Raw genomic sequence first — 144,179 nt, forward strand, 5'->3', positions numbered from 1 at the left:
ATACCATTTCAGCTAAAGACAAAGGAGGATGTTGGGGGTGGGGAGGGAGACAGAAGGGAGACAGAAATTACAGTAATCAGGGAGATGCAGATTTAAGTCCTCTCCTTCCGTACTGATAAGAGTTTCTACAGATAAGGCCATTCCCCCCTCTTCCCAATACAGAGAGGGAGATTTACAAAGGATATTTCCCTTATAAATGTAAATGTTTGTCTGGCAACTCTTTGCAGGGCCATCTAGAGAATGTGGCCTAGGAGAGACAGAAGTTTTGATAAGATGGGCTTGTTGGTGCATCTCCTATTGTAACATCTATTTTACAATAGATTACAGTCATCATATGATAATGGCTCCTTCTCAAACAGGTCTTCTATGTCAAACTCTTTAGGCAGTTTTGGGGAGGTGAAATGTCTGTCAGAGAAAATAATCAAGGTAAAGAGACATATTTCAGGCCAATTTGGATCTCCCACAATACACATGTGGGTTGATCTCCAAGCTCTCTGTCCTCTTCCCACACATCTGTCTCTCTCTATTTATCACAGTGCCAGGCTCTTGTGATTACTGTAGTTTCACAATCATTTTGAATCAGGTTGTGTTAGGCTTTCAAGTTTGGCCTTTGCATTTCCTTATGAACTTTAAAATTATTTCATCAATTTCTAAAACAATATTGCTGAGACTTTAGGGTTGCATTGAACCTATAGATCAATTTCGGGAGAATCATTAAAAATATTGAGCCTTATCACCCCTATACAGGTTAATTCCCCCCTTTATTTAGGCCCTTTTCTCTCAGCAATGTTTTACAGCTTTCAGTGTAGGTCTTACACATCTTTTGCTGACTCTTTGCTAAATATTTTATATTTTTTTACCTTATTCTAAATAATATTTTAAAATCCTTAAGTTCCAAATATTCTTTGTTAGCATTATAAAATACAATTCATTTTTGGCATCAGTATATGTTTTCAAATAGACTTTATTTTTTAGAACAGTTTTAGATTTACAAATAATTGAGAAGATAGTATAGACAGTCCCTGTATACCTGCCCCCAGTTTCCCCTATTGTTAATATCTCACATTACTATGGTACATTTTTCCCAATTAATGGACCTATATTGATACACTGTTATTGACTAAAGCCTATAGTTTATTCAAATTTTCTTAGTTTTTCCCTAACTCCTGTGGGAGATCAAAATTGGCCACCCCAAAATATGTCTCTTTGCCTTGATAGAAAAAAGGACTGAAAGAAACTTTCACTTTCCTCCTAACTGCCTAAAAGAATTTAAGATAAAAGGCCTGTTCCCAGGACATGCCATCACCATAAATAACTCTGGGTAGATTGTGGGGGTCCTTGCTGAGCCCATTCTTATCTACCAAACATCTGCTTTTCCATTTCCAGGTGAATTGCCTTCCTCCCCTTTCAAGTCACAAACCACTACCCATAACATCCTCCTTTGTCTTTAGCTGAAGACAATGTTTAAACTGGCAGCTTCAGTCATTTTGGCAAGTTGCTAAGTTTTCCTGAGTCTCTCCCATGTATATATGTTATAAAGCTCTGTTTGATTTTCTCCTCTTATTCTGTCTCATGTCGATTTAATTGGTAGCCCAGCCAGAAGGACCCAGAGGGTAGAGGATTTGTCTTTCTCCCCTACAGTTCTTTCTCTGTTCCAGGATCCCATCCAGAAAAACTCATTACATTTAGTCATCGTGTCTTCTTGGCCTATTCCTGGTTGTGACAGTCTCTTAGACTTTCCTTGTTTGGGATGAATTTGACAGTTTTGAGGATAACTAGTCGAGTGTTTTGTAGACTGTCCCTCAGTTGGATTTGTCTGATGTTTTCCTCATGATTAGACTGTGTCTATAGATTTTTTTGGTAGATGGATGATGACAGAAGTGCCATTCTCATCACACCATATCAAGGGTCCATCCTATCAATATAAGTTATCACTGTTGTTGACCTTGATCACCTGGCTGAGGTAGTGTTTGTGGGTTTCTCCACTGTCAAGTTACTTTTTTTTCTCCCTTTCTATATGCACTCTTTAGAAGGAAGTCACTATGTGCAGCCCACACTTAAGGACTGGGGAGTTATGCTACCCCTCCTTGATGGTGGAGTATCTACATAAAGTAATTAGAATTCTGCTGCCTGGGGATTTGTCTAATCTTCCCAGTGTATCTATTTATTCAATCATTTATTTATGTCAGTATGGACTCATGGATATTTATTCTATACTTTGGGTTATAATCCAATAATATTTTAACTAAAATAAAAATAAATATTTTGTTGCTCAAGTTTGTTTTAGTTTTGGCCACTGAGTGCACTTTCAGTTGACTCCTATATCCCTTTGTCATGCCCCCATCAGTGTCAGTCTGTTGTGGTGGTGGTTGTTAACACTGTCTTACTTTCTGGCACTACAAAACGCTCAAGGCTTCTCTTGTTTATTTTCTGCCTAGTCTTAGAATCAAGCATTTCTCCAGAGAGCCCTGGTTCCCTTTATTGGAGAATGAAATCAGAAACCAAGTTCTGCGTTCTAGATACAGTTGACTTATGTGTAATGTATCTGTCCTGCAAAGTTGCCAAACACATTCATTATTTCTACTGTGTGGTTTTGTGTGTTTTGATCATAGTTTCTATCTTTTTAAAAATTAGATAAGCATGTCACATGTGAAGAAAGACAGTTTTATTTATATCTGTTCAATCTGAGTGTTTTTTACTTAATTTTCTTGCTTATTTAACTGTTTAGAAATTCGAAAATAATGTTGAATATAAGGACCATATGTTCCTCTCTTGTTACTAATTTTGGGAGGAAGTAGTGAATCGTCACTATTACGTATAAAGTTAACTGTTTTCATGGATTCCTCTTATCAGGTTGAAAGCTGAGAGTCTTTATAATGAATAGATGTTGGATTTTGTCAACTTATTTTTCTACATCAGTTGAGATAATCACATCATTTCTCTATTTTAGCTTGTTAATATGGTGAATTACATTGATTGATTTTCTAATGTATCTGACACTAACCACCTATAAGTTAAAGGCTGGGTCCTCTACAAGACTGCCCTCACTTCAGAAGCCAGCCACACTTTTGGGTCCCTAGGCCACCTGCACTTCTGATCAACTAGCTACAAATGCAAAGGGTTCCCACAACCTTCCTCAAGTTCAATAATTCATTAGAGGGACTTGTAAAACTTAGTGATGCACTGTTACTATGATTACAATTTTATTGTAAAAGATGTAAATCAGGACCAGCCAAAAGAAGAGACCCCTAGAGTGAGGTCTTGGAAGGTCCTGGATTCAGAGCTTTCATGTTCTCTCCTTGTGGAATCAAGCATCATTTCCTGTCTTCAAATTATTTGGGGTTTGATGTTAAATTTTTATTTTCATCCAGTTCAAGGTATTTCCTAATTTCAATTTTGATATCTTCTTTGATCTGAAGGGTTGTTTATAAGTATGTTATTTAGTTCCCATATGATTGCGAATGTTCCATAGATATTTCTGTTATTGACTTCTAATATAATTCCATTGCAGTCAGAGAACATATTTTGTATATTTTCTTAATTCTTTTAAATTGATTGAGATTTATTTTATGGCCCATAATATAGTCTAATCTTGGAAAATATTTGCGGTGTAGTTGAAAAGAAATGCTTATTGTGCTATTCGGGGTGTAATATTCAATAAATGTCAATTAGGTCAAGTTGGCTGATAGTTGCAAAAGGTTCACGGACCCAATTCCAGTGTGTGTGTGTGTGTGTGTGTGTGTGTGTGTGTGTGGTCTTCCCCACATGAGCAAGCACTTCTCAGACTCCAGCAGGCTATCTGAAAATTCAACTCAATTCTGACACTATCTATGTAGAGATAGCATCAGATTCCACAGGTTAAGAGCTCAGCCCTGCAAGACTGCCCTCCACTTCAGATACCAATAGCAAGTCCAGGTTTTTACCTGTGCTTCTGACTGACTAGCTATAAATAAGATGTTCCCACGACCCCTCCTTGGGCTTGATTAATTTTCTAGAATGACTCACAGAACTCAAGGAAACCTGTTTGCTCACTAGATTACCGATTTATTACAAAGGATATTAAAGGATACAAATCAACAGCCAGATGAAGAGACACATAGGGTGACGTCTCCAACAAAGGAGCTTCTGTCCTCGTGGAGCTTCGGGTCCAGTGCAGTGGCACTTGGAAGTGTTGTACTTCCCCAAAATGGAAGCTTTTTGAAGAAGGACCACCAATCTATCCTTCTGGGTTTTTATGGAGGCTTCCTTATGTAGTCATGATTGACTAAGTCATTGGCCATTGGCGATCAATTCAACCTCAAGTCCCTTCCCCTCCCTGGAAATCAGGGGGTGAGACTGGAAGTTCCAATCCTCTCATCACATGGCTGGTTCTTCTGGCAAACAGCCCCCACCCATCGGTGGGGTCCAAAAGTGACTTTCTTTTTTTTTTTTTTTTTTGTGAGGAGGAGCAGCCCTGAGCTAACATCCAATGCCAATCCTCCTCTTTTTTGCTGAGGAAGACTGGCCCTGGGCTAACATCCATGCCCATCTTCCTCTATTTTATATGGGACGCCGCCACAGCATGGCTTAACAAGCGGTGTGTCGGTGCGCACCCAGGATCCGAACCGGCGAACCCCAGGCCGCCGCAGCGGAACGTGCGCACTTAACCGCTTGCACCACCAGGCTGGCCCCCAAAAGTGACTTTCATTAACATAAAGAAGACAACTCCTTCACCTTTATGGACCTGAACCATTCTCAGGAACTGAGAACAAGAGATCAAATATAATATCGAAAGATGCTACCATTGGTCTCAGCGCTCAGGAAATTCTAAGGGTTTTGGGAGCTGTAAGCCAGGGAATGTGTATGAAGATCAAATATATCTGAGAAATATATTTTGGTCATCTGAATGACCAAATATATATATTTCTTATAAATCATAACATTGCAGTAATGTTTTTTAGATCTTCTATGTCCTCACTGATTATCTCTTTACTTGTTCTATGAATTATCAAAAGATATTAAAAACTATGATTAAACTTGTGTTTTTTTTTTAATTTCTCCTTGCAGTTCTAAGAATTTTAGCTTTGATATTTTGAAACACTGTTGTTAGGTGTAAAAAGGTTTAGAATGGTTACGTGCTCCTGATCATTATTACATGGAATAGCCTTCTTTTCTGGTGATACTCTTTGTCCTGAAATCTACTTTGTCTAATATTATGTAATCACTCCAGCTTTCATTTGACAAGTACTAGCACAGTATGTCTTTTAACTTACTTCTGTATTTATTATTAAAATGTGTTTCTGGTAGGCAGTATATAAGCAAGTCTTGATATTTTTATCCAATTTGGCAATCTCTGCCAAGGCTCTTCATTTATTTGTTTATTTGTTTGTTTGTTTGTTTAGAACCACATGCCAAACAAGTATCATTTCTATTCCGCCTGGAAGATTTTCTTTAGTCTTTCTTGTAGTGTCAGTCAGTTATTCAATTGAATTATTTCAAATGCTTTTATATGGTTTAAAAAAAAAAAAAAGGTTGCTTTGCCTTCGTTTTGGGGAGATGTTTTCACTGGATATAGTATTCAAAGTTGACTTTTCAGTACTTGCAAGATATTGATCCACTATTTTCTCACTTGCTTTTTTCTGACTGGAAATCTGCTGTTATTCTATCTTTGTTCCATTGTATATAAAATGTATTTTCTTTAGCTGCTTTTAACATTTTCTCTTTATCACTGCTCTTGAGCAATATGATCATGATGCACCATGGTGCAGTTTTATTCATGTTCTTGTGCTTGGGTTTTGTTGATCTTGGATGTGCGACTTTATAGTTTTCATCAAATTTGAAAAGAATTTGTCATTATTTCCTCAAATATTTTTTTGTCCCCTTCTTACCTCTCCTATTCTTCAAGGACTCCAATTACACATGTATTAGAATAGTTGAAGTTATCCCAAAGCTCACAATGTTTTATTTTAAAATATTATGTATATTTTAAATATATATATTATTTCTCTGTTACTCTCGCAATTTATTTTGAATAGTTTCTTCATATTCACTAATCTTTTCTTCTGTGATACCTATTTGCTATTATTCACAATCCAAAATATTTTGCATTTCACACAATTTAGTTTTTATCTATAAAAGTTTGATTTGGTTCTTTCATGTTTCTATTTACATTTTTTTAAAATATAGAATACAGACATAATAATTGTTTCAGTGTCTATGTTTCCTAATTCTAATATCTATGCCAGTTTTTGGTTAATTTCAATTGATTTTTTATCATCATGGAACATATATTCCTGTTTCTTTGTATGCCAGATAAATTTTTACTTCTTGCCAGCCATTGTTAATTTTACCTTGTTAGGTGCTGGGTAATTTTTACACTCCAGTATATGTTCTTGGGCTTTGTTCTGTGACGCTGTTATCTGGAATCAGTTTGGTCCTTTGGGTCCTACTTTTAATATTTCTTAGGCTGGATGGGAGCTGTGTTCAGCCTAGGGGTAATTATTTTCTGCAACTGAGACAAGAGCCTTCTGTACTGTACTGTACTCTAGCCAATGTCCCATGTATTATGAGGATTTCCAATCTATCTAGTGGAAGCAGGTACTATTCCTACTCCATGTGAGTATGGGACACTGTTACCTCTAATCCTTTTGGATGGTTATTTCCCTTTGGATGTTGACTTTCTTGCACTCATGCACTGATTAGCTCTCAATCACCCAGATTTCATTTTTTATTTTTTTAAATTTTTTATTTTTTTGTGAGGAGGACTGGCCCTGAGATAACATCCAATGCCAATCTTCCCCTTTTTACTTGAGGAAGGTTGGCCTTGGGCTAACATCCGTGCCCATCTTTCTCTACTTTATATGGGATGCTGCCACAGCATGGCTTAACAAGCGGTGCATTGTGCGCGCCTGGGATCTGAACCTGCAAGACCCTGGGTCGCCGAAGCGAAGCGCGTGCACTTAATCGCTGTGCCACCAGGCTGGCCTCCAGATTTTATTTTTAATACTAAACTGTGAAAAACAAATCTCCTGGGAGGAATTTGACTTGCTCTTCCCAAAGCCAAGTGCAGATGGATCAATTCTCCACTCTTTTGGAGTCTCTAAGTCTTAATTCCTTTCCCCCATAACAGGTACTTGAGAACTTGTGGGCGTGTGAATGGGATATATCCTTCCTCCCATAGATGATTGGACAGGAGGACAGAAGCCTTAGGCCCCAACATCACTTCAGACTTGTTGTGGCTAAGGTATGTGACTGGGCCTCTGTATGCTGAGCTAGTCCTAGGCAGGGATCAGTCTTCCTGGGAGAAGGGTCTCTTGGGGCTTATTAATTCTAGATTCTAGTAGTTTTTTTTGTAAATTACCTTTTCTATTAAAGCAATAAGATATTGCTTGAATAAAGGCAGTTTACTTCTTAATTCCTAATCTGTATATCTTGTTTTTATCTTTCTTGCCTTAACCGTCAGGCTAGGACTTTCAGTACAATGTTAAATAGAAGAGGTGAGAGGGTACATTCTTCCCTTATTTCCAATCATAGTTTTTTACAATTAAGTTGGATATTAGATATACGTTTTTGTGTGTTTGTTTGTTTATTTGTTTGCTTGTTCTATTTTTTTTTAATCAATTTGAGAAAGATCCCTTCTATTCATAGTTATCTGAGAGTTTTATGATGAATAGATGTGGATATTTGTAAAATACTTTTCTTTTTCTTCCACTGAAACAAGTATGTTTTCTCCTTTACTTGGTTATTGTGGTAAATTATATTGATTGATTGATGAGTGTTAAACCACACTTGCATTGCTTAGACAAATCCAAACTTTATATAATGAATTATATTTCTTTGTACATTCGTGTGTATGTGTTTGCTGTATTCCATTTGCTAATATTTTGTTAAAGACTTTTGTGTCCATTTCATGAAGAATATCTTTCTATAGTTTTCTTTTTTTAAATAACTGTATTTGGTTGTGATATTATTGTAATGCTGGCTCATATAATGAATTGGGGAAATATTCCCTTCCTCTATTTTAAGAAAGAATTTGAATAGAATTGGTATTATTTCGTAACTATATGTTGATAATATTAACCAGTGAAGCTAAGTCTGATGTTTTATTTGTGGGAAAACAATTTATTACAAATTTAATTTTGTTGATAGACATATGACTATTCAATTTTGTATTTTGTCTTGATTCATTCTTGGTAATTTATATACTTTCAAAATTTATCTATTTCACTTAAATTGCCAAACTTTTTGGCATGAAGTTGTTCATAATAAATCATTATTATTTTAATGATTATAAGATCTGGAGGATTTCTACTCTTATCTTTTTTTCCTCCTTCCTTTTACTTACATTGGGTTCACTTTGATCTTCTTTTACCACCTTAGAAGCTTAACTCATTGAATTTTATGTCTTTCTTCTTTACTAATATAAGCATGTAAAGGTATAAAATTCTGTGTAACATTATTTTAACTGCATAGCACAGATTTTCATATGTTGCGTTCTCATTTTCATTTAATTCAATATATTTTCTAATCATACTTGTGCTTTTTTTTTTCTTTGACCCATGGGTTACTTAGATTTATGTTGTTTATTTCCATATATTTGTATATTTTGAGATATATTTTTGTTACTCATTTCTAATTTAATTCTCTGTGGTCCACAAAGATTGTCAGTATGACTTATTTTCTTTTTAGATTTAGAGCCTGACAAATGGTCTATCAAGTTGAATATTCCCCACACATTTGAACAGAATTCATTTCTGCCATTGTTAATTGTAGTCTTTTATAAATTTCAATTAGATCACATTAGTTAATGGCATTTTTAATTCATCTATATACTCATTGATTTTCTACTTGTTCTATTACTGAGAGAGGAATATTGACATTTCTGATGACAATTACGTATTTGTCTATATAACCATTCTGTTCTGACTATTTCTGCTTCATATATTTTCAAAATCTATTGTTAGATGCATACATATTTAAAATCATTATGTCTTCTTGATGAATGTACTATATATTTTATCTTTATGAAATGTCCCTCTATTTCCCTGGTAATATTCCTTGTCCTGAAGTCTACTTTCCCTGATATTAATGTTTCCACTGCTTGTTTTAGGATTAATGTTTGCATGGTATATACTTTCCTACTCACATTTTTTAATCTATCTGTGTCTTTATATTTAACATGCATTTTCTCTAGACAGCATATAGTTAGGTTTTGCTTTTTCATTCAGTGTGATAATTGGTGTCTTTTCCATTGGTAGTTAGTCACTAATACTTAATACAAGTACTACTTTATTTAGGCTTATGTATTTCATATTTCTATTTGTTCTCTATGTGTCACATCTGGGGTTTCTTTTCCCATTTCTCTTTTTTTCTGACTTCTTTTCTTAAACTTTTTATTTTGAAATTACTTTAGACTTACAGAGCCTTTGCAAAGCTAAATCAGAGAGATTCCACATACTCCTCATTTAGCTTTTGGCCATGTTAACATCTCACATGGCATGTTTATCAAACTTAAAAATTTAACATTTGCACAATGTCTCTAACTAAACTACAGGTTTTGTTCAGATTTCACTATATCCATCAATGTCCTTTCTCTGTTCCAGGACTCAATCCAGGATCTCACTTTGTATTTAGTTGTCATTTACCTTGAGTTACCTCCAATTTGTGACAGTTCATCCATATTTGCTTGTCTTTCATGACCTTCACACTTTTGAAGAGTGCTGGTCAGGAAACTTTTAGAATATCACTTACTTTGGATTTGTCTGATTTTTTCTTGTGGTTAGATTGAGGTAATGAATTTTTTTTTTTTTTTTGAGAAGGACACCACAGAGATGATGTGCCATCCTCATGCAATATATCAGGGAGTACACAACATCAATATGTCCCTTTACTGAGGATATTAAACCACATTATGGTGATGTCTTCCACGTTTCTCCACTGTAAAATTACTATTTTTCCCTTTATAAATAAGCAATATTTGGGGAGAACATCTTCATTGTTTTGTAGATATCTGTTTCTCCATAGTCTTTCACCAAGCAGTTTTAATATTCACTGGCTGATCTTGCCTTCAGCAATTATTCCTATGATGTTCTAATAATTTCTATTTCCCTCATTCCTTTTTGCATTCGTTGATTGTAATTATTTTGTAAGGAAGATTTCTCCCTCTCCAACATTTATTTATTTGGGAATTTTCCAGATGGCTACCTGTTATTAATTTGTAATTTAATTCTCTTATGGTCTCAAAACATACTTTTTTATAATTTTATTTTTAAATATGTTATAGCTTCTTTTATGCTAAAAACATGATCTAAGTCAACATCATGGCGGAGTGAGCTTTCCCATGAACTCTTCCCCCAACAAGATACAACAAAAGCAACAGTCACAGACCAACAACGGAATCCCAGACAGTGAAAACCTAGAGCGGAGGGATCCACACTGCCGCATATCTGATAGCGGAACGTGCTGGGCCCCCGGAGGACGTGGGGAGAGGTAAGGAGAACTTCTCTCCCTCCCCATCAGGTCAGCGATCCCGGTCCACGCGGCTCCCAGAGAGGGAGGAGGGGCGGCCCTCAGTGGGGAAACCGTGGCTCTTCGGACTCTCTCAGCCAGTGGGAAACTCCCGCACAGAGGACTCAGAGGAGCCACAGGGCTACCATCAACATCTGAGCACCCCAGAGAGTGGATAAAGAGGGGCAAATGAGAAGCCTCCCACGTCAGGGACCCAGAGGGCAAAAGAGAGAGCTCCCCCCTCCCCGCAACCCAGACTCTGCAGCTCAACTGACCAGACCAGACCTAGCGATCCCAGGCAGACCTGATCAAACAACTGGACCCGTGGATCGCAGCGGGAAAAAAAAAAAAAAACTGCGGATCACAGCAGAAAAACCGGGGCAGAGCACAGGGGGCTTAGACTACACAGCCCTTTACCACCAGACAGTGGCGGCAGGTGGAAATTGCAACCAGAGACTTCCAGGATGAGGAAAAACAAAACCAACACAGGAACCACAATGCAAAAATATATGAAATCACCAGACCAGAAACAAAATGACAAGCACCCAGAAATCAACCCTGAAGACACAGAAATCCATAAACTAAATGACAGAGATTTCAAAATAGCTATCTTAAAAACACTCAACGAAATACGAGACAACACAGACAAACAGTTCAATGAGATTAGGAGTTTCTTCACAAAAGAGATTGAAATCATAAAGAAAAACCAATCAGTGCTGATGGAGATGAAGAACACAATGGAAGAGATAAAGGAGAATCTGGAATCTTTAAAGAACAGAGCTGACAATATGGAGGAAAGAATTAGTACTTTAGAGGATAGGAATACAGATATACTCCAGATGGAAGAGGAGAGAGAACTAAGACTAAAAAGAAATGAAGAAAGACTCCGAGAAATATCTGACTCTATTAGAAAATGTAACATAAGAATTATAGGTATTCCTGAGGGAGAAGAGAGGGAAAGAGGAACAGAGAGCCTATTCAAGGAAATAATAGCTGAGAATTTCCCAAATCTGGGGAAGGAGCAGGAAATACCAGTAAGCGAAGCCAACAGGACACCTATATATATTAACAGACAAAGGCCTTCACCACGACACCTAGTGGTAAGGCCAGCCAGGGTCAACGACAAAGAAACAATATTAAGGGCAGCTAGACAAAAACAAAAAATAACGCACAAAGGAACTCCCATCAGGCTCTCAGCGGATTTCTCAACAGAAACTTTTCAGGCTAGAAGAGACTGGAATGATATATTCAAAATACTGAAAGACAAAAACTTTCAGCCAAGAATACTCTATCCAGCAAAAATATCCTTCAAATATGATGGAGAAATAGTAACTCTCCCAGATAAACAAAAGCTAAGGGAGTTCATGGCCACGAGACCCCCACTACAAGAAATACTCAAGAAGGCCCTCAGGCCTGAAAAAAAGAAGAGAAAGGGAACACAAAGCTTGGAGGAAGGAGAAAAGTAGGTAGACAAAATCAGAGAAATTGTAGATCTTTACCGGTATAGGTTAGCAACCACTTAAATACTCAATTCAAAGATCAAAGGAAGAAATTCACCAAAAATAAATTTAACCTCATCACTGTAAACACACAGCCACAACACAAGATAGAATAAGGTATAACAAGAGCAACTTAGAAGGGGAAGAGGAAAGTGACTGAAGTGACTTAGTATAAGGAAATAGGAGGCTATCAGATAATGGACTATCTCATACACAAGATTTTTTGCCCAAACCTCAAGGTAACCACTAAACAAATAATCAAAGCAAAACCACATATGATAAACAAAGAGAAAACTAGAAGAATCATAAGACAGAACAACCAAACTGAATTGGCAGTCCAAAACAAATGGGACAAGAAACAAAGGAAATGCAAAAGAACCAGAAAATAAGTGACAAAACAGCAACATTCAGCCCTCATATTTCAATAATTACCCTAAATGTAAATGGATTGAACTCTCCAATCAAAAGATACAGAGTGGCAGGATGGATTAAAAAGCAAGACCCAACAATATGCTGCCTTCAAGAAACACATCTTAGCACTAAAGACAAGCACAGGCTCAGAGTGAAAGGATGGAAGACAATACTCCAAGCTAATGGCAAACAAAAGAAAGCAGGTGTTGCCATACTCATATCAGACAAAGTAGACTTCAAGATAAAACAGGTTAGGAAAGTCAAAGAAGGGAAATATATAATGATAAAAGGGACACTCCATCAAGAAGACATATCACTTATAAATATATATGCACCCAACATAGGAGCACCAATGTACATAAAGCAACTATTAACAAACCTAAAAGGAGACATCAACAACAACACAATAATAGTAGGGGATCTTAACACCCCACTTACAACAATGGATAGATCATCCAGACAAAAAGTTAATAAAGAAATAGTAGACTTAAATGAAAAACTGGACGAGATGGACCTACTAGACATATACAGAGCACTCCATCCAAAAACAGCTGACTACACATTCTTCTCAAGCGCGCATGGAACATTCTCTAGGATAGACCATATGTTGGGAAACAAAGCAAGCCTCAATAAATTTAAGAAGATTGAAATCATAACAAGCATCTTTTCAGACCATAAGGCTATGAAACTGCAAATGAACCATGAAAAAAAAACTGGGAAAGTGATAAAAATGTGGAGATTAAACAACATGCTACTGAACAACCAATGGATCATTGATGAAATTAAAGGACAAATCAAAAACTATCTGGAAACAAACGAAAATGATAACATGCCATATCAAACCATATGGGATGCAGCAAAAGCGGTCCTGAGAGGGAAACTCATAGCGATACAAGCCCACCTTAACAAACAAGAAAAAGCCCTAATAGGCAACCTTAAATTACACCTAACAAAACTAGAAAAAGAAGAACAAACAAAGCCCAAAGCCAGCAGAAGGAGAGAAATAATAAAAATCAGAGCAGAAATAAATGAAATTGAGACCAAAAAAACAGTAGAAAGGATTAATGAAACAAAGAGTTGGTTCTTTGAGAAGATAAACAAAATCGACAAACGCTTAGCCAGGCTTACTAAGAAAAAAAGAGAAAAGGCTCAAGTAAATAAAATTAGAAATGAAAGACGAGAAATTACAACGGATACCATGGAAATACAGAGGATTATAAGAGAACACTATAAGAAATTATATGCCAACAAATTGAACAATCTAGAAGAAATGGATAAATTCTTAGACTTATACAACCTCCCAAAATTGAACCAAGAAGAAATGGAGAATCTGAATAGACCAATCACAAGTAAAGAGATTGAAATAATAATCAAAAACCTCCCAAAAAATAAAAGTCCAGGACCAGATGGCTTCTCCAGTGAATTTTACCAAACATTCAAAGAAGATTTAATACCCATCCTTCTCAAACTATTCCAAAAAATAGAGGAAGATGGAACACTTCCTAAGTCGTTCTATGAGGCCAACATCACCTTGATACCAAAACCAGACAAAGACAATACAAAGAAAGAAAATTACAGGCCAATATCGCTGATGAACATTGATGCAAAAATCCTCAACAAAATATTGGCAAACCGAATACAACAATACATTAAAAAGATCATACACCATGATCAAGTGGGATTTATACCAGGGACTCAGGGATGGTTCAACATCCGCAAATCAATCAACGTGATACATCACATCAACAAAACAAAGAATAAAAACCACATGATCATCTCAATAGACGCAGAGAAGGCATTTGACAAGATACAACATCCATTTATGATAAAAACTCTCAATAAAATGGGAATAGAAGGAAAGTACCTCAACATAATAAAGGCCATATATGACAAACCCACAGCCAACATCATACTCAACAGGGAAAGACTGAAAGCCATTCCTTTGAGAACAGGAACAAGGCAAGGCTGTCCACTCTCACCACTCCTGTTCAACATAGTACTGGAGGTTTTGCCCAGAGCAATTAGGCAAGAAAAAAGAATAAAAGGAATCCAAATAGGTAACGAAGAAGTGAAACTCTCACTATTTGCAGATGACATGATTGTATATATAGAAAACCCTAAAGAATCTGTTGGAAAACTATTAGAAACAATCAACAACTACAGCAAAGTTGCAGGGTACAAAATCAATCTACAAAAATCAGTTGCATTTCTATATGCTAATAATGAACTAACAGAAAGAGAGCTCAAAAAGATAATACCATTTACAATTGCATCAAAAAGAATAAAATACCTAGGAATAAATATTACCAAGGAGGTGAAGGACCTATACAATGAGAACTACAAGACATTATTGAGGGAAATCCACGATGACATAAAGAAATGGAAAGATATCCCATGCACTTGGATTGGAAGAATAAACATAGTTAAAATGTCTATATTACCTAAAGCAATCTACAGATTCAATGCAATCCCAATCAGAATCCCAATGACATTCTTCACAGAAATAGAAAAAGAATACTAAAATTTATATGGGGCAACAAAAGACCCGAATAGCTAAAGAAATCCTAAAGAAAAAGAACAAAGCAGGAGGCATCACAATCCCTGACTTCAAAACATACTACAAAGCAATAGTAATCAAAACAGCATGGTACTGGTACAAAAACAGACACACAGATCAATGGAACAGAATTGAAAGCCCAGAAATAAAACCACACATATACGGACAGCTAATTTTCGACAAAGGTGCTAAGAACATGCAATGGAGAAAGGAAAGTCTCTTCAATAAATGGTGTTGGGAAAACTGGACAGCCACATGCAAAAGAATGAAAGTGGACCATGTGCTATCGCCATTCACAAAAATTAACTCAAAATGGATCAAAGACCTGAAGGTGAGACCTGAAACTATAAAACTCATAGAAGAAAATATAGGCAACACACTATTTGACATTGGTTTTAAAGGAATCTTTTCAGATGACATGCCTACCCAGACTAGGGAAACTAAAGAAAAAATAAACAAGTGGGACTTTATCAGATTAAAGAGCTTTTATAAGACAAATGAAACCAGAATCAAGATGAACAGACAACCAACCAGCTGGGAGAGAATATTTGCAAAACATACATCTGACAAGGGGTTGATCTCCATAATATATAAAGAACTCACACAATTGAACAACAAAAAATCAAACAACCCGATCAAAAAATGGGCAGAGGAAATGAACAGACACTTCTCCAAGGAAGATATACAGATGGCCAATAGGCACATGAAAAGATGCTCAACATCACTAATCATCAGGGAAATGCAAATCAAAACAACACTAAGATACCACCTCACACCTGTTAGAATGGCTATAATCACCAAGACAAAAAACAACAAATGTTGGAGAGGATGTGGAGAAACAGCAACCCTCATACACAGCCGGTGGGAATGCAAATTGGTGCAGCCTCTATGGAAAACGGTATGGAGATTCCTCAAAGAATTAAAAATAGAGATGCCCTATGATCCAGCCATCCCACTACTGGGAATCTATCCAACGCACCTGAAATCAACAATCCAAAGAGGCTTATGCACCCCTATGTTCATTGCAGCATTATTCACCATAGCCAAGAAGTGGAAGCAACCTAAGTGTCCCTCGACTGATGATTGGATTAAGAAAATGTGGTATATATATACAATGGAATACTACTCAGCCATAAAAAAGACAAAATCGTCCCATTTGCAACAACATGGATGGGCCTGGAGCATATTATGTTAAGTGAAATAAGCCAGAAAGAGAAAGACAAACACTGTATGATCTCACTCATATGTGGAATATAAACCAACACATGGACAGAGAAAACTGGACTGTGGTTACCAGGGGCAATGTGGGTGGGGGGTGGGCACAAGGGGTGAAGGGAGTCATATATATGGTGATGGACAAACAAAAATGTACAACCCAAAATTTCACAATGTTAGAAACCATTAAAACATCAATAATAATAAAAAAAAAAAAACATGATCTAGCTTGGTGACTATTCCATGTCCACATAAGAATGTATATTTTGCTGCTGTTGGAGGCAGGGTTCTATAAAAGTCAAGTAGGTCATATTGTTTGATAATGTTATTCAAGAGGTCTACACATACTCTTACTGATATTTTGCCTACTTATTCTATCAGTTGTTGAGAGATGAATGAAATCTCCAAATATAATTGTGGAAGTATCCTGCTATTTTATCAATTTTTGCTTCATGTCTTTTAAAGCTCTGATGTTAGGTGTATACACATTTATTATTCTTGTCTCCTTGAAGATTTGACCCCTTCATCACTGCATAATGTCCCTCTTTCTCTCTGATGAAATTTCTTATTCTGAAGACCACATTGTCTGATGTTCAAGAAGCTAATCAAGCTTTCTTTTGATTAAGGTTGTATGATATACCTTTTTTTCGTAGGTAGGTTCAATTTTAACCTATGTCTTTATACTTAAATTTGGTTTCTGATAGACAGTATTTAGTTAAGTCTTGCATTAACTTATTTCTTAATTCTATCAACCTCTGACTTTTAACTGATGTGTTTAGACCATTCACATTTAATGTGATTATTGATATGGTTGGATTAAAATCTATCATCTTGCTAGCTGTTTTCTCTTTGATCTTTTTCTTCTTTTCCTGAGTTTATTCTACCATTTTTTTTTACCATTTTAGTTTCTCTATTTATTTGTATTTATACTTTATTTTTGTATATATGTATTATATATATATGTATGTTATATGTACATATTATATGTATACATATTATTCATATACACATATGGCATAAATATTATGCATATATACACATTTATACATATATATTTTTTACTGGTTGCCTTAGAGTTTATAGTATACATCTTTAATTAATCAGAGTACCTCCTTCAAATAATATTATGTCACTTCACATGTAGTATAAGGACCTACAAGTGTTTATTCCCAATTCCTCACTCTCATCCTTTTGTGCATTGTTGTCATACACATTGCTTTTACATAATCTATAAAAACGTAATACATTGCTAATAGTTTTGCTTTAGACAGTCAGCTGTTGTCAGAACAATTAAAATTGAAAAATAAATTTTAATTTCCCTTCATCTATTCTATTTTCTGTGCTTTTTATTTCTTTGTGTAGGTCTAAGTTTGTGTTTGATATCATATTATTTGTGCCTGAGGAATTGCCTTTAATTTTTTTGTATACTAAATCTACTGGAAATAAAATTTCACTGTCATTTTTTTACTTTTGTCTGCAGAAGTCCTTATTACTAAATCTTCATCTCTGAAAGATATTTTCTTTGGATTTATGGACTGACAGTATTTTTTCTTTTAGCCCTTTAAAGATGTCACTCCATTGTCTTCTGGTGTATATTATTTCTGAAGAGAAGTCACTGTAATTATCATATTTGCTCCTCTGTAGGTAATGTGTTCCCCTACCCCTACCTTTCTTCCTTTAAGATGTTCTCTTTGCCTTTCATGTTCAGAAGTTTGAATATGATATACTTAGGTATCACATCTTCTTTATCCATAGCTGGACACTCGACTCTTGTGAATAATGCTGCAATGAACATTAGAGTGCAAGTATCTCTTTAAGATCCTGATTTCACTTCCTTTGGATATATACTCAGAAGTGAGATTGCTGGATCATAGAGTAGTTCTATTTTTAATTTTTGAGGAACTTCCATACTGTTTTCCATAGTGATTATACCAAAGCACTATCCCACCAACAATGCACATGTTCCCTTGTCTCCACAACCTCACCATCTACTTGTTATCTCTTGTTTTGTTGATGATACCCATTCTAACAGATGTGATGTGGTGGCTTATTGTGGTTTTGACTTGCATTTCCCTAATTGCTAGTGATGTTGGGCTTTTTTTCATGTACATGTTGGTCATTTGTGTATCTTCTTCAGAAAAATGTCTATTCAATTCCTCTGCCCATGTTTTCGAATCGGATTGTTTGGGGGTATTTTTGCTATTACATTGTATGGCTTTCTTGTATTTTTTGGATATTAACACTTTATCAGATATAATGATTTGCAAATATTTTCTTTCATTCCATAGGTATAACAGGACTAATGCTGGAAAATTTACAAATATGTGGAAATTAAATAACACACACCTGAACAATCAATGGGTAGAAGAAGAATTCAAAAGAGAAATAAAAAGAAAAATCTGGGCTGGCCCTGTGGCATAGCAGTTAATTTGCGCGCACTCCGCTGCTGGCGGCCAGGGTTCAGATCCCGGGTGTGCACTGATGCACCGCTTGTCAGGCCATGCTGTGGTGGCATCCCATATAAAGTAGAGGAAGATGGGCATGGATGTTAGCTCAGGGCCAGTCTTCCTCAGGAAAAAGAGGAGGATTGGCATGGATGTTAGCTCAGGGCTGATCTTCCTCACACACACAAAAAATTAAAAAAAAAAGAAAAATCTGTAAACAAACAAAAATGGAAACACAACATACCAAAACCTATGAGAAGCAACAAAAGCAGTTCTAAGAGGAAAGTTTAGAGTGATAAATGCCCATATTAAGAAAAAGAAAAGATCTCAAATAAGCAACCTAACTTTATTTCTCAATATAATCCCCCAAATTATCTCAATATATCTCAATATAATCCCAAAATTAGCAAAAGGAAATAACCAAGATCTGAGCAGAAATAATAAAATAGTGATCAGAAAAACAATAGAAAAGATCAACAAAACTAAGATCTTGTTTTTTGGAAAAGATAAACAAAATTGACAAACCTTTAGCTAGACTAAGAAAAAAGAGAGAAGACAAATAAATAAAATAAAAAATGAAAGAAGAGATATTACAACCGATACTACATAAATACAAAGGATCATAGGAGACTCCCCCTTATATATTAAGACTTTTGTTCCATAAGTGGAGTTTTTTGCTCTTCATATAGCAGCAGGGCAGTCACGCCCCTAAGGGAGACTATATGAAGATTCTTCCGATCTCTTCTGTTAGTGTTCAATGGGTATCACGCAGAAAGAACCTGAGCAAAATGGGTGTTTTTTCCCTATATTTGCTGTCTCTGGGGGCTTCACTCTCTCTTTCCAGAGCATATGCCACCAGAAGCAATTCATCAACTGCCCTAGATTATCTCTTCTTACTAGTGGCCCACTGCATCTTGCCCAAGTTAAGTCAGTGCCATGTCTTGTTTCTACCTGCAGGAGCCTCTTTCTCTCTAACTCCTGGGCAATTTGATTGCCTTGCAAGCTCAGCATTCCAATGTGGTCAGGAAATGTATGACCTTGCTGTTTGTCTGAATTTTTTATTGTCAGTTTGATAGCAGTGTTCTTTCCAACTCTCCAAATATACATTCAGAAACTGGAACGTCTCTGCATTCTTTTGGAGTATTTTTCAGTATCCTTTTCTGTTCCTAAATCATATATTATTTATACTCTTTTTATTTCTTCAGTGGTTGCATTCCTATATCAAATTTATTTTAGTTGACCTTCTAATAAACTACTACATGTAAAATGTTGGAACCTTATGACATTTTGTTTCCATGTCCGCCTCATGTTCTTTCTACTATTGTTTTTCAAGATTTTTGTACACATGTTATAAACCCCAAACATGCTGCTATTTTGGCTTTAAACAGTTTATTGTTAATTATTTTCATTAAAAATAAGCCTTTAATATAAACCTTCATTTTTCTTATTTTCCAAATTCTTTTTTTACTTTCTGTAAATACAAGTAACATCTGACATAATATGCTTTAGCCCAAAGAACTTGAACAGTACGTAGCAACACATTTCCTCAGCACTTTTTATCTTAAATGTCTTTATTTTTCCTTCAATTTTGAAGGATATTTTTGCTATATATAGAATTTTAGGTTGACTTTCTTTCATCTTTTAGTACTTTAAGTATGCACTTACTTCCATTATCCTTGAGTTTGCACTGTTTCTGGTGACAATCTCCAAACACTCTAATATTTCCCTCTCTATAGAATGAGGTGGGTTTTTTGTTTTGTTTTTGTTTGTTGCTTTTTCTAAGATTTTCATCTTCATCCTTGTTTTTCAGCAACTTGATTGTAATGCATCATAGTGTGGTTTCCATTGGCTCTATATACTTGCATTTTGTCAAGTGTCTTGAGATTGTCCTACAGGTCATTGACCTGCAAATTCGAGCAGCCTCAGTCTCCCTGACCTCCAATTTCTGTCCCCTCTTCAGCGAGACAGCTGTGCTTTGCTTGGTGTTCCTCTCCTTGTGCCACAAGCAAGAAAGGGCTCTGGAGAAAATACCTTCTCTCAGGCATCGTAGTCCTGTGCTGCATATTGTTTAACTTGGGAAAAACCATTGTTTCACACACGTTGTTCAATTTTCCCATGTCTACACAGGAGGTCAAGTCTGGTACCAGTTACTCTGTTAAGGCTGGAAGCCAGAGGCTTCTTTAGTCACTCTTATTTAAGCATTCATTAGGTAGCCACACATGTGCACATTTACAAGTCTCTTTTCTCTGTATAACTATAAACTTATACTGCATACATAAAGCAAATGAAGTCTAATATTTAAGAGGCTGTCACGCCTTTGAATTTCCAGACTTTGTTTTTCATGTTGTTTGTCTTGTATCTGGTAACTTTGAGTTGCTTACAGATCCCATTGGATGAGCCCCTCTCATTGTCATTCCACATGTTCAGTCTCCACTTGGGACCATTTTTGCTCAGCAGGATGCTTCCCCTGGAAAGGAATGGTCTTTCCTGGGTTTTGATGGGACCATGTATCCCCTCCCAAACCCATGCCACTCAAAACAACCTTAAATTGGCCCTTGCATTTACTGACCCAAGTCCTTCAGTAGAAACCTCAGTCTGATTTCTGTCATCTTTTGCCCGGGTGGCTGGCACTCAGCTTCAACAAGAATGAAAGAGATGGCAAGAAAAGTAGATGGCTTATACTTTGGGAAGATTGAGGTAATAATAGGTATTTGTTGAGGGTCTTCCATGAGGCAGGCACAGGGGTGGTGTTTGTATTCACTGGTATGTATGTTAGACCAATGAGGTCTCTGACCCTGTCGAGTTTAGAATCTAGAATCTATTTCAAATTGACAAAAACCACTTTAATATCATTTGTCAATAAAAATTTACTTTGTTTGGATTAGTAAGTGTCATTTTACCTCTTTAGAAATGTTCTTGTTTTGAATTAGACCACCAGTTGGTGTAATCCTCAAAATTACTTGAAATATCTTCGTAATGTATGCTCAATTAGACTCTTACTAGTGACTAAACACATCATTGATTCTTAGAACACATCTCTGGCATATCCCTGGAAATAAATAGATAAGAGCATTAGATTACAGAACATCAGAGAACTACAGACTCTAAGTGTCTCAAGGAACCCGGAGCACTTTCTAAGGAATACACTAGACTCCAGGAATCATTGTATCCATCGTGCTACTGCTCTGTATCACCATCTCTGTAGGGCACTTAACAATGAATCCATCCTGGTTTATTACAAAATTCTCCACTCCCCAGAATACCATTTGATATACCATCTCTCGCTGTTACCAGTTAAATGTCACAACTTTAGAATATCCAGTGTTCTAAACAAAGCCCAAAATCAGTAGAAGAAGGGAAATAATAAAAATCAGAGCAGAAATTAATGAAATAGAGACCAAAAAAACAATAGAAAAAATTAATAAAACCAAGAGCTGGTTCTTTGAAAAGATCAACAAAATAGACAAACCTTTAGCTAGACTCACCAAGAAAAAAAGAGAGAAGGCACAAATAAGTAAAATCAGAAATGAAAGAGGAGAAATTACAACAGACACCTCAGAAATACAAAAGATTATAAGAGAATACTATGAAAAACTATATGCCAACCAATTTGACAATCTGGAAGAAATGGATAAATTCTTAGAATCATACAACCTTCCAAAACTGGATCAAGAAGAAGTAGAGAATTTGAATAGACCAATCACCAGTAAGGAGATCGAAACAGTAATCAAAAAATCCCCAAAAATAAAAGTCCAGGACCAGACGGCTTCCCTGGTGAATTCTACCAAACATTCAAAGAAGACTTAATACCTATCCTTCTCAAACTCTTCCAAAAAATTGAGGAGGGGGGGAAGCTCCCTAACTCATTCTACGAAGCTGACATTACCCTGATACCAAAACCAGACAATGACAACACAAAAAAAAGAAAATTACAGGCCAATATCACTGATGAACATCGATGCGAAAATCCTCAACAAAATACTAGCAAATCACATACAACAATATGTTAAAAAGATTATACACCATGATCAAGTGGGATTTATCCCAGAGATGCAGGGATGGTTTAACATTCGCAAATCAATCAACGTAATACACCACATTAATAAAATGAAGAACAAAAATCACATGATCATCTCAATAGATGCAGAGAAAGCATTTGACAAGATCCAGCATCCATTTATGATAAAAACTCTGAATAAAATGGGTATAGAAGGAAAGTACCTCAACATAATAAAGACCATATATGAGAAACCCACAGCTAATATCATCCTCAATGGTGAAAAACTGAAAGCCATCCCTCTAAGAACAGGAACCAGACAAGGATGTCCACTGTCACCACTCCAATTTAACATAGTACTGGAAGTCCTAACCAGAGCAATCAGGCAAGAGAAAGAAATAAAAGGGATCCAAATTGGAAAGGAAGAAGTGAAACTCTCACTATTTGCAGATGACATGATTTTATATATAGAAAACCCTAAGGATCCACCAGAAAACTTTTAGAAGTAATAAACGAATATGGGAAAGTTGCAGGATACAAAATCAACATACAAAAATCAGTTGCATTTCTGTACACTAACAACGAAGTAGCAGAAAGAGAAATTAAGACTACCATCCCATTTACAATTGCAACAAAAAGAATAAAATACCTAGGAATAAACTTAACCAAAGAGGTGAAAGATCTGTACACCGAAAACTATAAAACATTTCTGAAAAAAATTGAAGAAGACACAAAGAAATGGAAAGATATTCCGTGCTCTTGGATTGGAAGAATTAACATAGTTAAGATGTCCATACTTCCTAAAGCCATCTATAGATTCAATGCAATCCCTATCAAAGTTCCAACAACATTTTTCACAGAAATAGAACAAAGAATCCTAAAATTCATATGGAACAACAAAAGACCCCGAATAGCTAAAGGAATCCTGAGAAAAAAGAACAAAGCTGGAGGTATCACACTCCCTGATATCAAAATATACTACAAAGCTATAGTAACCAAAACAGCATGGTACTGGCACAAAAACAGACACACAGATCAATGGAATAGAATCGAAAGCCCAGAAATAAACCCACACATCTATGGACAGCTAATCTTTGACAAAGGAGCCAAGAACATACAATGGGGAAAAGAAAGTCTCTTCAACAAATGGTGTTGGGAAAACTGGATAGCCATATGCAAAAAAATGAAAGTAGACCCTTACCTTACTCCATACACAAAAATTAACTCCAAATGGATTAAAGACTTGAATGTAAGACCTGAAACTGTGAAACTTCTAGAAGAAAACATAGGCAGTACGCTCTTTGACATCAGTCTTAGCAACATCTTCTCAAACACCACGTCTGACTGGGCAAGAGAAATAATAGAAAAAATAAACAAATGGGACTACATCAAACTAAAAATCTTCTGCACAGCAAAGGAAACCATCAACAAAACGAAAAGACAACCTAACAATTGGGAGAAGATATTTGCAAACCATACATCTGATAAGGGCTTAATCTCCAAAATATATAAAGAACTCATGCATCTTAACAACAAAAAAACTACAAACCCAATTAAAAAATGGGCAAAAGACCTGAACAGACATTTCTCCAAAGAAGATATACAGATGGCCAACAGACACATGAAAAGATGTTCAAAATCACTAATTATCAGGGAAATGCAAATCAAAACTACAATGAGATATCACCTGACGCCCGTCAGAATGGCTATAATTAACAAGACAGGAAACAACATGTATTGGAGAGGATGTGGAGAGAAGGGAACTCTCATACACTGCTGGTGGGAGTGCAAACTGGTGCAGCCACTATGGAAAACAGTATGGAGATTCCTCAAAAAATCAAGGATAGAACTACCATATGATCCAGCTATCCCACTGTTGGGTATTTATCCAAAGAACTTGAAAACACCAATTTGTAAAGGTGCATGCACCCATGTGTTCATTGCAGCGTTATTCACAGTAGCCAAGACTTGGAAGCAACCTAAGTGCCCATCAAGGGACGAATGGATAAAGAAGCTGTGGTATATATACGCAATGGAATACTACTCAGCCATAAGAAACGATGAAATCCAGCCATTTGTGACATCATGGATGGACATTGAGGGTATAATGCAAAGTGAAATAAGTCAGAGGGAGAAGGTCAAATACCGTATGATTTCCTTCATTAAGTAGTAGATAATAACAACAATAAACAAACACATATGGACAGAGATTGGATTGGTGGTTACCAGAGGGGAAGGGGGGAGGGAGGAGGGCGAAAGGGATAATTTGGTACATGTGTGTGGTGATGGGTTGTAATTAGTATTTTGGTGGTGAACATGATGTAATCTATGCAGAAATAGAAGTACAATGATGTACACCTGAAATTTATACAATGTTATAAACCAATGTTACTGCAATAAACAAAAAATTAAAAAAAGAAAAAGAATATCCAGTGTTCTGTGAAGCCAACATAATTTCAATTTTCAATTGTCAAGAGGTTTTTATTTTTCCTACTATGGGTCTAAAGTCCTAAAAACTAAATCATCTTAAAATAAAAGTGTCCAGCAGAGAGAAATAAGAAGCGACCCAGCCTTATTTTTGAAAAACAAAGACATCTTCCTGCCTCCTTCTTTGATCCTGAAAGCCAAATGCCTTTTCAAGATGCTGCACAGAATGCTAAAGCAGGAACACCAACAAGTTCACAGAAAAAATGGGGTGCTTTCATTGAAAAGTAACTGTGTTTTTATATTTTCTTTCTGCAATTTTATAATCACCCCCTAGTAGCTAATATATCTTTCTTTCTTGTAATGTTCTCCTGCCGCTTTTCTCTTTCCTCTGCTCACTGAGTGGAACCAAACTGGCTGATGTCTGTCGGTTGGAAGTCTGCAGGTTAGAAAGCCTTCTCATTAGATATTAGTCATCTCAGGGTATCGTCATCAGAACTAGTTTTCCACCACTATTCTCTTCTCATTTTGCCAAAGAGGGGGAAAGCTGCATTCATTGCCTGACTGCCTGCCTGCCTGCTTGCCTTCCTTCCTTCCTTCCTTCCTTCCTTCCTTTCATGTCATGACCCAGGCTAAAAACTGGATGGCATAATGTATTTACCATTTTTATCTCTACTTGCTTACTCTAGTGTGAAATTTTTTTCCAGGTAGTGATTAATTCAGCCAAGACTATTTCCCCTTGTTGGGTAATTTGCAATATCTATGAAGAAGATGCTAATTTTGCTGATCCGTTACCAGGGTTTTGTCATTAAAGTTTTGTCGAACATCGATTCCTTATATTGTCTTCTGTCACTCCTGCAAACCCGTGCTCCATTATTCATTCTTCATGGAGACTTTTCCTGTGGGGATGGTCAATGAACCTAACAACTTCTCTGAGATTAAATATATGACTTTGAAGGCATAAAACAAGGAGAAAATGCAAGGTCTTGGGTACAATATAGACAGACCAGACCACGATAATGTCCCCAAGCAGTTTCTCCATCTCAATTCTTCATAGAAAAAAAAAAAAAAAGGCAGCACGTCCTAAAGGTCAGTGCAGTACTGGGGCATGTTAAGGGCTCTGGGGTCATGTGTAATTCCATGGAGACTCCAGGTAACTGTCCAACACCTAGTGAGGCAGGTGTACTTTATCTGGCTATCTCATTTGATTAGATCTTATCTTGGGATTCATCAAGATTAACATTTAGAGCAGGACTTAAGGGAGAGTCCAGTAAGATATTGTAACCCTTAAGATATTGTAACTCTTATTGTAACTCTGTAAGATATAGACTCTCCTACTCAAGTGAGAAGTGGTCAGTTGCTGATATAGATGGAGGAGTCCACCTGGCTGAGCAAGAGAATATCCAAGTGGATATGGTAATGTTGGGCCAGGTAGGAGTCAGGCCAAGTGGAGCTCAAGAAGAATTAGCAACGGAAGATCTAGCACACAGTGTGGATGGGAATGGGAGGCACAGGTAGTTGGTATTAAGGAGTTCTCTCCACATGGGGCAGGACCTCAGCCACTAACCTGGAATGGAGTGCTCAGTCCTCAGGAGGAGACTCAAGACCAGGAGAACTCTGGAGCATGAGGACATTCACTAAGCAGGGTCCAGAGCACAAATACACTCGTGATAATTGGGACCAGGGTAGGACTTGGGGCTCAGAAACTGAATAACTATCCATTCTATCCAGTCATTCTATCCAGTCCACGCACAGGATCACACGTTGGGCCCCTTAATGCTGAACCCCTAGGCATGCTGCTGCAGCTGGCAGAGTCCTAGACTATGTGCTGCACTCCAGATTGGTCAAGACTAGGTGAGGGAATCCAGAGGCCTCATTTTTGGAACAAGCGGCTGCATGTTGAGGTTGGCTACAATATGGAGCCTGCAAGTTTGCATCACTATTTATGACAGCAAAGTCATCAGTCTCAGTCTCTATGGGGCCCTTAAATTAGCATCATGCCATAGCCATAGACTATGTACCTGATATCGGCTAACTCACTTGCAGTGAGAGTGGACACAGGTGACCGTTAGGATGTTTCCTCAGTGCAAAACATGGAGGTCGATTCTGTGGAACAAGTTGGCAGCAAGGTGACATACAGGGCGTCAGCACCAGTGACTCTCTAGCCAGCTTCTGAATATGACCCTGGGGCAGAGGCTGTTTGTTTGGTAGGACGTGGGCAAGCCTGGGTCCCCAAATACAGATTCCATAAAGAAGTAGGTCAGAAGCTGGCCTATGTTTGAGGCACTAAGAGAAATTCTAGGACTATTTCCAGTTGTGCTTGGTCCAAAGGAAGGTTTAGCTGTGAGATTTCATGGATTAAAGAAACTTTCGTATGATGTTGGTTATAGGTAAGATATCCATGTTCAAACTGGGCAAATTTTGAGAGTCAAAAGGGGACCCATGATATTTTTACCTGAGATAACGGGTATAAACAGTCTCAGGCAAATCTATGTATGTTGTGCTGGGCATGAACCTAAGATGCCCAGAAGAAGAACATCCAGCACCTCGTGACAAAACTACTCCACCATTCCCAGAAGGGGACAATACCCAGTCCCTCCTATAGGCTCCTGCACATTCCGTGTGCAGGAATCACCCCTACGACCTGTGCAAGTTCAGGAGGCGTAAAAGACACCTCAGACCTTTGGGCGTGAAGGAGCAGAATCAGATCAGGTACATTTTATTTTCAATTTAGAAGACCTAATTTCTTGGTTCCAGTTCTGTCAGTAGTTGGGCTTGTAGCCTTAGGCCATCCTCATTATCCTTCCTAACTATCACTTTGCTCATATGTTAAATGGGAATACTAACCCCTTCCCTGTCTACCTGTTCAGTGTTTTCTCTGAGACAAATGAAACAAAGTTCCCTGTGAAGTGAACACTGTTGTCCTAGGTAGGACCCCATCTGTAAGACATCACTCATTCTTAGTAGTAGAATCAGATAAATGGAGTGGAAGTATTTCTTTATCATTTTGTGTGACTGTGAGCTCTGTGGACATCACAGAGAAGAATCAGGCCCTTCAAGTTGAGAGCCCTCGGGGGGGGGGGGAGGCATTGAGAAGGGGAGGAAGATCAAGGGAATGAGGTAAGTGCTTCTCTAGGACTCATGGCTACTGAGGGGACACTGGAAGAGAGGAAGCGCTGAGGAACCACACAGAGGCAGACAGATGTCCTGTGGGTGTCAGAATTTTGTATCCTAGTCCAATGGCAAATGATAAACACATATCCCAGAAATACTTTCCTACTTGAGATAGAGAGATGGCTGGGGGATCGCTCATTCCTTCCTTTCAGGTTTTACACCACATCAGACAGCATGATGGGGAAAGCTCTGATCTGCACCAGGGCCAGAAAACTTTCCAGGAGGCAGGAAAGTCAGACAACTTCAAAGGCCAGGGAGGAAAGGGACAAAAAACAGTGTTCAACGATGGAAAAATGAGAGGCAAGAAATCCCCTACCTCATTTTAGTTCTAAAAGTAAACATTTGGATTCCTAACAATAAGTCATGAAGCAAACAAATTAACATTAGAATATCATGTTAAATATGTTCAAAGTGCCCTGTTTCATTAAAGCTTGGATTTTTTTTTTTAACAGGAATTATTTAGAGACAAGTTGTAAAGTTTTCAGCCATTGCTGAGGGGAGAGACGTGTTGCATTTAATTAAATATTCAGTACACTCTTTTTAAGGGCATCAACTTCTTTCTTCTTTTATTGTGGAGTTTTAATTATCAATATAAATGTGCCCTGCATAGATTTTTTTTTTTTCTCCTTCTCCATGTGGAAGGAAAGTTAGAAAAATCTGTAACAACTAAAGCTTGGAGAGATCAGGGTCTGAGAGGCAGTCATAGTCACAACAATAACAAGAAATCCCTTAAACTATGGTGCACACAGCCAGAAACCTTGAGGAACTTGATACCAGGCTGTTCTGAAGCCACAAAACTGAAGTTGCAAGAGGAATTTAGTACCTTGATGGACTTTATGGCAAGTTAAAACAAAAAAAGGCAGAGGGGTGGGGTGGGTTGGACAGAGAAGCATTGTAGCTAAAGCCTGGGCTTGAAGCTTTAGACTATACTAAGTGGTGACTGGTAGATGAAAACAAACACTTACTGAGTCCTTATTAACCACCATGATAGATTGTCTTCTGGGATAAAAACCTAAACAGAGAGAAAGAGTGAAAAATGGAGAGGATGTATTATATTTGTTATATTTAAATGTCTTTAAATCATACCATCTTTAGACGTATCATTGCGAAGATTATCTATGGATACATACATTAATAAAATATATTTTTAAAAATAATCAATAAAATTTATTTACTTAATCTGTTCTTATATAAAATGAATCTTTTAACTTAGATTTTGAAGCAAGTGCTGGTTTTGGATTCTGTTCACTAATATTTTATTTAGAATTTTCAAATCAATATTTGTAAGTGATACTAGTCTATAATTTTCTTTCTCCGCTATGTTTATCAGATTTATATCAGTTATACTTGCTTCATAAAAATAGTTTAAATATTTCCTTCATGTTCATTGGTTTGCAACAATCGATGTAGCCCTGGTACTATCAGATCTTTGAAGGTCTATGGAATTCATCTGTGAAGCAACGGGATCTGGTGCCTTTTTTATGGGGTAGAACCTTGATAAATTCTCTATTTCTTTTATGAGAGTTAGTCTGTTTAAACTTTCTATCTCTACTGGGATCAATTCTGAGAACCTGTATTTTCCCAGGAAATTATTTATTTCACGTATCTTTCTTTTATAATTATGTGCAAATAGTCAATTTTAAGATTTCATCTGTTTTAATGACTATTTTCCCCTAGTCACTTGTTATGATTTTCATGTTATGTGCTTCTCCTTTTCTCTTGATTAGTTGGTCAGTGGTTTTTCTGTTGATTTATTAATTAGAGCTATTACTTTTTCAGTTTTTCTTTTTTTTTTTTTGTGAGGAAGATCAGCCCTGAGCTAACAACCATGCTAATCCTCCTCTTTTTGCTGAGGAAGACCAGCTCTGAGCTAACATTTATTGCCAATCCTCCTCCTTTTTTTTTCCCCAAAGCCCCAGTAGATAGTTGTATGTCATAGTTGCACATCCTTCTATTTGCTGTATGTGGGACGTGGCCTCAACATGGCTGGAGAAGTGGTGCGTCAGTGTGGGCCCGGGATCCAAACCCGGGCCGCCAGTAGCAGAGAGTGCGCACTTAACTGCTAAGTCATGGGGCCGGCCCTCCTGTTTTTTTAATATCATTAAGTTCCGGTTTTTTGTTCGTTTCCCCTTCTTTTTAACTAACGTATGAATTACTCTTTTGTTATTTTTCTAGCTTTTTAAGTTGGAAATATAATTAATTCATGTTTAGTCTTTTACTTAAAATGAAGAATTTGAGAAGGTTCAAGAATGTGGGTGGAGACTGGGATTTGAAACGAGATAGCTAGTGTGAAATTCTTGGTGGAAGAAATGACTACAGGATTGTTAAGCACAGGGATGTCTAATACACAGCATTATTACATAGATAATTTAGTTTCTTTGTCTGTTGGTTTAGCTATGCTGTAAAACTCCTCTGAGACTCCCAAATCCTCAGTAAAACTCTCTGCACATAACTGGCTTATGCATTGGTGTTTTGAGAAAGTGAGTTTAATTCCACATTTATATGCCATGCTCAGCATGTCAGAGGACAGAAAGAAGCAAAGAAATTTGAAAGATAGACAAAACTGTGGAGAGCAAGCATTCTTAAAGGAGAGGAAACCAGAGGGGAGGAAATCACGGGAACATGGTCCTTGGGAATTCACTAAAGTTTTGAGAGCTGGGCAGCGGACTTTGCACAGTAACTGAGAGAGAGGGTAGAAGGATTTTTACTTGATTATTAAAAGTACTTGGTGACCTCATGGAGACATCTAGGTTATTAGGGACTGCCCTCACGGACCCTCCACTCTCCAAAATGAGAATAGTTGTCACATTTCTACATCTATGGTATTGAGATTAAGATTCTACAAAGAATCTAATCCTAGCAATCTTGCCCCCACCACCACATTGTTTCAGAAGAGGTCTGAGCTGCTTCCCTCCAATTGCATGAGATGGTGGGACATTGTAAACTACATGAGAAACTGGCATTTACCAGTTCTTCTGAGGAGACCACATACAATTAGGAGTTTAACAGAGGCTCTTTGATGATTGCAAGGTTGAAAAGTACTGGTATATTTTTCTTTCTCTAATTACTCAAATCTCAGTTCAGTTATTAAAAAAAAAAAAAAAGTAAATGCTGCCTCTCTGAATTTCTATACAGTTTCCTCACTTACCTGTGCTCTGACTTATCTTTCTCAGTTGCCAGTACCTATTAACTCATGTTGGACTCCTGGGTGATAAGTGGAAATAAAGATCTCAGCAATCAGAAGGCTAACTGCAGTTATCTTAACTAGCATCCCTCACTTCACTCCCTGCTGCCTCCTCCTGGCCCCAGTTCTTAGACATTAGTCACTTCCAGAAAATGACTGTTTTAAAGCCACAGTCAGAAAGGTAAGCAGACTAGTACTTGATTCCAGAACTCCTTGATGCTTCTTGCAATAAACCATTGCTCAGTATCTCTAATGGGCCTGCTACCATTTAGGTCACCCCAATTTCTAACTTTACCTCTAAGCCAAGCCGTGGAATCTCCGCAAGTCTCTGACAAAGGAGGACTTGAGGTATAGGCATGGTTCCACATCCATTTTCCCCAGGCTGTAATTCCCACATATATATGTGGGAATATGGATATATACATATATTTATTTTTTTGATGAGGAAGATCGGCCCTGAGCTAACATCCATTGCCAGTTCTCTTCTTCTTGCCGAGGAAGATTAGCCCTGAGCCAACATCTGTGTCCTCCTCCATTTTGTATATGGGATGCTGCCACAGCATGGCTTGATGAGCTGTGCATAGGTCTGTGCCTGGGATCTGATCCCATGAACCCTGGGCCGCCAAAGCAGAGCACGTGAACTTAACCTCTATGTTACTGGGCCGGTCCCTCCCACAAACATATTTTTATATCTTCTCCCTCTCCTACTTTACAACTGAAACACATCCCACCTATCTCTGGACATACCCTCAAAGTCATCTCCTCCTTTTTTGTATGCCCAGGGAAGTATATTTACCTCGAATTCTAAGTTCCTAGAGATACATGTCCAGTGTCTGGGTAATTCAGTCGGCGAACATCTTTTTTTGGCCACAAATCCGGGCTGATCCCAAATTTGTTTTCTTTTCATCTGGGAAGAATTTAATTGCATTTTAGGAATGAAGTATGATAAGAATTCAGAGTTCTGAATTCTCTTTCTAGCTCACATATTGGTTTGGGATGTGATCCTGGCTGTCTTTAAAATGGGCATGAAAACTTCATGGGTACCAATATCTGCTTCCAGTGTGAGACCTCCCCATCGACAGGATTCTCCTTGTGATCTTCATGCCAGATCCTCTCTCCCAAGAACTCAGGCTCAGGGCAAAGTCGTGGGTGATGGGAAAACTGGGAGGGTCGGTGCTGTTCCTCATTCTTCACTGCACCAGCTGTTCAGACTAAACCAGACAGGACTCCAGAGCAGATGGGCTAGGATTGATGAGTCTGTTTACTCTGATGTGCTGCCAGCAAGTGCTGGGCAAAGACTTAACTGCTGCAACCCAGCACAGAGCCAGTAGAAGGTTGTAGAGTGGGAACTGGGTGAGGGTGTAGTTGGACACATCCTAATGGGATAGCAGATGGATTCCAGTAGGACTATGCTGTGGTCTATTACTGAACATGCATTGCTGTGGGACTCCAGACAAGCCTTCTCACTCAGCACCTTCCTCTGTTAGGAGAGAAGCACAGTTACTCTTGAGCAGGAATATGTGAGGTTCTTCAGAAACAGGATGCTATAACCACAACAAGGCCAGGTTTTAACTTTTGAAATCTTACCCATGCTTCAAGGCTGAGCTCAGGAACTTGGGCCTAACTACTCATTGATTACATCATTCTTTGAATTCCTATATTGTTTTTCTATAAACCATAGTCTGACTTGGATTATTTAGATGCCTGAGGTATTAACCTACTTCACTCTCTAGACCACCGACCCCCCAGGGCAGGTAGAACATGCTATCCTTCTTCAGCAGCACCCCCTTCCCACACACATACCTCTTAGCAGAGTGATCATGATTAAGCAGTGTTTGGTTTAAACATATTTGGTACATATTAAGTGCATATTAAGTTATATTAAGTTGTATGATTGATCAATGTGACCATCAAGAGGGTGGAGAGAGGGCATCTTCTTGGGAAAATCAGTCAAGCACTGGAACACATCTCGGTGGAGGTGCTGTGGCCCCTACACTTGACCACTTGGCAAAGACAGCACTGACCTTTGATATCAAGGGGATCTGGTCACCAGCATGCCACATAGGCTTCAGTATCTCTCCTGTCTGACTGCTTGCTGAAAGCCCCCTGCCATTGGTGTAATATGGGGAACCCCTCCCCAGAAGCTGAATGACTTACTCTTGCAGATTTAAAGATCTGTTATAAAGCAATACTGGTTTAGGCAATATATTATTGTACAAGCACAGACAATCTAACCAATGGAACAAAATAGAGTCAAGAATGAGATGTGTGAGTAGTATATGGCTACCTGATTTATGATAAAAATATCACTCAGTATACTGGGGGAAGGGATAGTCTTTTCAATACACTGTGCTAGAACTATTGGATTCCCCAATAGAATATCCGTGTCCTGGTGTGTGGCCTGCAATGGCCTGGTGAGGTGATTTTCCCGAAAGTGAGGAGGTGTCTTTAGAATGCAGGACCCATTTTTGCAAGGCCAGTGTGTCCTTAGAATATTTAGAATTGGACCTTTGCTTTCCTTGCAGGGCTTACTGTTCCAGTTGTTTTGATTCTCAAGTCTGTCCCAGACAAGGTTGCTTCCTATTCTTGATATATATTTTTTTCATTTTAGCTATTCAGGTAGGTATGTAGTAGCATTTCAATATGGTTTTAAATTGCATTCCTCTGATGACTAAAGAGTATGAATACTTTCTTATGCCTATCAGCAATTGAATATCTTCTTATGGAGAGCTTTTCCGTGATTTTTGCCCATTTTTTAAGGGTCATCTGTTTCCTCTTATTGATATTCTAGATATGAACTCTTTTTCAGATATGTGTATTGCACATCTGGGTTCTCCTTTCACACTCTTAATGGAGTAATTTTTGATAAACAGAAGTACTTAATTATAATACAATTAAAATTCACATATTTTTTGCTTTTTAAAAATTTGTGTAATCTTTTGGAAATCTTTTCCTATTTTAACGTCATGAAGATGTTCTCCTGTGTTGTCCCTAGGTGATTTATTGGTTGACATTTTGCATTTAGATCTCCAATCCATCCAGAATTGACATTGTATTGTTGTTATTGTTTATGGTGAGAGGTAAGGATCAGATCTGCCTGACAATATAGAGGTGTCTTTGGCCTACAGGTCCAAAATATCCATATAGATGTCCAATTGTCTTAGCAACATGTATTAAAAAGATTATTATTTTCCCCACTATAGTGGGTGATGATTATATTATAAATCAGATGATCATATACTCATCTCATTCTTGATCTTATTCTGTTTCATTGGTCAGATTGTCTATCCTCACACCACTAATATACTGCCTAAACCAGTTTTCTTTATAACAGACCTTGATATCTGCAAGGGTAAGTTATTGCACTTTGTTCTTCTTCAAACCTACCTAGATTATTCTTGGTTCTTTTTATTTCCATATGAACTTTAGACATTTCTTGTCAATTTTACACACACACACACACACACACACACACATACAACTGCTAAGAGTTTGATTGGGATTGTTTGAACCTGTAGATTAATATGGAATGATGCCCCTGGCTTTGTGTTGCCTTGTCTCATATCCCTTTAGGAAAGCCAATTTAAAACTGGGGAGCTATTATATTTGTTTACAGGTCCATTAGTATAGCAGGCTATGAGCTCATTAAGATTAGCATATCAATGCAGCTTTGGACCAGCTCATGCTGACTGTCACATGGCTGCCTAAGAAACTGCTGGTTCCTTACTCTTGTCCTTTGATTTCCTTCATTTCCCAAACCATCAGGGGGACTCAGAGATTGTATTGTTTCCATGAGAACACTGAATTTGACCCAGCAGGCCCTCCAATGCCATTTCAGAACTTCCATTGGGAATATTTAATTGTTGCCTTTAATCCATGTACAAGCAGTTTATGATAAAATGGAAAAAAAAGCTCAGCCCCAAGTGACAAGGAACCAGACATATTATAATTTTCTATAAGAAGAGTGTCAGCAAGAAACTTAACAGCCCCATACTCTTCCTTACAAATGACCTTCTGAAATACATTCTCTGCTTTGTGAGATTGTTACCTTTCCTCATTTCTTCCCTTCCTTTCACTCACTTGCTAGACTGGCCAATTGTCTGGCCACTGAGATGAGGTGCATTTAGAGTATCGTGCAGGTCGTACAAACAAGAGCTGATAGGAATGGAGGTGGAGGAAGACTAAGTACTCACACACCTTTATCTCTAAGGTCTTCATCCTCATAAGAGAGGCAGCAAAATCTTCCAGCCAGTCAGATTTGCCCTCCAATAGAACCTGCCCACAGAACTTCCTCACAATGAAAAACAATTTGCATAAATGACTTTCCAAGGGCACACAGTGGGTGGCCCAGAGCTATACAAATCTAGGGCATAAACTTTTTTTTTCAGCTTTTATTTTTTTGAAATTTTCAGGCATTGGAAGTTAAAAGAACTTTACAATGAACCATGATATACTAAGCTCAGATCCTATAATTAACATTTTACTATACATGACCTACCACATACCTATCCATCTAACTTCACATTTTATTCATCCATCAAACAGCTTGTTATTGCATTTTAAAGCTAATTGTAGACGTTGACTACTTACCCTTCTGGCAAGATAGATAGAGTAACAGGGATTGGCTTTCCCTTCTGACTGAAACAAGCAAAAGTAGACAAATATATAAAATAAAGGTTTTTAAGGCACTATATAGAAGGCAGCACAGAAGAATGATCTGAGATATGAATAATGACATGTGAAACAAAGAGGTGAGCTCTACAGTTGGCTCAGCTTACTACCTTGAGAGGACTTCCAGGTTTTGATGCAAAGTGACAGAACCCAGGCAGAGCCAGCCTGATCCCCTGATTTGCAGAGAGAAAGCTGAGAGTCTGGGGAGATCAACACAGACAAGTTCACAGCACTGAGTACTGAGAGATATACAGAGATGAAACTCCATAAATCTGCAGAGGGTCCTTCTTGAGGACTTGGCTGAACACTGCTCAATGTATGCATGTGAGGAGAGTATTCAAGGCCACAGAAAGAATACCCCCCCTCAATTAGAGATAACAGTGCCGAGAACTCATACAGAACCAGGAATATTACCTAGTCCCACCAGTCAGACTAGAAACTTCACTATTCACAGTGCATTGGGTAAACAGAAGGGTCTTGCCTTCAGTAGTCAGGAATACTCAGACCTAGACTCAGCAGTTGTCTGGTCCCACTCAACAAATCTTAAAGGCAAAACCCAAAGGGAATAAAATGTTTTCAAGTAACTTAACTGTGATCCAGAACAAAGCTCAAGAATTTGATTAGAACACAAACTATCTAGCACTCTAAAATATAAAATTCACAGTGTCTGCAATCCAGTAAAATATGACCACACATTAAAAAAGCAATAAATAGTATCCATAATAAAGAAAAAAATCAATAAATGAAGACTAACCCAGAAGGGACTTATATGTTAAAATTAGCAAAGAAGGACAGTTATTTCACAAAGATAGAAAAAGTTAAATAGAGATTTGGAAGATATAAAAAAAAACAAAACAAACCTTTAGAGTGAAAAACCATAATGTGAGATAAAAAAATACACTGAATAAAATTTACAATAGGTTAGATATTGCAGAAGAAAAGCTTAGTGAGCTCGAGGTGTAGTAATAGGAAGTATCCAAAATAAAAGACAAAGAGAAGACAGATAATAGTAATAATAACAATAATATGAACAAAGCATCAATGAGCTGTGAAACAACTTCAAGCAAACTAATATATGTGTGCTAGAAGTCCCAAAAAGAGAGGAAGAAGGAGATCAGAAATATATTTGAAAAAATAATGCCTCCAATTTTTCCAATTTGATGAAAATTATAAACTTACAGATTCAAGAATCTCAAGTAACCCCAAGCAAAAGAAACAGAAAGAAACCTACACAAAAACACATGGTAATCAAATTGTTCAAAACCGATGACAAAGAGAAAGTCTTCAAAGGAACTAGAGAAAAATAAGACACATTACGTTCAAGGAAGAAGGGTAAGAATGACAGCAAATTTCTCGCTGAAATGAATGCAAGTGAAAGAAATGTGCAACATCTTCAAAGCACTGAAGGAGCCAAAGTCAACCCAGAATTGCATATCCAGGGAAAACATTTTTTAAATGAAATAAAGGCTTTTTCAGATTTTCTAAATTTGAGGTTTTCAACATATGCAAAAGTAAAACATCTGACCACAATCTCCCCAATGTCGGTAGTGGAACACATAGGGGAGAACGGTTCTTGTACTGTACTTTACTGTATTGCAAGGTTGTAATGCTATAAGAGAAATGGGATAATGTCACTTGAGGGTAGATTGTCATAAGTTACAAATTTATGCTATCAATCCTAAAGCAACCACAAACATAAGAAAACAAAGAATAGTAGGTATGACCCAAGTGAGGTGATAATTGGGGTTTACCCAGGAACATAAATTTGGCTTAACATTAGGAAAACAATCAGTGTAACACACCATATTGACAAAGTAAAAAAACAAAAAAATCATGTGATTATCTTCATTGATTCAGCAAAAGCCTTTGACAAAATCCAACATCTATTTCTAATAAAAGTTATCAGCAAAATGATAGAAGAGAAGTTCCCAAACTAGTAAAGGGTGTCTACAACTAAATGTACAATTAACAACATATTTCAAGGTGAAACACTGAACAATTTACCCCTAAGATTAGAATGAGCCAAGGATATCTGCTCTCACTCCTCCTGTTCAGGATCATACTGGGTCAATAATGTTAGAAAAGGAAATTAAAGGCATCCAGATTTGGAAAAGAAGAAGCCAAACTATTTTTATGTTTAGACATCATAATAGTCCATGTAGAAGCTCCAGTAAAGTAGGCCTAAAATAAATAAATAAATAAATAAAATAGAATAGAATAAGAAAGTTTAGCAAAGTTACAGAATACGGTGTCAATATATCAAAATCAATTGTGTTTCTGTATGCTAGTAATGAACAAAAAAAATTAAAAATTTTAATATATCATATAAAATACCATAAAATATATGACACAGGGATAAATCTAAAAATGAAAGATTTTTAACACCTGTACACTAAAAACTATACAATATTATTGAGGGAAATTAAATAGAACTAAATAAATGAGAGACTTACTATGTTTATAAATCTTGAATTGCTAAGATGTTAATTCTCCTCAAATTGATCTAGTTTCAAAATAATCCCAATCAAAATTCCCTGCAGGCCTCTTTGTGGAAATCACCAAGCTGATTCTGAAGTTTAAGGAAATTAAAAGAAGCTGGAATAGCCAAAACAACTTTGAAATAGAATGAAGCTGAGGGATTAACACTTTAACACTATCTGTTTTTTAAGGCTCATCCTAAAGCTACAGTAATTGAGGCAGTTTTATATTGTAATCAAACAAATAAATACAAACAAATATCAATGGAACAGAAGATAGAGACAAAATAGATCCACAAGTATATGGACAAATAATTTTTGACAAAGATGGAACGGAAAACCACTGGAGAAAGAATAGTCTTTAAAAAAAAAATGGTACTGGACAATTGCATATTCATGTCTATATCTATATCCATATAAAGAACTTCAATCCAGATCTCTTAACATATAAAGAATTAGCTCAAAGCAAATAATCTGGGCTCTTAAGGTAAAACCTAAAACTAAAAACTTCTGGATGATAATGGAGAAAACTTTTGTGACTTTCAGTTAGGCAAAGATTTTTTATATATGACACCAAAAACACAATCCTTGCAAGAAGAAATATAAGTCTATTATAAGGTATCTGCTCTAGTTGTGAAGTGGTATGAGGTTATTTAAAAGTGGGCTTAGATTTTAGATTCATGATAGTGGCGTAGGCAGACTCTGAACTCACCTCATTCCACAGACACAGCCAATTTACAACTACTCTTGGAAAAATAACCCCTGAGGGAGAACTGAAAACTGGATAAGAGGAACCCCTGCAACAAATGACAATCCTAATTGAGGTGGAAGAGGCAGAAATTCCTTTCTGGAGAGAAAAAAACATCACCTGCATGAGCTGCAATGCTTCACGGCCACCTGGGAGCAACACAAATGTACACAGACTTCCATGGAGGAGTGGGGGACCTAAGCCAGGGAGAACTGCTGCTATAGGCATTTTTTGGACCCAGCACAACCAAGCCAAGTGGCATAATATCTGACTTTGCTTGTGACTAACAACATTGGGGAGTACCCCCAGAAAATCTAGTTCACAAAGAAATTAAAGCTGGCTCTTAAAAGGCCCAGACAGAAATTCACCTGTCTCAGAAAGCAAACTAAAATGACCAGAAAGAGAGGTGCACAATCCTTTGGTGAAAAGAGATTCACCTGATAGGTGCCAAGTGCATCTCCGTGAGAGGTGACACCTCTCCAGGCACTGGGACATTGACGGTGGCTATTGTTGTGGCCTGGTGTGGGTGTGCTGACACAGACCCTGGCAGATGCCATTGGAGCCTCCCTGGGACCTGCTAGCCCAGGGTCTGCCCCACCCACTAGAACAAGGATTTAATCCAGCTCAGCCACGGACTCGCCCCACCCTACAGAAAGCCCTGGGGCAACTTGTGGGCCTGCATAGATTGGTGAGTGGATTCTCCACAGCCTGGCAAGTGGGTCCACCTCTGTGGGGCAGGGCACGCACAAAGAGTAGGTGGAGAGTGTGGGACATTGGTGGAGTGAGTGGGGCTCCTGCCTTAGAGGGACTGGGTCCACTTCAGGGGGTCAGGGCATGCACACAGAGCAGCCTGTGTTGACTGTGTGTGTGGACCTGTGGGCAGTGGGGCTTGTCAGCTGCAAAACACTTGTGCTTCTCAAAGACCCACATAGGTGACTGGCCCTACCTTCCAAAGCCTGAAACAATTGGGTGCTTCTGTGCCTGAGGCCAGCCCCAACCAGCTGCAATCCTCACAAAGCTGACAAGAACCTTATAGGCCAGAGGCTTATAGCAATTGTAAGCCCCTGAGCCTAACAACCAGCCATGCTGGGGGCCTACTCACTTAACAGAAAAACTGCAACAGGAATGTGCTATTAGACCTTGCAGCCAACTATGCTGGGGCTCCCCACACCCAATACAGAGACTGAAGGGCCCACAACAGCTACAGGCAGCTGAGCATTACAACCACCTAGACAGGGGGACAGCGCAGCCTCCCTGGACACATATGGGAAGATCAACCCCACCACAACAGAAGGACACATGTAGCCTACACAGGGGTCACTCTTGGAACATTTGGAACTGGTGATGAGAGCGAAGCACACTGCTGGGCCTCATAAGGCATCACTTATATAAGGTCACCTCCCCAAGATCAGGAGATGTAGCTGACCTACCTAATACTTAGACACAAGCACAGGGAAAGAGGCAAAATGAGGAGGCAAAATAATACGTTCTGAGTAAGGGAACAGGACAAAACCCCAGAAAAGGAACTCAATGAAACAGAAATGAGCAACCTACCCAACAGAGAGTTCAAACAAACAGGGTTAAGGATGCTTACTGATCTTGGGAGAAGAATGGTTGAACTCAGTGAGAACATCAACGAAGAAATGGAAGATATAAAAAAGAGCCAATCAGGGTTGAGTGTGTGCGCTCCACTGCTGGCGGCCTGGGTTCAGATCCCGGATGCGTGCCGACGCACTGCTTCTCTGGCCATGCTGAGGCTGCGTCCCACATACAGCAACTAGAAGGATGTGCAGCTATGACATACAACTATCTACTGGGGCTTTGGGGGAAAAAAAATAAATAAAATTATAAAAAAAAAAGAAATGAAGAATACAATACTGGAAATGAATAATTCACTAGAGGGACTCAAAAGCAGAATAGAGGATACAGAAGAAAGGATCAGTGAGCTCGATGAAAGACTAGAAGAAATTACCCAAGCTGAACAGATACAAGAAAAATGAATTAAAAAGAGTGAGGACAGTGTAAGGGACCTCTGGGACAACATCACACACACTAACATCCATGTTATAGGTGTCCCAGAAGGAGAAGAGCAACACAAAGGGGCAGAGAATCTATTTCAAGAAATAATAGCTGAAAACTTCCCTAACCTAAGGAAGGAAACAGGCATCCAGGTACAGGAAGCACAGAGAGCACCAAACAAGATAAACTGAAAGAGGCCTATATCAAGACACTTCATAGTTAAAATGTCCAGGATTAAAGATAAAGAGAGCATCCTAAAAGCTGCAAGAGAAAGACAACAAGTTACATAGAAAGGAAACCCCATAAGGCTATCAGCTGACTTCTCAGCAGAAACTTTACATCCTAAAAGAGAGTGGCATGATATATTTAAAGTGCTAAAAGGAAAAAACCTATAGCCAAGAATACTCTACCCAGCGAGGTTATCGTTCAAAATGGAAGGAGAGATAAAAAGTTTCTCAGATAAGCAAAAATTAATGGAGTTTGTCACCAAGAAACCAGTTCTACAAGAAATGCTAAAGGGACTTATCTAAGGGGGAAAGAGAAAACCACAAATAGGAAAAGTTATCTATTTCCATGATGGGAGGGTAACAGATACAAACACACAAAAAAGAGGTTAGATATGATATCCAAAACATAAAATGCGGGAGAAGGGGAGTTAACAGCAGAGCTTTCAAATAAAGGTCAAACTAAAGAGACCACTAACTTAATATAGATTGCTATATACGTAGATTACTGTAGATTAACCCCATGGTAATCACAAACCAGAAACCTATAATAAATACACAAAAAAACGAAGAGAAACATAATACTAAAGAAAGGCATCAAATCACAAGATAAGAGAGCAAGTGAAGAAGAAAGGAACAGAGAAGAACTACTAAAACACCAAGAAAAAATAACTTAAATGGGGGCAGTAAGTGCATACTTATCAATAGCTACTTTAAACATCAATGGACTAAATGCTCCAATTAAAAGTCATAGGGTGTCTCATCAGATAAAAAAACAAGACCCATATATACACTGCATACAAGAGACACACCTCAGACCTAAAGACACTCACACACTGAAAGTGAAAGGATGGAAAAAGATATTCCATGCAAATGGCAATGAAAAGAAAGCTGGGGTAGCAATACTCATATCAGACAAAATAGACTTAAAAAAAAAAACTGTAACAAGAGACAAAGAAGAGCACTACATAATGATCAAGAGAACAATCCTACAAGAGAATATCATACTTGTAAATGTCTATACACCCAACCTAGGAGCACCTAAATATATAAAGCAATTATTAACAGATATATAAGGAGAAATAGACAGTAACACAATAATAGTAAGGGACTTGATCACACCACTGACACCAATGGATAGATCATCCAAACAGAAGATCAATAAGGAAACTGGCCTTAAATGACACCCTAGAACAGATGGACCTAGTAGATATATGCAAAACATTCCATCCAAAAACCGAAGAATACACATTCTTTTCAAATGTACATGGAACATTCTCCAGGATTGATCACATATTAGACAACAAACAAGTCTCCACAATTTTAAGAAGATTGAAATAATACCAACCATCTTTTCTGACCACAACAGTATGAAACTAGAAATCAACTATAGGAAGAAAAACAGAAAAGTCACAAATATGTGGAGATTAAACAAAATGCTACTGAGCAACATTGGGTCAACGAAGAAATCAAAGGAGAAATCAAAAAGTACCTGGAGACAAATGACAATGAAAAGACCACATGCCAGAATTTATGGGACACAGCAAAAGCGGTTCGAAGAGGGAAGTCTATAGCAATGCAGGCGTATCTCAACAAACAAGAAAAATCTCAAATAAACAATCTAACAGCACACCTAAAGGAACTGGAAAAAGAAGAACAAACAAAGCCACAAATCAGTAGAAGAAGGGAAATAATAAAAAATGAGAGCAGAAATAAAATGAAGAAAGACTAAAAAAAAGAGAAAAGAAAAATTAATAAAACCAAGAGATGGTTCTTTGAAAAGATCAACAAAATTGACAAACCTTTAGCTAGACTCACCAAGAAAAAAAGAGAGAAGGCTCAAATAAGTAAAATCAGAAATGAAAGAGGAGAAATTACAATGGACACTTCAGAAATACAAAAGATTATAAGAGAATACTATGAAAAGCTATATGCCAACAAATTGGATAATCTAGAAAAAATGGTCAAATTCTTAGAATCATACAATCTTCCAAAACTGAATCAAGAAGAAATAGAGAATTTGAATAGACCAATCACCAGTAAGGAGATCAAAACAGTAATCAAAAACCTCCCCAAAAATAAAAGTCCAGGACCAGACGGCTTCCCTGGTGAATTCTACCAAACATTCAAAGAAGACTTAGTACCTATCCTTCTCAGACTCTTCCAAAAAATTGAGGAGGGGGGGAAGCTCCCTAACTCATTCTACGAAGCCAACATTACCCTGATACCAAAACCAGACAAGGACAAGACAAAAAAAGAAAATTACAAGCCAATATCACTGATGAACCTCAATGCAAAAATCCTCAACAAAATACTAGCAAATTGCATGCAACAATACATTAAAAAGATTATACAACATGAACAGGTAAGATTTATTCCAGGGATACAGGGATGGTTCAACTTCAGCAAACTAATCAACATGATACACCACATTAATAAAATGAAGAATAAAAATCACATGATCATCGCAATAGATGCAGAGAAAGCATTTGACAAGATACAGCATCCATTTATGATAACAACTGAGTAAAATGGGTATAGAAGGAAAGTACCTCAACATAATAAAGGCCGTATATGACAAACCCACAGATAATATCATCCTCAATGGTGAAAAACTGAAAGCTATCCCTTTAAAAACAAGAACCAGACAAGGATGCCCACTGTCACCACTCCTGTTTAACATAGAATTGGAAGTCCTAGCCAGAACAATCAGGCAAGGAAAACAAATGAAAGGGACCCAAATTGGAAAGGAAGAAGTGAAACTGTCACTATCTGCAGATGACATGATTTTATATGTAGAAAACCATAAAGAATCCACCAAAAAACCTCTTAGAATTAATAAATGAATATGGGGAAGTTGCAGGATACAAAATCAACATACAAAAATCAGTTGCATTTCTATACACTAAGAAGGAAGCAGCAGAAAGAGAAATTAAGAATACAATACTATTTACAACTGCAACAAAAAGAATAAAATATCTAGGAATAAACTTAACCAAAGAGGTGAAAGATCCACACACTGAAAACTGTAAAATATTGTAGAAAGAAATTGAAGAAGACACAAAGAAATGGAAAGATATTCTGTGCTCTTGGATTGGAAGAATTAACATAGTGAAGACATCCATGCTTCCTAAAGCAATCAATAGATTCAATGCAATCTCTGTCAAAGTTCCAACAACATTTTTCACAGAAATAGAACAAGGAATCCTAAAATTTTTATGGAACAACAAAAGACCCTGAATAGGCAAAGGAATCCTGAGAACAAAGAACAAAGCTGGATGTATCACACTCCCTGATTTCAAAATATACTACAAAGCTATACTAACCAAAACAACATGGTACTGGCTCAAAAACAGACAGAGAGATCAATGGAACAGGATTGAGAGCCCGGAAATAAACCCAGACATCTATGGACAACTAATTTTCGACAAAGGTGCCAAGAACATACAATGGAGAAAGGAAATTCTCTTTAACAAATGATGTTGGGAAAACTGGACAGCCACATGCAAAAAGATGAAAGTAGATCATTATCTTACACCATACACAAAAATTAACTCAAAATGGATTAAAGACTTGAATGTAAAACCTAAGACCATGAAACTTCTACAAGAAAACATAGGAAGTATGCTCTTCGACATTGGTTTCAGCAACATATTTTCAAGCACCAGATCTGACTGGGCAAGAGAAGTAATAGAAAAAATAAACAAATGGGACTACATCAAACTAAAAAGCTTCTGCACAGTGAAGGAAACCATCAACAAAACAAAAAGACACCCTAACAATTGGGAGAAGATATTTGCAAACCATACATCTGATAAAGGGTTAATCTCCAAAATATATAAAGAACTCATACATCTCAACAACAAAAACCTAACAACCCAATTAAAAAATGGACAAAAGACCTGTACAGACATTTCTCCAAAGAAGATATATAGATGGCCAACAGGCACATGAAAAGATGTTCAACACCATCGACTATCAGGGAAATACAATGAAAACTACAATGAGCTATCACCTCACTCCAGTCAGAATGGTTATAATTAACAAGACAAGAAACAACAAGTGTTGGAAAGGATGTGGAGAGAAGTGAACTCTCATACACTGCTGGTGGGAGTACAAACTGGTGCAGCCAATATGGAAAATAGTATGAAGATTCCTCAAAAAATTAAGGATAGAACTACCATACAATCCAGCTATTCCACTGCTGAGTATTTATCCAAAGAACATGAAAACACCAATGTATAAAGATACATGCACCCCTGTGTTCATTACAGCATTACTCACAATAACCAAGACTTGGAAGCAACCTAAGTGCCCATCAAGTGATGAATGGATGAAGAAGATGTTGTATATATACACAATGGAGTACCACTCAACCATAAGAAACAATGAAATCCAGCCATTTGTGACAACGTGGATGGACATTGATGGTATTATGCGAAGAGAAATAAGTCAGAGAGAGAAGGTCAAATACCATATTATCTCACTCATAAGTAGAAGATAAAAGCAAAAACAAACAAAGATATAGAGACAGAGATTGGATTGGTGGTTACCAGAGAGGAAAGGGAGCGGGAGGAGGGTGAAAGGGATGATTAGGCACATGTGTATGGTGATGGACTGTAATTAGTATTTGGGTGGTGAGCATGATATAATCAATGCAGAAATAGAAGTATAATGATGTATGTCTGAAATTTATACAACGTTATAAACCAAAGTTACTGCAATACAAAAATAAATTAATTAAAAACAAAACCAAAAAGAAAGTGGGCTTAGACTAGTTGAAAATGTTTATTTCAAGCTCAAGGCCAACCACTAAATATATTTAAAGAAGTATAGTCAATATGGTAAGCAAGTAGACAAAATGGAATCACATAAAAGCTCAGTTAAAATAGAGAAGGCAGAGAGAGAGTGGCAGACAAGAAATAAAGAAATAACTAGGGTAACATATAGAAAAAAGGTACAAATATGGTAGATATTAATCCAACTATATAAGTTGGGTTGTATATAAATAATCACTTTAAATGCAGGTGGCCTAAATGTAACAATTAAAAGACAGAGACTATCAGAGGGGATACCAAAAAAAGATCAAACTGTATGTTGTTTACAAGAAATTCATTTTAAATGTTAATAAGTAGATTGATTAAAAGTAAAGAGATGGAGAAAGATATATCATGCTAATGCTGATCAAAAGAAAACTAGAGTAACTATACTAATTTCAGACAAAGCAGACTTCAGAAGGAGGAAATTATCAAAGAGGAATAAAAAAGGGGTATTACATAAGGATAAAGGGATCAGTTCTCCAAAAAGGCATTATAATTCTTAATGTGTATGTGCCTAACAACACTGTCAAAATTGTTGAGGCAAAATCTGACAGAACTGCAAGGAGAAAGAGGCAAATCCACTATTATATTTGGAGACTTAATGCTCTATCAGTAATAGACATATCTAGTAAATGGAAAATCAGTAAAGATATAGTTGAACTGAACATCACCACCAATGAGCAGGATCTAATTGATGTTTATACATAACTTCATCCAACAAAAGCAGAATATACTTTCTTCTCAATCTCACATAAACCTTTCACCAAGATAGGCCACATTCTGAGCCACAGAACACACTTCTGAAAATTTTAAAATTAGAAATCATACAAAGTATGTACTCAGATCACAACAGAATGACATTAGAAATCAACAGAAAGATACCTGGAAAATCCAAAAATATTTGGAAATTGAAAAACATACTTCTAAATAACACATGGATCAAGAAAATTTTCAAGAGAAATGAAAACAAGGCAATTAATGCAATTCACTGCATCAACAGGGTAAGGAAGAAAAATTGTATGAATATATCAGTAGATGCAGAAAAAGCATTTAAAAAAATCCAACACCTATTCATGATAAAAACTCTCAGCAAACTAGGAATAGAAAGAGAACTTCCTCAGCTTGATAAAAACATCTAAGAAAAACCTACAGCCAACATCATACTAATGGCAAAAAACTAAATGCTTTCTTCTAAGATCAGTTTAGGGGAGGAAAATTAATTTTCCCTCTACCCTTCTAGTTTCTTGACTGAGACTCTCCTGTAATAAAAGAGAAATTAACAGGAGAAAAACAAACAGAAGTTTAATAACATGTATACCTCTTGTATACACGATAGAGACCCAGGAAAACTAACTCCCTGAAATGGCCCAAGCCACCACTTTAAATACTGTCTCCAGCTGAAGACAAAAGAAGATGTTGGGGGTGGAGAGCGAGTTATGAAAGGTTACCAGGAAAATCACAGTAAACACGGGTCAGTTTGTTATGCATATTTAAGCCCTTGTCTTCTCCATTGATAAGAGTTTCTAGAAATTTAGTCATCTTCTTCTTCCTGGTACAGAGAGGAAGACATCCTTACAAATGGAGATTTCCCTTATAAATTTAAATATCTCTTACAAAGGAGTAACTTTTACTCAGTTTTCAGAGCTGTTTCTACTTCTGCTGTTTCTTAAAAATAACCAGCTCAAGATAATCTTTATGCCAAGGAGGCATATTTGGGGCTGGCAAATTCTGCTCCCCTTCATCAGGAACAAGACATGGACGTCCCCTCTCACCACTCCTATTCAACATAATACTGGAATCCTCCCTAATGCAATGAGATAAAAAAGGAAATAAAAAGTACATGGATTGGGAAGAAAGACAGAAAACTGCCTATGTTCACAGATGGCTTGATTATCTACACAGAAAATCTTAAAGACTTGACAAAACTCTCCTAGAACTAAGAAGCAATTATAGCAAGGTTTCAGCATACAAGGTTAATATGCAAAAGTCAATTGCTTTCCTATATGCTAGGAATGAGCAACTGGGATTTGAAATTAAAAACACAATACCATTTACATTAACCAAAAACTAAATACTTAGGTAAAAATATTACAGAATATGTACAATATCTATATGAGGAAAACTAAAAAATACTCTTGAAAAAAATCAAAGATCTAAATAAATGGGGAGATATACAATATTCATTGATACAAGGATTCAATATCAATTAATATCAATATCAATTCTTCTTAATATATAACATCAAAGCAATCTCACCTGTATTAGTTTCCTACAGCTGCTGTGACAAAGAACCACAAGCTATATGCCTTAAAACAACACAAATTTATTCTCTCATAGTTCTGGAGGCAAAAACTGTCAAATCAAAGTGTTGGCAGGGCCATCCTCCCTCCAAAGTGTAGTGTAGGGATGTATCCTTCCTTGCATCTTCCAGCTTCTTGTAGTCCTGGACATTTCTTGGCTTGTGGCAGCATAATGCCGACCTCTGCTTCCATTGTTTTTACAGAGTAAAGGTCCATGGCTCAATGTGCACAGACTCCAATACCATGCCACCAGCTTTTAAGAAACTAAAAGGCTTTACTGAGAGGTCAACTAGCAAGGAGACAGGAAGAAAGGCTCTCAAATCTTTCTCCCTGATCCAGGGTTTTGGGTGAAATTTAGGAGGTTAAGGGGAACAGGCTGGTATGTGGAAGCTCTGGCAGGACAGGTTTCGATTGGTGGACTTGAAACATTTTTGGTAAGGGGTAAAGAGGGACTTGAACACCAGATCTTCCTAGACAATAGACCCCTATCTCTGAAGAGAGCCTGGCTTTGAGTTCTGGTCATGTCTCAGTCTTTTGGTTCTGTAGGGGGAGAATCTTTGGTTCTGAGTGTTATTTCAGGTCAAAATTATCCCCTCTGCACATGCTCCAGCTACATGACTTGCAGTTTTGGCTCTCTGCCCCTGCAAGGCAACTTTAACATTCTATTGATAAGACAGGGTCAGTTTAAACTGGCCCCATGGTTACATTGTCACAGGGCCATCTTCTCCCTGTTATCTCTGCATTGTCTTCCCTCTCATATGTCTTTCTTTGTGTCCCAATTTCCTGTTCTAATAAGATTATCAATCATATTGAATTACGGCCCACCCTAATAAAATCACTTTAACTTGATTGCATTGGCAAAAATTCTATTTCCAAATAAAGTCACATTCACAGTTACCAGGGGTTAGTACTTCAATGTATATTTAGTAGGGACACAATTCTATTCATAACATCAATCAAAATCTCAGCAAGTCATTTTGTGGATATCAACAAACTGACTCTAAAGTTCATATGGAGAGGCAAAAGACCCAGAATAGCTAACACAATACTGGAAAAGAAAAAAGTTCTACCCAATTTAAGACTTACTATAAAGCTACAGTAATCAGACAGTTTAGGATTGGTGAAAGAATAGATAAATAGATCAATAGTGGCCCAGAAAGAGACCCACATAAATAAACTCTACTGATCTTTGACAAAAGGGCAGAGGCAATTCAATGAGAAAAGGGCAGTCTTTTCAACAAATGATGCTGGAACAACTGGCTATCCACTGGCAAAAACGAAAAAAAAAGAATCTAGACAGAGACCTTACACCTTTGACAAAAACCAACTCAGGGTGGATCATAGATCTAAATGTAAAATGCAAAACTATATAGTTTCTGGAGGTAACATAGCAGACTATCTAGATGACCTTGAGTTTGGTGATAAAATATTAGATGCAATACCAAAAGCCTGGCCCATGAAAGAAAAGATTGACTTTATTAAAATTTTAAAAAGATATCTTCTGCAAAAGGCACTGTTAAGAGAATGAAAAGACAAGCCACAGACTGGGAGAAAACCTCTGCAAATCACATGTCTGATAAAGGACTGGCATCAAAATATACAAATAACTTATCTTTTTTTGTGAGGAGATCAGCCCTGTGCTAACATCTGCCAATCCTCCTCTTTTGTTGCTGAGGAAGACTGGCCCTGGGCTAACATCCGTGCCCATCTTCCCCCACTTTATATGGGACGCCGCTACAGCATGGCTTGCCAAGCAGCACGTCGGGGTGCACCCGGGATCCGAACCAGTGAACCCCGAGCCGCTGCAGTGGAGCATGCTCACTTAACCGCTTGTGCCACCGGGCCGGCCCCAAAATATATAAATAACTCTTAAAACTCAAAAATAAGAAAGCAAACAATCCTATTAAAAAATAGGCAAAATATTGGAACAGACACCTCACCAAACAAGAGATACAGATGATGAATAAACATATGAAAATGTGGTCATCCTCTTATGTCAGTAGGGAATTTCAAATTAAAACAACAATGAGATGGCCAAAATTCAAAACACTGACAACACCAAATGCTGATGAGGATGTGGAACAACAGAGACTCTCATACACTGGCTGGTGGGAACGCAAAATATTATGGAAGACAGTTTCTTACACAGCTAAATAGTCTTACTGTTTGATCCAGCAATCATGCTCTTAGGTATTTAGCCAAATGAGCTGAAAACATATGTTCACACAAAATCCTGCACACAAATGTTTATAACAGCTTTTATTTATAATTGCCAAAAGTTGCAAACAACCTAGATATCCTTCAACAGGTAAATGGATTAAAAAAATGTGGTGCAGCTATACAATGGAATATTACCAGTAATAGTGATATGAAGAAAAACAAGCAATCAAGCCTTGAAAAGATGTGGAGGAAACTTAAAAGCATACTGCTAAGCAAAAGAAGCTAGTTTGATAGGCTGCATACTGTATGATTCCAACTATATGACATTCTGGAAAAGACAAAACTATAGAAACAGTAAAAGAATCAATCAGTGATTTCCAGGGACTTAGGGTGAGTGGGGCGTGAAATGAAGAGGTGGAACACAGGGCAGGACATGAAACAGTTTTGCATAAAACTGTAACGGTAGATACAGGACATTATGCATTTATCAAAATTATGGACTGTACAACACAAAGAGTGAACCCTAATGTAAACTACGAACTTTAGTTAACAACACTGATTTGATTCTGATCTATCAACTGTAACTAATATGTATAAGACACCAAGGCAGCATGTTACTAATAGGGGAAATTGTGTATGGGGAAAGAGGTGATATATGGAAACTCTTTGTAATTTCTGCACATATTTTTTTCTATAAACTTAAAATGCTCTAAAAATTAGTCATTAAAGTATTTTTTAAAAAATTAGTTATATAAAATTCAAAACTATGCATAGTAACAGAAAACAAATTGATATTTGTTGGGGTATAGGTAAGCAGAGTAAGGAAGGGCATGATTTAATGATATTTTGTAAGTGTATACTTTTGTCAAAACTTAAATTCTACACTTTAAACATATGAACTTTATTGTATGGAAAATATACCTCAATAAAGCTGGTAAAAATATTGCAAACATCAGTACACTTCTCATTAAATACTTCGGCATGCTTATCATTTACCAGAGTTCAATATTTGTTTTTTTTTTGTTTTGAGATAAAAGTTACATACAATGAAGTATTAAAAACCTTAAATGAACATTTGATGGGTTTTGACAAATGCAGACACTTATATAACCCTGATCTATTTTGAGATATAAAATATCACCATCACGTGATAGTTCCCTCATATCCTTTCCCATCCAGTGCCTCCTACATTAGTCCTCAAATGCCTCCACCCATCACAGTTAGGCAACTACTCTTGATTTTTGTTTTCCCTCATAGATTAGTTGTGCTAGAACTAGATTTACATGTTAGTCTTTTCTAGAACTTCATATAATGGAATCACGTAGTGTATATTCATTTGTATAAGGTATGCTTCACTTAGGGTAATGTTTTTTGGGATTCATTCATGATATTGTTTGAATCATCAGTTCATTCCTTTTCTTTGTAGAATAGTATTCCATTATAGGAATTTACTACTGTTTGTTTATCCATTCTCCTAACGATAGAAACCTGGGATTTTTACAGTTTTTGACTATTTGTTTAGAATAAGGCTGTTATAAATATTCTTTAACCAGAATTTTTTTTATCAATACATACTTTTAGATCATAAGGGAGGTGCATGTTTAGTTTTAAAAGAAATTGGTAGAACCTTTTTCAAAGTAGCATTTTATACCTCCACCAACAATGGATGAGACTTCCAGTTGTTCCACATCCTCACCAATATTTGGTGTTGTCAGTGGGTGTTTAGTGGTATCTCACTGTGATAAACTTTGCATTTCAGAGCCTTCAGTCTTCACCAACACACTGCAAAATAGTTTCTACACAGTACCTGGTCCACAGTCGGAAGTTAGCAAAAAGGTGTCTTTCAGGAAGTGGAAAGGTCATGTCCTGTGCTGTGTGGTTTTCATATAATCATCTTGAGTCATGGGCCTCTTGCTTCTTTTCTGTTTCCCAAACACATTCCAGGTTCTCTGAGACAGCCTTGCTGATTCTGTCTTAAATTCTGCTCTCCTCACTCATGGACATATTTAACTGAGTGACTATAACTACTGTGATGGACACCTAATGCACATGCAGATGACTAGATACTAGGAACATCTGAAAATTGTAACAAGTAATTAATAATTTTAATAGCTGGCTCTCTTCTCCAGAGATTCTTTCTTACTAAAGGAGACTCTATCATGTTCCAGTCAGTCTCAAAGGAAAGTGATATGTTTATTTCCCTTTGAAAGCACTTTGCCTCATTTGAGCACTGGCTGACAATATATTACTGATTCCTCTTAAGGTTTTCTTTATTGTTTTTGTCTTATTATGGTGACACTGTGACAGTGGTCATTTGACCACCTCTGCCCCAGTCAACATGGAAAAGTAGAAAGGGTCCTCTGTCAGACTCTACCACTTTTAAGGGTTATTGGAGGCCTCCACGGAACTGATGAGACCAGAGGTATGGGCCAAGGAGTCAGCACGACCCACAAAAGAGACCATTATTGCGTGACAGGAGGGCGCAGAACAGTGTTCAACAAGGGTGTCTATGATGATGATGATGATAAACATATTGTCATTGCTCACATGTCGCCCGTGCCAACCAGGGCTTGGAGTTAGCAGTCTGGTTGCAGTCCTGATTTTGCCTCTATGAACTGGCTTCAGAAATAATTACTTCTCCAGATCAGCATCTGACTTAACAAAAAAACTTACGTTGAAGTGACTAACAAGGTCTCTGGCACATTGTGGTCTGTTAATATATGTTAGCTTTCCAAAGTCCCCTTGGGAGCAAACCATTCAGTTTTCTTCTACAGTAATGTCAATCAGTATAAGTGTATACCAGTTATCAGCATCAGGGGAAACCAGTGTCTTGTCCCAAGACTCTCCAAACTCCTAAAATGTACATTTGATTCTGAAAGCAATGATTGGAGGGATGCATTAATACCTCCTCAATGGCATAGGCCATGCTTTTTATGATGGTATGTGTGGGTTCCTAAAGGAGCCAAAACCTCAGGTGAAGTGACTTTAATAAATGCCGGAAGGTGCTGCTGGAGGTTGTCTGAGGCCACTAACAGACTAGTGTCAAAGCATAAGCTTCCACCACCTGTCCTCACATGCGGCAGCCTTTGTTATGAAATTGATGCTCCAGAATTCCCCATGAGATTGGATGGCAGTTAGACTTTTTTTTAAGAAATTATTTTTTAGAGAAGTTTTAATTTAACAACTAAATTGAGAGGAAGGTGCAAAGATTTCCCATATAGCCCCTGCTCCCACATATGTAAAGCCCCTTTGTCATCAATATCACTCACCAGAATGGTACCTTTAGATAAACCTACACTGACACATCATAATCACCCAAAGTCCATACTTTACCTTAGGCTTCATTCTTGGTGTTGTACATGTATGAGTTTGGACAAATGTATAATGACATGTATTCATAATTATGGTATCATACAGCATATTTTCACTATCCTAAAAATCCTCTGTGCTCCATTTATTCATCCATCTCCCTGTCCAAACCCTGGCAACCACTAATCGTCTCACTGACTCCATAATTTTTCCTTTTCCAGAATGTCATATAGTTGGAATCATATAGTATGTAGGCTTTTCAGACTGGCTTCTTTCACTTAGTAACAGCTCATTTCTTGACAGCTCATTTCTTTTTAGTGCTGAGTAATATTCCGGTTGTCTGGATGTACTACAGTTTGTTTATCCATTCACCTACTGAAGGACATCTTGGTTGCTTCCAAGTTTTTGGCAATTATTAATAAAGCTGCTATAAAATAAAGCTGCATTTGTGTTCAGGGTTTTTTTGTGGACATAAATTTTCTATTCTTTTGGTTAAACACCAAGGACCATGATTACTGGATCATATGCTACAAGTATGTTTAGTTTTGTAAGAAACCACCAAACTGTCTTCCAGAGTGGCTGTCCCATTGTGCATTCCCACCAGCAATGCATGAGAGTCCCTGTTGCTCCACAGCCTCACCAGCATTTGGCATCATCAGTGTTCCAGATTTTGGCCATTGTAATAGGTGTGTCATGATATCTCATTAGGTTAGACTTTTGAAATTATGTGTTTACGTCACCTTTTTCTCTCTCCAACCCTGCTTCCCTCACCCCCTTACAAGTATTTCCTCAGGGCATTCCCTCAGTGAGTCACTTGCTCAAGAATTCTCATCTCAGGCTCTAGGGAGGTTGACTGAAGAGTGATAGAGTGCCAAAAGTCTGGCTGAAAAAGTAAGACTTCCAACAACTACTGGGATATTTCCAAATGTCTTAATGTTTTGTTTTCAGAAGTCAAAATATCTGGATATTTCTCTCAGCTTTGCCTAACAAGGTTGGCATTTATTTTAAAGAAGCCAAGAGGACCAGGAGAAGTCACTTGATTTATATCTTTCAAATAAGTTGATGGGAGAGTTTGCTTACAGCCCTTCTAGGGTGATGTGGTCATGAGTGTGCACAGAGGGGAGGTCTATGTGATGGTGGGTGGGCAGTGTAGTACACAGAGATTATCAGCCCTAAAGTCAAAAACCGTAACCCCAAGCTCCTGGCCCATCACTCCTTAGTTATGGGACCTTGGGCTGCAGTTTTCTTATCTGTAAATTGGGGAAAAAAATATCCACTCTAAAGTATTTTTCAGAGGATTACTTGAAATAATGAATAGACACATGCTTTTCTATTATCAAATGTTAATGTGTATGTGAAAATTTCTTTAAGTTATATACTTCAGAGTGCAATAGCTTGGTTATAGATTAAGTCATCTTTTATCATTACTAGATAATGCCAATTGTTCTCTAAAGCTGTCCTGTCAAGTTGCGCTCCCATTAGCAGCATACAAGTGTTCTACATAGATGAGAACATTGGTCTTGAGTCTTCACTCACTCCTTAATATTTGGTATGTGACTTTGTAATTTCTCTCACTGGAGCAGACAAAGTATATTTCCCTATCCAATTGATGTTGAGTTTGAACAATGGAATGTTAGGAGATGTATTGTGAATAGAGGCCTTAACTCTGCTTTCATGGTTTGTTTCAGCCTCTCACACTCTAGTGGTCCTCTCTGAGAAGAGTATGCCCATGTAGCAAGTGCCCTTTCAGCCTGAGGGCAGACTTGAATCTTAAGGAAAGCCCAGAATCCAGGCTGGCCCAGCCTAGATTGGTTTAACTACAACTTGCAAACCTTTGAGAGTGAATATAAATTTTGGAAGTAATTGAGATTTTGAGATACTTTGTTATACAACAAAAACTAACAAATATATTCCATCAACATTAGAGAAATAAACTTTCATGTCATAAAATGGAACACTATAAATCCATGAAAAATAAATCAAAAATAGTTACATATGTCTACACTGATGAACACTCTAAACATAATATTAAGTATAAAAAGCAAGTTTCAAAAAATATTTACACTATAATAACAGTCATATAAAGTTTAAAAATGCAAAGAATACATGTGTGTGGTAAAAAAAAAAATCTTATAAAATGACTGGGAATGGTGGTAGTTACTTTGGGGAGATGAATCATATAGGGGTTGGTGATCAGGGATTTAACTATGTTGACAGTTTTTTTCTAACCTGGGTGATAAGTTCATAGGTAGTCATGGTTTTATTCTTATGCATTTTATATTCTTCAGTATTACATATTGAATCTCTAAATATAAAAAATTAAAAATTTTTGAAATAATTTCTACATCTATGAAAATGATATTCAAATGTTAACCATAAATATTATTTTTGAGTCTTGATCATTGAGACCTGCATTGGTAGGATGAGGTACACATTTATCAGTATGCCTCGATCCTATTTATGTGTCCACCTGTGACTTGGAGCACCAATGGACAGAGTCCTGAACTGGAAAATTCAACCAGGACCTTGACTCCTTACCATGAGAAGAAACTGGGAGTCCTGCTAGATCTTCTCCGGGGGATCAGATTTCATTTTCTGGGTTATCTTTCTTCCCCCTACCACCTGAAGGTGTATAAGATGCGGTTATGTGCAGAATCTTTATGTTCTCTATCTTTCATAAGCTTGTGGCTGATAATTTCTGTAAAAAAACAGAAATTGAGTTATAAACCAAGAGAGGTAAAATGTGAGCCTTCCTCACCGTGCTACTGAACTCTCTCTGCAATCAGCTAATAAGGGATGTCAAAATTGAGATTGTACTTATCTTGGATTTGCTGAGATCTCTCAAATTTTTTATTCTATTATCTTTGTGGTCTGGGAATTAAAGAAATTAAAATTTATACTTCTTGGCCTTCATTTTACTTGTTTTGGGTTTAATCTGCTTTTTATCTATGTTAAGGTAGAAGCTTAGATAATATAATAAGAGTACCATCCTATTTTAAATTTAGCATATAAACTATAAACTTCTATTCTAGCAATTCTATAGCTACGTACCACAAATTATAATGTGTCATGCTGTTATTTTCATATAGTTCAAAATGTTCTCTAATTTTCATCTTGATTTCTCCTTTGACTCACAGGTTACTTACAAGGGTGTTATTTAATTTCCAAAAATTTGGTGATTTTTGAAATATATTGTTGATATTGATTTTTAATCTAATCCCATTGTGCTCAGAAGACTAACTCGATAAGACTTGGGTACAGTTAAATTCATTAATATTTGTTTTATAACCCAACATATAGTCTTTTCATGATGAAGGTTATATGTACAACTGAAAATGACATGTATTCTGTAGTTGCCGGATAGAGTGGTCTATAAATGTCAATCAGGTCACATTGGTTGATAGATTTGTTTAAGTCTTCTATGTCCTTATTGATTTTATGTCTGCTTGTTCCTATCGGTTACCGGGAAAAGAGAATTTCAATTTCTAAATATAATTGTGAATTTGTCTATTTCTTGTTTCACTGTGTCCGATTTTGCTTCATATATTTTGAATCTCTGTTATTGGGTGCATACACATTTAGAATTGTTATGTCTTCTTGATTTATTTACCTCTTCGTCATTAGGAAACATATTTTTTTAACCCTGTAGTAGTGTTTTTCTTATGTCTACTTTGTCTCGTATTATCATAGCCACTGCAGCTTTCTTATGTGTAATGTTCCCATAGAATATCATTTTCTACCCCTTGTTTTCTAACATTTCTGTGTGTTTATATTTAAAGTAATTTTCTTATAGACAGCATATACTTGTGTCTTGATTTTTCTTTGTAATCAATTTTGACAGTCTTCTTTTTTATTGAACTGTTTAGACCATTTGAATTTAATGTTACCAGTATTTTTCAGATTAAAACTATTGTCTTGCTCTGCCTCTTTTCATGCAATATGTGCTTTGTTTAATTTTTTTGCTCTATTAAAAATTATTTGAATTTCTCTCATAATTCTACTTTACTATCATGGATAGCTTATTACCTATAGTACTTTGTTTTAGTTATTTAAATTGTTTAGAAATTACAATATGCAGCTGTACTTTCAAATAATATTAGAACATTGATGTAAAATATAAGAATCTTATAACAGTATACTTCTATTTATGATCTCTGTCCTTTGTGTTATTGCCATACATTTTACTTCTACATATATTTATTTATAATATATTGATTGAGAAATAATTGACATATCATAAAATTTACCCTTTTAAAGTGTGCAATTTAGTGCTTTCTAGTTATTCATAGAGTTGTTCAACCATCACCACTATCTAATTTTAGAACAACTTTATTACCCTTAAAAAGATGCCTCCTACCCGTTAGAAGTCACTGCCCATTCCCTCCTCTGCTCAGCCCTGGAAATTGCTAATCTATTTTCTGCTTCTATGGATTTATCTATTCTGGTCATTTCATGTAAATGGAATCATACAATATATATCCTCTTGTGGCTGGCTTGTTTTATGTAGCATTCAAGGTTCTTCTATGTTGAAACATGCATCAGCCCCTCATTATTTTTTTATTGGTATGGAATTCACACAACATAAAATTAGCCATTTTAAAATAAACGGTTCAATGGCATTAAGTATTTCACTATATTTTGTGACCACCACCTCTATCTAGTTCCAAAATATTTCCATCAATTTGAAATAAAACCCACACCCGTTAAGCAGTTTCTCTTCATTCCCCACTCCCCCAAGTCTGGCAACACCAATCTGCATTCTGTCTCTATGGATATCCCTCTTTTGTGCACTTAATATGAATGGGATCATACAATCTGTGATCTTTTGTGTTTGACTTCCTTCACTTAGCATAATGATTTTGAAGTTCATTTACATTGTAGCATGTATCAGTGCTCCATTCCTTTTTATTGCTGAATAATACTCATTGCATGTTTACAATAGACTTGTTTATCCATTCATCCATTGAGGGACGTTTGGGCTGTTTCCACCTTTTGGTTATTATGAATAGCACTGCTGTGAACATGTGGGTATGTGTATTGGTATATGTGTTTTCAGTTCTTTTGGATATACCTATAAATGGAATCCTGGATAATACGGTAGTTCCATGTTTCACTTTTTGAGGAACTGCCAAACTGCTTTACAAACTGCATCATTTTAGTCCCGCTAGCAATGTACGAGGGTTCCCATTTGTCCACATCCTCACCAACACTTCTTATTTTGCATTTTTTAATTACAGTCATGTACTGCATAATGACATTTTGTTCAATGAAGGACTGTATATTCAAGAATGGTTCCATAAGATTAGTACCATATAGTCTAAGTGTGTAGTAGGCTATACCATCTAAATTTGTGTAAGTACACTCTATGATGTTCACACAATGAGGAAATTGCCTAACAACAAATTTCTCGGAACAAATCCCTGTTGTTAAACAATGTATGACTGTATAGCTAACCTAGTAGGTGTTTTTATAATGAGTAGGGGTATCTCATTGTTGTTTGGATTAGCATTTCTCTAATGACTAAAGATGTTGAGTATCTTTTCGTGTGCTTATTGGCCATTGTATATCTTCTTTAGAGAAAATGTCTATTCAGATCTTTTGAGTTGGGTTGCTTGGTTTTTTGTTGTTGAGTTGAAGGAGTTCTTTATATATTCTGAATATGTGTCCCTCATTGGATATATGATTTGTAAATATTTTCCCCCATTCTATAGGTTATCTTTTCACTGTTTTGATAGTGTCCTTTGATGCTCAAAAATTCTTAATTTTGGTGATGTCCAATTTATCTTTTTTTTTTTTTTACTATGCTTTTGATGTCATATCCATAAAGTTGTTACCAAATACAATGTCATGAAGATTTTCCCCTGTTTTCTTCTAAGAATTTTACAGTTTAACTCTTACATTTTGGTCTTGGGTCCCTTTGAGTTAATTTTTGTATATGATGTCAGATAAGAATCCAACTGCATTCCTTTGCATGTGGATATCCAGTTTTCCCAGAATCATTTGTTGATAAAATTGTTCTTTTCCCATTGAGTGGTCTTGCCTCTCTTTTCAAACATCTTTTGACCATATATGCAAGGATTTATTCCCAGGTTTTCTTTCCTATTCCATTGGTTTAGATGTTTGTCTTTATGCCTGTGCCATACTGATTTAATTATTGTAGTTTTGTAGTAAATTTCAAAGTTGGGAATGTGAAACCACTGACTTTATTTTTCTTTTTTGAGATTGTTTTGGCTCTTTGGGGCTCCTTGCAGTTCTGTATAATTTTTAGGATCTGTATTTCCATCTCTGTGAAAAAGGCTGTTGGAATAGTGATGAAGTTGCACTGAATCTTAGATTACTTTGGATAATATTGACATCTTAGCAATGTTAAGTCTTTCTATTAATGAACACAATTTGTCTTTCTATTTATTATTTAATTTCTTTCAGCAATATTTTTTATTTTTCACCACACAAGTGTTTCACTTCCTTGGTTACATTTATTCCTATTTAGGTTTTTTTAATGCTATTGTAAATGGAATTTCTTCATTAATTTCCTTTTCAGATTGTTCATTGCTGATGTAGAAAAACACAGTTGATTTTTGTGTATAGATCTTATACCCTGAAACTTTGCTGAATTTGCTTAGCTTTAGTAGCTTTCTTTGGGTTCTTTAGATTTTCTATCTATAGGATAATATAATCTGCAAACAGAAATAATTTTACTTCTTCTTTTCCAGTTTTGCTACCTATGTCTTTTTCTTGTCTAATAGCTCTGGCTAGAACTTCCAGTATGATGTTGAATAGCAGCAGTGAAAGCAGGCATCCTTGTCTTCTTCCTGATCTCAAGGAGGAAGTTTAATTCTTTCACCATTGAGTATAAAGTTAGTGTGGGTTTTCCATAAATATCCTTATCATGGTGAAGAATTTTCCCTCTATTCCTAGTTTTGTAAGAGTTTACCATGAAAGGGTATTGGATTTTGTCAAATGCTTTTCTACATCAATTGAGATGATTGTGTGTCTTCGTTGTTGTTGTTCTATTAATGTGATGTATTACATTGATTGATTTTCTTAGATTGAATCACCCTTACATTCCTGGGATAAATCCCACTTGGTCATAGTGAATAATCCTTTTTATACATTGATGGATTTTATTTGCTAATATTTTTGTTTAAGAATTTTGCGTCTGTATTTATAAGGGATATTTGTCTGTGGTTTTATTTCCTTGTAATGCTTTTGTCTGGTTTTGATATCAGGGTAATATTGGTCTCATAAAATTACTTGGGAATTGTTCCTCCTCTTGTATTTTTGTGAAAAGTTTGTGAAATATTGGTGTTAACCCTTCTTTAAACATTTGGGGAAATTTACCAGAGAAGCCATTTAGTCCTGGGCTTTTGTTAGTGGGAAGTCTTTTGATTACTATATTACTATTCTTTCTATAGGTAGAGTCTGTTTTTCTATATCTTTTGGTGTTATTTTAGACAGTTTGTCTTTTTCTAAGAATTTGTCCATTTCATCTAACATCTCGTTTGTTGAATACAGTTTGTCATGATATTCCTTTACAATCATTTTCATTTCTATAATGTTAGTAGTGGTGTCCCCTATTTCATTCTTGATTTTAGTAATTTGAGTTTTCTCTCTTATTTTCTTAAATAGCCTAGCTAAAAGTTTGTCAATTTTATTGATCTTTTCCAAGAATCAACTCCGGTTTCATTGATTTCCCTTCTAATTTTTACTACTTCTTTTCTTCTAGTTAATTTGGGTTTTGTTTGCTCTTCTTTTACTTATATCTCTAAGTGTATAGTTAGGTTAGTGATTTGATATCATTTTTACTTTTTAATATAGTTATTTACTTCTATTAATGTCCATCTAAATATTGCTCTAGCTGAGTCTCATAAGTTTTTTTTGTGTTGTGTACACATTTTTATTATCGCAAAGTAATTTCTAATTTCCCTCATGATTTCTTCTTTGATCCATTGGTTCTTTAAGAATGTGTTGTTTAATTTCAACATGCTTTTAATTTTTTCAGTTTTTCTTCTGTTATTGATTTATAGTTTTATTTCATTATTGCCAGAGAAAATATTTTGTATGGTTTCGGTCTTTTTAAATTTATTGAGATTTGATTTATGTCCTAACACATGGTCTATCCTACAAGATATCCCATCTGCATTTGAAAACAATCTATGTTCTGCTCTTGTTGGATGGAGTTTTCCATATACATCTGTAGGTCTAACTGGTTTATGATATTTTTCAGATCACTTGTTTCCTTGTTGATCTTGTCTGGTTGTCCTATCCATTACTGAAAGTGGTGTACTGAAGTCTCATACTGTTATTATTGAATTGTCTATTTCTCTCTTTTATTTTGCCAGTTTTTGATTCACATATTTTTACACTAACATATATATACTAATATATATTATACTAATATATACATATACAGTATACATGTAAATTACATATATGTATGTATATATAATTTTTATTTATTCTTCATGAATTAATCCTTTTAACACTATAAAATATCCTTCTCTGTGTTTAGTAACAATTTTTGTGTTAAAATCTATTTTATCTAATTTTAGTATAACCACTCTAGCTCTTAATTGTTTGCTTGGTATATCATTTTCCATTCATTTACTTCCAATCTTTGGGTGTTTTTAAATCTAGTGTTTAAGTTGTAGACACATGATGTTGGATTTTTTAAAATCCATTCTAAAAATTTCTGCATTTTTATTATAATGTGTAGTCTATTTATACTGAGTGCATATATATTTACATTTACTCCACAACGCACTGTTTTTGTTTTGGCCTTAAACATTCTAATATTTTTGTGTGTGTGTGAGGAGACCAGCCCTGTGATAACATCTGCCAATCCTCGTCTTTTTCTGTTGAGGAAGACTGGCCCTGGGCTAACATCTGTGCCCATTTTCCTCCACTTTATATGGGACGCTGCCACAGCATGGCTTGCCAAGCAGTGCATTGGTGCGCACCCGGGATCTGAACCAGCAAACCCCGGGCTGCCGCAGCAGAGAGCACGCACTTAACCGCTTTTGCCACCGGGCCAGCCCCAAACATTCTAACATATATTTTTAAAAGTTTTTAATGAGAAAAATATCTTTCATAATGCGAGCACACATTATTTCAGGAATTTTTCTTTTTTTTTTTTTTTCATAGATGCCATAGTCTTTCTTTAATGTTTATTAGAGGATAGATTTGCTGGCAACAATTTTCAGCAGTTGTATTTTGTTTGAAAAATTCATTTTTTTAACTTTTTTTTTGAGATATTTTGCTGGGTAGAGAATTCTAGGTTTTTTTTTTGTTTTTTTGTTTTTAACTCTTTAAATATATTGTTCCATTATTTTTAGCTTTCCTGGTTTTTGACCACAAATATACAGCTAGTCTCTCTTTACCCAATTATAAGTAACATACTTTTTTTTCTTTATGTTTTTAAAGGTTTTTTCTTTACCACAGTTTTTCAGTAGTTTGATTAGACATATCCTGCTTTGATTTTCTTTTCCTTTTTTTTTTTTCTGCTTGGACTTCTTGGTAGTGTAGTTCTGTAATTTTCATCCAATTTTAAAAACTCTCTGAAATTATTTCTTCTGCCTCCCTCCTCTTATTCTAGGACTACACTTGCATGTATAGTAGAGCTTTGATACTGTTTCGTAGATTCCTGTCGCTATTAGTTCTCCCAGTCCTTTTATTTTCTCGGTGCTTTGTTTTGGACAAGTTCTTTTGTTATATCTTCAAATTTATAATCTTTTTTCTGCACAGTCAAATCTGCAGTTAATCCTATCCAGTGAAATTTTTATTTCTTACATTATAGTTTTTATCCTTAGGAATTCCACTTGGCTCATTTTTATATCTTCCATTCTGCTCGCTATATTCACGTTTGCCTTTAAATTATTATATATATTGAGTGTGTTTATATTAGCTGTTTTAATATATTTATCTGCTAATTCCCTCATGCCTGTCTCATTTTTGGATCTTTCCATTGACTGACTTTTCATCTGGTTACTGGTCACATTTTCCTTATTTGTGTGTGTGTGTGTGTGTGTGTGTGTGAGGAAGACTAGCCCTGAGCTAACATCCATTGCCAATCCTCTTTTTGTTGAGGAAGATTGGCCCTGGGCTAACATCTGTGCCCATCTTCCTCTACTTTATATGTGGGACAGCTGCCACAGCATGGCGTGATGAGCAGTGCATAGATATGCACCTGGGATCTGAACATGTGAACCCCAGGCTGCTGAAGCGGAGTGCATGAACTTAACCACTACATCACCAGGCCAGCCCCTCATTTTCCTGATTTTTGCCTGTATGATAGTTTTCGATTGGTTACTGGAAATTTTACATTTTTGAGTGATACATTTTATTGTATTCCTTCAAAGAGTAGTGGACTTTTTTCTGACAGGCAGTTAGATTACTTGCATATCAGTTTGATCTTCTCAGGGCTTGTTTTTTGAAATTTCTAGAACAAATATCAGGTAAGCTTTCTTCTCCTGAATGTCACATGTATTTAATGAGGTCTCTTCACTGTGCCTAGTTGGGATCTGAACCATTCTCAGTTCTGGGTAAACTCTGAGAAATTTACAGCTTTTTTTTCCTCAGAAGTTGTTTTTTTGCCTAGACTCATGATGTTTCACCCTATGGACATGAAGATTAGCATCTAACCAAATACTCAAGGGGAACACTATGCAGATTTCTGGGGTTGTTTCACTGCATAACTTCTTCCTTTTTGGTGCTCTGCTCTGCAAATTCTAGTTACACTAGTCTCCCTAGACTCCAGTCTGTCTCCTCAGGACAGTGAGTCTTTCAGGCTCTGTTTGGTTCCATTTGCTTGTGCTGTGGTGCTGAAATTGCCCCTAGATAGAAAGCCAGGGTGATTGTGTGGCTCACTTCATATGTTTTTTAATCTCAGGGATCAGCCATCCATTGCTTGTTGTCCAGTGTGTGAAATTAATTGTTTTCTATATATTTTGTGTAGTTTTGTAGTTGTTTATGGATTGAGGTTAAGTCCAGAGTCTGTAAGATATTTTTAAAGAAAGAACAGTGACCTTATATTCAATCATGTGTTCTAGTCTCAATTTGTCCACAATCACAGGTGTGTTACTATTTCTCTGAGCTAGATGTCCCCTCTTAAGAGGCCCTCCCTGCCTTTACTGGATTGGCCTGTAAAGCCAAGGTAGCCTGGTACCTCTGTCATACGCTTTCCTTGTACTAAGGATTTCCTGTTTGGTATCTCTATCCCAATTGTAATTATGTGTTTATAAAGTCTGTCTTCTCTGAGATACTGTAAGATCTTAAAAGGCAGAAGATGTGATATCCATTTTGTTCACTACTCTGCCTGCAGAGCCTACAATAAGACTTTGAGCATGGGCTTTCAACAAATATTGATGGGATAAATATATGTACATTTAAAAAATTAGTTTATGGTATCAATTATTATTATCAGCTGGGGAGTTTTGGAAAATATCTCATAGAACCTCTGTACTTCAGTTTCCCTTATCTGAAAGTCAAATAGATGATTGGATACTATCAATATCCCATATACTCTAAAATTCTGTTTATTTGATTTTATTTGATTCTCACAACTATTTGGTAAGGAAGAAAACATAATCATTTTAATTCTCAGATTATAAGTGAGAGAACATTTTCAAGGAGATTAACCCACGTACCTAAGATTACATAGCTAATTAGTTAGGAGAGAAGCTGGGACTCAAATTCATTTGGCAATTAATCATATTCTATTTTGAGATATCCCTTCTACTATAACTTAATCCCTCCATTACATTTTTTTCTATGTATTTATGTCCTGCTTTCTCACCTATATTGTGAGCTTCTTGAGGGTCAGACTGTGTGTTATATATCATTGTGACTTACCCCAACAATCTGCATGTGGCCTCCACAGAGTAGTGGACAAGAAATGTTTATTCCTTTGACTTGATTCTCTATAGGTAACTTGAACTTGGGTTGTACACCAAGAAACATGCCTGTTTAAATGTCTCTTTAGCCCATGTGCCATACAGACTTGTCCTGGAATAAGTGATCAAAGGTGATTTATGGAGAAGTCAATAATTCATGTAGCAGAGTTCCAGACCTTCAGCCTCAAGGCAGCACCAAAGCCCAGGTTCTATCCAGAAGGCCAGTGCTGGGAAGTTTAGGTATAGCTGTGTCGCAATCACCCTCTTAACTGGTCTCTCCCCTTCCAGTTTTATTGCAGCGTCTATTCTGGCATCAGATTAATCTTTTTCAAAGTTTTACTTAACCAGATGTTAAAACTCCGTGTACTTTCTATAGATGGACAGGTAACAAAAATGAATAAATTTGTGGTTATAAAACAGTGAATGATTCTTGTAGCAAACTAGAGCTGACCAGGTCACACCTATAGAGAATAAATTAATTTTTAAATGATAAGAAAACACATTTTTGAGCAAGCAAAACACTTGTACATTGACCTCAGCCTCAGGCCTGTGAGTTTTTGTCCCTGCTGTGGATCATATTGTGCCTTTGCTGAAATGTCTTCAGTGTCTTCTATCTAGCTATATAGAAATATCCAGATTTCTCTGGAATCTGGGCACACAAGGTCCTCCAAAGTCTAATCCCAGCCTCCTTTCCCAGTTTCTTCTACCCTCTGCTCCCCTATATATCCTCCCACATTCCTGTTTAATTCTACTATTGACTTTTCCTTCAAGCAAGCAGGACTTTGTCACATGATTTTGCTCATGTCACCACTTTGCCCGTAATATGCTCTCAACCCTTTGTCTACTGAAATCTGAATGCTGACCTGTCTCAGCTGCACCCTCCACAATTAGGCTTCTTCTAATGACTCCTGCAGAATGTATGTATACCTGCCCCTTATATTTGCATACCCCTTTAGAGGAAATTTTATTCACCCTTTGAAGCCATTTTGTGTATCTTTACCACCAAATTACAGGTGGGGAAATGAAAACATTGAAAGCTAAGTGAATTGACTAAGGCTGTATGGTTATCATCTTGACAAATGGCCCTTCTGTTAAATTTTATCTGGACTTGAATACCCAGTATTTGTATACTTTTCTATCTTTCCTATTAGTTTTAAAATTCTTTGTGGGCATATGCCTTAACTTTCCAATTTTTATGTAATCCACAGCACTTTTTACTGTGCTTGGCGTAGATAATCAAGGAATGTTTAAGATTTGAATGGTGTTTATGCTAAGTAGATATACGTGTGTGTATGTGTGTGGTGTGAGCAGGAAACAGTGTCCAGACTAAGCTGTGGGGTGACAGGAAGAAAGAAGGCTTTTAAGTAGGGAATATGTTTCAGGTAACATAGTGTCATTATTCCTCCACACTACCCTTGATAGTTGAAACTGGCATCCAGGGCTGGTTTTCCCCAAATCCATCCCTTTTTATCTTTAATTTCCTCATAGATGGTGACTACCTGCCACTCACTGGCCCACTTCTATCTTTAACTCATCACTGGATCCACCTCTCTCCTCTTGTTAACCTGCTTGAATGCAAGCCCAGCCTTCAATACAATAGAAGCTTTGCTGATGCACATGATGACAGTGATGTCATGGTTTCCTGAGCAACAATCAATCTTCTTTGTAAAAACTCTAAGGAAAAAAGAAGGATTGTGTGTGTGTGTACACAAGCCTGAAAACAAATACACACAAGTGCCCAGGCACACCCACTCATCAGTTTCTTCCAAAGCACATCAACAACAAAATTCCACTGCAGCGTTAGTGAAATGTGTCTCAGCAGATGAAGTGGTTTCCATGGAAATGATTTAGCATGCTTCACAAAACTAGCTTATTTTGCACATGAGAATAAGTGAAATAGTAGCTTGAATCCCACGTGATCTCACCTCACTACAAATTTAGCCCATGAGCATCTGGAACCTGGCTTTGGTAGGAGTGGGAGTTTAGGAAATAGGGTCTATTCCAAATACGTTCTGTGAGAGCCAAGAAATCTGCATACCTGGGACTTGGCTCCTGTCATTTATTTGTTTCTTTTTGCCAGAGACCCCAGAAGCTGTGAGCTCTGGGGCCGGACACTGCACTGGAGAGTCACGATGATTACTATCATTGTTTAGTACCTAATAGGCACTGTATAACTGCTTTAAATATGCTAACACTCATCTAATTCTCACAGCAACCTTGAGTCTAAGGTAGGTTATTAAGTTCTTTCTATAGTTAAAGAAGCCTAGGCTCAGATTGATTGTGTGATTTAGCCAAGTTCTCTCACAATCAACACTGTGATTGGGAGTAGAACCTAAGTCAATAAACCATACTTTATTGACTTTTGGCCTTGCATAACGCATGGCTCCTGTTAGATGTTCAGATGAATTAATGGATCCAGGAATGAATGAAGGTAGGAAGATGTTGAGGAAAGGACAGGCTTGTTATTTGTCAAGTCTCTATTCGAGGCTTTGGGGGTGGTTGTGAGGTTCATGCTATCCATCTAGCAGACACTCATGCTGGTAAAGGGGATGTGTGGTCTTGCTAACTAAACTGCTTAAGCAAATCACTCCAGTATCTTTCTAGGACATTGGTTGACAGCCCCTTGGAGAACAATCCACTTAGGTCAGTTGAAGCTGAATCACTCAACCTCAATTCAGAAGTGCACCTAGGGATAGATTTTATTCCCAAGAAGCTTAACGTAAGAGTCCTGGATTCTCAGCCAATGACCCTGATATAACTCAGCCATCTTTTCTGGCTCTAGCTCAGCCCTAGCCAGATGGAAGATATTTCTGAACATGTAGGATGGTTTAGGAGTTGTGAGCTTCTAGATAACAAAAGTGGTGAGTGGGCCTTCAAATACCACACTAGAGGGACTAGTGGGGAGAGAAATTTTCAACAACTGTAGGCTCTTCCTGGGAGATGAAGAATTCTTTTTTTTAAAAGTAAAAATTGTTTTTACTTTGTCTAGATGTTAGTAAGAATATTTTTTTCCTCCATAGTCTTTCAACGGAATTACTGTGTCCAAGGACATCAAAGAGACCCACCACCCAGACTGGATATGGCTTTGCCAGATTCAGATGTACAGGGCTCTCTGACTGTGTCTCTCCTTCAGCCACAGGAGGTGGGATTTATATTCTTCATGGAACCAGAGCCAGGGCTCCAGTCACTGAAGGTGCAAAACAGGGGGAAAGACCTGGTGCCACCCATCAGAATACTGGATGGGCCTCCCTCTATCTCTTCACTGTGACTCCTATCATTACATTCCATCCTAGACTCCTCGCCCACAACCCCTAGTCCTCACCTAGGATATGACAGAGAGGACTGAGAACAGCTGCAAAGCAGGGGCAACTACAGGGCCCAGAAGAGCCAATTCCTGCTTCTTGATAGAGTAGTAGAGAGAGAAGCAAGATGATGGGGGCACATGCCTCAGCTCCCTGGGAAAGCTGCTGGTTTATGAGTCTTCGTGGAGAGAGGAATAGGACTATCACTTCTTATACTTTACAGTGTAAAAATCACAGAACATTTCTCACCCGTGCTATGTGCAAAGATCTGTGAGATTCTTTTCATCAAGTCTCTGCTCTAAAGAGTCTTACAAACTATGTGGTAGATGGACATATAAAAACTGAATATATTTTTAAGAAAGAATACATTGGTTGATTTGTACTGAAATTAAGTTCTTCAAGCTATTCTGAAGCCATATCTTCATTTCAAGAAATTTTACTTTATTTTAGAAATTTTGTGTTCCAAATTCCTATATGTGGCCCACCTCCAGTGTTCCTGGACCTCAAGGAAACCTACTGATAGAATCCAAGGACATTCTCCAGCATACCAGCATTGTTTATATCACATCCTGCTCTCCTTAGTGTACTCTAGTAATAAAGTCTTTCACAGCCTCCCCACCTATCCCTTATCCCTGTGGACTCCACACAATGGTGTTGGATATTCCTATTGATCACATTCTCTCTGTGCCTGGTCAAGTCCTACCTCCTGAGGCTGAGAGAGACACATTCCTAGAGACTTGTCCATTAGGATTGGGCATGGCCATGGCTCTGGGTCTCAGTGTCCCCTGATCGTGATGGTGGTGTAGGATGAGAGGGCTGAAATATCACAGTTCACCATGTCCACACAGAAAAAGAGTTAGTTTTCTACAGAAGCAGGGCGGGGGAGACTTGCATTCTTGTAAGAATTTATGTTATTTCCTATATTAATTCTAGATCTAGCAATGACATTTCTGACAAAGAACTGTGCTGTTGGAAAGAAACAGTTCTCTATTTAAGACACTGTCTTTTATTTTTAAATGGAAACAGATTTGGACTCTGAACAACTTACCAAGTGTCTCAAGGAGTAGCATTCTATCGTGGAGCAGCACCAAGAACAGTGGTAAGGAGCAAAGTACTTAAATTCCCAGGTCCTAAGTGAACTATGGGGAAGGAAGCTGAGAGAGAGCCAGTGTCGTCTTCCAATTGTGGCTACATTCTTAGGTCAGATCTGGGGAAAGGCGTCATTTCCTATAGCCTTTTTTTTACCCCAAATCTTTTTAAGTGCTGAGATATTTTTTTAAGTGCCAGGATATCTGTGAATCACTAGGTCTTGAAATGAAAATAGTCTTCAATTTTCATACTAATCCTATTCATACTAATACAGATCAACTCAGCAAAATAAGCCAATGAGGAAAATCTGGCCATGTTTCCTATAAGAGTTAGGACACATGCTCATTACTAAGAGTGGGGAGAAGATGATCTTGTGATGGCTTTAATAAACATTAAATACATCTGTCAGCCCACAAGGCCTACAGCAGGAATCCTTATAGAGGAAAAATACCTGCTCACAAAGGTCCTGGCAGTGACCTTTGGCTGCATCATGATGGACAGGTCATGAGCACTTCCCAACATGGATAAATTTCTGACCCAGGGAATGTTTTTTCAATGGGTTCCAGCTATGTCTATTTTTATTTCATAGCAGGAAATCAGGTCTCCTCTAAGGTACTGAGCAGGATGGGCGAGGGCAAGGATTCAGGTGAATAAACCAGCTCACATTTGGAATATTAATGAATCCTCATACCAGGAGAGTTTGGGGGGTGTTTTGTGTGTGTTTTTTGATTTTTTGTTTGCTTGTTTGTCTTTAAGAATTTTGGGGAAACCTAGTATTCGAGACAGAAATCTGACTGGAAGTGACTGGCATAGGCTGCCTTTCAGAGGAGAGGAAAGAGTGAGGCAGATGGACAAAGAAAAATCAAGAGAATGTGAGACAAAGAATATTAGGTGACAAGGAAAGTGAAATAAAAAATAAAGATGAGAACAAGGAAGATAATAAGTGGAAGAACACAAAAGGGAAAAAGGGAAGAAAAAAAGGATCAGAAAGTGTATGCATGAGGAGGGGGATTAGGGAGAGAAAGTGGACACAGGAGTCTTCCAATGAGAGAGAGGAGAGACAAACAGAAAGCAGGAAACACCTCTGTTCAAGAGACAAACCTGAAAAGAATTAATGAGCGAGCCTGCAAAATGGAAAGGGAAATGAGCATAAAAACAGGAAAGGGAGCCACGTTTGAGAGCAGAGTAGAGGAAAAGCAGCTAGCACGTGAGAGATATCTCAGTTGGCAGGGATGGAGGAACGGCAGCTGTGCCGGAGAAAACTGAACCCTTCCCTTCCTCTGATGTCCACACATTTATCTCATCTCAGAAACCCCAGGGCTGAATCAGATGGCAAGGTGAAATAAGTGAAAATTCCTCCTACTCTGGGTCCAGCATCAGCCCCAGCCCCAAGCTTCACGCTTCCTGGTCAGCCTGTCATGGGATTGACAAACCCAGAGGCTGATTTTTCAATTTTGATGTATCTCTGGCATAGAGTTCATCCAGGGACAAGAAGGAATCCCTTCATGTAACTGAATGGTGGCTACCTTGATGAGATAAGAAAGAGTACCCTCCTTGTAGGCTGAGGCTCTGAGCTTAGGCATACTGGCTTACAAGTGCACCCAAATGAGCAAGGGTACTCTTTTTTTTGTTTAAATTATTTTATTGAGGTCATACTGGCTTATAATGTGTAAATTTCAGGTGTATATTATTATATTTCACCTTCTGTATAGACTACGTCGTGTTCACCACCAATAGTATAGTTTTTATCCATCACCATACACATGTGCCCACTTACCCCTTTCTCCCCCCACTCACTTCCTCTCTAGTAACCACTAATCTGTTCTCCTTATCCATGTGTTTTTTGTTTATGTTCGACATACAAGTGAAACAATACAATATTTGTCTTTCTCCATCTGACTTACTTTGCTTAGCATAATACCCTCCAACCATGTTGTCATAAATTGCTAGATTTTTTTTATGGCTGAGTAGTATTCCATTGTATACATATATCACATCTTCTTTATCCATTCATCTGTTGATGGGCACTTGGGTTGCTTCCATGTCTTGACTATTGTGAATAATGCTGTGATGAACATAGGGGTACATACATCTTTTTGAATCAGTGATTTCATGTTCTTTGGATAAATACTCAGTAGTGGTATAGCTGGATCATATGGTATTTCTATTTTTAATTTTTTGAGAAATTTCCATACTGTCTTCCATAGTGGTTGCGCCAGTTTGCATTCCCTCCAGCAGTGCACAAGGGTTCCCTTTTCTCCACATCTTTTCCAATATTTGTTATTTCTTGTCTTGTTAATTATAGCCATTCTGTTGGGTTTGAGGTGCTATCTCATTGTAGTTTTGATTTGCGTTTCCTTAATAATTAGTGATGTTGAACATCGTCTCACGTGCCTCTTGGGCACCTGTAAATTTTCTTTAGAAAAATGTCTGTTCATATCCTCTGCCTATTTTTTGATCAGCTTGTTCATTTTTTTCTTGTTGAGTTATATACTTCCTTATATATTTTGGATATTAACCTCTTGTCAAATATATGATTTGCAAATATTTTCTCCCAGTTGGTGGGTTGTTTTTTCATTTTGTTGATGGTTTCCTTTGCTGTGCAGAAGGTTTTTAGTCTGACTTAGTCTCATTTGTTTATTTTTTCCTTTGTTTCTTTCTCCTGAGTAGATGTGGTATTCGAAAAGATGCTGCTAAGACCGATGTCAAAGAGTATACTGCCTATGATTTCTTTTAGTTTTCTGGTTTCGGGTCTTACATTCAAGTGGTTAATCCATTTTGAGTTAATTTTTGTGTGTGGTTTATGATAATGTTCTACTTTTATTCTTTTGCATGTGGTTCTCCAGTTTTCCCAACACCATTTATTGAAGAGACTTTCCTCTCTCCATTGTATGTTCTTGACTCCTTTGTCAAAGATTTGCTGTCCATAGGTATGTGGTTTTATTTCTGGGCTCTGAATTCTGTTCCATTAATCCATGTGTCTTTATGTGCCAATACTATGCTGTTTTGATTACTATAACTTTGCAGTGTATTTTGAATTCAGGCAATGTGATACCTCCAGCTTTGTTGTTTTTTTTCAGGATTGCTTTGGTTTTTTTGGGGTCTTTTGCTATTCCACATAAATTTTAGCATTCTTTATTCTATTTCTGTGAAGAATATCATTGAGATTCTGATTGGGATGGCATTAAATTTGTAGATTGCTTTAGGCAACATGGACATTTTAACTATGTTTATTCTTCCAGTCCATGAACACAGAATATCTTTCCATTTCTTTATGTCTTTTTTAAAATTTATTTCAATAATGTCTTATAGTTTTCAGTGTATAGGTCTTTCACCTCCTTGGTTAAATTTTTCCCAAGTATTTTATTATTTTCATTGTGGTTGTAAATGGGATTGTATTCTTGATATCTCTTTCTCCTAGTTCATTGTTAGTGCATAGAAATGCAATTGATTTTTGTATGTTGATTTTATACCCTGAAACTTTACTGTATTCATTATTTCTAACAGATTTTTCACGATTCTTTAGGGTTTTCTGTATACAGAATGATGTCATCTGTAAATAATGACAGTTTCACTTCTTCATCTCCAATTTGTATACCTTTTATTTCTTTTTCTTGCCTAATTGCTCTGGCTAAAACTTCCAGTATTATATTGAATAAGAGTGGCAAGAGTGGGCATTGTCTTATTCCTGTTCTCAGAGGAATAGCTTTAAGTTTTTCACCATTGAGTATGATGTTGGCTGTGGATTTGTCATTTATGGCTTTATTATGTTGAGATGCTTTCCTTCTATACCAATTTTATTGAGAGTTTTTGTCACAAATGGATGTTAATTCTCGTCAAATGCTTTCTCTGCCTCTATTGAGATGATCATGTGATTTTTAGTCTTCATTTTTTAATCTGGTGTATCACATTGATTGATTTGCAGATGTTGAACCATCCTTGCATCCCTGAAATAAATTCCACTTGATCGTGATGTATGATCTTTTTAATGTATTGTTGTATTTGATTTGCTAACACTTTGTTGAAGATTTTTGCATGTATCTTCCTCAGTGATATTGGCCTGTAATTTTCTTTTTTCGTGTTGTCCTTGTCTGGTTTTGATATCAGAGTAATGTTGGCTTCAGAAAACGAGTTAGGAAATGTCCCATCTTCAATTTTTTGGCAGAGTTTGTGAAAGATAGGTATTAAATCTTGTTTGACTATTCCTCCACTGGCTCTCCATGGACTTGGATGCTGCTGCCCTGTGCAACACCTATGCTGCTGCTCCCGGATTGTCTGGAGGTGCTGGCTGCACCACTGCCAGTGGTGCTGGGTTCACAGATGTCAGTGTTACTGCTGGGGGCCCAGAGACCCAGGGATTTGTATGCTTCCCCCACTGCTGGTAGAGCTGGCTTGGGGGTGCTGTCACTGGGAGCTGGGTCACCAGATCTGCTCTTGTTGCTGAAGCCTCTGATCACAGGTTTCACCTACCACTGCTGGGAGGGAGCAGGGGCTAAGCAGGGAGTGGTTGTTATTGCTGCTCGCTCCTGCAGCCTCTGGTCTCTGACACTAAAAACATCAGGAGAGTTCATTCTCCCACTCCCTCTCCACTTTAGTGACTAAAATTGAATCAGCAGAATTCTGCATATTAAGAAATGTGGTGTCATCCCACAGCTTCATTACCTTGTAAGAAATAACGGCAACTCCAGATCCCAGAGGGCAATTACCAGATCGTTCATGAGCAAACCACACACACCCACCCCCTTCCTGAGCTGATTCCCTACCACCTTCCCTCAGTGAAGAATATAGTCCTTCAGAAAGTGCTTCCAGCCCAGGAGTGCAGTGAACTCCCCTTCTCAGCCACTTCTTAATCATCAGCAGGCACAGCTGCTCTCTCAGCCATAGAGCATGAAGGTTCACTTAGTGCATAGCTGCATGTCAAGTGCCTAAACCCAAAATGAGATATTACCTTTGCAAAAAAATGTTAGTTATTGTCTTAAGGATGCAAACTATAATAACGGCTGGGATGCAGCTGTGCTTCACATATAACTTTAGTTCAGGATATTGCCAGCCACCAGGACTATTTCTACCTTTCATTTGTGCTCTTTGCAGATTGGCTTCTGTCCCTCATGGCTGAATTCCACCCTGCCCCAGGACATGTACCACTAGCTGTGAGGTACACACTAAAAACTTAATCACCAGTGAGAGACTGAGGCCAGCCATCTTACATCTCAAGTTAAAAAGAAAAGGTTCTCCAATCTCTCCAGCTTAGGTCAAGGGCCTGCTTTTATACCAATGACTATCTTCAGAGAACCTAGATCAATAAAAAATGGCAGCCTTTTTGCAAGCCACAATGTTGGAGTGATGAGGAAAGGATCTATTCCTAGTAGGAGAGGAGGAAGTAAGTTGTAGTTTCCTGGATAGACAAAGAGAAAGCAAAAGATACCTACAATAATAGTGCAGTGATTTTCAGAAGCAAATCTAATGAATATAGTTGCCCTTTATGTCAGGCCACTCTACACGGGATTTTCTGCTTTGTCTGCCCTCTCTATTTCTCCATTGCAATTATGGAAGCTTAGCCCCTGTGTGTTCACTCAGTATTGATGTTGGGTGAGTTGGAAGAAAAGAGATGCTAAGTAACTCACCAACTGAAGATGTGGCCACTCTGACTTTGCAAGCTCATCCTCCTCCACTTAAATTTTAATGATTGAGGTTCTTCTAGGCTGAGCTCTAGGCCCTCTTTTTTTCTCACTTGTCTAAACTCTTTTATTGAGGATTAATTCAAGTCATTATATACTATTATAAATATATGTAAATGCCACATTCATGTACATCTTCAGTACACACTTTTATTCTGAGCTCTAGACATATATATTCAAGTGCCTTCCTGATTTCTCTTCTTAGATGTTTCTAAAGCACATAAAACTTATCACGTCAAAAGCTATATTAATGACCCTTCACCAACCACTCCCTCACCCTCGTCATCCTTCACCATGCCCTAATAGATTAAATGTAATTGTTTTTCATCCAATGACACAGACCTGAAGCATGGCAGCCACCTTTGACTTCTCCTTTAGCTCTCATATCCAATTCATTACCAAGACATTTACTAATTAAATAATTCTTAAAGATATACATTTCTCTATGTCTCAAACACAAATTTAGTCCGAGATATAATTATCTTCTGCCTGAACTGAAATGGCTATCAGTTTAGTCTAATGTCCAACATTCCCACCTACAGTAAAACTGACCTGTTCAAAACTTAAATATAATGATCTTACCCACATTGTTAAAAACCCTTCAGTGGCTCCCTATTACTCTGAAGATGAAGCTAAAAATGTTTCATCTTGCCTGTGAAGTAGGTAGAAGTGAAGAGTGAGCCCCATATAGGTTCAACCGCAATGAGTCTTGCATAACCCTCAATGGCAATCTTAGCACCAAGGACAGTAGAAAACACTTGGAACATAGGACATTTGTCTTACTTGGCCTGTACTCAGGGGATATCAGAAGTCTTTGATCTTTGGGCATCTGATGCTCTAGTCAATACTACATAAAATATATAAAGCATGGTTCTTGGTTAATTGTAAGAACCATGGATCCTCAAAAACTGACATAAATGAGAAGATTCCCATCACAGAAATCAATGAGACTCCCAAAGGTAAACAAAACAACTCAAGGACCTAGAATAAACTGGGCCATGACACAATATATTTCTTTATGCATGGAAGTCATGTATACGCATGCAAATATTGAGGAGGGATATTCAAAGATGATAAGAAGCTCGTGTGAATTTCAAGCCCCCTAGAAATAATTTTGCTGTTAAAGTCTCAGATCAGCAAATACTATTTTTTTAACAAGTCGTTTAGCATAGTGGTTAAGAACATGGACTCCGTAGCCAGAGTACCCAGCTCAAATTCTGGTTCTGCTGCCATTCACTGCTGTACTCTGGGCAAACTACTTAATCTACCTGTGCCTTAGTTTCCTCAATTATGAAAGGGATGATAATAATAGTACCCACCTCACTAGAACTATTGAGAGGATTAATTATGTACAAAAAGCAGTTAAAACAGTACCTGGTACATAATAAGCACTATGTAAAATTTTAATATTGTCGAATATAGAGTAATATACTCTATAAGGCTATGATAGACAGAAAACCTCTTAAAGGACATTCCATGTCTTAATCCTTGTAATCCATGAATATGTTACCTTATGGCAAAAGGGACTTTTCAAATGTGATTACAATTAAGGACCTTGAGATGGGGAGACATGAGATGCTGCATTTGAAGTACACCTTGACAATGAGAGCTCTTAGGCTTGGAGTAGCAAATACTGTCATATATGCCTCTGCCTCTCACCATCAATAGTTGATCATATCCTCCTTTCCACCACCCTTTATCTACCCTGAGTCAAAACAGAGACACTAAATCTTTCTCCACTCCTCCCTTCAATGAGACACCACCAACCAATTGGTGCTGGAACACAAAACTAAACTAGTTTTCCTTCTCTGATTTCAAGAGAAGTTTCAAGAGTTAAACTATACTTGCTTCTGGCAGATAATTAGGTTAAGGAGAAATAATCTTAATTTAATAAGAAATTAAGATAATTTTAAGTGAGACTTCAGACTCTCTGAGGGTCTTTTATTTCCAGTTCACCCCTAGTCTGTGTGCACAGCCCTTTGTGGGCCCCACTGTAATCTATGGGTATTCAACAAGGCCTTTCTTCCTTGGTAAGCTGTGGACTCCCATTTTGTTTCCCTATCTCCATAAGACTTCCAGAGGCTACTTGTCTTCCAAGCTTCTCATTCACCATAATGCTTTTTGTAGTTTTGTCACAATTTAGGAAATGGCAAATATTGGGGAAAATTAGTATTAAATGTTGTCTCTGAATCTCTGCATTTTTTTTTTTTTCCTCTCTAGGATTTTAGCCCTTCAATTCTTTCCTGAGTTGGAGCTCTCTAATGCTTTCAAATGTGTTTTTGTTTTATTTTATTTTCTATATTTTCACAACCTATTCTTGTCTCTCTTAATAGATGGCCTGTTCTGCTAATATTTTTCTGTTGTTACGAGAAGTATAAATTTTATTTTCTAATCTAGATCATGAAAAATCATAGGAATTTTGGCATTATGGAGATAATATGATAAAAAAAGCATTTTACAAATTTTAATCTGGTGGTAGCATGGAGGTTCATTTGATAAAGTATAAAGGTGTCAAAAGCCAATTAATAGGAGATGGCCATAGATAGAATGACCAACAATTCTTATTAAGTATTCAGAATATACTATGTGCTTAGTGGTGTTTTCCTTCTTACAAGAGATTTTCACATACTAAGGTATATGGGGTAAATATTCCAGTTCAAAACTGCTTCAGCTTGAACTAAAGAAGCCTGCCTTGTGGCCTATCAAACACTGTACATCTGCTTTAATAATTAAAGTAAAGAATGCACTCTCTTAAGATGAGAATGCATACTTCCCCTCCTATGCCCTATCCATAACACCCTATTGGAAACGCTCTGTGGGTAATGCCTGCATTAGCCCCTTTCTCCACATCAGGGTCACATTGACTTGCTAGTCTGCAAGTGAATACCTCTTTGAAACTTTGACGGATGTGTATCCTGGGCGTGTTTAGTGTATGTTCTTTGCTCTAAAAAGGTATAAGATGGCACTGAAAACCATGCTTCTCTGGAACTCTTTCTTCCTTTGAGGAAACTGCCTTCCCAGGTTATAATCCTCACCCTGGCTCAAGCAAAACTCACCTCATCTCTTTTAACTGTAGAATGTTTTTTGGTGGTGTTGTGTTGACATTTCTTACTTTCAGCATTCCCATATTTTCTATAAAATAAATTTAAAAACTATCACTCTGGCCCTCAATTTACTGTGTAAAATAGGAAATATTGACTGAGAATTAGTTAAAAACAAACATTCCTGAACTATTTTTGTGAACAAAATATTTAATGAATTTAAATGGGAAAGTATGAAGCCGGGTACCTGAGAGTTACTATAAACAGTCAATAAGATTATCCTTCAACCTTGTACCCAACACAGGCACAGATTAAAACAGGTTAATCTTTTTAATTTGCTGTTTTCTTGTTTAACCTGAGGGGTGACTCGAGGGTCACAAGGATTTATGAGCTTGTTTTGCAGAAGAAAAAGAATGCCTTCAAGGAAGTTACCATCACCAGATATACAGCCCCCAGCTGCAGCTGATGCCCAGAAGTCTGATTGCCCAAGGTCTTATCTGGAATGAAAGAAACTTGGATTTTCCCTTTGTTTCTCTGAAACTCCTCCTGCCAAGCTCCTCAGCTCTATGAAACCCCTGCTTTCTTCTTTCGTTAAGGTAGATTTGGGAGAACCTATCCTCTTGCCTTCTCCTTTTGGCCAATTTGAATAAACCTTTCTCCATCTCCAAGCACTGGTGTCTCAGTGATTGGCCTATTGCACATTGGGCACACAAACTTGAGATTAGTAGAGGTTTGGTATCAATATTAAATAGTGAACTAAAAGAACTTCCTAAGTAGAATGAACATTTAAATATAAATAGATGATAGACAGATAAAGATACAGATACAGATGCAGACATAGACATACATATAGACACAGACATAGACACTTGGGTATATAGGCATATACAGAAACACACACATACACACACACAAACACATGATACCCAGCCTGAGGGAAAGTAAAAGAGGCTGAGGACAGCCTCTGAGAGAACACAAAAGGAAGGAGCTGAGTCTTTTGTGTGTGTGTGTGTGAGGAAGATCAGCCCTGCGCTAACATCTGCCAATCCTCCTCTTTTTTTGCTGAGGAAGACTGGCCCTGGGCTAAAATCCATGCCCATCTTCCTCCACTTTATATGGGACACAGCCACAGCATGGCTTGCCCAGCTGTGCATTGGTGTGTGCCTGGGATACGCACCGACGAATCCCGGGCCTCCACAGCGGAGCACGTGCACTTAACCACTTGTGCCACTGGGCCGGCCCCAGGAGCTGAGTCTTCATGGATGAGTAGGGATTAGAAATATGAAGAATGAGAAGGATGCTTTCTCTTTAAGTATTGAAAAATCTGTCAAGCTTTGGTGGCAAATCCAAGTATTCCAAATTTTAAATTTTCACTTGAAAGCTCAGATTTCTCATCAGCAACACATAATATTAGTCGTTTTTCTTGAAGTTTCATTAATTTTGAGAAAATATTCATTCTGTGAAAAAAACTGCTTGGTCAGTTTGCAACTCAAACAATTGCACACATGGTTTCCTCAAGATAACCGTTATGCTTCAACATGCATGAGAGGTGGCTGAAGTGTATTCCCTATTTCACCTCACAGAATATTAAAATGATATTCACTCAAATGATAAAATTTAATAAAATTCATAATTTTTACTGCTTCATCAAGGACACTTTTTTAGGGAAACTTTTTTTTTTTTAACTCTGAATATGCAGTACTGAAGAACCATGGCTACAGTTTGGTACCACTGCCTTGATTCCTAGTAAAGTACTAGCAGTCGTCTCCATCTTTGATTTTGCACCATCAGTGCAAACACCAGAACAGTAGTATGATGAAAACGAGAACTGCTGAGGTAGGACTTAGGATGTGGGAAGAAGAATCCTCTCTCTTCCTCCTCCTCCTTTTCCTGCTGTTCCTGCTCTCCTCCTCCTTCATCACTCTACCCTCCATGAGTTTTACTGGGGCCTTTCCTATGAGTATAAAGTGATGGATGCTCCTGAGGGGAGACCACAAGACAAACTATCTCTGGAGTGGTGAGTGTTCTGCCTCCTTTTGTCAGTTGCCTTCTCTGTACTGACTCATCCAACCCTCACACCATCAAAACACATAAAATATGAGAATGACAATGCTAAACATTCCCAGGGATTAATGTGGACCCCTTTTCTTTCCTGTAATGATTCCTGTGCAGAGATGAAGAATTTAGGGAGCTTTTCAAACGTTTTCATATGCATTTTTTTACTTCATATTCCAACAAGCTTGAGAAGTAGGTAAATTAATGTATTTATTACCATTTTATTAATGAAGAAACCAAGGCTCAGAGAGGCTAGAGATAATGGTAAAAATCTAACCTTTGTCACACCCTAATTTTCCCCTTTGAACATCCAGGTTCTCAGCAGGAAAACAACTCTCTCTAGTCCAGGAAAATCACATTGAAATCCCTGTGCAGTCAATGGGAGAATGTTCTTAGCCACTGGGACATTTCCCAGAGCTGGGTATGGGCTTAAAAATACAACCTGGGTGTAGTGAGTGTGGAAAGAGAAAGTACAGTCTCCAGGACCTTGGTGTGGTATATTCATTGTCCTTAAATTCCTCCCTCTCTTTCTCCTCTTCCCCCAACCAAGCTGTCAGAGGGAGCAAAGCATGTCCCCAGAATGCTCTGTTCCCAGAGTTTTCTAAGGATGGCAACTAAACAGACTAAGGACAAGTGCCCCCCTGCTATGTCAGTCACCTCTCCAGTGGAGACAGCAGTGAGGCTCGACTGTCAATTAATACTTCTAACAAAATATTCTTTAATAAGCCTGCCTAGATTTGTGGCCTGACACCAGGGCAGAGAGAGAGAGATAACATAATGAGATGTCTTGTCACAGGTCAGGGAGAAATAATACACATGGCCATAGGGGCAGCTGGTTAAACTAGACTATAAACCTCTCATTGGAAATCAACCTCTGCTTTGTAATCAATGCTCTTTGGTGACATCAGGATGATTGTCAGGGGCTGGTGGTGGAGATCAGAAGGAATGGAGAGAGGCTGCACAGAGCTGCAGAGAGGGAATGCCCACACACCACTGTGTTCCTATAACAAGCCATCTGGCTCTGCTCACTGACTTCCCCTTCAGAACCTTCAACAATTTGAAATACCAGATATGAAATGACTTCCAGGATTTGTTGAATTTATCCCTTTGCCTTCAACACTTGAGCTCTCCTGGTTGGGATGGGAATTGATCCAAGTTTTCCAGATTTGCCATCTCGATGAAGATTCTGAGGAAAAGAAATCCCTCTTACTCCTAGAAGAATGGATCCTAATGATCATTTTCAGTGTCTCAATGTCTCCATCATCAAATGTAGACTGTATTCACAGTAGATGAAAGAAAATGTTCCCAATCCTTGAAGCAGGTTATAAACCTTATTCAGATGAAGTTTTTCTACTCAGTGGTTAATTTTTCAGGGTACAGCAAAAAAAAAACAAAAAAGTGAGTTCACAAAAATTTGCATCTGCCTTCATATGTAGCAAGTCAGTTTTCCATACTATATATATAGGAAGTGCAGCCCATTTAACAAAAACTTGAATAGAAGTTGAGTCAGGGAGCTGGATGGAGGATAACAAAGACCACCGTGAAAACTTGGGCAAGCCTGCGACCTCACAGGACTGGTTTCCCTGATGTTGAAATGAAGACATCAATGGAGTGTCTGACCTCCAGAGACGCTTGAGATTTTAGTCCATCAGTCATTGCAGCTCCTCGTTTCTCTTCTTTTAATGTCTTCTGAACTCCTCTGACTGTCTCTTTGATCAGTAGCAGTATAAGAAGGTGATGGGGCAAGACAAGAAGGGACATTTAACTCCTCTCTTGGCTCCTGGAGTGGCTAAGACCTCAGGCTCAGTTAGAAAGGAGGCTGGGCCTGTGGATGAAGAGTAGGCTTGGGATTTTCAGTGAATGTCCATTATTCTAATCCCTTTATCTATAATTGACAGTTTCAAATCTAATTGTTATCTCTTCTAGGCTTTGAGAATTTGCAGAAACCCCTGTCAACAATAAAACAATTATTATTTTCACTGGACCGATATGGTGAAATGGAATATTTCTTTCTTGCTTGCCTCGGTTCTATGTCCCAATATTCAGAGGAAGACTGGGTGCCGACAGAGAGCTTTTCCCCTGAGCAGTACTTTTTAATCTTAGTTTTCTGAATTACAAATGGATCTGTGCTGTATACAGCACCTTCCTCCTCCATTGTCTTTGTGACAAAATGAGGGAGCTGGATGGCACAGGGAGACACATTTTTTGGAACTATTAAATAAAAAGGGGTTTTCCTAAATTATTTTTAGTTCAGAATTTAATAATATTCACTGAAAGTGGGGGGAAGCAGGGCTGAGTCTTCTTTCCCTTCTGCCAAGAGTATACTAGAGTTTGATCCATTTCTGATGGAATATAAGAAAGTATGCAGCAACTGGGCTCCTGAGAGCCATAGCAAGTGTTTTTAGGTGAGGTGGCAGTTTGGCATCCTAGCAGGCCAGCAGTAAGTCGGGCATACATTGGATTGACAGGTCAAGGGGAAATATCAAATTAGAAATCAAGTAGATATGCAGGTACAGCAGTGATGGCGAGAGCAAGATGAGGTCAGAAAATCCACCCTACAGGATGTCTCTCCTAATGCTGGTGCAAAGCTGATGATGCCAAGCCTTGGGGCAATAGCAGGACTAGGTTATGGTTGGATAATTCAGGCAAGAAAACCGTGGAGAGGAACAAGTACCAGGGTACGTCCATCCCAAAGTTACATCCTGCTCCAGGTGAGTTGCTTCAGCTCAGCAAAAATTTGTTCTTGATGACTTGTTCATCATTCTATTCCCAGTGCTTACCTAGTACAGAACATAATTAAGGTTCTTAATAAAAAATATTTTGGATGAATAAGTGAAGAAATACATGTTAATGTTTGTTAACATTATTAATGTTAATGCATATTCTAGGTCCTAGCTCTCACCTTGTTTCCCTGTCCTGTTCTCTGTTCACCTGAGTGTGTACCTTGATGCCAGTGCCAGAATGATATCTCCTCCTGGGACTGCCTTCTTGTTTTTATGCTGTTGTGACTGAAATTTGTTCTGGCCAAGTGGCCATCCTGCTGTCTGGTCTGACAAGATTACTGATAAGGCCATGTCTAATAGAATATCTAGGGTCATGGTCATGGATAAGGGGGATGTTCTCTCTTTTCTTCTCCAGAGAATTTTCTCATATTCTTCTCTCTTTCATCTTGCATTTCCACCATTCTCATTATTTTGTTTCACAGATATTTATTGAGCTTTGCACCATGCCAAGTGCTGGATATGCAATGGAAAACTTAAAACACACACAAAACAGATTTTGATCCTGCTTGCTATGGTCTAAATGTTTGTGTCCCCCCGAAATCCATATGTTAAATCCTAATGCCCAGCACAATAACATTAGGAGGTGGGGTCTTTGGGAGGTGATTAGGTCACAAAGGTGGAGCTCTCATGAATGAGATTAATGCCCTTGCAAAAGAAGCCTGAGAAGGCTCCCTTGCCTTCCCACCATGTGAGGATACAATGAGAAGTTTGCACCCTCACCTGACTCAACTGGCTCCCTGATCTCAGACTCCCAGCCTTCAGAACTGTGAGAAATATTTTTTTGTTGTTTATAAGACACCTAGTTTGTGGTATTTTGTTATAGCAGCCCAAACAGACTAAAATATTGCCCCCATGGAGATTTCAGTCCAGTGGGGAAGATACACATTAAGCCATTGAAAATAAATTAAAAATTTCTTTAAATTAAAAAGTGCTCATAGAAATGATCCAAGAGAGAGAGAGAAGGAGGAAAGATGAAGAAGGGAAAATTGCTCAAGAAACAAAATTAGTAAGAAAAGTAGAAGGGATTGAATCCAGAACAAACAAGTAGGGCTGGTAATATAGCATAGTGCTTAAGTGACTAGACTCTGGGATAAGGCATCTTGGTTTTAAATCACAACTCCAATGCTTAATAACTGTATAATCTTGGAAAATTATTTTTCCTCTTTGTGACAAATTTTCTTCAAAAGAAAAAATAAGGCTAACAATAATACTGACTTAATAAAGTTGTTGTAGAAGATGTAATAGCTTAGACAAGTGATAAGCACAGAATAAAGGGTCAAGACGTGTTTGCTATTTTAAAACAAATTTTATTTTTTAGAACAGTTTTAGATTCGCAAAAAAATTATGAAGATAATACATAGAATCCTTGTATGTTCATCACCCAGTTTCCTCTATTATTAACATCTTACATTAGCACAGTATATTTGTTACACTTGTTACAATATTAATACATCAAGTCCATGTTTTATTCAGATTTCTTTAGTTTTTACCTAATGCCCCTTTTCTGCTCCAGGATTCCATCCAGCGTACCACATTGCATTTAGGTATCATATCTCCTTAGGCTCCTCTTGGCTATGTCAGTTTCTCAGACTTTCTTTGTTTTTGATGACATTGACAGTTTTGAGGAGTACTAGTCATGTATTTTTTAGACTCTTCCTTCATTGGAATTTTTCTGATGTTTTTTCATGATTAGACTGGGGTTATGGGTTTGGGGAGGCAGACCACAAAATTAAAGTGCCATGCTCATCACATCCTATCAAGGGTACATACTATCAACATGACTTATCACCATTGATGTTGACCTTGATCACCTCGCTGAAGTAGTGTCTGTCAGATTTCTCCACTTTAGGTTGTCCTCCCTTCTATACTGTACTCTTTGGAAAAGTGTCACTGTGAGCAGCTCACATTTAAAGAGTGGGAAGTTATGTTCCACCTCATTATCTACATAAGCTATTTGGAATTCTGCACAGGATATTTGGCTCTTCTCATTCATTTATTTATTTATTCAATCATTTATTTATATCAGTATGGAATCATGGGCATTTATTTTATACTTTGTGATATAATCCAATACTATTTTATCTGTTTTGTTGCTCAAATTGTCCCAGCTATGGCCATTGGGAGCTCTTTCAGTTGGCTGATATGTCCCTTTGACATACACCAATACCATTGCCTGTTTCTGTGTGTGTCTGTGTAGCACTTTCTTGTTTTCTGGCACTACAAGATGCTCCAGGTTCTTCTTTTATGTTTTTTGTCTTAGTCCTACAATTAGCATTTCTACAAGAAGTCCTGGTTCCTTTTATTGCAGAACAGTACTAGAATCCAAGATATGGGTTTTAGGTGTGTTCCTTGTTACTTGGATCCACTGCTTCTAGGCTTTCTCAGCTGACAGAGCAAGGAAATACATAGGTACATAGTAACTTGTGTATGTACACATATCTGTAAATATTTCTATGTGCAACCATCTGTATCCATACTAAGCTAAACATGAGCTCATACTGATGCCTCCAACTCTAATCCAATATCACACAAATCAGTGCAGCCTCCTCAACTTTCTTGTATGTATCTCCTACTCCAACAGTGAGACAACCTGCTTCCAACATCCACTATCTATTTACTTAATTGTTCAATTCCAATATTCATGTACTTGGTATTTTAATTGAAGAAACACTACTTCCTTTATTTTATTAGAAGGAAATAAAAAATAGATAAAATGAAGAAAGGTTAATCCTTCCCCTCCTCTTGGACCCAGAAGGAATTCCTATTTCAGGACTTTAGTTATTTTAGTAAGGATAAGGCATTGGTTAATGCTCAGAATATGAATGGGAGAGTGGATGTTGAAGGTTTGAATAAAATGGAGAAGACAAAACTTAGTTATTTAAAGAAAACAGATGCGTGAACTTATTTTAGACAAATGCAAGATTACCAACTAGTGTTGAGGTGGGTGGTCATGAATTTGTAGTGGACTCAGTCTGTCCCTTTGTTTGACTTTTGCTTCAGTGTGCTCACTTGCCCCAAGATGAAGAAAGCTTGGTTCATATTTTCTAGGGCAAAGGGTTAGTAACTAAAATGAAGTGAAAGTTGGACAAGAAATTTAAGCTTAATTTTAACTAAGTAATTATAGACCATTGATTTAAGATAGATTATGAAGGAAATTGATTATCTGTTCTATAATGAATTAAGTATCTGTAACATAGGCATAGATAACTAGAAAGTCATAAGATCAATGATAGGAGGTCTGTATGAGGCTCATGAGGCTACTAAAATAAGTGAGGTGGAAGCATGAGAGTTTGTGATGAGAGTGGGTTATTGGTATTCATTTTGGCAGTGAGTTATTGGTGATGACAAGGCCCTGGTTATGAGCCTGGGAGTGGATGAATACCAACTACTGTTGAGTAGAGGAAAAGATAATTGGCAATGTGGAGGTTAAGGTGCTGTGAATCCAGGTGTTGAGAGGGCGTGTGGATGGTGAGCCCCCTGAGAATGATGACAAGAGATGGGGGTGGAGACTTTAGATACTGAAAACAATGAATGAATTAAGCACACATACACGTATGCACACACTCAAAGAGACTCAGAATAAAATCAGCCTGTGGGGCAGGGTAGAGTTCTTTATTTCTACTTAATCTGTTCTCTCCTCTCACTGATTTCAAGTCTAACCCAGAACAGACCAGCTCAGTTGACTCACACCCAGACTGAAATTCATTATTACTGGGTAGAAGGGAAAAAAGTATCACATTAAAGGCAACTGTCGCTGTCCCCTTTCCCCTGGCCGCTGCCTTTCTCACACAGCTGCTGTCTTGACTACATGATTATTGCACTTAATATTCAAGTTTCACAGTAATTTTCTGCTACAATTCCCATTAAGAAATTGCAAATGTATACATCTTGGTGTCTCACTTACAAATAAATTTCCCATTGATGTTTACTTTGTTATTATATTTTTGGAAGGTTAACAAGGTACTATCTCATATATTCCTTATTAATTTTTCTAAGTATCACCAATTAATTTGATGAATAGATTTGAACTCTGAATTTTTTATTGTTTAAAAGGAAGCAAACTTTTAATTAGCAAAGGATCAGATTTTGTGTAGCTCAAAATCCTTTTAAAGTAGAAAGGGTAATGGTGCTATTTTAAAGGCCCCCATGTTCTTTATAATACATGAGTTCCAGTGTGAGGTTTGTAAAATCAGCCAAAGAAAGTATTTTCCCACTAGGAAAGTTACCAGAAACCCAGAGTCCAATTCTCATGACCACTATTTTACTGTCACCTTAGCAGAACAATGTTTCACTAGATCGAAGTTGGGGGGCTAGCCTCTGATCATGGTCTGTTATATTTAGTCTGAAAATAAGGAACCACGTTTGCTAAATCCCCAGCCTGAGTGCCATACTCTGCTTTTACATGGCACCTACCTGCAAGCTCCCAGAAGAGAAGGAACAGTGGATATTTTCAATCTTTGCATCTCAGGTATATATGGTATAGTAATTATAATGGTAGATACAATTAATAGACTATTTGTTAAGTAAAGGGCATTGTTTAGTGTTTAGCATGTACTCATATTTAATCTACAACACAGTCTTCTTTGGAAGGTATTGCAGTTGCACCTACTTTAGAAAGCAGATACTGTATTGAGGTAAGTTGAGGTTAACCAATGTGCTCCCAGACACAACCAGTCAAAGTGGCAGCACCAGGATTTCCATGAGATTGTTCTGAAAACTGATACTCTTTCTATTCTACCTTTAAGGGCAGTCAAAAACCAAGTGAATATTTGCAAGAGATTTTAAGAAAGATAAGGACACAGTGACCCCTGCCACACCATTTTCCCAGCCTGTCTGCTTAGGGAGAGATGTGCCTGGAGGGAGAAGGCAGCTTCCTGAAGCCTGTGGCTTGGTTTTCTGATTCAGAGAGGACATGGGTCTGTGTCTCTTGGCAGTGAGCCCATTCAGTTCTAGTCAGCTTGTTACTTCTCAGACTTTCTACCGTGCATTGCCTCTAAGAACGAGTTCATTGCACTCTAGTTGATCCTTCCAATACTGAAAGGATCTCTTGGGGCCCTGCTTTGATCAATATCCTCACTCTTGCCCTTTCTGAGTCAATAAAGAGAGCTGTGTTTGGCTGAGAACACAATCTGTGCATCAGCCCTGAATCTCTTGAGGCGTCTGGCCTCAGCTTAGAGCTGGGGGTTAATGGGTTTCCCCGAGGGTATGGGCACCTCTTTCTGCAATAACTGAAGCAAACTCTCCCCAAATCTGAGTGAATCCCACATTTCAAGGAAGTCCTCAGTGGAAGGGGTCTTTCAGGACCCTATCCTTTCTTCCTCCCTTTATTTCTACTGTGTTTTGGCTTGAACACTTTCTCTGGTCCATGGAACCAAGCCCTCTCCTTTGAGACAGCGTTTGCAAATTTCCTCTTCTCTCTTCATCATCAGAATCCCCCAGTATTCCTGAAGGGTAGTTGCATGTCTTCTTCCCCAGGGGCATCAGATCTGAACATGAAACACCTGCAGTCCTTTGTCATCCTCTCTATGCTCCCTCTGCTCCTCTCCAGGACAGTTTCTGGGGAAACAGAGCTCCTGGGGGCAAGTCCTCGCCCACGGGAGGACAGCGATGGCCTCCACTTCTTGCCATTTCCAATCTACCAGTAATGCCTCTGCCAAAGAGATCTTTCTAATCTTTGGTGCTGCTGTGAACAAAAACTTTTAATAACAATAACTAAGAAATACAGTTGATGCTCACTAGAAAATAAGTTTATTTTTTCTTGCATAATCTCATTTGATGCTTACACAATCCTGTGAGGTAGGTGCTGCTATGGTTTCCATTTACAGATGAGGAAACTGAGCCTTAGAAAGGAAAATGTCTTACTTAAGATCATACATGATGGTAGACTGGAATACCAATCTAGGTAGTCTGGCAGAGTCTGCCCTTAATCACAGCTCTGCATGACCTCATGGTATGGATCTACACATAGTAGTGTAGATGCTACCACACGGTGCAGATAAGTCCCATGATACTGAATGTTTAAAAAAAACTACACTTGTTTTTGTATCTATATTTACATGTATATTTGATTTCACACCTATATTTAATTATATACCTACATTTGTATATTTATAGGAAAAGTCTGGAAGGATAAACACCAAACATTAACAGAGATAGCACTAGGTAATGCTGGAAAATGGTACTTTCAATGATAGGATGAGGCCAGATCATTAGTCAGGGCTCCACTTTACTTAAAGTAAGCAAAAATGGGAGTTTATTGGCTTGAAAAACTGAACTCCGAGGGATAAAATTGACTTTAAGCACACTCATTTTGATCAAAGTATAATCAAAATCATCCCCTTCACTCCTCTACATCTCTTGCTCTGCTGTAATCCATGTTGACTTCATTCTTTCTGGAGCAGAAAGACCAGCAGTACCAGGCTCACCTGGCCCTTAAGGCTCAGAGTCCAGTGGAAGAGAAATCTGTGTTTCCTTATGTCCTGTAGCCTCTCTCATGGAGGACTTCCTTTCTTAGCTCACATGCTCATACTGACCTTCACTGCATCCAAGGTGGGGAGGACTTTCACGCATCAAACAGCAACCACACAACAATTCCTGGGTGTGGTTAATTCATCTCTTAACCACATGTGAACAGGATACAGGATATCTCAATGGAACGGCTACTGTATCAATTTGCTCAGGCTGCCATGGAAAAATATCACAGATGGGGTGGCTTAAACAACAGAAATTTATTTTCTCACAATTCCGGAAGCTAGAAGTCCAAGATCTAGGTGCTGGCAGGATCGTTTCCCCTGAGGCCTCTCTCCTTGGCTTACAGATGGCCGCTCTTTTGCTGTGTCTTCACATGGTCTTCCCTTTGTGCATCTATGTGCCTGGTGTCTCTCCATGGGTCCAAATTTCCTCTTCTTAAGAGGACACCAGTCAGACTGGATTAGGGCCTACCCTAACAGCTTCATTTTAACTTAATCACCTCTTTAAAGGCCCTATCTCCAAATACAGCCACATTCTGCACTCTTGGAGGTTAAGACTTCGATACATAAATTTTAGGAGAACACAATTCAATCCATAACAGATTCTAAGGACAGAAATATTATCTGATACTCCAGTGGACTTTTTCTTTTCCTTAACACATTTCTGCCACCTTACCTCCAAATGCACTTCCACAAACTCTCTGCCTGGTAGCCTGTCCTCCCTCCTCTGTCTCTGTCTTCACAGTTCTTACATACTTGATCCTGGGCCTTTGCTGTAGTTATAACCTTGATTGATAATTACTCCTCTCTCCCCTGGTCACATTCAGATTTTATCTGTCCTTCCAAACGTGACTCACATCCCATCTTCTCTACAAGACCTTCCATTTCTTCATTCATTTAGTCAATAAATAAGTATTGTGAGTCTCCTATGTGCCTGGCACTGTTCTGGACTCTGATGAGAGGGGGAATCCAGCAAGAAACCAAAGTGACTCACCCTCTGTCCTACACTAAGCTCAGATTCTGGCAGGTAGAAGTAATTGAAAAACAAGTAAACCAATAAAAATGATATTAGTAGCTCGGAATAAATGATATAAATGATAATCATAAGATGTAGTTACTAGGCAGAGGGCTGTTCCTTTGCAGAGCATTCTCAGGAAATGTATGTCTGAAGTTACATTTGAGCCTAAATGTAAAGGGTGAGAAAGGTCTAACACTCTGAGGATCTGGCAGAGCAAAAGCAAGTTCAAAGGCCCAGAGATATGAAAGTGTTGGTGTGCCTGGGGAGTCACAGGATGCCTAGAGAGCTGCCATCTGGTGAAGGAGAGGAGAAAGGTCAGAGGTAAGACTAGAGAGACAATGGGGCCAGATCATTTAGGGTCTTAGAGATCACATCAGGACAATTAATGTTTTCAATGGAAAGGCACTGAAGGATTTAAATGGTGATGCAATGTAGTTTGATCTGTGTTTTAATGGTATCTCTCTGGCTGCTTTGTGGAGAATGGATTTTTGGCAAGAAAGACAGAAGTAGGGAGACAAGTGGGGATGATGCTGCAGTAATTCAGAAGACAGATGACTGCTTGGACTAGGGTATAGCAAAGAAAATAGGGAAAAGTAGAGATTGAGATCATCTTTGGAGAAGAAACTAAGATTTATTGGATCCAATGTGGATTGAATGCTTTAATGCAGAGAAGAAAACAAAACCAAGGATGTGTTTGAGCACAAAACCTCAGCAAATAGGAGGCAGGGGGTGCCATTTACTGAAAGAAGAAAAATGTTGGAAGAAGTATGTGGGGGAGGGAGTTTTCAATCTATATGGTTCGTAAATCTTCCCTTTTAATCTCTTACAAACATAATTGTCTGACATTTACATAACAATTGGACTGCAAATTGATCAGGATGATATTGAGACATTATGCATCCTGAAATTTTTTTTAAGAAGTAGCTTGTCAGTTACCTTAGTTACTTGCAAGGTGAAGCGGTCAGATATACATGCTGCAGATATGGGAGACAGGTCTGGAGTCTGTAGCATTGTTTGGAGAGGGTAAATTTGGAAGTAGGAACAGCATAGTGGGATCCATATACAACAGGATGCAGTTTGAGGGCACAAGGCAATAGGCACCTGGAAACAGACTGAATGGTTCTCAGAAAGAAGGGCAGCCTCTGGGAGTGACCCTATGGAATTAACTTTTAGGACTGGGATAGCCATGGTACCAGGAAAGACAGACTCATAGAATGTACTGCCTCATCTGGGTTAGTAAAAGCAAACCTCAGTAAGGCTAAAGCTGCATTTTTGTTTTCCTATAGATTTCTTAAAGTGGTAACAATTGTAGCAGCAGCAGGGGGAACAGCCTGCAATGGAAAGTGGACGCTGTGCTTGCAAGGATCCCACTCTCGACTCCTAAGGCCTCTGTGGAAGGAGGGGTGCAGTTAAGAGTCTGGGGCTAAAGATCACTGTCTATTCCCCTCTCTTCTCCTTTCTCCAGTGTCTTCATGTGTTGTAATTATGGGAGGGACTTTGGAGAAAACTCTGCATGCTATTATATGCAAGACTATCAGCTCCAGGAAGTTCCAAGGACAGTTCCTTGCTGGTTCTAAGCAGCAAAATTTGGAAAATGAAGACATAAAACAAGTTCAATTAAAATTTGTCAAATGGCAATTCTTGTCTCATCAGCTGAGTGTTGATATTCCAAGAAACAACAGAGGTTTGTTTTTCAACTTGTGATTGTCATCAGGAAACAAGTCAGAAACTGTCCTTAAAGGCATTCCACAATCTGCTGTGCTACTTGCTATAAAGGATGAGGGAAGGGGTAATGTCTTAGTAAGAGTAATAAATAAATTTAGAAAGATCATAACGCATGAGATTAATTTACAAAAATCAATTGGATTTTTATATACTAGCAAAAATTAGAAAGTTAAATTTAAAAAATTCAGTTAGAGTTAAAAGTTCATAATTCATTAAAAGTTAAAAATTCATTAGAGTTAATAGGTCATTCAGTGCTAAAAAAATAAAATAACATAAATATAACAAATGACATGTAACACAAACATTTAAAATTACAGACTGTGTCTAAGTGTTGTTTGATGGATGAATGGATAAAGAAGATGAATATATACACAATGGAATATTACCCAGCCATAAAAAAGAATGAAATCTTGCCATTTGCAACACACAGATGAAACTTGAGGGTATTATGCTAAGTGAAATGAGTCAGATGGAGAAAGACAAATACCGTATGATTTCACTTATATGTGGAATCTAAAAATAACTGAAAGAAACAAATAAAATAAAACAAAAACAAACTCATAGATACAGAGAACAGATTAGTGGTTACCAGAGAGGAAAGGGTTTGGAGGGTCGGCAAAATGGATGAAGATGGCCAATTGTATGCTGATGGATGGTAACTAGACTTGTGGTGGTAAACACTTTGTAGTGTATGCAGATATCAAATTGTAATGCTGTACACATGAAACTTATATAATGATAAAAAAATAATAAATAAATAAATAAAATTGTAGACTGTGGCTGATGGAAGTGAAAGGAGACCTAAATGGAGAGATATACCATATTCATTGTTTAGAAGTTCAGTAGTGTTAAGATGTCAACTTTCCTCAAGTTAATCCAAGTATTCAACAGAACTGCAATCAAAATTGAAGCACATTGTTATAGAAATTGACAAGCTGACTCTAAAATGTCTATGGAAATTTAAAAAATCTACAACAGTCAAAGCAATTTTTAAAAGGAAAAACAAAGTTGAAGACAGACTATATGATTTTAAGAATAACTATAAGGTACAATTAGCTGTGACAGTGTAGTATTGGAGAAGGGATATATATATATAATTTAAGCAGAAAAGAGAGGCCAGAAATAGATCTATAGATATTTACCCTTAACTCATACAATATTGAACAATTAACTTGAAAAGGGTCTTAGATCTAAATGGAAAAGTTACAACTATAAAACTCCTAGAGGACAACAAAGAAGAAAATTTTTGAGGCTTTTGTATGTGGAGACCATAAAATAAACCTTTAATAACTTGGTCTTTATTAAAAATAAAAATATTTGCTCTTTTAAAAGTAATGTTAAGAAATCAAAAAGCCAAACCACAAAATGATTAAAAAATTTTTATAATACATAAGTCTGACAAAAGATGTGTCCAGAATATATTAAAAAACTCTTACAACTCAATAATAAGATAATGTAAAACAACATGGACAACAGATTTCAAAGACATTTTACAAAAGAAGATATACAAATTGCAAATAAGCAAATGAAAAATGTTCAACAATGTTAATCACCAAGGCATATAAATTGAAACCATATAAAGATACTGTTACACCACAAGAATGGCTAAAATTAAAAAGACTGTCGATATTAAATATTAGTGAGCATATGGAACAACTGGACACTCAGACATATGGTGAGAATGGACAATGGCATAATTACTTTGGAAAATAGTTTGGCTGTTCCTTAAATGTTAAACATTACCTACCATACAAACCACCGTTCAATTCCTAGGTATTTATTCAAAGAAAATTAAGACCAATGTCAAATAGAAACTTGTAAATGAATATCTATAGCATCTTTCTTCACAATAACCTCAAAATGGAAACAACACAATATCCATTCAAAAAGTAAATGGGTGAAAAAAACAAGGAATATTCTAAAATGTAATACTACTATCCAGGAGGGGGAAATGCCCCCTTTCTGCCTTTCTTATGTTCTAATGGTTGGACCAATAATAAAATTGACACAAGACCATATTAACAGGAGAAAAACCAGATTGATAAGTACGTATTGGAGATCATGGAGAAATGATACTCAGAGAGTGAACAAACCAGGCATATATATCTTTTACACAAAGAAACAATAAATTTGTGAGGAATGACAGGACAAAGAAACCTAGGTTTGAGGTACACGATAAGTGAGGAATTTAAGCAGAGTTTAGGCTTGAAGTAATAAATTAGCAAGGTTTGTTTATATAGGCTTCTCAGCCCTGAACTCCCTCACTCTGGTGATAAGGATGCAGGGAGAACACCTTTCACTTGGGAAATTTATTTCTTGCTTTCATGGGGAACAGAGACAGGAGGTTTTTGCTTCTAAAGTGACTTTAATTGAAAATAATCAATATGCTATTCTGAGATATTTTAAGGTGGCCTGCCCTGGGCCCCAACACTGTCCAGCCTTAAAGAGGAACAGACTCATGGCTTTGCAACAAGGATGAAGCTTAATATCATTATGCTGAGTGAAGAAAGCCAAACACAAGAAGATACACATACAAACTGTATGATTCCATTTATGTGATATGAAAATTAATCTATAGTGATAGAACCAAATGAGTGGTTGCCTGAGGCTGGCCACAGAGGAAGGGATGGACTACAGAGCGGCACAGGGGCACATTTTGTAGTGATGGAAGTGTTCTGGGTCTTGGGTGCTGGTGTCTTCACAGATATATACAATTGTCAAATTCATCTGATTGCACACTTTTAAATGGACACAGTTTATGGTATGTCAATTATGCCTCACTGAGTTTGATTAAAAAAAAAAGACCAGTAAATGCTATTCTGTAAGGTTATGCGGATTAAATAAGATAAGGAATGAAGACGCCCAAGCACAGTGTCTGATTCGTAGATGATGTTCAATAAATGGAAACTACTATTAAAACTTCAAGTCCTAAAATTTAAAAAAGAGTGAGGGATGTCTTTACATACAGGTCTGCAGTGCATTCCACCACATAGTGTTAAGTATAACAAGCAAGATTGGGACAAGGGAAAAAAAAGAAATACATGTATGTGTGGTAGATTACTATCGATCTCAAAGGAGGGGTATGAATATCTACATAGATTTTTGCTTATATTAAAATTGTAAAGACAAACTGTATTTTTTAAATCTCCACATCTAAATAGTTGGAAAGAACAGATTGAAGGGGCCGGAGACAGAAGCTAGGCTTTTCCAATTATGCCTTTTTTTTTAATCTTTGCTTTTGAAGTAACATAAATATTTTACATACTTATGTAACAAATTTAAATTTAAAATGCAAGCCTCAAACTTCAAAAGCAAAATAAATTGTTCAAATATGAACCTAAATCTGCATCCAGTTGGTGGCATATCCACAATAAGACAAACTATTCCAGTGACTTTAAAACAGAATACTTTGATTTGACATCCTTAACGGGATTTACTGTAAGGACAAAAATAACTAAGAAAATATCTTAAACCTTACTCAGTTATCATATTTTGTTGGTGGTGATATTATTCATATCAAACCATTCTGTTGTATTCTAGGGAAAAGCAAATAATTAACTCTATTGACATCATTGAGAATTGGGAATTTTTGGCACAGGAGAAAGGAGATATAGAGGTAAGATTGATGTGGTTAAGTAAAATTTAAGTCGGAATTATCGGCATGAACTCTTGATGTATTTGAGAGTTAAAGTTTACATTGTGCCTCGCTCTAACCACTGGAAAGATATAGAGAACAGTCACAATGACCATCACTAAAACAACCAGTGTTTCTTGGATAAATGGTTGATCCCAGGTCTGGAAATGTTCCAAAATAGCCTGAAACATCTTGTCAAAAGAGAGATCAAGGAAGCTATCAATGACTGCTAACGTTTTGTCAAAAAGAGTCTAGAACTGACTTGCAGAAGCTTCCCTCTGGACAAAGATGAGAAAATTTGAGCACTAATGACCAGTGAACTGAAAACGCATGAGCTATGTTTAGATCCTGAGGTTTTAATAACACTAAAAACAAGCAAAAAACTACAGAGCAATCATTTAACTATGACATCAAACCAACTGAAAATTTTGAAAACTGGTAAATAAAAGGGAAAAACATCAAACACTTACTTGTCCTTAGGAATTGCACCTTAGATTAACCAAATAAATGATGAGATCTTCTTTATGGAGATATTTCAAAAAAAATGATATAATTTGTGTCATCATTTTGCCGTCCCTAATGACCACTAGTATAACGTACAACATAATGTAACCGCCCAACATGGGGCCTTCTGTTCGCCACAAGACATGCCAATAGTAAAGAGGCAAGGTGGTAGGAGAAAATGACTTTTTTATTACAGCTTGCTAGCAAGAGGGAAGATGGCCGACTAATGTCTGAAAAAAAACATCTTAAGGGGCACAAAGTCTTACAGCAGTTATATAGGCTGGTGGGTTATTCTGGAGGGGGTTAGGAATGTTGACCTTCTGGTGTTACAGACTGGGAGTTGCCACACAAGATCTTTCAGGTTTCATTGATGCTGGCTATTAGCATAGATTCTCTGTTCGGGGGTCATCACATTCCTAAGGAACTCAAAAGAACACAGTTATCATCTTATCGCAGGTGGGAGGTATATGCACAGGCAGGGGTTGTAAAATCAACATAGCAGTTAGATCTCCTGAAGGGTGCATACCCAGCTAGGTTAGTTTGTCAGATGTCGTTCAAAGTTGCAGCAGGGTTTCTTTTGTACAACATGGCTTCTCTTACATCAACCTTGTCTTGAGCCAGTATCAATTCTAATAGTAAAAAAAGACAACCAGACACTATGCTTCCTGATAGAGTTTAAAACACTGCCTACCAAGTATTGTTGCAAAAATAAAAAAGCACAAATATGGTCAAGGTATCACTTTTTAGAAAACACAAGGGAGAGGAAGACGTATTAAACGACACCATGAAAATTAAATCAGCAAAGTATACTGGGGTTTGTTTTAAGGATAAAATGATCTTGTTTATTCCATAAATATATTTCAAAGGTGGCAAGAGGAAAGGGGAAATGGAAGGGAATCTATAGATTAAAAGAAACAGAAGACATATTAACCAGTTTCACTACATTAACCTTATTTAGATTTTGAATCAAGCAAACTTAAAAAGCTATGAGTCAATAAGGGAAATTTGAACATTAATTATATATTAATAATATTATAAAGTTATTATTAATATGTAAGTATTGTTATGATTTTGAGTTATTTTTTTAAGTCCTTACTGATATCATTGAAATAATTGAGGCTATTTGAAAATTGAAATTCAATAAGAGGCTATTGAATGTATTAAATAACGACAGTCTTAAATATCCTGCATGTGGTGTGATCCTTATGTACAAAAATATTATTTTTAGGAAGTAGCTGCTGAAACATTTAATGGTAAGATGTTAGAATGTGCAGCATAGTTTCACACACATACAGACATATATACTATATTATACATACTTATAAGTGGATAGAAGATGGAACAAATGTGAATAAAGTACAGTTGGTGAATCTAGGTGAAATTACAGATTTTTGTTTTATTTTTCTGTAAGTTTAACATTTTTCAAAATAAAATTTCAGGAAAAAAGAATATTTGTGTTTTTTAAATGCATACTGATATATTTATGAATAAAATAATATGATATCCAGAATTTGCTTTAAAATGACCTCTTTGAGATTGGGTTGGAGTATAATTGAAACAAAATTAGCATGAATTGATAATCATGGAAGCTGATAGTGTGTACATAGGGGTTAATTATTCTGTTCTCTTAAAACTTTCCAAAAAAAAGCAAAAAGAAACTTTGAACAAAGATGAGCTTGGAGTTCGAGCTGAGGGTGACAAAGAGAAGCATCAGTAAAACAAATTCCTCAGCTTTTCATCACCAAGTGCGAGAGGACTTGGCTCTTTCCGAGTAGAAAGACCACAGCAAGCCTTCCACAGAAGGAGGAATTCTAGGACACATTCCAAAGTGGCCTTTTTCAGAGACATCTTGAGGTTCTCCTTTCACAGATTCACAGACCCTTAGGTCCGGACAGGTTTCTGAGATGACAGGGTCTCACACTCAGCCCTGTAAAGAAAGGAGACACAACAGCACAGACATGGGACATAACCCCCTGGCTCCACTGACTGCATCAGGGTAGGTCTCTGGGAGCAGAGCCTCAGCTGTAGGTTTAGGTTGTAGAATGATTATAGTTTTCTGAGTGACAGCCCTTCCCTGAGCCAGGAGGACAAAGTCTGTCCATCGTTGGAGATTATCGGCCCAGGCCAGAGATGATATCAGACCAACCCACCTTTCCCCAGGGCTGGGCTGACTGTCAGCTCAGCTCCCCACTCTCAGGCATCACATTCGAGATGAAATGGAAAAGTCCATGCCACAAGCCATGAGAAATACATCAGCCTCCAATAGGAGCCCTACTTGAGACAACTGAAGTTGATCTGTCAATAGTTATGTCCATTTCCAGGCTCCTGGGGCTGGGATCCCTGCCCAGTACAGTGATGTCCACAAGAGTGATAAAGCAGATGATGAGGAGAATGGAACAACTGAGTTCACATCTGAAATCATGGGCACAGGGACACTCGCTGCTCACGGAAACCTTGGGCATTAATTAATAACATCTTTCAATCCATAGCCAGGATTATCAGGCTACATATGGAGGAGAGAAGAACTCTGAAGGGGGCAGCCCCTCCATGAACATTCTGCCTAGGGTAAAGCATGGGATGATCAGGCCTGCAACAAGATAGATCTTTTTGCTATTAATTTATGTTCTAGGCTAACCTGCCCTAAAATCCCCAAAGTAGGCAACTATAGGAACTCACAGTAACCCAAATGCAGCATTGTGCCAAAGTCCCTGGATCCTGGGGACCCTTGGAATGGGGAACAGGTGTTGTCTTCTGCATTTACCTCTCTTCCAGTAGGATGCTGGAACAAGGGGCTGAGGACAGTGGTGAGGGGCTGTGTGAGGGAAGGTGGAGGTGTTTCACAGTCAGAGCCCCCAATCTGGATTCATTTGGGGGCCTTGTCAAGGGCAGAACTCAATTATCAGATAATTATAATAATAAGGGTAGTGTTGGCTTTTGGATCCTTTCTCTCTGCCAGGAGCTATTCTAAGCGCATAGTGTCAGGGAAGAGGGAGAATCCCCCTCTACCCTTTCCCTTAAGGTTCTTATGGCTGGCCAAATAATTAAAAGACAGGTTAGCAAGAGAAAATAATACCAAGTTTAATAACATATATACATGGGGGAAACTGAGTTTCTCAACACAATAGCGGCGATTCTCATCTTAAATACCATCTTCAGCTAAAGACAAAGGAGGATATTGGGGTGGGGAGGGAGACAGAAGGGAGACAGAAATTACAGTAATCAAGGGTATGCAGATTTAAGTCCTCTCCTTCCACATTGATAAGTTTCTAGAGATGAGGTCATCTCTTGTCCTCCCAGTACAGAGAGGGAGATATCTTTACAAATGGAGATTTCCCTTATAAATGCAAATATTTGTCTGGCAACCCATTCTCTAGGGCCACCTAAAGAACGTGGCCTGGGAGAGACAGAAATTTTGATAAGATGGGTTTGTTGGTGCTTTTCCTATTGTAACATCTGTTTTATATTATATTACAGCCATCATATGGTCTTGGCTCCTTCCTGAAACAGGTCTTCTATGTTAAATTCTTTAGGCAGTTTGGGGGAGATCAAATGTCTATCGTCAGAGAAAATAATTAAGATAAAGAGACACATTTTGAGGTGGCCAATTTTCATCTCCCACAATAGCTTACATATTTTTAAACTTTGTATTATGTGAAATTTCTAAACATAATTAAAACTTGAGAAAATGGTATGGCCCATTGCCTGACTTCTGTCTGTGTCTTTTCTTTAGACCATTTTACATCCTATTAACAAATCCACACCACCGGCCTCCCTTACACCCAAAAAGAAACAATGTAAAGAAGGAGAAGAATGAAACTCTTAGTGCAAAAGAGAATGATGTGTCTGGCAAAACCCAGTGTGCATCTGAAGCAGCCATTATGTGTGTGTGGTTGGGGTGGTGAACAGAGGGGACCCCTCTTGCTGTCTATGCTTTGATTCCTTAACCATTGCAAATCCTCTGTGCTCTGGCATTGGGCCTCTTCCATAAGCCCAGTACAGCACAGTTTGGGTTTGTAATAATGAATGATAATAACATTAATGGTAATAGTAGTAATAAGAGCAGGCACGGCAACAATAATGATTGAGGCCACTGACTTCAGATTTCTCAGGAGGAATAAGAGTAGCTACTATTTCTGGAAAGAGTGTTATGGATCAAAATTTCTGTTTTCACATGAATTTATCAAGTTTCTAGCAATTCCTTTCTTCAAGTATGAACCATGAATCACTTAACTTTTCTGAAAACATGCTAAGGAGGCATATACATATATGTTTTAATGATTAATAAAATTTAATAAATTTTAATAAAAATTTAACAGAATGAATAAAATTTAATACATAAATTTTAATTTAATTATCATACTAATAACATCTAATACAAATTAATTATGGTTTTAGTGTGGATTATCCACATTTTGAATATTGGTGAGATGCCATCAGCCAAATAAAATAATCAAAGGTAAATTTGCAGTGACTCACTATTTTATCATTTACTAACATCTTACAAGAAACAAGTCCACAGAGGTAATGATCTAATATACTACACTTATTATCCAGCACCCAGGGAGATACTCACCATTGTTTTGAAGACAAGGCTTTAATTTGCCCTGGCAAATCCTGGGATCACTCTGGTTACTTGATTCCAGTTGTTTCATGGATCCAGAAGAAAAAAATTACTGTCATTAATGCATAGTACTTTATGTCCAGGATGTCTTTGGAAGTAAGAAGCACCATTTGTTCAAGGAAGCAGCTCTCTGCTCAGTTTCTTTCTACGGAGGGGTTGTAGGGTGTCCTTAGGGTGCCCTTTCTGTCCCAGCTCACTTGCTTGCTTGCTCTTTCTCTCTCTCTGAGGCTGGGAAACAGCTTTGACCATCTTCCCCATTCTGACTCCTTCGTTCCCTGAGATGCCCCTAGGAAAGCAGGCAATGCCCTTGGATGTATTCAGACCTTTCCTAACAGGCTCCACTCAGCTTCTAAAATGATCAGGAAGGCCCCTTTTTGGCTGCCTGCATGAGCAGGGGGGAAGGGGTATGAGAGGAGAAATGGTCCCTTCTCAGCAGGTCTTTTTTTGATCTAAACATTTTTTACAGCAATTTGATATCCATTCATGTGTTTATTCACTTCATCATGTATTCATTCATTCAGAAATCTATTCTACAAATACGTATTTTGTGACTACTATTTGCCATTCATCATTCTAGGTGCTCAATTAATGATTTGGGAACCAATAAGAGGGGAAATAATAAAATTAACGTATTCCATTTGCTTAAAAATAACTAATGAAGCTTAAGATATTTACATACATAATTTTATTTCTTGCTCAAACAGCCCTATTCAGTAAGCAATATTATTATCATCCCTATTTAAAAAACTGGAAGACTAGGCCTACATTTGGCCAGGAAGCATCCAGTGAGTGGAGATGTTATCTGAATGCACATCTTCCTGACTCCAAAAGCCATGAACCTTCTGCTCTGCTGTCTAGAGGCAGCAGATAGCCCTTGATATTTTTGTTCCCCTTGGGAATGTTTCTAGCTAATTAAAAGGTGGGAATTTTTTATACAATCAATCAATTATTAATGGACTTTTGAAAGCTCATTTTAAAACTCTTTGTCTCTCTTTCTTCTATTTATTCCCTCTCTAGACCCTTGACCCCACCCTACCTTCTCCCATAACATCAGCAGCGAAGCCTGTCTGAGCTCTTCACACAGGGCAGGGAGGGAAGCTGCAGAGACCTGAATTGTCCAGTAAGTAAACCCTGCTGGTTCCTCCTTCAGCCTTCTCTCTCTTACTCCCCTGGGGCCCTGGGTCAGGTCCTGTTTGACACCTTCAAATCCCATAACTAGGGAAGCCACTTTGACTATCATTGATGAAAGCATGGAAATACAAATGAGGAGATGCCAGTGTGAGAGAGGGACCAAGACCCAGGGAACTCAGTGCACAGGTGATCATGAGCCAGAATGAGCTGGAGTCTCATTTCAGCAGGGGATTTGGCAAACATAGCTGCATAGGGAGAGAATCCTAGACTACTAAACAGTCCTTTATTAGAGAAAATAGGAGTACTGTCTGAGGTACCAAAACAGAGGAAAGTGTTAAAGCAAAAGAGGAAATAACCAGTCACATCCTCTACCTGCTACCCCACCAGCTATGGGATAAGAATGTGTGGGGTCAATGACTCTGAGATGATCCAGACATCTGGCTTGGGAAAAAGTGTTCCATCTGTCCTAGTGCAGTCCTTAGATGGCCTTCACCGGACCCAACTGCCTGCTCCTCTCTGCCATGCAGTCCTGTTGACTACCTCACCTACGAGCTGGGGCTGCTTCTTCACCGGACAGTGGAAGATCTTGGCCAGGCCATCTGATGCTGTTGGTGAATTCTCCCACTCTGAATCTTCCCAGTGCTGCTTTGGCCACATTCAGCTTTCTTAGGTCAAATCCATCCAATACTAAGTACACTGAAACATTATTCCACCGGTGCTCATCCTTACTTCCATCCTAAAACTTGGACAGGTGATCTGAAGGCACCTGGGCTGTGATGCTGCTGCCCTCACCCTGCACATCATTTGAGAGAACTTCCCTGTATAAAAGCCAGGTGCATAAGGGGTGGTCTTAGGGGTTTTAGGCATGAGGAGAAGGGCTGAATGCCAGTTTCACTTCTGCCTGCCTGGACCCTGGTCACTCGCCTTTCAAAGACCAGAGCTGTTTCAAAAGAGCAACTCTGGGGAATTCTGATAACTTCAAGCTTAGTCGCAGGTAACTTCTTAGAGGACATCTTCAGCTTGGACTTCTGTCATGAGCCTATTTAAAGATGAACTTTCCTGAACCTATGCCTTCTCCATCCAGGAGACTGTGTAATGAGGAAAATATCTACAATCCCTATGGGATCTGGGTTCAATTTGACAAAGGTTGAGGGAAAGTGCTGCCCCAAATGAAGAGCTGGTTTGGACCATGTAAACCTATGAATTGATCTTTTCCAAAGTGGGAGTGGATAGTGGGTGGGTCAGGATTTCTGGCCCATTTAACACTAAAAACCTTAGTGTGCTTTAGTTATCTGTATATTTTTGGTTACATTTCTGGCCAATTGCTCACAATCTTCTCTTAGTGCCCCAGGGAAGATCTTGTGTTTACTGACAATTACTTTGTAATTGTTTTAGAAAACTTATTTTTTTAGCTTCATCTCAAAAATAAAATATTTGCCTTAGATGAGTAGAAAGCAAGAATTTCATGTGCTATGGTAGGAAAACAGATGGTTTTATTTAATGGAGTTTTTTGAAAAAATATATGTTTAAAGTTTTTTTCTAAATTATCATGGTTTTTTAGATACAATTACAAATGCTTTTGTAGAGACATCTGTGTGATTAAGGCCAAAAAATTATTTTGAAAGTGTTTTATTTGCACAAAATACAGATTGTTCATGTCAAGAGAAACTCAAGTGAATGACTTCATTGCTGTCACCTCCTTGAACTGGAAAGACTGTGAGGACCCTGTCTTCCCTTTCTCATTTCTCAACCTGACTTCACCACCTCATATTCACCAAAAACTCCTCAGAGAAGAAAACCTTCACTTGAAAGCTAAAAGAATGATAGCTCCTCATGCAGAGTCATTGAATATAGGCTCTTCTCAGCATCCAGTCACTAAGAATCTCTCTGTCCCATCGTTTAAAGAGCAACCTTTTAGTGGCCAACCCAGTGGCATAGTGGTTAAGTTCACGCTCTCTGCTTAGAGAGGCCCATGGTTCACAGGTTCAGATCCCAGGCGCAGACCTCTGCACCACTAATCAAGCCATGCTGTGGTGGTGTCCCTTATAAAGTAGAGGAAGATGGGCGCAGATGTTAGCCCAGGGCCAACCTTCCTCAGCAAAAAGAGGAGGATTGTCAATGGATGTTACCAATTATCAAAGCCAGTCTTCCTCACAATAAAAAAAAAAAAAAAAGAGTAACCTTTCTACTTCTGTTCTCCACTTACATTGATTTATTCTGGTTTGTGAAAAAAAAGTACCATCTTATTTCATAAAACACATTTCAGTTAAGAGCACCCAGCACATCGAGGCCTCCTTTACATAACAAGCTACCCAGAGCTATGAGAATCCATGAAAGAGTCTTAAAAAGATCTATCAGAAGACGGCTGAATAAGTGAAACCATCAGGTGATTATTATGGCCATAAACAATGTCACTGTGAGTGCAGCTTTATAAAAAACTCTCTAGTTAGTTAGATAGTTAATTAGTTGTTGGTGGAGGACAGGGCTGGGAGAAGGGCCTGATCCAGCCAGACAAAGGGTGATGATGGGTGGAGGAAGGAGGCAGCAGGGGATGGTGGAAAAGCTCAGGCTTGACCCAGACACACCTGGATTTGAAGAATCTTCATGCTGCCAGGACCTACAACATCCCAGGGCCAAGGCCATAGAAGCTTGTGGTGATGATCATTGTTTAGTATGCCCGTCCATTGCAGGTGCCTTTCCCAAAATGATGGCCAGAGTCACTGCAGACAAGCCACAGGGCAGGCGGTACTGGGGGGAAGACTCATCAGATTCCCCAGCTAGCCATGACCTGCTTTCCTCTCTCCTTGCAAAGCTACATGAGGAGGAGGGGAGAGGGAAAGGAGGGGGAAGGACAAGGACCATGGGAAGGGGTGAGGGGATCACTCTCTCAGAGGTGTACAAAGCGTAATCATCTAATCCTCACAGCAATCCCAAGAGGTGGTACTAGTATAGTTTTCAGTATCTCCATGTTAAATGTGAGGAAGGTAAGGCTCAGAAAGATTAAATAACTTCCCAAGGTTACCCAGCAGGTAAGTGTTGAAACTGGAACCCGTATCCAAATCCTGACCATCTCCAGGTCTTTCCTCCTCCAGGGTTTGCCTGCTCCCACAGCTGTCCTCCCTTCTCTTGTTGCTGAAAACCCGGGACCTTGTCACCATAGCCAAATCAATGAATGCAATGACAAGGGAGTGAGGAAAAGAAAGAGTAATTTTTAATTTGCTAGCAAATGAAGATGCAGTAGGCTAGTGCCACAAAACCCACGGTTCTCCTGAAGCATTAGCAGTTAGGGTTTTTAAAGGGAAATCCATGGGAAAATAATGTGCTGTCTGCATGACTGCAAACATCTGGTGGGGCAGTTATGTGAGGGTCCCAGACATTCTGGTGCTGAGCCAGCTGTTACAAGGTTTTAGATATGGGAGGGGGAGCTGTGGCTTTGCAGGTCGGTGCCTTCTCATCAGCCTGCATTTGGCCTTGTGAGGCTGCTCCCGGGGAGGAGGATGGTGAGATAAGGGAATCCACAGGTGGTCATCCTTGGTTGTCTGTCTCCATGATGGGTGGTGGATTCTGGCACCAGGAAGCCGAGGAGTTGGGGTCTGGGAAGCTTTAGATTCTTGATATTCTCTGGATGTCAGCTTTCCTGTAACAAAACTTCAAAGGACCCGTAACTAGCCAAACTTCAGTGTGAGCCCAGTGTGAGGCCACCTGGGCTTTTAACAATTTGTGACTTCTATTTTCCTTGTGAAATTCAGGGATACAAAGGTTAAAAAAACCAATATTTAGGGCCGGCCCCGTGGCTTGGCGGTTAAGTGCGCGCGCTCCGCTGCTGGCGGCCTGGGTACGGATCCCGGGCGCGCACCGACGAACTGCTTCTCCAGCCGTGCTGAGGCCGAGTCCCACATACAGCAACTAGAAGGCTGTGCAACTATGACATACAACTATCTACTGGGGCTTTGGGGGGAAAAATGAATTAAAAAAAAAAAACCAATATTTACATGTGAATGTAGCTTAGAGAAGCAGGGAAAGGGGGATGAGTGCTTTTGGTTTTAACCCCATGTATGCTGGGTTTAACACAGGGGAACTGATATCAGGGCCGGCATGACCCTGAGCTCCCCAGGGTATTTGGTTGACACTACATCACTCACTGTTTAATTACATGTGCCATTTTTCATGGTGTCTTATTTTTTCTACCTGGACTTGAAGCTCCTTGAGGTCAATGAAGAGATCAGAAATGTCTTTGGGAAATACCACTCTGAGTTTTGGTATGTGTCCTTATTTGGAAAGGGTCTGATTCCCAGAGAGTCTCTAGGACTCAAGTGATGGGAGATTCAGGTGGCAGCAGAGCATCTCTCCAGACCCTGGTCTTCAGGGCTGCTTGGCATTAAGGCAACTGCACCTGATCTTGGTCTTTCTTCCCCCACAGACCTCTCTATGCAGCCCTGCCCCTAGCAACTTGCACACAGGTTTCCAGAAGCTCAGGCCTTCCTCAGGCCATGCCTCTGAGAGACCCTCAGGAGGAGCTGGCTGAAAGGGAGGAGATTAAATTGTTGAGAGGGGGAAGGTAAGGGGAGACAGGCAAGTGGGGAGAGAGGAGGAGGAAAGGAAATAATCTGTGCCAGGAGCTGGGGAAAGCACTGTGAATAAACAGTGGTCCCCACCACCACGAGCTCACAGCAGAGTGTGGTGTGGGGGGCTGAGGGCAGGAGAGGAAACTAGACAAATCTGCATGGACCTTGTAAGGAGACAAGCACCGTGCCTGAGGAAACAAAGGATGCAAGGGATACCTAGGAGGACAGGTGACTGGCTGAAGGGCAGCCCAGGGACAGCTGGGAAGCAATGAGCTTGGCTTGGTGAGCAACCCGCGAGCACTTCAGTCTGGCTGGGATTTGGACTTTAGGAGGATAAGAGTGAAATCACATTTTGGAGATGTTGGCAGCGGCCAGTGCTGAGATATGATGTAAGCCTCTTTGGTGGTAAGTGACAGAAACCAGAGTGCAAGTAACTTAAGAAAAATAATGTGCATTTATTGATTCAAACACCTTAAAAGTCAGGGCTCAGCCAATAACCAGGTCCTCAAATGAAGGCAGCAGGTGCTGGGGGGTGAGAGTTAGAGAGAGCTGGTTCCTCAAATGAGGAAAGGGGGATAAAGACTGAGTATGCAAACAGCAAATGTTCTCAAAGCAGAGCAAGTGGGAAAAGAAAAGCAAGAAGGAAAGACAGAAAGGGGAACATGATAAAGAGAAAGCAGTAAAGAAAAAGGAGGAGTAAGAATGAGGAAAAAACAAAGAGCAAGAGATAAAGAAAGGGAAGGAGTTGAAGGATCAGTGACTGTAGGTGGTTGGGAAGGAGCATGCATTTTCAGCAGACTTTCAGGGCTTATCATAAACTAGGCAAGAATTGTAACCAAGGGCCTTCTAGGACTAGTCCAAACTGATCCTATCTTATCAACAGAGTGATTACAAGTTGTTTTTCAGGGCCAGTGAGGGGGAAAAAAATTGCAAGTCATGTAGCCAGAGCATGCACAGATAAGAAAATTCTGACTTGAAGTAACAGGGAAAGATTCTCCCTGCCACAGAACCAAAGGACCAGGACATGACCGGAACTTGAAAGTCAGACTCTTATCAGAAGTGAGGGGTTCATTGTCCAGGAAGATCCAGTGTTAAAGCCCCTTCCACACCTTACCATAAATGTTTAAAACCTTACTATAAATGAAAAGCCCTCCAATCGGGTGGAAACCTGCCCCTCCAACATTTCCATGTACCAGCCTGTTCTCCCTAATCTCTTAAATTTCACCACAAAGCCTGAATTGGGGAGACAGATTTGAAAGCTTTGCCTCCTGTCTCCTTGCCAGTTGACCTCACAATAAAGCTTTTTCTCTTCTCAAAATCTGATGCCATAATAATTGGCTTTTTATGTGCATCAGGCAGAGAACCCCAATTTTAAGCAGTAACAGAATCACACAGAAATTGAAGACAGAGAATGTGTGGGATGGATCCTGGCTATGGTCCATTTACTGCAATGCCTTCATCCTGGCTCTGGGCAAAGTCCACCTCACCCACCCCATCTCACCCTGCCCTTATGGTTGAGAGAGGAGAAGAGCAGCCAGGTCTTAGTCACCCATAATTCAGACATCTGCTCATCTCACACCTCACATCCTTGCCCTGCTGTGGGCCTGGATCTGGGATTCCTCTTCTCAGAGATAAGCAGTCCCTGCTTATACAGGCAAAGTTCCAAAATGATACAGCTAAATGCATGAGGAAGTGGTCTTACCACGTTGCTCTCCTGCTGAACAGAGCCATGAGCTTCTTCATGGCTAGATTGAGCACTGGTGCTCTGCCATTCATTCTGGGCAAAACCCTTTGCCACCTACATGTGTACTTGTCCTCAGCTGACCACTGACCCCATGGCATTACTGGGCCTTGCCCAAAACCTTGGCTCCTAAAGCTTTGCTCAATAGACCTGGTTTCAGACTGTTACCACAAAAAATGGGGTTCTCCTACCCAATGTGCATAAACAAGCCAATTAATTACAGCATCAGCTTTTGGCAAAAGAGATCACCTATATGCTGTGAGATCGATCTGCAGGGAGAGACGGGGCATGTGCCCTCAGATCTGTCTCCCCAGTTCAGGATTTAGGGTGAAATTTAAGAGGTTAAGGAAAACAAGCTGGCACATGGAAACACTGGTGGGACAGGTTTTGATTGGTGGGCTTTAAGCATTTATGGTAAGGTTCTAAATATTTATGATGAGGTTCTAAACATTTATGATGAGGTTCTAAACATTTATGGTAAGGTGGGGAAGGAATTTTAACACCGGATCTTCCTGAATGATGGACGCTTCACTTCTGATAAGAGTCCTACTTTGAAGTTCTGGTCATGTCCTGGTCCATTGGTTCCATGGGGAAGAGAATCTTTGGTTCTGTGATCATTTCAGGTCAAGATTTCTTCTTCTGCATATGCTCTGGCTACATGACTTTGCAAATTTTCTGAAAGACAATTTCTTAATTACTCTGTTGATAAGATAGGGTCAGTTGAATTGGTCCTGGAGGGCCCATGGTTACAAGACAAAGACTCTTGGATCTCTGGAGATGCAAGAAACTCTTATATATTGCTTTTTGTTGTAACCACTCTACTTACTCTGTCTTTCAAAAGAATGTCATAAGAAAACTAAATTAAATAGGAATACCTAATATTTATTAGATATTTTTCATGTGCTGTGCTCTTTCCATATATTGACTTTCTAATCCCTCTTTTTGCTTGTTTGTATTTGCAATTTTTGAAATTAAGTGTCTTTTTGTGTAAGGCAAACTATTTTAATTTAGAAAAGCCTCTTTGCTTGGGTAGATTTGGCTCATGGAACCATGCTGGGCTGATTCTGACTTGAAGTGGTCATTCTTCTTTCCACCAGTGAAGACTTGAGGGCTGAGAGAGCTGAACTGCCCTGGTCAAGGCCAATGAGCAGTGAGAAGTAGAGTCACAGTTCAAACCCAGGATTTTTCCTCCAAACTCTAAATTTGAATTAAAAAAAAAACACACATTTGAAAGGATGGACTAAAAGTATTTTTCTTTCTCTGGCAAATAACTTAGAGTCATATTTCAAATTTAAAATGTCAAGGAAGTTCTTTACGAAGGGCCATTAGGAACTTTTTAAGGAAAAAGGGGATGAAAATTTCCATTGATATGTACAGTAAAACAGTGGGAGGGACCAGAGGCTGGGGTGGGTAGGAGAGAAAGCTGTGTGTGTGCACGTGCATGTGCGTGCAGTTGTGTGTACCTGCGCCATTCCCAGCAGGGAAAAAAGTGACTTGAGAGGAGATTTGGACAGTGAGGGTGGGGTGGGGTGGCTTCTGAGAGTGTCCTCAAGAGAGGACATTATTTGTACTCTGGGCTGGCCCCAGCTAACTTGCCCAGTAGCTCAAAGGGACACAGGGACACCTGAAGTGGGAGGGGACTGAGTCCAACTCCTTTCCTGTTCTAGGATTTCACTGAGGCAGGAGCTCCAGGGACCCAGTGAGCTGGGATTCTGTCAGTGAACACCACCACTGTATCCAGCCAGTAGGGTAACTTTGGAGCAGGATTGTCTTTCAAACTTTAGAAAATCTTAAGACCTTAATCTTAATCTACAAAACTTGAGCAAGCAATACTATTTTAATAATGTCTATAAGACAGTGTACTAAAGCAAAATCTATGTAAATTCATAACTGATATTTGGAGGGTATTGGAAATAAAAGGATGATTGCATTAGAGTATTGGAGTTGCAGGTAGAGATTGTGGGATTTCTAGTAACATTTCTTTCATTTTTATAATTTAAAAAATCATTGTCAAAGTAAGAAAAAATTGTATTCTGTAAAACCTTAGAATTCCTAAGCAGGATTTAAAACTCCAATCCAAGTTTTGAAATGTGAAACAAAAATGGGGTCACTTATGTCTAAGGGCTTTAAAATGGAGCTGGGAAGCCATTAAGGAAATGGGTGTTATGCACGTCCTCGTGGGGCAGAAGAAGAACTTTTGAACTGAACGAGCTGAATAAACCTGCAGCTCATCACAGTAAGGGTCTTTTGCCTCCCTCTGGCCAGCTTTAGCAATCAATTATGTTTAGCCGAGATTAACTTTCTGATGCCGACCCAATATAATATTGTTTGTAATGCAAACAACTCTCTCTTGTCTTTAAAAGCCCCTGCCTAAGGGACACTATTTGGGTTGCTACCCAAATCTGTGTACCCTGAATTGCAATTCTTTGATCTCAAAATAAATGTCTCTCTCCCTCTCATTTTGGATCTCTATTTTTAGGTTAACAAAGTTAACGTCATCTTGACACTTCCTCTTAGGCTAAGATTGTTTTGGTAGAAATAGATCCAATTACAGCTATTAATGGATCTACTAAAGCTGCTTTACTGCTCAATACTTAATAAGATGCAAATATATGTAATTAATTTTGTTATTTGCATAATAAATATTCCTATAAAGTAATTTTGCTGCATGATCCCCAGGGTTTTGTTATTTTTTATTTTTATTTTTTTGTGAGGAGGACTAGCCCTGAGCTAACATCCGATGCTAATCCTCCCCTTTTTTCTTGAGGAAGACTGGCCCTGGGCTAACATCCGTACTCATCTTCCTTTACTTCATATGGGATGCCGCCACAGCATGGCTTAACAAGCAGTGCATTGGTGCCGCCCGGGATCCGAACCTGCGAATCCCCAGGCCGCCACAGCAGAGCGCGTGCACTGGGGGGCGGCCCAGTGCTGTGCCACTGGGCCGCCCTCCCCCCAGTGTTTTGTTATTAATTACGTTTTTTGAAATTGGAGAAGAAAAATGAATATTAGTAAACCTGAAAAAGAAGGTGTCCCTTCCTGTTTGTTTATCTAAATTCAGTTAGGGCTTAGTTGCCTTTAGCAGGGGATTAAAAACTCCCAATGTACCACCAGCTGCAGACATGGGGCTAAGAAGCTTGACGCCTAAGATCAGGAAAATCCTCTTGTCTGAGAGGGATGTTGGGAAACAGAAGTCCTGAGCAATTCCTTGGCCACCTCTGCTCAGAGCTCCTTGGCTTGAAAGGAATTGGGATGTACAGGGGGCGGTGAGGAAGAGGAGCCAAACAATCCCTACACCAGGCTGTGCTGCAACCCCAGACCCCAACTCTTCACTCGGAGCACCCAGACAGGGCCTGTCTGGTTCCAGTCTCAGCATCCCTCCTCTATTCCCACCCTGTCCTCGGGATCTAGCCTGACCTGAGGCAGAAAAGAGTCTTCATTGTATTAAAATAGGTTCCTTCATTACGAAGACAGTATATAGTCATTATACAAAATATGTGATATACAGACAAGCAAACAGAAGAAAGCACAAATCAATCATAAACCCACCACTCAGATAAAATCATTTTTTTTTCACCCTCCTCCCTCCCCCCTTCCCCTCTGGTAACCACCAGTCCAATCTCTGTCCCTATGTGTTTGTTTATTGTTGTTATTATCTACTACTTAATGAAGGAAATCATATGGTATTTGACCTTCTCCCTCTGACTTATTTCACTTTGCATTATACCCTCAATGTCCATCCATGTTGTCACAAGTGGCTGGATTTCATCGTTTCTTATGGCTGAGTAGTATTCCATTGTGTATATATACCACATCTTCTTTATCCATTCATCCCTTGATGGGCACTTAGGTTGCTTCCAAGTCTTGGCTATTGTGAATAACGCTGCAATGAACGAAGTAGCAGAAAGAGAAATTAAGAATACCATCCCATTTACAATCGCAACAAAAAGAATAAAATACCTAGGAATAAACTTAACCAAAGAGGTGAAAGATCTGTACACTGAAAACTATAAAACATTTCTGAAAGAAATTGAAGAAGACACAAAGAAATGGAAAGATATTCCGTGCTCTTGGATTGGAAGAATTAACATAGTTAAGATGTCCATACTTCCTAAAGCCATCTATAGATTCAATGCAATCCTTATCAAAGTTCCAACAACATTTTTCACAGAAATAGAACAAAGAATCCTAAAATTTATATGGAACAACAAAAGACCCCGAATAGCTAAAGGAATCCTGAGAAAAAAGAACAAAGCTGGAGGTATCACACTCCCTGATTTCAAAATATACTACAAAGCTATAGTAACCAAAACAGCATGGTACTGGCACAAAAACAGACACACAGATCAATGGAATAGAATCGAAAGCCCAGAAATAAACCCACACATCTATGGACAGCTAATCTTTGACAAAAGAGCCAAGAACATACAACGGGGAAAAGAAAGTCTCTTCAACAAATGGTGTTGGGAAAACTGGATAGCCACATGCAAAAAAAGAAAATCATTTTTAACACATTGAGATAATCAGCATTTCTTAGTTTCCTGGAGAATAAACATATTGTGGTCAAATAAATTTGGGAAATCTACACATTAAACTCGTTGAAGATCCCTGTGACAAAGAAACCTGATTTTCCTCATTCCAAAACTCATTTGACTACAGAACATTTTTTGTTGTTGTTGTTGCAACTTGTAATAAAACTTTTATTCTGTGAGATACAGCTTGAGAAATTCTAGTGCAGGCCCTGCTTGTTGCTGGCAGCTACCACCAAATGCTGTCCCTGTCAGGTTGGTGACCTGACTGTCCCGTGGAAGCAGAGAACACATTTGTCCTGAGGCGACTGCACCACTGTGGCTGCCCTGCTTGGTCTCTGGTTCTGTCTCTCGATTATTTCCTCTTTATTTTGCATTTGCCTCTTTTCTTCATGACATTAATGTCCTTGCCAACATCTGGGCACAGTTTTATTAGAAGAGAATTATCACCCTTTGAATGTGATATGCAACCGATGTGAAATGCAAGGAAACTGTCTGAATCTTATTTAAATTATCTTACAAACCTGAGATATATGCCTGAAAGAGACACATTGGAGCTCTGGCCTACTCATTTATCAAGTCACTTAATGGCTTCCAACTGGATAACTCTCAGTCTGCCTGCTGTCTTCTCAGGGAAAATATTCAGGTCTTTATAACACGAGACTGGGTCCACTCGTAGGAAGTCACCATGTGCAACTCTGGTGTACGATTCAAGAAATATTGGGAAACTCTCTCAAAAACATCTCTTCTACTGATGCTCTTAGGGAGTTCTCATGAGATGCTATTATAATGGTATTTTGGCCAGGAGATGCAATCATACACAAATCTCTTCTTGTATTACCCCTTGTCCTTCCTCCACATGAGATGGCTAAAGAAAATATATGCATAGGCTAAACTGGCAAGGGAAAGCAAAGTAATATTTTATTATTAATTAGGACTTTGTTTCCAAGCCTCAAAACAGAAGTCCAGTAAACTAGGTTGGACCCAAAGGGGAATTCTTTAAGAGTAAGTTGCATATGTGCAGCTTATAGCTTAGAACCAAATGCTGGGCAGCATACTTCTTTTCGTGCACTCACAGCTAGTCCTCAGAGTTTATCATACCATCCAGTCCAGAGAATTTCCACCACAGCCAGAGGAAATGGAGTCACAGAACAAGAGTACATGCTTGTCTGCACCACCCAGTGCAAAACAGGCCAAGCATGGTTGTGGCGTAATAGTGTTAGAGACAAGACAACAGGCCCAAAATGGAGTTGCTTATGCTAAGCCCCACATCACCAAACCAAGACTTAACTTAATTATGGTTTGGGTCTCCCAGAAATGGAATCTTAAACCTGTCAATCAGGAATCGCCTAATCAGCACGAGTGAGGCCACCTGCCTGATAGACCCTACTGTCCCCTAAAGGAAAGTAACCTTGCAATAACCAGCCTGCTTTTTCAACTAGTATAACTTCCTTGTTCCAGCCTCCTTCTACCCATAAAAGTCTTTCATTTTGTACAACTCCTTGGAGCTCCTATCTATCTGCTAGATTGGATGCTGCTTGATTCATGGATCATTGAATAAAGCCAATAAGATCTTTAAAATTTGGTCAGTCAAATTTTGTTTTCTTAACAAGAGGAAGTAAGAGCATTCAGAGAGAAAAACTATCTGGCCTTGGGTACTTATCACTACAGCCACATGGATAGATAAGAAAGAAAAGGGGCCATACCCTCATGTGTTTCCTCTGAAATCTAACCCTAGACAGTAGGGCTAAGCATTGACCTAGAACTTGGAATTTCCTGTCCTTGATTCTGACTGTCCAGTTGTTATTGTTGCCCCAAATTTGCCAATGTAAAATAGTACCTATTTTATTGTGCTCCTGGATTCTGTGAGTCAGTGTTTGGGAAGAGCACTGTCAGATGGTTTCTCTCTGCTCCACAATGTCTGCATCCTCAGCTTGGAAGACTTGAAGGCTGGAGGAGACTCGACAGCTGGGGTCTGAAATCATCTGAAGGCTTCCTCACTCATGTGCAGTGATGCTGGTTGTTGGCTAGTACCCAGCTGGAACTCTTGGACAGGACACCTCTATGTGGCTGCTTAAGCTTCTTCACATAATGGTGGTGGGGTTCCAAGAGCAAACATTCTAGAAGAACCAGGTGGAAGCTGTACTACCTTTAGGTGCTAGCCTTGGAAGTCAAATCGTGTCACCTTGACTGTGCTCCATTGGTCAAGGTGGTCACAAAGACCCAGCCAGACTTGAGGGGAGGGACAAGGACACCATTCTACAGATGTGGTACCAAGATCACCTTGTAAGAAGAGCGTGTGAGATGGGAGATGTTGTAGCAGCCATTGTTGGAAAATGCAGTCTGCCACACTGACTCATCCTTGGGGAGTAATAGCTTAGGTGGGGAGTAGAAGGGGATGTTGGAGCAGGATGGGAGGAAGGAAGAGAGAAGCAAGTCTTGAGTTTCCTAAATGTTAACCAATACTGGCACTTGTGCCTGAAATCCACTATTAGTTTCCATCTTTGGGTTAGAACATGCAGCCTCAAAGGCAGTAAGTTATTGAGCTGCTATTGGTTATTGACATCAATCTTGACCTATTCACGTAGATTATCTATTTGTTACATTAGGAAGCAGACAGAAGAGTGGAGAATCAAGACAGGTGAATTATTCTTTGGTGAAAGGCTGTGGGATACACTTGATCTATATGTCCCTATGAGGAAAATGCCAAGGAGGCTGGAGATGAAACAAGTCAACAAAAACCTTGAAGAGGAGCAAGGAAGGTACTGATCACAAACTGCTTGCTTCACGATTTAACCTTGGCCAGTCCTTCCAAGATGTGAGAGTCAGCTTGGGCAGGAGTTTTGATCTCTTCTGCATAGTCAATTAATCAACATCTTGCCTTAGAAAGCTTCTTTATGAAAAGTCAGACCCAAATATAAGGCAGGAGCCGGTAGCTGGTGTGTCGTCTAAGCCTTGGAGTTCCAGGTTGGGACGAAGGTGTGGGATAAGTCAGGTGGTTGTCATCTCCACATCACTCTAGGGGAAACAATACTCACATGCAGGTTGAGTACAATTATGGGAAGTTACATGTTATATATAGAAAATATCAGTTAATTTTCTTTAGTTGTAGGTAAAAGAAAGATAATTTGTCTAACAAATAAAAAAAGGAATTTGGAATAATATGGAGCATCTCATAAAAGGAAAGTTGAAAACGAGGCTCATCAAGGGAAAGAACCATAGCTGCTCTGGGGAATTGAGTCCCAGGAACCAATAACAGTCTCACCAGTGTCATTGCAATTAGGATTAATGAACTCTGACCTTCTACAGTCTTTGGGTCACTGAGGCTCCGAATCAAATTGCATAGAAAGAATACCTGAATAATGAGTCAGCTTGGGTCACACCCCTGTAGCTTGGCTAGGATAGGGATCCTTGAGTGATAGTTCTATAGATATTATCAAATAGAGGAGGGACTTGGATGATTCTGACATGCAGCTAAGGTTTAGAACCATTTAGAATCGCGATGCTCAAAATGTGGACTGTGTGCCAGCAGCGTCAGAACCTTCTGGAGATTGTAAGAAATGCAGAGTCTCAGGATCAACCTTAGAAATGTTGAATTGTGGTCTGCACGTGAATACTTGAGAAACATTGAATGAGACCAATGCTTGTCAATCTGGGTGGCTCACAATTATTGTGGAGGTTTTACATACACAGTGCTCAAGCCCACCCCAGACCCACCAAATAGAACTTCCCTGGTGCTAACTCCACAGGTCACTATTGACGAGCGAATGGAGGCTCAGGGAGATGAAACAGCTTCCCCATCAGACAGACCTAGTTCTGTGTGAGACAGCCAGGGGTATTTAAGTTTTCCTATTTTACATACTTTTAACTGCATCCTCAGAGCCTCCTGAGCTTGACGGGAGAGACCATAGAGCAAGATGATTTCTCAGAGGACAGTGGAAGCTATAATATTTGGTTGGTCACATTTGGTGGGTTCTGTTGCGGGCTGAATGCTCACTGGTTTTGCTTGTTGAGCTGAATTTATATATTAATAGATTTTGTGTTTTAATAGCTTTTCCTTTTTGACTCTGGAGGATGTGAAGGAGTGGGGCTGGAGATGCAAATATTTCCATTTAGACAGCTGATGCAGCCATGGTAGTTTATGACAAGAGTAACAAAAACAAGGTCATTACAGCAAATAACCACATTATGGGACATAAAACCTTGGATTTATAGTGTATAGTTTGGTTGTACAATTAGGACTCTTTTTCTTTCGTGACATGTAAAATTGTACATGAAAATGGGGTACTGTATCAGGTAGGAAGACAGTTGGGGTGGAGCCTTGCTAATTTGTTCTGAACAAACCCAAAAATACGAGATTTAAACTCTATAAGGGAGGAACATAGAGAAGGAGAGGTAGGAGAGGAAGGAGACATGGAGGCTGTCTGTCACCAGGAATGTCCTGGACAAAGAAGGTGAGAGACTGCATTTGTCCCTGCTAATGACAGCATGTGAGTGACCAAGAAGCAAAGAGCTATGAAGATGGAAGGCTCAATAAACAAACACCCAATGTGAATCTATTATTAATAATTTTATCATTCCCACTGCTATCTAGAAGTAAAAATATAAAAATGTTTTTATAAAAAAGAAAGTAGACAATTTAAATTTGCAATTCAGTCAGCAATTTTCATATAATAAATATAGATTGCTCTGAGTTACCAAGCTCACATGATCCAAAACAGAGCACTATATACAGATGTGGTTATATCCAAGCTTAAACTGCCCTAAAATGCGATTTTTTTTAATAAAATGATATTGTAGCCAAGAATGGGCCATTAGCTTTAAAAACAAATGGCTTCCTTACATAAACCTTTCACTTTACCCCCCATAAATCAGGAGTTTGAAATAGGGCAGCCTTCCTTACTCACATGAGCCCCGCAGAGTTGAAGTGGAAATGATGTTAAAACCATGCATAATTGTGTTTGAGGGTCGGGGGGACATCAGGTTTTCAAAAAAACAGCTTGGTCCCTGCAGACCATTCCCAGGAGGAGTACGGGAGTATACAGCCACAGTAGCCACATCCCACACCACACCTCTCCCTAGGTAAGCTCACCCCACCGTGGCATATAGACCATCCATGTGCCAACAACACCCAGATCCACACCTCCTGCCCTGACCTCCCACCTGAGCAGTAGACTGTCCACCTGACAGCTTCACTTCAATGGCTCCACAGCATCCCCAAATGAAGATGTCCCAAATGCCCTCCTCTCTCATCAACCTATGCCTGTGTAGTCATTCAGTAAATGGCACCAGTATTCAACCAGTTTCTTGAGACAGAAATGTAGGATATATTGTCCACACTTCCTTTTGTCTTATCATTCCCTTTAAACATGTCTCCAGGCCTTATCCATTTTACTTTTAAAATGTATGTTGAATCTCTCCTTATCTCTTTCTCTTTACTGCCACCATCTGAATCTAGGACACAGTCATCTTCTCTCACTGAGATATGATAATAGCCAATATCTGTCAGCCTGCTAACTACCCCCTTGCTTATGCTCTTGCTTTCCTCCAGTCTATTCTACACACAGACACACAGACACACACACCCCATACACACCGAACACATTTAGATAATGTTATTTCTGCTGAACACCAATCAATAGTGTCCTGTGGCATTCTGCATTTAATGCAAACTTCCTCTCCTGTGCTAGAAGCCTCTAAGGGTCATGGCCCCTGCCCATCTCTCAGCTTCCTCTTGTACCACTCTCTCCACTGCCTAGTCCAGCCACAGTGACCACCTTTCATACTTGACTGCCTCAAGCTTATTCTCACTTGTGGTTTTCACACTCACCTCTCCCTCCGCCAGACATGCTTGTCATCCCTGTCTCACCCTGGCCATCTCCTTCTCACCACAGACCATGCGATGTGAGGCGATCTCCCAGTATCCTCATTACAGAACCTAGTCCTGTTCTCCACAGCACCTCCCACAATTTACAACTAGTTATCTCTTCACTCATTTACAATTTATATCCTCCACTAAACTTTGCATTCCATGAGGGAAGGGGCCAGTTTTCTCATCACTATAATGCCAAAGTTCCTAGTATACAAAAGATGCTCAATAAAGAATTGTTGAGTGAAAGAGTAATATCATCTCTACTATAGAGAAACCCACCTATACAGTGTGGCAGAGGGAGCCATGGACCAATGTTTGAGAGATTTTGTCTCTTAATCCTATCACAGGCCTTAATTCACTGTGTGACTATGGGAAAATCACTGTACCTCTCTCAACCCAACTTCCTCACCTGTATGTAGGAGGGTTTAAATATGGCTTAATTATAGCCTTGAATTCTATAAATATAAAAAGGCTCCACTTCCTGGGATCTTCAGGTTGCCCCATTGTATAAGTGGGAGAACTTCATGGTGAGTTCACTTACTCATTTTCTCTCCTTTGGCTTAAAACTTAGAGAGTTTTTGTGCTTACTTGCTAGATATTCTATGGTGTATAAAGTCACAATTTTTGGATTTAGCAATAATTTGTGTTTGAGCCATTTTGTTTACTGGACCTTGCAACTCCATAACATCCTCATTCTCATCAGCTTGGGAGACTTCTGTGGGTTAAAATTGTTACCATGTGACCTCTCCATGCCTATGTGTCCCTTCAGTGGACCAAAGACCACCTGAACTTGACTCTGCATGGACGTAAAGCATGGTCCGGAGTGACCTGAGTGGGAGAAGAGTGGACGCGGAACCGCTAGGTGTGACCTTTCAGTCTGGAAACTGCGGTGAGTGGATGGACTGAACGAGCAGGCAACTCATGCTGCATGTCATGGCTTGAGGGAGTCTTCCCGGTGTGCAGTTCTGGAGCACTTTCCATTTCCTGTTGAACAGATTATTCTGACTCAGGTGTAATTAGAGAATGAGGGGCCAGTGAGGAATTACATTTCCATAAATGTGGCCAGAGCAGAGGGTGTGGAAGGTCAAAGTAGCTGCAGCAGCAGCAGGTACTGTTATAAGGCATGAAGAAAATGATTTTATATAAGTCTTGTATTCCTTTCTGGTCCCCAAATGAGCATAGAAGTGACAAGGATGAAATGGCAAACCGGAAAGTGCAGTGGTGCAGCCATGCGGTTTCTTTCCCCACAGTGCCTGACACTGCTGACAGTAGCGGGGGTGATCTAAGGCACTCTCTCTTTTGCCCCTTCAGGTACAATCAGTTATCATTTCACAGAGAAATAAATTTGCCAGCACAGAGACTCCCCGATGGTCATAATAGAATAAACCTATTGACATTCTTCCCTAACCTTCTCTTCCCCTTGAAGTGTTTTTTTTGAACGCTTTTACCTTTCCTCACTTGCCTCAAACACAGAGATGCAGCATGGGAAATAAACACAAGGAGCACGACCCTCTTTTGTATGTTTAGAGAAGAGGGTAGAGAGTATGTTGGCAAGAAAGTAGGATAGCCAGAGACAGAAGGCAGGAGAAACAAGAAGAAAGAAAAAGAGGAGAGTGAAGGGAGAGAGAGAAGTGAAGAGGAGAAAGAGGAGACACTCATGGAGAGAGGAGGACAGGGAGAAGTGAAAAGGGAGAAGAGAAAGTTTTCACAAAGGACACAATTTGCATACCCTCAAAAAACTGGCTTGAAGCAGATAAAATTGATTTTAGTGATATTCAAGATGAAAACATTCACAAGCTGTAAACACACTCAGAAATAACTTAATAAATGCATTAACAACCTACAAATACACAGAGAAATCTAAGACTAGGGAGAAAAGAGAATTCCAAGTCCTCTCCTCCTCCTACGTCTCCAGCCTACCAAAGCAAGTTATTTTCTTCTGATGAAAGGATTTCATCAGATCTTGATGCTCATTTGTATTTTCAGTATGAACCAGATCATTGTTTCTCTATTCAGCTGGGTCACGACATTCTAACAATTGAGACTTCCCAGTTGTTCCATGTGTAAGCATGGTACAGATCCCTATGTTCCCAGACCAGGCCCTCATTGTATAACAGCACAGCTTCTCCCGCCTGGCACTTGGCAGTCTCATCCAGACCCACCTGTTACCTAACCAAGAGCAGCAAGATACACAAGAAGATGACAGATTCACCATTCTCCCCTCTCCTTGACATCCTACCTGCACCAGGCTGAAGAATTTCACCTTTCAGAATCCTTTAAAGTCTGTCCACTCTCCTTGATGAAGCATCTTCTTCCACAAATGAAACAAAGACCATTTTCCTTGAGAAGCATCAGGGACCTTGCCGAGCCTCCTTCAGGTGTGCGAGGTTAGGCTGGGTTTGTTGAAGCAGATTCTGGCTGGGCCCCACTTGCGAGAGTGGAGCTCTTCTCTCTCACTGCCAGGAGAGCAGTCCCTTGGTAAGCACCCATCATTAGAACTGCTCACATGAACTCAGACTCCAGAACCTGCCAGGAGGGAGCCAGGTCTCTTGTTTCACAGAGTTTTATCCCCTCAGCCTGCAGATTCCCTCCTCTCCATTCACTCCACCGGTGGAAAGAAGGTGAGGGGGAGGAAGTAGGAAGCTAATTATTACCATGGGGATTGTGACTAGGGTAACAGAGAGAACACACAATCTGAGTGTGTATGGTAGTCAGGTGAGAGACACAATTTGCTATTAAATAAAAAAAAGATGTACATAAAACTACCAACTCAAATATTTCCTTATGTCCTTTGGAATTCTACTTCCCTGGCCCCCAGCTGTGGACATATGATGCAGTTCTGAAACGTAAATGGGCATTTATGAAGGCTTCTGGGAAGGATTTTGTTTTTCTTACTAAAACAGTTAACACTTTTGCTCCTATCTGCTCTTCTTCCTGCTTTAAAAGCAGATAAAATATTGCAGATACACCTACAAATCTGTGAACAAAATTTGTGGAAATTTGGTTTCATGACATGAAACTTCAAGTCAGAGATGACAGCCTAACAGTAGTTGTTATATGATTCCAATATGATAATGTATGTGAGAATGATTTTTAAACTATGATGCAGTGGGAAGTGTGAGGCAAGGCAGTTCATGATATCATTAGTATGATTCCATTCTACCTCACAGTGAGGCTATCACATGATATTCAGTGTGGTAGAAGAGACAGGTATAATTCTTCCAACTGTACAGCATAACCTAAGTATGAACAGGGCAATCTGGATATCTGCAATCAAGTCAGGGCTAGGACCTACATCTATTGACTCCCTATGTAGTGTGGTTTTCCTGGAGAAAAAAAATAGATGATGTTTGCAGCAGGCAGATACAAAATACAAGGTCCTCTATGAGAAGATGCACTTTTAAAGAATAACATGCATAGCTTTGAAAACAATCTAGTAAACTTAAAGTGGAATTTTAAGAAAAGTGGAGGATAGAGATTGTCACCTGAAGACTCAAACTTCCTCCTTCATCACCTCCATCACACTAACATTGCCTCCCACCCCCTCTCTTCACCACCTCCAAATACCACCTGCCTCCCATCTCTACTCCTTAACCACCTACATCACCCCAACCCTGACAAACACTACCTCTCTTCCAAAACCCCCATCAACCCAACCCCACCTCCCACGAAAACCATCATACCATACCCTGGATCCCACATACTACCCTCCACCATTAACCTCACCATTAACCTGCCTCCCATCTCCTCTGCTCCACAAGCCATCACATCAAACTTATCTCCCACCTCCTCCCCTCAACGACCTTCTTTCATCAACCCTGGAAAACACCTTCTCCTCTCCAGCATCTCCATCTACACAGCTACGATTCCCACCTCTTTCCGCCCACCACCTCCATCACGCCAACCCCTCCCCACCTCCTCCACTTCACCACCTCCAACAAGCCAGCCCTATCTCCCACTATATCCATCACAATAACCCTGAATTCACGTCTTCTCCTTCTTCACCAGCATCACACCACCACAGCTTCCCACCTTCACTCCCTAGCACTGTCATCACACTATCTCAGACTCCTATCTCCTTCCTTTGACCAACACCATTCACAAACACTTCCTCTTCCCTCATCCTCTCTACCACTTCACACCAACCCACTTCTGATTGCCATACCTTCACTACTCGCAGCACCTCAACTCTCAATTTCATATTCTTTCCTCCATCACCTCCATGATACAAAGACTGATTTCCACCACCTCCTCTAATGACCATCATCACACTAACCCCATCTCCACATCCTCCTCTCCACCGCCTCCAACATTCCAAACCTACCTTCTACCTCCTCCATTCCACCAGACAGATTTCCATTTCCTCCCTTCCACCAGACAAAACCTGACTCTCACCTCCTTTCCTCCACAACCTCCATCATTCTAGCCTGCTTCCTACTTCCTCCCTTCTACCACAGACATCATGCCTAACCGGATCCCCACCACCTTTCCTCCACCACCATTGTTCCACCAACACTGACTCTGACCTCCTCTTCTTTTAGGAGAGACCTAAAAGACCTAAAAGACCTTTATCATACCAACCCTGCATCCCACCTCCTAACTTCTACCACATCCATCACACTAAACCAGACTTTCGTCTTTTACCACCATCACACCAAACCACCTCCCTCCTCCTTCCTTACACCACATCCATCACACTAAACTTGACTCCACCTCCCCCCTCTGCCACTTCTACCACACCAACACTGGCTTCCACCTACTCTCTTGCGTGCACCACCAACTCACCTTCTGCCTCCTCCCCTCCACCAACTCCATTACACCAATACTGTCTCTCATTTCCTCACCCCTGTTCTCCATCACACAAACATCATCTCCCTCCTCTTCCACTCCACCATTGCTATCACTCTAAACCTGACTTAGGAGGTGTGAATCAGAGTTGGTGTGATGGAGATAGACCAGAACAGGAGATGTGGGTGGGTGTTGATGTGATGGAAGTAGTGGAGTAGGGGAGGTGGGAGTCAGCGTTGATGTGATGTAGTGATGGAGTGATGAGAGGTGTGATGTGGAATATGTGTGATTGTTATTTTGGGGAGATGGTGTCCTTAAGTTTTGGTGTGAAAAAGGTATAGGAATCCAATTTGACATATTGGCATTGGTGAGGGGAGGAGGTAGGAGGCGGGTTGGTATGGATGGTAGTGGTGCAGGGGTGCAAGTGGGAGTCAGGATTGGTGAGATGTAGGTGGTGGAGGAAAGGAGTCATGTTTGGGGTTATGGCATTGATGGAGGGAGGTGATAGGAAGCAGGTTGGTTGATGAAAGTAGTGGCAAAGAGGAAATGGGAGGCAGTGTTGATGTGATGAGTGTTGTGGAAGGGAGGAGGTAGAATTCTGGGTTGTTGGGACGGTGGTCATGGAGGGGAAATGTAGAGTCACAATTGGTGTGATGTTGTTGGTGGAGGGAATTGGTGGGAAGGGAGTTGGTGAGGAGGTGGTGGATGCGAAGGAGGTGGGAGACAGGATTGATGTGTGGAGCTTGTGGAGGGGAGTGGGAACGGGTCAATGTTAGCGTGATGAAGGTGTGGAGGAAAGACAGCGTTGGTGTGATGATGGTGGTGGAGGAGAGGAAGCTTGTCTCTTATCTCCTCCCCTCTGCCACTTCTACCATATAAACACTGCCTTCCATGTTCTCTCCACCACCACCAACACATCAACACTGCCAACACTGCCTCTGATCTCCTGTTTATGCTATATTTAGCATCAACTTTTACCTAGAAAGATTCCAATTTGAGACTTGGATCTAGGGTGGAGGATAGAAATTTTTAAAAATTTATAGACCTTGAGACAAACTGGTGACATCTGTTTTTAGAACCTGCTCGCTTTATTTTGTAGAAAAATTTTAGGAAGCAAAGGAATGAGCTTAATACATAGATTTTAATTCTAAGATAATTAGAGTATGAGATACTTTGTACAACAATAATTGGAGGTGGATAGAATGAAGAGAGTCATCTATTCTGCAGTTTCCAAGGACCTGATTTGATCCGAATCTTAGGCTGACAATAGTCACCCTTTTTCCAAGACTCTTTTTTTAAGTTCATTTCCAGTAGACTATTTAACACAAAATGGATTTTCATAAAGTTGATGGTCTTGCCTCTCTCCAATTTTTTAGTTATTATTTTTAAGTATTCAAATTTCCTCATATGTTTGTAGAGTTAAACACGTATACTCGTAACTATGAAGCTGAGGTCTAGGATTCAACTGATTTTCCAAAGCTGATCATGAAAGTGGGGCTCATTTATGAGAGTTGAGCAGTACAACTTTGACACTGGGCTAAGTCTCCAGGGCCTGTGAGAAGAAAGAAACTGATGAGGTGTGGCCGGCCTCGTGGTGTAGTGGTTAAGTTCACAGTTTTGCTTCCGTGGCCTGGGGTTCGTGGTTTGGATCTGGGGCGCGGACCTACTCACCACTCATCATGTCATGCTGAGGCGGCGTCCCATGTAGAAGAGCTACAACTCTACAACTATGATATACAACTATGTACTGGGGCTTTGGGGAGAAGAAAGAAAAAATAGGAAGATTGGCAACTGATATTAGTGCAGGGCCAATCTTCCTCAAAAAAAAAAAAAGGAAAAGAAACTGATGAGGTAAAAAGGAGAGGACTGAGTTCACCCTGATATAAATGATGAAAGTAAATGATCCTCACCAGAGGAAGAGTTAATCAATATCAAACCAAGAATGGTTATTTCCAATATTTAACAAATCTCAAATCTTCTTCTGCTTCTTCTTCATTTGTTTTTTGTAACTAATTCAACAGAATTTTTCTCATCTCATTAATGCATTATTTTTAGCTCTGTCATAACATTATTTTCACTTCTGCATAACAAGAGCAGTCCTTTGCTATTTTCTTCAACTTTGCCCTGTTCTATTTGGTTGACATTTACTTTCCCAAGGTCTGTAGAGATTTCATGCCCACATTTTCCATAGTTTATGTTTAGAAAATCAGAAAAAACATTTTCCCTCCCTCTCCTCCCTCTTTATCATCTGAGTGCTGATCTCAAGCAGAAAATTTCACCAACATGGAGAAGAGTTTCCACTCATCTGAAGACACTGACCCAGCAAGGGCAGATGGAGGGCTGTACAGTGGCTGGTCGTTGTCTCCTGGCTTCTCTGTGAGCTGATGACCTGACCCAGATTTAGCACTGATGTTGTCTTTTCACGAGGCTTCTTTCTTTAAGTGTATTTAATCTGCTGTCAAATTGTTTTCATGTCTAAGTCAATGTTATTGTAACTGTTTTACAATGTTCATTGTCTCCACTTTGCAAAAGACATGGGCAGGCTCCATGCTAATCACTGTCTAGACCGATGTCATTTCTGCACCCATACAATAAGGCTACAGTGTTTAGAGAAGTTGGAAATGGGACTGACTCGGGGTTGATGACTTATCATTAAATATTGTATGAGATTTATCATGTATCTTGATGTTTACCCACCACTCCCAAAAAAGGGTATTAGATCTGCCTTAAAATAATAACACAAACATTTACACAATCAAATAAATAATGAAATCAATACTGACAAAAGAGAAGTATTAATTACCACTACAGTTGTGATTGACATAATTCCTGTGACTGAGCTTCAGATATGTCTCTAAGCTGCATAAATATGAACGAAAGTTTGCAAGGCTCCATTAACTGTGCTGATCTGAGAGGAGAACTCATTCCTTCGTGGACACCTGGTCCCTTTCTCAACTGTCCAAATCAACAATAAATGAAGACAATTTTGTTAAAGCTGACTGTAATACAGCAGAATAAGATCGAGTATACAAAAAGCCTGAAATATATGACTAAAGAAGTTAGTTATACATATGACAAAGAAACCTTCATGCTGAAATAAAAGGACACAAGACAGTGACTCAAACTCATATGACTAAATAAACAGCATTGGTAAAGATAACTACACATGTAAAAGACAGTATAAGTGTATTTTTCTTCATGATATAAAAAAAGGCAGTTATATAAACTATTATAAATACATGTTGAAGGACACACAATGTATAAAAATGTAATTTTTGACAGTAGCACAATAAATGGGGGGATGGAGTTATACCAAACAAAGCTTTTGTATACTATTGAAATTAAGTTGGTATCAATCTGAACAAGATTGTTATAAATTAAGATGTTAATGGTAATTCTCAGGATAACCACTAAGAAAATAACTGAACATTACATAGTAAAAGAAATGACAAGGGTACACTAGAAATGTCTATTTAACACACAAAAAAAGGTAGTAATTGAGGAAATGAGGAACAAAAAAGGCATGTGTGACAAAATCCAACATACTTTCACGATACAAACACTCAATAAACTGATAACAAAAGGGGACTTAACCTGTTATAGAGCATCTACAAGAAATTCACAACTAACATCATATTTAATGGTGAAAGACTGAGTGTTTCCCTACTAAGATCAGGAATGAGACAAGAATTTCTGTTCTCATCACTTTTATTCAATATTATTCTGGAAGTTCTAAAGAAGTAATTCAGCAAGAAAATGTATCTAGATTGGAAAGGAAGAAATAAAACTATGTTTATTTGTAGGAGGTATGATCTAATATGTAAAAAAAGCTAAAGAATACACACATACACACACGCAATTTTAAATAATAAATATATTCAACAAAGATGCAGTATATGAGAGAAATATACAAAAATCACTTGTATTTATATACACTAGCAATGAACTTTCTGAAAATGAAATAAAATTCCATTTACAATAGCATTAAAAAGAAAAAAAAACTTAGAAACAAATTTAACCCAAAAGTACAAGACTTGTGCACTGAAAACTATAAAATGTTCTCGAAAGAAATTAAAGAAGATCTAATTAAATGGAAATATGTCCCATCTTCATGGATTGAAAGACCTAATATTGTTAAGATGGCAATATTTCTCAAATTAATCTGCAGAACTGTCATCTCTATCAAACTTTTACTGCCTTTTCCCCTTTTTTACAAAATTGAACAAGTTGATTTGAAAATTTATAGGGGCATTCAAAGGAATCCAAATAGCCAGAACAATCTCCAAAAAGAAAAAAACAAAGTTAGTGGACACATTGCAACAGTGTGGTACTGGCATATAAATAGACATAGAGACCAATGGAATGGAATTGACAGACCAGGGAAATGTCCATATATATATGGTCAGCTGTTTTTTGACAAGAGTGCCAAGCCCATTCAATAAGGAAAGAATAGTTTTTTCAAAAAATGGGGCTGGAATACTATAAAGTAAAATATCAACCCACAGAATGGGAAAAATATTTGCAAATCATATATCTGGACTAGTGTCCAGAATATATAAAGAACTCTTACAATAATAAAAAAGATAACCCAATTGAAAAAGTGAACAAAGTCTTTGAATATACATTTCTCCCCAAAGTATATTAATGGCAATAAGCATATTGAAAAGATGCTTTGCAACTTTTTGCATTAAGGAAATGTAAATCAAGGCCACAATGACATACCCCATCATACCCATTAGAATGCAATTAAAAACATGAAAAATAAATGTTGGCAAGGATGTCAAGAAATTGAAACCTTCATTCATTGCTGGTTGGAATGTATATAGTACAGCACTGCAATTTAACATACAGATTGTCACAGAGTGGATTTCAGCTAGTTCCAACACGTTATGTTTTTGTTAATACAGTAGAAAGAATCAAAATAAAATCCTACACTTACGGGGGCTACTTGGAGTTGTAAGTTAGTGGAGATGGGGCCATCTGTGAATTGCTCTATTCAGATCTATAGTGAATAAAAACAATAACAACAAGTAACAAAAGTAGTGGTAACAACAGCAGCAACAACAACAATAATAATAACATAGCAACAATTGCAACAAACACTTAAATATTATTTACTATGTTCCAGACACTAAGTACATTATGTATATTAACTCATTTAAACCTTTTAACAAAATTTTTGAAATAATATGATGTTTGCCTGAAGTTTACAGTTGAGGAAACTGAGTCATAGTATTAATCTAAGCACCCAAGATCACACAGCTAATCAGTGGCAGAGCTGGGATTCAAATTCGGACAGATGAACTCCAAAATCCACTCTCTTAGCCACTGTGCTTCACGATAGACATCTGCACGGTGCTGTAGAATTTGTAAAGTCTTGTCACCTACAATGCCTCATTTTATCCTTACAACAACCCTAGAAGGAAACAAAGCAGCAGGTATAAACATACCTACTTCAGAAAGTTAGTATAAGTGTTAAGTTTCATAAGTATATCACCTATGTCTATGTGATGACTATCACTTATATTCACCTACAATATCTCATGCAGTAGGTATAAAAATATTGATTTCAGAGAGTAATTGTAAGTGCTAAGTCTCATGAATATATGAAAGTTACATTGATGCCTGAACTACAAATAAGAATCCATGAATGCCAACTCCCACCTACTCTTGCTTACACAAGATCTGTCACTCCTAAGTGATGTAGTCAGGACCCGAACCCAGTCAGTCTAAAGCAAAACATATGCTCTCACCCCTACATCACCTTGGCTTTCCAAAATGGTATCAACACTACTTTATAGATAGGAAACCAAGGGTCAGAGAGCTTAAAGTCATTTCTCCAATATGATTAACTGATAAGTGGTAGAGATGGGATCTGAACCAAGTTCTAAGCCCTTTCACTGAAGCCATGCTTCTTTCATAGTTGAAACCACACTGACTCCCTTGGGCCTCTTTGAGGGCTCAGCTCACCAGCAACGGACCTCTGTAGAACCTATGGACTGACCAAGATGGACCATGTGCTCACAAGACAGGTCATACTTGTACACTGCTTTAACCTTAAGGGCAAGTGGGTATAGGAACTTCTCCATCATACAGAAGTAGTGTGTGGATGTCAGTCCCAGTGGTGTTTGAGAGATAGAGAGGACATGTCTGCCTCCCCAGGAGTATCCCATCTGGAAAGAGCACCCCGATGAACTGGGAGGAAGAGCAGAGTGATTTCAGCCTGACATTGACAAATCACTTTGTGCCAGTTATTTTAATCTCTGCCTTACAAACATAACTATTTCTCAGCACAAGGGCAAAGGAACCAGCAGAACACGCAAAAAAGGCAGAGATGCCAGTGACATGGAAAGAATAATGATATTATCCTAATGGTTCTGAAATAAAATAGAATCAAGGGAGGAAATTTACCCTGAAATCATGTTACTTAGCTTTGCAGAAAAGCCTTTGAACTTCCTGGCGTTCAACTCTTTGTTCTCCTGAAAGACTTCTCTCCTGAAGGAGAAAGCATAAAGGCCTTTTCTTAATATCTTCTCTGTAGGCTGCTCAGAGCAGAGGCCTCAATCACACCTGCTGGGTCCACCTCCATCAAGAAAGCTGCCTTTTCAGCTGCAAACTTGCCAAACGTGTTAGGGACCTGAAGACACCTGGACCCACTCTGGCCCTTGTGACTCTAGTATGGTAATTTCCATTTGGGGTGAGACACTGACCTGGAAGAAGCAAAGTGCATCTTGTTTGCTTTCCAAAATCTGAGACCACATCTGGCACATAATCCATGGACTAAAATTGAAAATCTAAACAGTGTGTTCACCTTTTCAAATTTGGGCCCAAGAAAAAATTTCTATCTCCTACTACTCAGGACCCCCAGCTGTGTCCAAAATGTACAGATTCCCCAATGTGGCATGCACGTGTACATTTCCGTCTGCCTGGCTACCAGTGCCATTTTGGAAAGGCTAGGTGGTATAAGGGAGAGAGCACATGTTTTGCATGAGACTGAGTGGATTCAGGTCCTGACTACATCACTTAGGAGTGACAGATCCCGTGTAATTGGAGGAGAGTGGGACTTTAAATTCATGGATTCTCATTTATATTTCAGACACCAATGTAACTTTCATATATTCATGAAACATAACATGTGTAACAACCGTCTGGAGTAGATATTTTCATCCGTATTTTGCATGTCAGGAAATCAAAGATTACAGAGTTTAAAATACTCACATAAAGTCACCAAGCTGATAAGTGGCAAAGCCATATTCTGATTCTTTGTTTGATATCAAAGTTTCTCAACAAGAGCCCACTACCTCAACTTAACTTCTCTTAGTCCAAGTTTTCTCATCTGTAATTTAGAGAGAGAACTTCATGGAGTTGCTGTGACGAATGAGTAAGATAACATAAGTAAAGCACCAAACATAGGTTTTTGCATGTTGATGGTGTTCTCCTTTCCCCTAAACTATAGAGATTAAACCAGGAGACAAGCAGCCTTTGTGACAAACTTGTCAAGTGGGTATAATAATATATTATTTAAAAATTTATATATTTATACTCTGACCAGTTCCAGAAATAATGTAATTCAGTTTAGCCAATATGTATGGAGGGACTTCTTATCTCTTAAGTGACTTCTTATGCTAAGAGCTGGGGACACAAAGGTCCCTGTCTTCAATAGGTTTATAGTACAGTGGTGGCAAACACAACTTGAAAGCCCTTAACCACAGTAGAGCCACTTGTGGGATGTGCCACAAGAGCTCCAGGAGAAGGGAAAATATTCTACCTGGTGAGTAGATGGCATTAGAGTCACATGTTAAATAAAAAGATTAAACAAAGGACCAATCATCACAAATATTGATTGGACTAGAATGAGTCATGGGGCTTGTCCTCCCCACCATGAAGTGGTAGCAGAGCTGGAGCACTAAGCTGTGCTCATCCAGCCCCATCCACCCCAGTCTCATCTCACAGACACATGCCTGTACACTTGTCCAGCCTGGACATTTCAACATTGTCTAAATAATGAGGGGGCCTGACAATAACTCCTGGTTCTCCTAAACCAGCCAGGTACCCTAAGTCCCATTGTAGGCTTGAGATTCAAGTTAAGCCTTGAGTAAGTATCAGTTGTCATGATAATCACAATAGAGAGCATCCTGCTTGCATCAGAAGACTTCTATTTCCCATTTTGGCTGTGGTATTGGATCAGAAAATTTCTTACTTTTTAGTTTAAAATCCTCTGACTTTAAGCATTTGACTCCTGGTAATATGATCATTTAAAAGATGTAAAGAGAAAGAAGAAGAAAAAAATAATGCCAATGTAGACTGAAGCAGTTAAGTCAAAATGTCATTAGGCTGGGCAGATTCTAATGTGGTCCAGCAGAAGTCATGTGATCTGTCTGGGCAGGGGACCAACCGAGCAGAAAAACTGGCAGGTCAGTTTCCCCATCAGTAACACCCAGAATGACCAGCTTGGAGGGGAGGGGGATGAAATCCAAGAAAGAATGGTGCTGGGGTAAAGTATAGTGTATGGCTCAGAATTTGTCTCCTTCTTCTGGATGCACAACTACAAGCCCCTTCTTTGGTCCAGCTAGAGTAGTCACCTTCATTCACTGACACGCTTCAGTGTGACTGGTAGCATCATCGTCTCTGAGGCAATAGTTGTAGTTAATAAGAACACAGATAGGAGAGCTGAACAGACCTAGTTTGAATTCAGCTCTTCCATCTACTAGCTGGTGATCTTGGGCTAGCTGCTGTGTCTCCTTGGGGAATAGTATTGATATATTCATTACGTAAGGTAATGGATGTAAAGCACAGTGCCTGCTTGGTATAAACTCTCAAAAATTATGGTTGTTGGTATAGTATTATCCTTTCATCATATGTGAATAATCTGTGGCTCATCCGGGCAACGGCTAATCCAGGACTAAAACCCTCTCTCCTGGGTCAAGGTGCTTTCTCTGAATTGTAAGAAGACGTGGTGCTCTCTGCAACTGTCAGCAGAAAGGAAGTCTCAGGGGCCACAACGAACCCTCTGGTGAAGGTTCGGAGATGGAGTCAGGGGAAGTCCAAGGCCCTTTGTGAAACCTCTCTTCCGTATGACCACATTAGGAAAAGATTAAAAATACTGAGTGGATATCAAATCTCTGCAGCTGAAAATCTGGAGACAAAGAACACAAGAATGATATCCAGTGGGAAAAGGGTGATCTTAGCAAAGATCTGAGCTGAATTGAAATTTTCCAGTAAGGCCTCAGATTTTCAACAATCCCTTTTTCCTCTTTTGCCTTTCTCTCCCACCCCCTGGACACTCTCCCTCCACTCACTTTAGAATTTCATACAGATTTTAATCACTAAAATGTCTCAGTCCATATGTTCTCCAGCCTTCTTCCATGGCGAAGAGTTTCTGAGAGTGAAAGTTGAACTTGAAGTGAGATCCTCAAACCTGGAGGTTGACTCAGGGCAGACACCTTGGAGGAAATAGCTCCAATCAGAAGGATTCTCAATTCTTTCTTGCTCTCTAATTTTCTGTTGTTTCTGGTCACATGGAAGTATAAGGAATATCATCTGAGAGAGGAAAATGGACAGAATTTGACATCTAGTGTTGCTACTTACTAGCTGTGTGATCTTGGGCACATCAATTTATTCCCTAGATCTGCACTGTCCAATGTGGTAGCCGCTAGTCCCAGATGGCTGCCTATATTTACATTTAATTAAAATAAAATTAAATTAAAATTTTTATTCCTCAGTTGCACTAGCCTCATTTCAATTGCTCAGTAGTCACATGTGGCTAGTGGCTACTGCATTGGACAATGTATATGGACAATTTCCATCATCCCAGCAAGTTCTATTGGACAGCAATGCTCTAGACCTTAGTTTCTTCCTCTGCAAATATGGGTACTGCAATTGTTGGAGGGTAAAGAAGTTTTAAATGCCTGCTGTAGAGTAGATGTCCAATAAAATCAGTTTTCTTCTTGTCTCCAAACTTCATCCTTGGAATTGTGGCCTCTCTCTGGATTTTGGTAAAAAATCTGAGGTATTTGGGAGTGATTCATTCCAGGTCTTCTGAGTTCCAGGTGTGTGAGCTCAGTCCTAGGGATAAAAGCCTGCAATTGTGCTGGAGAAGAGGAGAGGCTCACTCAGTCTGCAACCCCTCTAACTCTTGGAGCAGGTACATATATGACCACAGTAGCATCAAACAAAATGTGGTGTATGAGGCTATAGCCAACATCATGTGTCTTCCTGACCCAGAATCTGGTGACAGTCAATGTGTGCAAGTGTCTCCCACTCACTCCCACCCTGGCATTTGTTCTCTTCTTTCAGCAGAGATATTTCAATGATTTTCCCAAGAAAATCATAATTTTCCCAACCTTTTTCCACTTTACTGAAGAATAGCTCCCTTATAGAAGGACACAATTTTCTCCTGAGAGTGAAAAGAGTGACAGTTTTCTCCTGAGATGTCAGGGAGCTGCATAAGAAGTCAAACCACAGGAGAAAGCTGAGCTGCACTTGGCAGGGTCCCATGCAGACCCCATCAGTAACCACTTGCCTGAAAATGCTCATTCACAGCTCGGGCAGAGGAGTCCTCCTTTCCTGACCTTGATAAAGAAAATAATCAGGAAGATGGAACCAGGCTTTCAGAGGGCCTCCATATGATTGTGGGGCAGCTTAGCCAAGTTCACTCTGAGCCCAACCATCTCACATTTCTGACATTGAGCAGGGCCCTGTCATCTCCTGGCCAACTATCCAAGTATGGTCAGTTGCTTTGTCTCATTCAGGAAACGGCCCAGAAGAAAATGAGGAGACAACCTCCCTATTTCTCCTGAAATGCCCTCCTGCCCTGCCACTTCTAACCTTCGCACAATTCCACATCTCATTTCTTGGCCCAAGTAATTGAAATCAGTAAAAATATATTTTTTAAAAATCCCCCTTATCTTCAAAAACATCACTGGGTGAGCAAGTGTGTATCTGCCTGAATGTGTTTGTAACTCACATCAGAACAAAACACCACTTGAGATACTCCAAGCAAAACGAATATCCAATGGCATAAAGAAAATGACAGAAATACAAGTAATGGATGAACTTGTCCCACTGATGTTGCCTTTTCGTGACATTCCTTTAGCTTTGAAACATCCACTCAGGCCCTGTGTCCATGTGTATGAGCCCTGTGTCCATATGTACTTGCTGTGGTGTGGCTGTGAAGAGTCCTTGACTCTTCTGCAAGTGTTCTGTGGCTACACATGTGGTATGTTTGGAAAGGATTGTAAATACCTCTTTGCAAACAAAGGAATCTCACTCTGCCTTTCTCGATAAATCCGTACCCATCTCAGTGTCTGGACCTGGGAATGAAAGAGTGAGTGAGCGAGTCAGTGAACAAATACCCCGCAGATGTGAGGGACGCCAGGACAGAAGGAGGAAGTCTTGTGGCTGTGGGGCAATAGTGGTCCTGGCCACTGTAGGAGACACCTGCCATCTTCCTGGATTCAGATTCTCCCTGAGCTTCTTCCTGGAACAGAGAACTGAGGAACTGGTGGCCCATACAGATTCTTACCACTTCTGCTTCATTGCTGTAGCCACCCTTTCCCTCAGTCTACACCTGGGGACTCACTATGACCAGCAGTTGAATAGTGCTTTAGACTTTATGAAAAACTCTCCCATATTTTAAACTCACTGCATCCTAACAGCAGTCAGCATCATGTGTCATTCAGCCTTGGCCCCTTCTACCTTACAGCCAGCTCCTTCTCTTTCTCTTATGTTGGCTTCCTGCCCCCTGCTAGGCCCTTTTGTGTTGGGTCACCCCAGGGATCTATCATCCCCCCTTGTCCCTCCCATTCTCCCCTCTTATCTAGGTGTACACATCAGGTACATGGCTTTAAAGACCGTACACTGGGGGACTGCCACGTCTGTGTCCTCAGCCCTGACTTCTCCCCTGAACTCGAGATTCTTATATGCACATGCCTCCACTTTATCTCCATGTGGTTGTGCACAGGCATATAAAACTGAACATACCCACTGCCCTGAAATGTTGATCACTCTCCTGAAATCTATCCTTCCTCCAGGTCTTCCTCATCTCTGTAAAAGAACTAAGAGTCAGAAAAAGCTATGAGTACCTGAGACCAAAATTCTAGGCATCAGCTTTGAGCCCTCGTTTTCCTTCATATCCCACATTCAGTTCATCACTGATTCTCTTCACTCTTTCTCTAAAATCCATCCTAAATCCACCCATTTCCCCATCTTTATTACTGTCAGTCAAGTCGATCCACCATTGTCTCTGGCCTAGAGGAGACCCTCCCCTAACACACCTTGCTCCACCTTCCCCCCCAATAAATCCATTATCACTCAGTGGCAGAGCAATCTTTTTAAAATGTCAGTCAGATCATAGCACTTCACTGCTTACAAGCTTCAAAGGCATTCCCCACATGATAACAAGCAAAATTCTCTATGGTCTGCTCTCAACTCATCTCCTAACCCTCACTCTGTTGCAGCCACTCTGGCCTTCTTGATGCTTTTGGACTTTTCAAACTGCGTCTGGTCTCAGGAACTTACACTTGCTGTTCCTCTGCCTCAAGTCCTCTCCCTGAATGTCTCAAGGCTCACCCATCCCATCACTTGGGCTTCAGCTGAGATATGCCCTCCTAAATAATGCCACTTAGAAGGTGCATCTTACCTTCTCATTTGCTTTCTATATTTTTTTTTGGTTAATTTTTATAACACTTGTCATTACCTCAAATTATCTTATTTTTTGAATTGCTTACTGCTATAGACTGAATTCTGTCCTCTCAAAATTCACAAGTTGAAGCTCTAATCTTCCATATTTGAAGACAGGATTTTTAGGTGTCAGTTAAGGTTAAATGAGGTCATAAGGGTAGGGTCTTAATCTGATTGGATTGGTGGTCTTATAAGAAGAGGAAGAGAGAGATCTTTCTCTTTCCTGGCACATAAGAGTACACCAAGGACAGTCCCTACTGACGACATACTGAGACATTGGCTGTAAGCCAGGAAGAGGGCTCTAACCAGGAAATGAACTGGCCAGAACCTTGATCTTGAACTTCTAGCCTCCAGAACTGTGAGAAATAAATGTCTGTTGTTTAAGCCCCCAGTCTATGGTATTTTGTTATGGCAGTCTGAGCAGATCAGTACACTTACATATTTACTGTCTGTCTCCTTACCCCTGGAACATAAACAGTACAAGGTCAGGGGCTTTGCCTGAACACTCGATGCTGAATCCCAGTGTCTAGAACAGTGCTTAGTACAGAGTTGATGCTCAGAATGCTTGTTGAATGAGTGAAATTATGACTGAATGGGCAGTGCTGTGGCTATTTTTGACCTACTCATTTTTCTTTTTTTGTGAGGAAGATCAGCCCTGAGCTAACATCCATGCTAATCCTCCTCTTTTTGCTGAGGAAGACCGGCTCTGAGCTAACATCTATTGCCAATCCTCTTTTTTTTTTTTCCCCCCCGAAGCCCCAGTAGATAGTTGTATGTCATAGTTTCACATCCTTCTACTTGCTGTATGTGGGACGTGGCCTCAGCATGGCTGGACAAGCAGTGCGTCAGTGCACGCCCGGGATCCGAACCTGGGCCGCCAGCAGCAGAGCGTGTGCACTTAACTGGTAAGCCACGGGGCCCGCCCTGACCTACTCATTTTTGAGGTAAGAAATATAAAGTCCAAATCAGCTGGTAAGTAACAGATCTGGGTTCAAATCCAGAATCTCTGACTCCTAGACTAGCGCTCAGATCACTACCTCTAATAAGAGCAATGCTACAAATGTAAATTCAAATAGTGGTCTTAAAGGTATGATCCATTTTTGTTAGTTTATTGATCCTTAGAGCTCCAGGGTAGCCAGGGGATTATGATTTAATTTAAACAATAAAGAAATCTAGGCTCACAGCATTTCTGATGTTGCCAAGACTCTATTCAAGTTAGGGAGCCCAGACCTCAGTCTTCCATAGTCCGTGGCCATTCTGAGCTCTGTCCCAGCCTTTTGGAGCTGAGCGAAAGAGAGCCCACAGGTCAGGGAGGGGCAGGAAGGCAGAACTTGCCCAACCACTTAAAATATGATGAAATTTGCAGGCCATGCCAGGGGAAGGGTGAGGTGTTTATCCTGGAGGGAGGCAGGCTACGGCCTGTGAGCTGCCCCTGGCATGGCAGACAGAGTTGTGGGAGGACCAGGAGCCTGGGTTCCAGGGCCTGTGTGTGACCAGAGCAAATCCCAGCCTCCCTGGACCTTGGTTTCTCAATCTCTGAAATGAGGTCCTGACCCCATTTCCCTGCCGGGGGTACTGACCCGTCCCTCTACCTCCTCCCCACCTCCATGCAGGGACATCTGGAAGGCTGCTGTGGACCTGGGCCCAGCCCCCTGGCCAGGACATCCCTGTGCCCACCTCCCTGGTGACAGAGCCTGCCCTGGCTGCTGACCTGGGTGAGGGAGACAGACCCGTAGGAGAAGAGAGATTGCCCATGGCTGCCGCTTCTATTCTCCTCAATTACAAACCTGCCCTGGGAGGTTTTATCAGGACTTCTGCTCCCAGGAGCCCCTCTTTCTAGTGTCACCCTTGATCCCCAGGATTTAAAGCTTTAAAGCCCCCTCTTCAAAGCCAGTTGTCCTGTGAACCCTGCCCCCACCCTACTCTGGCACAACCCTAGGGAAAATGTCTTACAGGATCTGAAATTGCAGAATGGCGTGCCCTGAGGAGGGGGACAGCATGACGTGCATAATGTGCTGCCACACAGGAGACATAGGAGACTTGCTGCCACTTCCAAAGTTTGGTGAAGAAGTGTGCAGAAGCCTTAGGATATTCTCATAGATGCCAGATCTGCAGGCTAAGGGGCCATTACTAGGTGGAGAGGGGTGTGATATGTTGCAGTCTTAACCCCCAGGACCTCAGAATGTGACTGCATTAGAGTTAGGGCCTTTAAAGAGGTAATTAAGTTAAAAAGGAGGCCCTTAGGATGGGCCCCAATCCAATCTGACTGATGTCCTTATAAGGGGAGGAAATTTGGACATAATACACCCCAAAGATGTGCACACACAGAGGCAAGCCCATGTGAGGACACAGCGAGAAGGTCCTCTGCAGGCCAAGGAGAGAGGCCTCAGGAGAAACCAAAACTGTGACACCTCAGTTGGGCTTCCAGCCTCCAGATTGTGAGAAAGTAAATTTCTGTTGTTTAAGCCACGCACTCTGTGGTACCTTGTTTCGGCAGCCCTATAAGACTAATAAAATATTCTCAAGGAGAAATACGCCAGGTATGTTGAGGTGATCTCCATTTTCACCAAGGAAAGAACAGAAGTCATGGTGCAGCTTTGCAGCACAAGGGTTAGATGAGATCCCTAGTCCTTAACTTCGGCTGGGATTTGGGACCAACTGCGAGCTTTATAACATTAGATCCGTGGGCCTCACCTGGGGTGAGATGAGACACAGGTGCTAATATAAAAAAAAAAAAAAAAAGTAAAGAAATCCTTACATGATTCTGCTAAAATTGAAAAGCACTGGAGGAGGATCGTTGGGATGACTGATCAATTCAGTCAAGGTAAATAGGCCAAGTCATGGTGCCGAGTCACTAAGCCACCTTGAAGAAAAGGGCAGAGAGCTGTGATTCTTGTTTTGCCTACGTGTAGGGAATGAACAGTGACACTCGGGGGCTTTTTTATTTAGAACTTTCCCAGCACATACATATTTGTTTGGGGATCGGGGCAGGGCCCAAGATACCTAAAATGTTAATTAATCATTTTACCATGTACCATTTCAGATAAAAATCAGTCACAACATCTCATAAGTTGTAATATATAGCTATGCATGGGATGTAGTCCCTGCCAGACGCGATGCCTGAATACCATCCACAGTTATGTCTTCAAATTTATCTTCCATTTACCTTTCTTTGAATTTCTTAAAATGAACTACTTGATCATTGGCATTTTGATCACTGACATTTTTGTGAATCTGACAGTGGCTTTCCAGTGGAATGTAAGTCCTATGAACTGAAGTCTGCCCTTGAGGGTATAAACTGCCTGCCTCCATTGCGGAAGTCTTACTGGCCAACATTTCTGGGAACACCTTGCCTTCAGGAATTTATTCAAATCTGCTCTATTTCTCTCCTAGGTTGGGTTAGGGGTGTCCGCCGCAGCCTCTCTCTCTCAGAATATCAGGATAACTAGAGGCAAGCAGGTGCCATAACTGTCCTAGTTGATGATAAGGAAATTTCAGTCACCCACCAAGTTCTACATGGGAATCCCCCACACCCAGAGACAGGGGCCTTAGGTGTGTAAAACCGTTATGAGGAAGCTTCCATGGTTCCTGAGCCATTGGGGTATCTGCCAGAGAGATAATATGTCCCACAGAAATCTTATGGAAAAGCTTATCCTGAGCTCCCATCCCGCGGCTCAGCTGCCAAGAAGGGATTGGTTAGCCTGAGAGAGTCTAATGGGGTGAGGAGCTCTCTGCCCCTATTATGCTAAGACCAAGCCTCTTAAGATGAGGCCCACAGGTGAGCCCCTCACCCTTCTACATCTAAAAAACACAGATCTTCAATGTATTTCAGCAAAATGCAGATCCAGTCTGTGTCTTTTCTTACAGTTTGAGCTCAACTCAATTTATTTTGCATAGTCAGCATGCAGACCTTAAGTAAAATTAATTCAAATAAACTTTGCTTCTCCTGTTTACCTGTTTCCATTGCTTCTGACACCCTTGTCCCAGATGAGGGCAGCCTGCATTCATTTATTTCTCCTCCTGCCTCTAGAGGAATTACTTTGTCCCCTATCACAAATCTTCTCCCAGGAAAAAAATTTTGCAAGCCACTTTGATAATTTCCTGAAGGACCTCAATCTGCTCTTATTTAAGATATTCTTTTTTATTTTCTAACATAACTTTATCTGGCTTCAATTTAAAACTGCTTTTTTCAGTCCTATATGCATCCAAGACTAGTAGCAGGAGGGGAGTGTCCTCCACCCTGGAGCACTCAACAGTCATCTTCGCTGTGCTTGCTCCTCCTTGGTGCTCCTCGGCCTGACTCCTTACGTCAAACAGGACACTTGAACTTTTTTTGTTTTTAATCTAGTTAGGGAGATTCAAGAGGAAATTTCCTAAGGTCTATGTATTATTAGTATCACCATGCTCTGTGATTAAGGTCAATGGAAAACTACAACAACTCAATCCAGGCAGAACTAGTAAAGTCCCAGACCCTTGAGGAACGAAGGTTTGGGTCACCCCACCAGGTAAAGAACCATGACCAGCTGAGGTGTTTGCTGAAGACAAAGGGAATATGGAATGAGTAGTGGAAGAAGGTAGTTGTAAATACCAGCTACAGTTACAGAAACAAGTTACAGAAACAAGGGCTGTAATTGATATGATTATCTTTTCCTTATTTTGTTATGAATATGTTTGTGTAGGGGAAGAGGAGAGTATTCTAGATTTTTAATAACTTCTTAAATTATATCAAACCCTTTTGCATTTATTATCTCATTTGATCCTCAGCAGAGGTGGTGAAGGAGGCAGGTATGTTATTCACCTTTAATCATCGAGGATTCCCAGAGTTATCCCTAGTCCACAAATTCACACCTCTGATCTTGTCATCAGCAGACATAGCTCAGGACTCCACCTTCCTCAGCTGTTTATCCACATCTTCCAGTCTCACCACAGGGAACCTTGAGGGGACTCAGCTCTCCTCTCCCAGGCCTAAAGCCCAGGACTGGAGACATGAAGGGTGTGGGAGAGGAGAAAGCGCATCCTCTGTGTCTCTTCCTCCTACAATTCTTCCTCCACTTATCTCCACCTCAGTGGTCTCCTTGCTTCCACCTTTGCCTCTCTACAAGCTGTCCCCCCGTAGCGGCCAGAGATGCTGTGAAAACACAAGTCAGACCATGTCACTGCCCTGCTCTTTGACTCCACAGGCTCCACATCTCACTCAGGCAAAAGTCAAAGTCCTCCTAGTGCACTGTGAAGCCCTGCATCCTCTGGACAGCTCCATCTCCCATGTCATCCTTCTCACTCCCCCCAACCTCTGCCATCATGCACTGGGCTCCTGTCTCACTGTCCTCCTTGTGACTCCTGGCACATTCCAGAACATTCCTGCCTCAAGGCCTTTGCACTCACTGGTTCTTAAGCCTAGAAGAGTCTTTCCCCAGATATATCCACAGAACTGGTCCCTATACTTCATTCATCTCTTCCTCCTTCAGGCCTCCAGCCTAAAATTTCACTGCCTCTGGATTGCCTTCCCCTGGAACCCTACCCTTTTCACCTGTCAAAGTGTAACCCTTCCTTGATCTCTCAGGTTATCTCACCTCCTCTAAGAAATGTCCCTTACTGTCCCTCACCTAGGTGCCAAAGAATACTGTTCATCCTCTGCCATAACACAGCATCCCCATCTGCCTCAAATTGAAGGCCTCACCTGTCATTGTGATTGTAGACTGTCAAACCCTGAGGGGCTGGAAGTTTCATTGTGCATTTCTGAAATTTTCCTCCTGGGACCAGATTAGTGCTTTTTCCATAGTAGATACTCAATAAATGCAGAATGTCAATTCAATAACAACTGTCCAGTGTAAGGCCATCTCATCCTTTCCCACAGGGCTAACATGATGAATGTCTACTCACTTTCAATGCCAGCCAGTCTGCTCAGATGTCACCATGCCCTCTTCCATGCCTGGGAGCTGAGGAGGAGCACGTGTTGGTCAGTTCCACAGTCTCCCATGGCCTCCAGCCATCCTGGGCCACCTTGCTATGTCTCAGACACAAGAAGGTTTGTCCAAACACTGGAGCCGGCTGCAGACTGGGCAGGCAGCTTTTGCCTTCTGTCTTTATTGCATAAGCAGCATTGTCATCCAACAGAATGGATGGCACCTGTGGCACCTGTACCATTTTTTTCAATGAGGTTCCTATACAAGCTAAAGGCAATGTGTATGTCACCACTCTCTTTCCTCCTTTGTCTCTGTCTCATCCTTTCTCTATCCCTCGTCTTCCCCATATCTGTTTCTTGGAGGCAGCAGAGGGTTCTCAGCAGAGTAAGCTGCTTTGTTCTTGATAACTCTGTGGTCCTCAAACAAGCAGATACTAAAGGTGGCCAGTGTTCTCTTGTTAACCAGGATGGTTCTTTCATATCAGAGGTGCCCTGCAGACAGGACCAGCCTCCTCCTCAGCTGGAAAGGGCCATACATCCCTAAGGGGCAACATTCGGTGACTGGGCACCTGAAAAGACAATCTGACTCCTCCAATCCTCAAACTTTAAGCAAGGACATAGGCTGCTGGTGGGAGTCTGTGCAGAGGAGAATTAACTTTACCCAAAGAGACATCTGGCCTTTATTCTTAGCTTCTGGGAGTTGATGTCCAGGCCCCTGGAATGTCTTGCCTGATAGGACACTTTGTTTACCTGGGGGCTTTCGTCACTGACAGTCTAGCAATGTGGTAGGTGATGGGGCCATTCTTGAAGCATGATTATGATTTGGGCACATGGTATCAGTGCCAACTTCCAGAGGAACTGGAGACAAAGGTCAGTCACTCAGGCATTATGTGATTGAGCCCCAATAAAAACTATGACTATGCCTTGCTGAGTTTCCCTGGTCAGCAACATGCTGTGCATATGGTCACACCTCAAGGCCAGGAGGAGATGACACCGTCCAGGGCTCCACAGGAGGAGGACAAGTGGACGTATGTTGGAACT

The sequence above is a fragment of the Ceratotherium simum genome, chromosome 7, assembly GCF_057802395.1.
Source record: "Ceratotherium simum simum isolate JZ-2026a chromosome 7, ASM5780239v1, whole genome shotgun sequence".
Lineage (NCBI taxonomy): Eukaryota > Metazoa > Chordata > Mammalia > Perissodactyla > Rhinocerotidae > Ceratotherium > Ceratotherium simum.